Source organism: Strix aluco, chromosome 1 (genome assembly GCF_031877795.1).
Source record: "Strix aluco isolate bStrAlu1 chromosome 1, bStrAlu1.hap1, whole genome shotgun sequence".
Lineage (NCBI taxonomy): Eukaryota > Metazoa > Chordata > Aves > Strigiformes > Strigidae > Strix > Strix aluco.
Genome location: NC_133931.1, coordinates 143,706,181 through 143,850,359, shown reverse-complemented (window position 1 = coordinate 143,850,359; position 144,179 = coordinate 143,706,181). Strand labels below are relative to the sequence as shown.

The following is a 144,179-nucleotide window of genomic DNA, read 5'->3' as shown; positions in this document are numbered from 1 at the left end:
AATTTCTTTATTTTTCCATCAATCACAATAGTTGATTCCTTAATAGCGCCCTTGAGAATCCCTACCAAGAAAGCAGAAAGTCCATAGACTCTCTCTCAGTCAGATGTTTCAAGCATACTCTGAGGATCTTGTAAATCTTCTCTAATACAGAATGGATCATTCAGGTCTCAAAATGTTTAATATAATCTCTCCTCCAGTCAGCCTAGGGGACCACAATCCTCAGGGCTGCAGCCCTTCTCCTAATTTTCTGAGGTTTTGAAAATGTCAAGGCTAATCTTAGATTCACATAGGGTTTTTTTAAATAAGTTGCTTGACCTTTGTGTTTCACAGATATTCTGACTGATGCAAACCAATTACAAGGAAAGTTTGTCACCATTTTTTTTTTCCTTGGGATATTCATGGTCTTTCCTGCTACTGTCATCCAGAAGCAGCTTTTAAGACTTGTAAAAATCTATAGCTATTGCTGATCTGACCTCAAACCATTCTGCAGCTACAGATTATCTGAAGCTACAGCAGCTCCTGGCTGCATGCTGGCAGAGGAAATTTCGTCTCTCATAACCTACAAGAATTGCCATGATAATAGATCAGTAGTAAGAATAATACCCGACTCCTGTGAAATGCTTTTTATTAACTGCTTTCATGCAGTTTTACAAAGGTGAGGAAATATTACTGCCATTTTTAATGTGAAAACTCAAGCACCAGGCAATGCTACATGTTCAAGGTCATCCAGTAGGTGAAGGGCAGAGCTGGAAATACAGACATGGTTTTCTAAGGCCACACATAGGATAGTAACCTTATTAACATGAGTCAGTGTTGTTCAGTAGATTAAGCAATCCAATACTTTTTCCATTTTCCATTTTAATACTGGCTCTGACACCTAGTCCTTCTAAAAGCCTTGGTTAAACCACTGAGAGGAATCACTTTGAATAGGCTAATATCAAGGGTTTTTTACCCACACCTGCAATTTAGGCTTTCATAATTTGCTTCCTGAGTCTTATACTTGCACAAGGATACACATATTTAATAATTGACTTTTTAAATCGTGTAACTTACACTGACAAGTCCTGATTGATGCAATCTGTAGATTTGCACCCAAGTCTTCCACCTTTTCAGATCTAAATATGCATACACAGGAGAACTACCCTTCAGAAATATGACCTAAACTGATGTCAGATGATACATGATAGTTGCCCATAAGCCTCTAAAATGCCATCTTATTTTAAATTGCCATTTAAGTATCTCAAAATAGGAGCAAACATTCACAGACCACATTATGAATAATATAGTTCAGCTAAATTTGCCAGAAGGTTGGAGGAATTATCTCATTGACCCAACACCCAAAACTGGTATTCTATTTGCTTATTCTAGCTGAAAACCAGTCAGTTACATCTACAAAGAATACAAATTAGTTTTTTAAGCATTTCACAATATTAAGGCTTGAGCCTTGGGTCTTTCAACAGTTTTCAGTGGCACCTCGATATTCTTCTGTCACACCACTGCGTCCTGGCAATGGATACTTGTGCACATGGAGTATATGTGACTCAGCAAAGCATTTCCCCAGATTTCAGTGCAACCAGCCTTTGATGGAGATAAACCCTTGACTATGTGTCCAGCAGCTGGGATACTGTCACACCACTGATCCTTACGAAGCATGTCCACAACATGTTATGAATTCCAGGAAGAGTTTTTCCCTTTTCAGATGCCTTGCTACAACAGGCAGAAGGCAGAAAGATAAGAGCTACTGGAAGACAATCTAATTTTGTCCAGCATTCACTCTACAAACATTATCTGAAGGTGATAGGGTAATCTAAAGTCTCTCTCAATGAGAACAACTTTCCTACTCGAAGGTGTAAGAACAACCGCTAACATTTCCTGAAATTCTCATCAACTTTTCTCATTATTGTCCCTATTCTACTGTCATTATTGAGCTTGAAAGTTAAGAGAGTGTCCTTCTATCAACAGCATTTCTAATGTGGCCATTATTGTAGTATTTCTAGGTATTAGGTTTAGATCTTTCCTTACATTTCCTGGTTATATATGATAGAACTGATCGATTGACTATAGGAAGCCTTGCAGCTCTTTTGTCTTAACAATCATACCTTGGGACATATTATTTTCCATGGGTATATCCCCTTGATTTCCTATTCTTAACATTTTCAGTGGAGTTACTTGAGAAGTAGCAGATAGCCTCCCAAAATTTCAACTACTTCAACCTTTCATTAGAAATACAAATACAGAAATAAACACCCATGTGAAAAGCACAGGCTGTGAAAGGGGAAATATCTTTAGCAGGAGTAGATTTTGCAAATGTTCCTAATTTTGTTACATTACAGCCAAAGTTACTAAGCGATCATTCTGCAAAGGCGTAACACCTAGTGTGAGTGTCATGGAGAACTGTGAAGTTTCCTCATAGAGTATAGCACCATTACAGAAACACCTGTGTTAAAAATAACTTCAAGCTTATCTACTCTGAAGTATTCCTTAACCTTTAAAATGTTTCTTTTCTTACCTGATGCTTTAATACTTGCATTATGTTCCAGACAACAGCTGTGACAGCAAAAGCATCATCTTTTTTTTCCTGTTCTTCCAACAAAGGATAGTATTTCTCTTTAGTGACAAATAATTGCGCCTACAGCTGTAATAAATACAGGCAGAAGTGCGGCAAGTTAGGATGAAAAAATCCACAGTGCAACATCTATTAATTTTGTGTGTGTCTCCCTTTCCTTACCTAAGGTGTGACTGTCATGACCCTCTCCCACAAGTGGCACCATGCTGGTCTGTAGCAGTATGGCCCCTGGCTGGGGGGGCTCACCTTTCTCCATGGCACCCACCTTCACCCAGTGTCCTACAACACTGCTGGGGTAGAACAGTAAACTCAGTGTATGTCCCAGCATGCACATGAATTGCTTCTAAAGAGAGGAGTAAAGTGTTTCCCAAGATAGGTGAGGAAGAGTGTGACAGAATTGAGCTGAATAAATTTAAAAATATCTGACCATCAGACAGGTCCTTGGTGACCAGAATAGACTCACTCCATCTGTTACAGCTCATGCAAGAGCACAAAAGAATGAGATTCTCTTTTCAATGATCTTCATGAGAGTTTCCTCTTTTGGGAGGGAATTGTCAACCAGCAAAACTCATACATCTGACTTTTACATAGCCTTCTTCACCCAGCTTGGTATGGCAGACATTTGAGAGGTAAGAGAAGTGAAGAGTGTTGAAAAAGAGTGGAGTCTTTCCACCTATTCACAGCTGCAAAATGCAGTGAGTTAGGGACAAGTAAGGCAGCAGGCTGAGGCAGCTTGAGAACCACAAAGATTTTTACTTTTCAACCTTGTCTTGGTGGATGTTAACACAGAGTAGAGCCTGTCCTACACAAGGTTTTCTTTGTGTAAAATACAACATTTCTTTGTAGAATCAATAACATCTCAGACCAGAGAAAAACCACCAACAGTCTCCTTCCTAGGAATAGCACATTCTTGATTCTCATTCTCTACTTTATCTGCCAGCTGTTTTAACTGATTAGTCAAAGGCACACTCCTTGTTGACATCAAATATGTGGCAAAAACAAGTGTATAAATGAATAATTATTTCCAACACTTGCAATGAGATTAAGCGCTTATTGGATTAGGAAAATAACAGGATTTAATGGGGTCATTTATGCTGCAACTCTAGTATAAAAATGTGCATGCATACATATCAGATTACTATCTCTATAGTCCATCTAGCTAGAACCATTTAAATATTTTATCTATCCAGCACTAATACATTTCTGATCTCTTCCTTTTTAATACACTACAGGTGAGTGTCCTTGGGCATCTCTGTAGTGAACACGTGACTCAGTTGTTATTGCCATTAGTGAACAAGCGTTTTTCAGTATGAGCTAATTTTGGTATCTTATAACTTTCCTACATCTGGGGAGCCGCCTTTTAAGCCTCAGGCACCTACGACAAATGCCTCTCTCACTGCTTATCCCTCTGTATGTTGCTGGAGTCATCACTTCAGATCCTTCAGTCTTCGTTGCAGTGTCCCTACAGGTTCCTGGGAAAAAGAAAGGAAGAGGAAAGGATCATTTGGTGAACCTACATATGTACCATTGTAATTGTTGTATTAGGCAAGGTTTTGTTGGCAGGAGGGCTGTAGGGGTGACCTCTATGAGAAGAGGCTGAGGGCTGCCCCATGCTGGACACAGCCAGCTCCAGTGAGCTCCCCCATGGACACAGCACAGGACACAGCTGAGCCCAGCAGGGGAGTCTGTGGTGCCTCTGTGAAAAAATACTTAGGAAAGGGTAGAAAACACTGGACAGACAGAGGAGGAGGGGAAAAAAAGAGTGAGAAACAACAGAGAAAACACCAATGTCAGTGGAGGAAGAGGAGGAGGAAGAAGTTCTTCCAGCACCAGAGCAGATATTCCCCAGCAGCCTGAGGAGAGGACCATGCCAGAGCAGATGGATATTCCTGAAGGAACTGCAGACCACGGAGAGCCCACAGTGGAACGCATGTTTTCCTGAAGGATTGCAGCCCATGGAAAGGACCTACACTGGAGTAGGGGAAAAGCGTGAGGAGGAAGAAGCAGCAGAGAGAAACTGCTATGTGTTGACCGTAACCTGAATTCCCCATCCTCCCCACAACACTCAGCAGGGCAGTGAGAGGAGCTGGGAATGAAGGATTGAAGTTCAGACTGGGAAAGCGGGAAGGAAAGGTGGTGTTTCAATGTTTGTATCCTTGTTCCTCACTACCCAAATCTACTTAAACTGGCAATAAATGAAATTAATTTTCCCAATTCCAGTCTGTTTTGCCAGTGATGGTAATTGCTAAGTGATCTTCCTGTCCTTACCCCAAGTCACAAGCTTTCTCATTCTTTTTTTTTTTTTTTTTCTTATTTTCTCCCCCTGTCCTGCTGAGGAGACAGAGTGCAGCTGGGTGTCCATCTGGCTATTAGCCAAGATTAACCCATCACACCATTTGCAAGTTCTAGATTGATTTTTTCAGACACTATGATCTACAGATGGCTTCGTGGTGTAGTGTGTGTCTCTGTTTTCCAGGCTAATTTGAAAAAGAATGATCCTGAGTATCTGTTCCTTACTGGTAAGATCAGTATGGACATCTGAATGGTGAAATAATAAGCTTCTTTTTTTCAGCCTAGATTGCAGAGCAATGAACTTCCTGAAGCCACTTTGATTTGGAGTTGATCAGGAGAGTCAAAAGCTAGATGGTGCTGGAAATTGTAGGAGGATCAGAATAAAAAGAGGTATCCACAAAAAAAAGTCTGTCTGAATCCCAAATACTAGTGTAGGAGCAATCAAGACAGGGAATACTGGTAGGTATTTCTCTATTTTGAATGACTCTCTATCTGTTGACTTGTCTAAACTGAAGGAAGCTTTGTTTACATGACATCTGCACTCTGCCTTCTGTATGCCTAATCTGCTATATGTCCTTTAAAAAGATGTAGTTGGCTGCTTCAATTCCTGGAAAACAAGCACTAATGTTGGCTGTAGGACCCTAATAAGTGACAGAAAACCAGCCTTTTTTCCAGGAATAAAGTTAAATTAAAGAGTCAGTAACTAAAGTTGTGTGATTGTTGATGCTTCCATTCACAGGACATTCAGACAAAATGAAAAATGTTGAGCAAATCTAAGGTTTTTTAACAACTTTTTTAACTGCACAAAATATTTAACTTAACCTGAAACAGAAATTTCACTGTGATTTTGAAAGTTTCTTTACTTTTTTAAGGTACATTTCAAGGAAAATTGAACATGTAAAGTATTTTTAAACCAGAAAATAATAATATTTATTTTAAAGTATTGCAATAAAAAAACCACCTATGTTTTCCAATTTATTTTCAGGAGTTTAAGGAAAGTTATTTTTTGTTTGGCTGGTTTTGACAATTAACTTGATAAAATGAAATAAAATTCTCAGAGTTGTTTGGTACTGCTGAACCTGCCTTTTTTATGTATGAAAAATACATACACTGTATCAGATGAAAAATATTGACAGACTCTACCTGGAGCCAGACACACTCCACCTGCAGTGTTAAAGCTCCGGAGCCGCCACAAGGGAGAAGTCTGGGGAAGGTTGAGGGATGGATCAGTGCTTCTTATTGATCCCAGTAAAGTTGTTTAGGTCTCTCAATACCAGACAAAGCTATAAAGCATATAAAAATCCTAAATAAACAAAAGAACAAATATGTCTTTCGATATCCTTTTCTTTAGGTAAAGCTTCCAACAAAGTAAAACAGACTCTATCTTATCTCCTTGCAAAGTGAATGTATAATTTAATTAATGCTTCTCATATTTTTTTAAGCTTTGTGAACAAAGAAAAAAAGCCTGGCCAAGAGAGGTAGACAACACAGCACGACAAACTGATCACCCCAAATCTGGATTCAACAGGTACAGTCAATATTAAAGAGTAACCACTTTTTCACCAAAACCATCTTCCCTTCTTATTGCTCCACATGACACACCTACCACATTTGAACTGTTTGTGAATGCAACATGTAAAGATCAGACCCCGTTCAAAAGCATATACTTAGCTTTTAGAAACGGGATGGTCTTACAAAGTCTAGGAAATACTCTCATCCTGACAGCTGAGCACGTATCTAAATACTTCACTGTGGGTTCCTAGCAAATTCCTGTCTCTCGCATGCTTTTATAAGTATCATGTGCGTGTGGTTAGACTAACCCAAGAGGTGGTCTACAAGAGGTACCCAACTCTCGTTTGGCAGCCTGACTTTTCCGCAGAGAGAATGGGAGCAGTTCCGGGGGCAGAAAGACATGGCTGACTTGGATCACCAGATGACTACATTATTGCAAGGAAATGGGGGTGAAGGAGGAGGAAAGAAGGATGCACACGCCTGCCCATATACAACCTGTTGTCATATTTGAGGGATAGAGGACGACAGGCAGCCTCTAACTGCCTCTAACACCTCTAACAGCTCACAGCCAGAATGGGTGGAGGAGGAAGGAGGCAGCAGAGGTGGAGCTGCCTCCATGTTTTAGCAAAGAAGGGGAGAGAAGCCTTGCCACAGCCTGCTGTATGCAGGACAGGGCTGGAAGGAACCTGGGGAAGAAGGACACAGACCATCTGCTTACCCAGCACCCAGAAATCAAGCAGAAATCCTGACCTTCAAGGTGGGAATCCTGCCCCTGAAGTGGAATCCTGCCCCTGAAGCTGCCAAGGCTGGAATATGCTGAACTAGGACATGAGCTTCTTCGGGCTAGGTCTATAGGCCTACTTCTCGTCTTATACCCTGCAGCATGGGATTTGCTTACACTGAAAGCCATCAGTGCTGAACCTCACACCTCATCTATGCTTGCAGTGACCGTGACTGGATCAAGCCCAACTACTTCTGAAAGTTTTCTGGTTTTCCTTACCCAAATAGAAGAAACTTCATTTTGTGAAAGCCCAGCATCTTTTTCCTTTGTGATTTTGCTGGTAAAACATGGTGTTCATCACAAAACATCATGGAGACAAAGTCAATAGGGATATTTCCCTCACTTTCATGCACTTCTGTATAAAGAGATATGAGGTATTCTGAGCTAGAAGTACATACTAGAGCTATATAAACCCCACAGTTTTCCTTAGGAAAGGAACACAGTTATGGAAACCAGTCTCCTACAAATGGAAGGCAAAACTGCTACCAAAGCAGGGCTCTCAGGACCAAGTGAAGCCACCAAAGTGCCAAGGTCATGAAGCAGCACAGGATCTCCCATGTCCATGATGTGAAAAGCGTTCCTCCCCACCAGACTCCCCCACTGATAAACCCCCATCTCAGATTTGTGGACAATGCCAGTTCTATGCTCTTTAGTGAGTTTTCCTGAGACCAAACAGATTTTATTGCTGCTGGGTTTTCTTAAGAATGTATTTTCTTATCTTTTTTTCTATAAGAATGGTGTCTTGGACTTTTTGCATTTGCTCAGGCACTCTGTATATGAAACAGATCTAGATATGCATGTCTGCGCACCCTGTCCATCCCAAAAAATCTCTCCATATCCACCTGGTCACTGACTGAATAAACTGACTGAATTTCCCACATCTCAGGATCAAATCAGAAGCGGAATACCTTATCTGATACACTGTTCCATATCATCATACCAGACAGTACCCACCCTCAGAATTTGTTTTTGATGATAAAATCACTGTTATCTAAAAGGAGGCAATGTGTTCTCAGTAGTGTGCAAACATTGGTTCAAATACTCTACGTCTGTGTTTTAATCCAAATACATTCTTTAGATTGTACTGTCAAATCTTTTCCCTTTTTCTTTTTAAAATCAAAAATATAAAATTTTATGATATTGTGAATTGTTTTAACCAAGAAATTGGGACTCATGGGCAGAAGTTGGGAAATCCATAGTTGTGGTTACTGCAACTAAACTACGGCAAGATATGTCATAAAAAACCCCTACATATCCAATGTTCAATACATCACGTTGTATGTTGTTTCAGTACACACATTCAAATAACAATGAAGTAAAAATAACTTAAGGGCTTTATGTTCACTTTTAACGTGTTCACATGCGTGTTTGCTGTGCAAAGCTAGGTGACACAACTTTTACCAAAACTCGAAGTAAATTTACTATGTGCTATTCTGCTTATATACTCTCCACACAAACACACACATATGAAAATACACTCATTCCTATCTACACCAGTGACCAAAGCTGAAAATAAAACTGGTTTTCATGTTGTCTTTGCCTATATCACAGTGATATTGCAAAGCTGGGACTTGAAAACACCTTCCCTGCTTGCAGCTGTATATATGAGGATTCCTGAGCTCAGCACAGAATTTCTACTTTTCAACTTTTTTGTTCCAATAAATACATGAAAACAAACCATGCATGACTCAAAATAATTTGATCTTTTACTTCTTCTGTATCTTTACTCCTTTCCTATTTGAAGACCTCTTGTCATATTTTCCTAGCTCTTTTCCTGCTATCCTCTTTACTGAGCTCCTCACATCTGTCCTCTCCCAAATGTTTCCTATGTTTTTAATCAGATCATCCACGCATAGATGTGATCACATACCGCATTCCTCATCAGAGGATTTTGAAGACATCACTATCACCCACACAACAGTGTCTCCCTTTCCCAGAACATCTCCTCTCAGATCACTACAGATGGGCCCTGTCTCAGGCTTCCTTTGAACACCTCTCTCCTTGCACACAACTCATCCTTCTTCTCAAAAATGCTCTCTTCCCTCTGTGGATAGGGGAGGCATTTCTATTTACAGTAATGCATGTATATTTGGTGGCCAAAATTCAAAGATATCATTCAAATATTCAGGCTTGAAACAGCTAATCTTAAAAAAGTTGATTTAGATCAGAGCAGCCTCTCTGCTGAAAAGACGTCACACCATCACTTCATTTCCTCCCCTGGCTTCCTGTTGAAGACAAGGTCATATTCAAGATTTTAGCCTGTATTTTCAAATCCACATATATGACTAGTCTGAATTATGCGTGGGATTGCTTTGTCCTCTGCAAACACGACACATTGCATCAGCTACTCTCCAGATGTGAACAAAGTGTCTCTCTCCGTGCAGAAACGTGTTAGTGCAGGAGACAGAACTTGGCCGGCAGCTGGTGTGCATAGCTAGAAAGGAATTCACGTCCGGTATGCACAGGAGGACCACAGACTCATCACCTCAAACACAACATATATCCCACCACATATCCCACAACACACATCCCACCATGTATCCCTAAAGCAACACTTCACAGCAAAATAGTCTGAAACCAAAGCAAGCCAGAAGATGGATGGACATACAGATATCTTTGCAAGTATAAGCGGCAGACTAAAAACATGACTTGCTTTATTCACAAAGGATAAAAACATGAATTGCTTTATTCACAAAGGATAAAGCTTTAATATACCAAATCATTAGACTGCTTACACCGTTGGCCCAATATATTTGTCATGCATACACTTTGTCAGGCACAGTGTCCACACTGCCCACATATAGGAACACAGGCCAACCACAGGTCAAACACTTCAGTGTCACACTGAACGAATCCCCCTCCCACCGTGCTCATTGAAAGTGCTTATTTATACATTGACTATTTCTGTGACTGAAAGCAGGTGGGATTGGGACATAGATTTGCACAGTTTGCCTAAAACCTCTTACGCAGGTTTTAACTTGTGTCTTAATTCCTGGTTTCATACTCATTTTTCACTAGCTTGAACGTAAGAGAAAAAAAAATTAGGAGTCAGTCAGTAAGAGTATGCTCCTTCATAACTAGGAGCTCAGATTTCAGACACAGGATCTGCTTTGGCTTTTGTATAGCTTGAACAAATTTACATTAAGTGACAAGTGATGTCATACAGCTGAGGGACATAAATGTCAATATGTGATGTATGGTTTATATAGTCACAGACTCAAAAAAAGAACTGTAATAGGGAAACTGGAATGATTATTTGTTCAATACCCCAGAGAATCTTCAGCCCCCATTTATCTTGGCAGGTGTTGCACATGCTCTGCACTTTTCAGAATCAGGCCCTTATAGCCCTATTGCTGTAAGGACAGAAACACAACCTGAGTGGTCTCCTCCTTCAGTCATGGGAGGACTTACTCAAAATGTTTGTGAACAAACTGTCTTGTGTATTTTCTGCCTTCAACAAATGTACAAAGGAATCTGTAAGGATGTATAAATGACTCGCTTCTCATCACCTGTGGGATTCTGCAGCACCCTTCATGCATTTAGAGGTTGGAAGCTGTGTTACTAGTTAAGCCCACCACAACCAAATCTGCATGGGGTCAGAGCTGGAGGTTCAGAAACCATCAGGAAAATGGAGGTTTGCTGTTCATGCTGGGCTGTGCTACCTTTATGGTATTATTTCTACCTATGTGTGTGAGGTGAGGACCCCCTCAGATCTTTGTAGCCTTTTCCACTCCAGCCCCCAGTTCCAGCCTCACAGATAGCGGTTTCTGAGGCGCACAAGGAAGGAAAACAGTGTGATGATCATGAGTCCCTTCATCTCCACGAGAAGGAGTGAACCTAAATGGAAAGTCTATCTTTGCTGGGGATTTGTGTACAGTTTGTCCTTGAGATAAGACTTTATGACTAAGGGCTCCCACTCGCACAAGTGCCTCCAGCTTCAGCCTTCCACACTCACAGTTGCCTGTCAGGCTATTGCCCTTTGATATCACCTCAGACAAATATACCAACATAAAACTGGTTTCTGCCCTGAACTGTATTAAAACAATTTCTCCAAACAATGATTTTTGCAAAACTCAATCTAAAAAAAAAAACCCTTCTATTTTAAAGTGCATCCAGTACCTTCCTTAATGTAGCATCCAAAGCAGGGATGTGTTACAGAGTGGGTTTTGAAGACCATTTTCTGACTTTAAGTTAAATTGGCACTTTTCATAAAACCAAAGTAGCAATGTGGCAGTGGAAACCCTGCATTTGCACAGGGAAGGTAAGACTGGTAAGAGAAAGTCCGAAAAATCCCCTAAATATCACCAGTATGCAAAATGGTAGGAAACTATAATAAAAATAGAGCTAGTTAAGGGAATAGGACATTAGTATGACTGGACGCATAAAGAAACTGATACACATGCATATCAATATGATGTTTAACCTCTTGGAAATCAGTTAAATCAACAGGGTGGGTGAAACTATTAGTCTAAAACAAAGTGTTACCACTTCAAATGCACAAATAGGCAGATTCCGATAATGGAGCTGCTTCTTTGGTCTACAGTTTCTTGCCATACTTCAGGGTTGCTTGAGCAAAGTGAACTGATACAGTGGGAATAGGAATGCTTAATCTCAAAGGCAGCTGTATTTTTAAATATATTTTTTAGCACTTCGTGATGTATTTGCCTGTGTCAGGAGACTTAAATATTTAAACAGGGTGACAAAGTTCATTTCAACCTCAATGACAGTCAAACCCCCTGACATCCCCCTTTTGTAATGTGAGCAGAATTTTCTTCGTAGAAATAGCCTACCTCAAAGGAGCAAGGAAAAAAAAAATAATCTTCTGTTCCAACTTTTAAAGCCCTGAAAGTCTTTGCAATGTCTCTCTCACCTTTACCTACTTAGTCACCCCACCCATTTTCCTACCGATAGCCATTTATTTTTCAAACCGGGCTGCAAGCACATTCACCGTGGAAAACCAGATGCCCACTTCGTGGCTTAACATGCCGGCGAGAGGAGGCTAGCAGCTATTAGGGAGCTCCCAGGGGACCGGGCGTTCTTCTGTCTGATCTCAGGCCTAAACCCTCCCGGGGCAGCTGGGGCTGCTTTTTTTTTTTTTTTTTCCCCTTCTTTTTTCTTCCCGAGCACGGCTTTCAGGTCTGCCGGAGGGGTGTGTCTGTCCTCCGGCAGACCCGGGGATGAGCAAGCGCCTTTAAAATGTGACAGAACAAGAAACACGGATTTGTTTTCTCACCCGGCGCGGCCTCTGGGGTTTCAGCGGGCGCCGGGTCACCCCGTGCGGAGCCATCTTGTGGTCCGCCACCGCAACGGCAAGCGGCGGGGCCCGGCCGGCGCCGCAGGCCTCTGCGCGCCCCCGCACCCCCTTGCTCCCCGTCCTCCCGCACCTCTCCGTCCCGAGGAGGCGTGATAATCCACCCCCGCGTTGGTTTTGCTGCGCCTACACCGAGCCGTGTGCCCGCTCGGTGCTCGCCGCCGTCCCCCCGGCGTACGCTGCTCTCTCAGATGTGCACCGCAATTTTGGCAAGAGGCAGAGGTGTTGGTGCAAGCTAGCGTTAGCTTTTCTAGCTAAAACACTGAGAGGAAGGCTGGGCAGCGTAGCAGAAAAAGCTTTTACTTGGATGGGAAAAGGTAATGGTTGTCCTCAGGTAAAGTGCTTGGCTCGTACTAAGGCACTGGCACTGCCAGCCTGAGAGACAGGGCAGAGCTGTCACGAGCCCCATCCTTGCACCATCCCTTAATTTTGACTTGCCCATGCCAGGGCCCCTCACCGCAGCAAGGTTAAGCACCTACGGCCGTCCCAGGTATGCTGCGAGGAGGCACCACACAGCCGCAGACTGCGCAAGCAAGGGGCAAGGTGCCCTTTGCCTTTCTGCCGCTGTCGGGAGGGAAGGGGAGGATTAGCCTTGGCTTAGAAAAGACCATTCAGAGCAAAGGAAAAGGTATTTGTTAAGTGAAATATGTTTTATACCGAATAGCACAAGGGTATGAAAACGGTAGTGTATTTTGCATGGAGAGGTAGTAGCAACTATGCTGACAAATAATAACTGTGAGGGGAAATAACACCTCAAGAACAGCTCCATCAGAAAGAGTTTAATCTGCTGAAAGGGCTTGACTTTGGGTTGTTCTTGTTTATTTTTTTACCAGTAACAAGCAGTGGATGTGAAGGGCTGAGAGGAATGAGGCAGGAAGAAAAGCACCTGGAGCTCCCCTATTGCTGTTTCTCTCTCCTTGCAGCGGGGGCCACCAAGCAAACCCTTGACAGCGTGTGGAAAGGAAACAGAAACCAACCCACTCCCAAGCGCACCTGAGTGCTTGCAGCCCTGTTCTTCACACAGTGAATCGAAAAGCATAAGGAAATGTGAAAATGTGAAAATCATGCCCCATGCTCTTCCAGAGCATTGCAGTCCAATACCCTGTCAGACCTGTTTTTCCAGCACCCAGGTGTAAAAGATGGGTCCCCTACACACTGCATGGCTAACACAGGAGTCCCCCAGACACCACGTTTTCAAACAGGAGCATGATTGAAGCTGCTGATTATCCACTATTTTGACATTCATGTCCACCTTGGCCTCTTCTTCCTCCTTCCTCCTTAGATCATTCCGTCCACAATCAGCCAAAATGGACATGGCCTTCCACACAGTGGACAAGATTTTAATTATGTCTAGTGGGAAATGAAACAGTCACTGCCTCCCTGCCATACAGCCATGCCGCTGGCCATGGGAGTGAGAGGGAAACAGAAGCTGCCTACCAGGAACTTCAGCTTTCCATGCAGGCAGGGAGAAGGCGAAGAAATTGTTTCTCCTTCCCCCTCCACTTCCAATTTGCCCTACGCAACAGCCAGTGTGACTAAACAAGAACAAGAGTATCTTGTTATTCCAACATATTATTCTAGAAATAAAGCAAGTCTGACATGTTCTTATGTCTCCTGTACTGCAGTTGGTTTAAAGACCGTATCAGTCTCTGCCTCTCTATCGTGCTTGTGCAAGTGTTTGTGGAGCAGCTTAGTAAAGCAGTGAAGCAGCCCACCCTGAAGAAATGCTTCAAAAACAAGAAAAGAATGATTGTCCACAAAACATTTGTATCTATTGCATTGCCTCATGGAGCTGTTGGAATAAGTAGAAAGACAGCAGCCTTCAGCCAGCTTTACCAAGAATGTCTGCTAGTCTCCACTGTTGTTGAACCATCAGAGTCACAGTAAATAGGAAAAATGTTCCTATCATTCCTCTGTGTGTTACAGAGTTGTGGGCTTCAGGTCCCTGCTTGGTGATTCACAGGGAGTCCTGCAAGCCCCACAGAGCCTCTGCCTGACACCTGCAAAAAGCAGCTTCCCTGCCTGAAACAGCAGGTAACCAAAAGACTGTGACACACTCTGAATTAGTTAAAATGGAGTCCATAAAAGCACTGGAGCTAGAAATTCCTCTGCCACCTTCAGGCAAGGGGTTCTGGGGAGGATTTCTGGCTCTGAGGGATGGCGACCACCCAGGCCGGCACAGCAAGCTGGCACAGGGCAGCTACGTCAGCGTGGCACTGTGCCCAGCTCATCAGCTCTTCCAAGAGAGTTTCCTCACTGCCCTGGGTCACGTCTTTCTCACGAAGATTTTACAGGGATGTCATAACTATACATCCTCCCATATGCACAGTTAAGAATTAGAGCTTTCCTAACTCCACATAATTATTAACATGAGAGCAATTAGATAGAAAGATCAAATAGCTTGTTATTAAAAGACCAGTGAAGAACATAAAAAGCTACCAATTGGCATAAGAAATCTTGATTCCAGAATACTAAAACCCATAACCTATGGAGTGTTTACTTAATATCATATGATTTATGTGCTATGGAATGTATTTTTCAAATTCCACCTGTCCTGTGCTATGTGGGAACAGTATAATTCATCATGTAGGTCTCTGGGTAAAGGAGAAGTGACACCTAGTGTGGCTGGCTTTTGCCTAATCCCACACTTTTATGATCTGACTTCAGAATATTATTTTAAATTCAGCTAAAACATTAATTGGAGATTCTGATTTATAGCTGATTTTTTTTTAATCATTGAACTGATAAAGTAAGCTATAATGAGAACTCTCTGGATGATAGATGTCATTCTCCTGAGCGGTGCTATTAGCACTTGTCCAGTTTCAGGAATATATATTAAAGAAAAAAAAGACATACATATGGCTTGGTGTAATTATGTAGCCCTTCAGAGTAAAAGAACTATTTAAGAGAACACAGCTTTGTAAGGCTATGTTTATCTCCTTTTAATTTCTATTGCTTTTTCCAAGTCTGTCAGCTTTACATATAATTTTATATTTTGTCAAATGGCGTTGATAACATTAATTTCACAGAAATAAAGGCCAACATTCATAAACTACAGTAACAAGCCAACACATGCCTGCGTCTGTGAATGGGAAGGGGGATAAGAAAAAGGCCTTGTTTTGGTAGGCAAACAAATTTCAGTTTGCATTTCACAAGGGATTATCATCAGTCTTGAGCAAACTCAATGTCTGTGAACATCTTACATTATTCTTATGGTCCACAGGTTTTGCAGAGCTAGCTTGACTTTGCAGACATTTCTTTGATATAATTTAAACCTTTTTTTTTTTTTGAGTAAGAATTAGGACTGCACTGTAACTTAGCAGGTAGGAAAAAACACACAGCTACCTAATGTACCAGATATTTATTTGGACTGTGGGTAGAAGATATTGCTAGTATTCCGTTCAGATACTCTGTCCATACTATCTAATCCATTCTTCACACTAAGTTCATATTTGTTTTCCCATACTGCTTTCTTCTCTTCTACTTCCCTTATTTTATCATTAGATATTATTCTATGTGGTCATCTTCTGAAAAGAACAAAAAGCTAATAATATTTCATTATTAGAAATGGTCTTTGAATGGGCCTGTAATGAGGTAAAATGAATTCACCCATCTCTAGTTGTTTTGTCTACAATATTCTCCTGATAGTGAGAAATACCTTGACAGAATCCCTTTAATTAAAACATTCAACAAACTGAGAGCCTGTGGTAGCTGGCTTTATGAATTTACACAGTACTGTAGCTTAAACAGTGGTTGGGTCAAATTCTAGGGTAAGTTGGTGTGATTTATGCTTTCTTTAGCCCAAAAGTATTTTACACTGTCTTGGCTCTCTTTTAGTGTACTTCAGACTTTCTTAATTACCCAGAAAAATTTTGATTCACAATCATTGACTGATGTGTGAGTTACATTCTTGTCCCCTTACATGAATCCTCTGCCCTTAGTCTATTTTACTATAAAAAGCTTTGACAATGTTATAGTGTGATTCATGGGATATGCGGTTGTTACACTACTGAACTCCTAGTGAATAGTGTAAATATTAAAGAATTGTCACTCTGTTGTAGGAACCAATTACAATTTTTTTTTTTTTTTTGCAAGCAATGGTGGGTTTTGCAGCTCTTTTCATAAGACTTTTTTTTTTTTTTTTTTTAAAGTAAAGGCATACAACTAGTGACAGAAAGTTACTTTCCCACTGAAAGTTACTACAACTTGTCCATGGGCAGAGAGATTTTCATTTAATAAAAGTCCAAAAGAAAAAGAGATGCTGCAAATAAACAAACCATATTACTATTTCATTGTAACATCCATGGCCTGTAACCATAGGTGATCTAAAATCAAGCCAAAAGCACAAGCCTGCCAAAATGTTTACCAGCCACTGTTTGTAAAAGTGAAAAGAAAATTACCACATTGTGAAAGGAAAAACACATCACTGGTATCAACCTTTCTGCAGACTGCTCTGTAGCTGTAACAATTGCTCTCCCCGTTTTCCAGAGAGGTGTGATGGACAACGAGAAACAGGAGAGTGCCTGGAGTAAGTGGTGCAGTGTTTGAAACTGCAGGCAGCAGCTGGGTTGGGTTCAAATGAGTTCGTTGATGGTAATTCTTGAAATGACTTATTCTTGGTTGTGTACATTGATTAACTCTTTGAAAAAAGTTACATTTAGATTTTATGAGGCAGGAACTGACAGTCATTCTGCAATAGCGTGGAAGTTTATAGTTTACTCAGCAAAAGCTTGCATGCTAGTGTATTTTAGAAATGTTGGTCACCTCAGTACTTGAGAATCCATTCTTGCTGGATTCTCTTAGTTCTCAGGAACGGAAATTAATTGCATAGTTTCAGAGTTTGAATTTCACTTATTATTTGTCGTATTCGTAGAACTATGATCTGAGCAAGGTCTCCACTATGCAGTTAAGAACAGTTATGAACTCAAAATAGACTGTTCTGACCCAGCAAACTCACCTCGTTTACTGAGCACTATCAAAGTAAACCACGCACCGATAAACTCAAATTCTTTGTCTTGAGGAACTGAGACAACTCATCCAAAGCCTTCTCATGCCAAGGGAAGAACCTTACTGACCTCAGTAGACTGTGGATCGAGCTGTAGTTTCAGACATGCCAGAGTAAAAGAGGGCAATGAAAAACAGGAATGTTCATTAGTACTGTAACCTTAATATAACATATTAAACTTTTATAGATGCATGGTGTGAAATCATTAAAAACACTTTTCTACACATATGTGTTCAGGATCAAATTTCAGTTATAGTTGCTGAAGAACTATAACCACTGGAAAACACACACAGCATAACCTTAGTCTGCAAGGAATCAAAAAGCTGCTTGCAACAGCAGGCATCAGAGAAGAGCTTCTTGGTTTTATGAGGAAGGGACGTGATGCGCTCTCGGTAACAGCCCAGTCACAGTCTAGTCTTACCTTGACCAGACTGCACCAATACCCTCACCTCTACCTGTCTCCTATATTACTTGGTCTGTACATGTTTTGGTTGGTGTTAAACTCACATGTTCTATGTGCTGAAGAACTAAGGTTTCTTACATGTCTTTTCCACTGTCTTTTGGGTCATGTAGGACGTGAATAATATTCTTTCCATGATATGCCACATGCCCACATCCCTGTTTCATCAGTTGGTAGGAAATGCAGATCTTTTAGCACAATGTACTTCACCTGCCACAGGAGAACATGAATCCAGTTGAGCCACTTATATTGCACTGTCCTGGAAATGTCAGTGTATCTATATTTATATATCTATCATATGTGTATACTGTTGCAATAGGAACCAGAACAGATCTAGCTGGTTTTGTTGCTATTGTGATAAAGTTGCTAGTTTGTGAAAGTTATTATGGGAAAACCCTCTTTGAATAATTTTCATGGTGAATCATAACCACTAGGTTTGGAAAATGATTAGGTGATGTAGAACAGCATTTCTCAGCATTGCAGTGACCAGTAATACTGTTGCAACATTTAACTAACAACATTCATTTCCACTTACGTAAGGAAGGAATCAAACAAAATGGGGGTAATACAAATAATAAAGAAATATTCATAGTTGAGTCTAATTGTTATTTGGTTTTAAATTAAAAGTGTGGTAGTGGTACAACACAAGGAAGTCCTTGGTTTTTCAAAAAAATTTTTGTTAGGCTCTCCATTGATTTAAAGAAGCTGAAAAAGTGTAGACTCAGACATACTAGCAGAAAGTTAAGCAAATACCTGAATGTTTGTATATTTGTGAGGAGCTACTTAGTTGTCAAAATTAACTGATAGTGTGTCTTTTAAAAGTAATGAAATATGTGCATATTTGCACGTTCTTTTCATGGAGAAACACAGACAACATCATCTTCTTGTGAATCCCTATTTGCTGCAAGAAGTTTCAAGTGTCATCAGCAGTTGAAAAATTTCTCCAGTGTTTTTCAGCTTCATTTTAAGTCATCCTACAGGATCTTTAAATGCTGACAAGTTTATTATTTCTCTTACAGGGAATAAATTTTGTGCTGTTCCTTTCTGAAAAGTTCTTTCTCTCTTGTGCTTCCCATAAGCAGTGGTAGTAAAAGTACTTTAGGTACCCAAAGTCATGTATGTGTAGCAGTAGTTTGGCAGTGTAACAGCCAGCTGTTTGTGCCCACTGTGCATAAAGCAGGATCCATAAGCAGATTTATATTTTTTGCTGTTTCACAGGTGGCTTGTTCTGTGATGCTCATCACTGTTGCTGTACATATTGTTGGTTAAGCCATTCTTAGGAGTTTTACTGTTAGATTTCTCCTCCAAATGTCTGTGAAGGGCAAATAGTGATTAAATCAGTACCTTAGAGAGGTGGAAACCCTGAGGCCATGTCAGAATTAGTCTTGGTGACCAGTACCTGACGACTCAGATTAAACTATGCTTTTCCGACACCCAAATTGCAAAGCAACACAAAAGCGAAGGCTTTTCTTTCCTCCACATTCTTATGGCTAAAAGTTATAGAGAAAAATTGAGTTACAGTGTGATGTGCTGACTACCCTGTGATTCGTTCCCAGTAACCAGAGAAAAACTTTATCTGACCTTGTGGATGTGTGGGGAGAGCTGTGAAAAAAGCACGTTTTGCTTGTGGTAGAGACTGCATCCTGACTGCAAAAAGGTTAATGAAAGTGGAGCCCAGGCTCTAACGTGCCTGCCCTGGTTAATCCATCTGGTCATTTTATGAAAAGGGACCCTTGTTTTGGAGTAGAAGGGGTTTAGTGAAAAAATTTTGGGGAGGGATGCAAGTTGTCATTAAATGATACAGAGGAGTTGGCAGTGAAGAAACTTTCTATTTCCTCCTTCCCACTCCCCACTTCACAGTTTGCCTCCCCCTGGTCGTGCCAACACAACTAGATGTTGGGCTGTGAAATAAACCAGATCTCTGAAATGATCCAAGTAAAAATAACCCTTCTGACTGTCTTACGACTGAACTATTACTCTTGCAGAGCTCTTGGAGACCAATTTTAGTGCTTATTTTATTTAAAATAAATAAGACAAAAATGATTAATTGTCTTATCAGAAAAACACTACTGTTAAACATTATGAAATGGTGCATCATGCCTTTTTCAATTCATAGATTTTTTTACAGCCAGAAGGGACTAAACATTATGAAGATGATTTTGAGTTCATGGAGAATAAATGAATCGAATTTTGAGTGAGAAGTAAAAATTGACACCCTAAACTTACAACTATATTGGCAGGATACCGAAAAATGCAAGACTGCTTATTTTAAAAAGAGAGAGTGAGAGATAACCTTAATAACAAGAAAACATGCAAGACCAAGTGTAAGTTTTTGAAAGATAAATTTATCCCACTTATATATTACTGCTGCTTGTTAAAGCTGTCTCTACCTAGTTTAAAAAGACTGTTGAAAAAACCTGCTAAACAATAGAAATGCAAAAATGTGCAATTCATAAAAGTGAAGCAGGGAACAAGAGAAAGCAGATAACCTAATAATCAATGTCTGTCTAAATGCTTTGCAGGGATAACTTTAAAAGCCAGTGCTCAATGTCATGCAAAAGAGAAGAGAGGGAAGGTCATGGGACAGCTCCTTCAGTAAAATGGCAGTGGTATTTTTGTTGCTAAATTATTTGTATAACATGCGCTGTATTGTAATTCTGCTACTTTTACAAAATGCATATTATGCTATTTATGCTAAAACACTTTCTTAAAGAGTTGTCTGTGAAAGACGGGGTGCTCAGATGTTAGCAGAAAAAATCATTAAGAGTTTGCCTTTATCAGTGCCCTGATAGAAAGTGTAGTCTCAGAGGGGGTTTTGGCCCTTAACCTGAATATTGCAACTTTCTCTTTCAGTCTAACATAGTTTCCTGGATTAGAGAGTGAAGTTACGAAACACTTATTCAAGGAAATTTCATTTTGATTCCTGCAGCTGAGGAAGCTTCAGCATCATCTTCTCATCTGCGTCTCCATTTTACTTACTTACTTGGATAATTTTCTTCTGCTTAAGTTGAAGCAACCTTTCACCGGCACTGTTCTAACCATCTCTTTCTTTTGGCTTCTTTGCTATCAGATAGCGTGGTGTAGTACTAGCCTGTTTATGCTTTAGAGCCTCTCCTCCCATACGGTAGGTAGCTGAGACTTCTTTGGCTATAGAAAATTAGTGGTGGGAGCAGCTCCCCTCTTTTCTATAGAGATTTTAGAAGAAGAGTAAAAGATGCTCTGTGTCTTTCAGGGTAAAAAATAGGCCCAGAATTACTGAATGCTTCTAGATTGCAGGAGAGTTTATAAGCCTACCAGAGCTTAGAGTAAAGAAGAGCGGAGAAGAGTTTATCTACAATGCAATATAGTAACTAAGATACTTCACTGTTTAAGGTTATGACTGTTCATCCTTTTCTGGAACAGAAATATAACTTCTGAAAATGTTAGTGCCATTTGAAGATCATTTATTACTGAGCTCTATTATTAACTTTTTCTTTAGAGTGTCATTTTACTCTTCACATATTCATTAGAGTCTTGTTCTCAGCCATAACTTCTAAGACCTAATCTAACATGAACAAAATAATATTTAAATCAAAAAAAATTTGAACTGAGATTAGAGCACTTGTATCTTTTGCAAACTCTTTGACTCGGTGCCAGGTAGTATATTTCTCCTGACGTGAATATACACATGGTTTTACTAAGCTCTATGTGGCAGATACCTTGGCAGTATTTCTTTCCCACATCCATACTTATCAAAAATCTTTACAAAATGCTAATATAATCTGAAATGTTGGGAAGGAAACATCAAATAAAGGGACAATTTATACAGACTCAATTTTCATTTCAGTTTACTGTTGGACTTTATTTTTTTTAAATGTTGAATTTTAACACCTGTTATTTTAATCTGGGTTCCAGGCCTTTTGTGGCCATTATTGCAGTTTTGAGAAAGACAAGAGGACAGTGAAAGACTGGATGAAAAAGAAGATTTACAACACTTTTTCGCTTGCTAGTTACATCCATGTAATTGTAGCAAAGCACTGAGTGGGTACCACTTTGCCATGCACCTGAAGCATTTTTTGCTTGACAGTGCACTGATAGTTTAGAAACACAGCCCCTACTGGGACTGACAGTTGGTTTTGGACTAAATCACATAAAATTGAATAGGAGGAGGTGGCTATTGGCTAGTTCAGCCAAAGTCTATTTGGCAGAGTATATTTACCTCCATGAAGCTTTGCATTATTGCACAGCTCCATGCGATGCTGCTGTCTGCAGCACAGGTTTACCCTTAGCTTGGATACTAAGAGTAGCCAAAGGCAGTGCTGTAGAAAAGCAGGGAGTCACTGAAAAAGTTTTCTTTAGCTGCAACAAAGACAACAAAGATTACATGTGTGCAAAATACATCAATATGGCAGATGACCTGAGAGAAGTGGTAGTTAAAACAATTCAGTCTTCTTCGGAAAGTTGTTCCTGGGGTAAAAGCTCAAACCTCAGCTCACTCAAAACAAAATTATTCTAGAGCATCATTTCTATATTTAACACCTTGGGAAGGCAAAATGGGTAAATTAATACTGTTACTTCAACACTTTCATTTGTTTTATTTAGTATTTTCCAAGAGCCAGTTTAATGCCATCTGAATCTGTAAATTATTGAAATGGAAAGCATTTAAGTCTGTTGATTGGCAAAAAAGCAAATACTGTATTTCTATTGAAGAAGCCAAATCTGAAGGTGATCCAAGAAATTGCATTAATGTAAGCCCAGATGAGACTAGTCATCAGTCACTGGGGACAGATGAGAAAATAAAACAGGAGAGGGAGAAGGGATTGGATGGAAACATGGTATGAGTCCTGCCATCTGACCTCCGCCAGCAGAGCCCAGCATTGATGGGAGCTCCGACATGATCTTTCCAAACCAAGTCTGCGCTCTTCCCAAGGGTGCCAGGACTGCAAGAATCGGGCTCCCAGTTGATCTGCTCAGACCCCGGGGAGAGAGGAGATTGTTGTACAACCTATATAGGCATGCCTTACTCCAGGCATCTAGACCAGTTGCAATTCAAGGTAATTAGAGTAGAAGCCCAGGATTCAGTTACATTGTTCAGAATTAAGCAAAAAGTGCTTGGAATAATATAGGGTAACCAGGATATCTGCCCAAGGCTGACAGGTATAATGCAGGCACTATAGGAGACCTGGGCCCTTCTGCTGCAGCAGCTGCAGGCCAGACAGGTGACATGAGTATATCTCAAATGGCACTGGACTCCTATGTTCAGGCAACTGACCTGAGAGCCTAATTTTTCTGTATAGCCCACAGGAAGATATTGGCACCTGCATCAGTTAGTTCAGGGTGCTGAAGTTAGACAACATGATTACAGCCCTCAGAAAGCATTTACAGAGGCAGGCAGCCTTGCCTGTTCACCCTTGCAAATACACATCCTCTCCTCAGTGTTTGTGACCTGTCACCCCTGCCATCAAGACTAAGATGGGATTGAGTCTACTGTTGGGGAATGGTGCAGTCCTTTTCCCTCTGCTATCACCTGTCCTTCCCCAGGAGGGAACTTTACTGAAGTGAGGCAATGACAAAACTTTGCCTAATGCCAAAGTCTGCAGCTTCAGGCTGTCTTAATCCAGTCTGGTGTCTCTCACCTCTTCTTCTTGGCCTCTCTCTGACTGCCTAAACAACTCACACAGGGTGGAGGAGAAATTTTTGCAGAGGTGGGGAAAATTCCACCCTTGAAAAAATGCTAGAATGATGAAAAGGGGACATCTGTTCTACATGGCTTCTGTCAGGTTCAAAAGTCCAATCTGAATGAAGAAAAATCAGGGTTTGCAGCATGGGTCTCTATCTTCCATGTCAGTGTCCTAATAACCTCTAGGTTACTGGCTTCTCTGGAGTTGGCTTAGAACACTTGTTTCATCCTAATACAAAGAGGGAAATTTCTGAATTTTTGGCAGGATAATAAAACCACCCAGCTACAGTCTTAAGGCATGCACCCTCTCTCCATGGGAGGTGAGCAATCACGCTCCACACTGTTCCCTCAGGTACTGGCCCCGCTCCACAGGCTGATAAGGAGGGATAATAGGTCTATGGCCCCACCTCCTTCCTTTGCCTTTTTGACATCCTGCTCCCCAAATCCGAGTGACAACAAAGGCTAGTGCCGTCATTCTCGGGCTGCCTGGGACACCCACAAGGCAGCCTGTCAGGTCCTGCATGGATGCCAGGGCTCGGCTGGGAGCAGATCCTCCGCAACACAAACAGCTTTGGAGACTCAAAAGCACTCGCTTTCATTTCCAGCCACTGGCAGCATCACCCTGAGTTACCTGAATTACTCCGGGGTCCAAAGTTTCCTTCCTACTCTGCCATCCCTCTCCTGCGTGACATATCCCCTCGGGTACCAGCCAAACCTCACCTGTTGGAGGGGTAGGAAGGAGGGAGAAATTAAACAGACGTTGAGAAGGCTCACACAAAGCGGAAAGATAATGACTGCTCCAGCCAGCGCTGGCAATCGCTGCGCAAACTTCCCCACACAGCACTGCCAATGTAGCTCACTCCTGACTGCGACACACCTGCTTGCTGAGAGCTCTGCTTCTCTGTGCCAGGGCTGCCCGCTGCACCGACTGCCTGCGACTGCGCTGCACCACACTCCGAAGCAATACGTGCGGTAGAGGGGAATCAAACAACCCCGTTCACTCCACTTTTACATGCAAAGAGACAAAATTAGACCTATAGCTCTCAGTCCTGGTAACCCACCCTTTCACATCCTTACTGCGTGTATATGTGGTGTATACCAAAGCAGGAAGTCGTAGTCTTCTGTCTGTAGAATCCTCTACGTGATTTGCAGAACATCACTGAGCTCATTTTAGGAGAATTCATTGCTGGAAAATTATTTTCAGTGAATCTTTTATTAATCAAGACATGCCAAATCATATCAGCAGGAAAAAAATAAAAATACTAAAAGAAACCCAAACAAAAATAATAGAACAATTATTGCTTGAAGATTCTGATTGCCTATAAATTATAACTCTATTCTGCTCCATGACAATTTATGTTTTCATTTATGAAACCATTCTTGTTATTAACTTTCAATCTTGTTTACTGGGGAAAGTAGGAATACACCAAGCAGACAAATCATTTTAAACCATGCCTTGAAAACCTAGGGTTATGGCACACGGGACACGTTTATTGCCACTGTTTTAGAGCACATGATAAGTTTAAAATGGGGCCCTATTTCAAAAGGCAGGGGTTGGTTAGGACAAGGCAACTTACCATGACCGCAGTTCCTAATGTAAAAGTGTCAATGTGCTTGCTATATTCATAATGTGTTTATTCTCATTACAGTTTTCAATTTGTCAGTGTTTTACTGGCATGCAACCACAGAGCATAGACTGCTATTGCTGGTTAACCTTGTTATTGCAGACAAGTTACAAGTCCTGACAAGAGTTTGATAACTGTGCCTACTTATTTTAAGCCATACATGAGGAAAGGGTAGGAGGTTCAAAGTAAGTTATGCTTTCCTGTGTGAGTCCCCATATGATCACTCAAAGTTACTGTAAATATAAAAGCAGAAGTGCCTGATTGCCATTTTATCACTATGACACTAGACAAGAAGGTAATCAAAAAACAGAATCAAACATGAGGCTGAAGTTACAAAAGTGTAAAACCCTGGAGCCTCAATCCTCTAAAGCAAATGTGTGGATTTAGTCACCTGTACAAGGTGTTTGCAGGATGGAGGACTCATTCACTTACAAATAATCTTTCCTGGAATCTATATCCCAGAAGAAACAGTGATTAAACAGGTAAAGAGTGGAAACTACTATTTCTTATGGAAAAAATATGCTTTTCTCCTCCTCCTCCTCTTCCTCTTGACATGTTTACTGCCTATTCACCTGCCTCAGCCCCTTGTTATATCCTGTTGTAGACTTTGATTAAAAACTTGCTGGGTCAGAATAATCTTTTTCTTATTAATTTAACAAAAACAAAACAGCTTGCAAAAAAAATCATCCAGCCCTGATCCTCGACTGAGGCCACATATCACTGCTGGAATGTAAATATAATCTTATTATTTGACCAAATGCTCCGTAGCAGTTAAATAATAAATATACAGTGGTGGAGAAAAAAAGAAATTAAAAGTTTAGGCAGCTCCTGGATGCAATTTCATAGATCATGGTAAATCAGATAACGCTCTTACAGCTTCCCAAAAAGAGACACCTAAATAAAACTGTTTTGATATTCAGAAACGTTGGCCATGTGCTGTTCTTTAAAAGCAAGGATTGTGGACATACAGCCCTACAATTAAGATTCATTTCCTATTTATATTTTGTCATCTAAATTAGAGAGCCACCAAAGACTGCCAAAAACAAATTCTAAAGGAATAAAAAACACGAGAAAAGGTAAAAAAAAAATAACGGAAAAGTCATCGATCTTTAACAAGCATCTGCCAGTGGCCATTTGCACATCAGTTCTGATTGTTGTCCTGCTGTGGAGAGAAGTGGTGCTGCCCCATGTATACCTTTGGTTTGAGCAGAACTTCCTTATCATTAAGGTCCATTAGTGTTCATTAGTGTCCTACAACATGAGCAGCTGACATATGGGAGGCAGAGCAGAGAGAGGCAGGATTTTGTTCCCAAACAGCAGCTGACGCAGCTTGGAAATCCTGCTTCTTCAGTGTAGGAGCATGCTGGCTCTGAAAAGGCAGTATCTTACACATTGCTTTATATCAGTGGAGGTCCATTTTACCAGAAAGGTTTTTTTTAAAAAAACAAACAAACAAAAAAAAACCAACAAAACAAAACTGACTAAACTGAGAGAGCCATGGAGCTGCTGTAAAATTAAGAAAATCCTTTTCTCATTCATCTTTTCATGTTCCCTCAAATTAGATGGAGAGGAAAGATAGTTACTGGCTTCACCCTCACCCTTCTCCACCCTATCATTTAACCACAGAAAAGACTGATTTATAACAACAGTAACTTCTGTACTATCAGATATCTACAAGTTTTTCAGTCTGCAATTTTACCTCACATGAATAGATACTGCAGACTTAACATGCTTCAAAAAGTTAGAGCCATTTTAATGAACTACTTCTAATGTGACTGCACTTCTGAGAACATGAAGTTCTTTCAAATGTGTTTCCAAGTGAAATAACATTTCTGAGATTTATTATAACATACATTTTTTCCTGAAAATACAGTAGAATTATGCTTTAATTATTCTTAAGTATTTGAAAGCTGGTTATTTTCTTCTTTGAAACCTGTTTTGACCCAAGATTGGTTTAAAAAAAAAAAAAAATATTAAATGCAAAACTGTCCATTTATGTATTTGTTGTTTGCAGTCCTATGGATGTTCTGCATTAGGATACTCTACCTCAGAGTAGAAATTTCCTTTATCAAGATGAAACACCTATTCTTCTGATAAAATGTTTGCTTAGAAAAACCTCCTCTTTTAAGTACAAGCTCCGTGGTGGCAATTTTGCCACCTTGGTAAATATTTAGAGATGAGTCACAAGCCTCTGAACAAAAGCTTTGGATTGGGAGCCTGGCTGAAGCACTGATAGTAATACGCATATTCATGTTTCACTTGCTGACCTTGTATCTGCTACTTTTATGGGAAAATCAAATGCTTTTCATTATTACATTCAATTTCTGTCCTATATTTCAAGCCACATCTAAACTCTACTTCTTGAGGCTCATGCTGATGTGTAAACAGAACGTTTCTTTATGAATCATACAGAGATGCCAGCACCATGGGTCTCGGGTAATGTTCACACACTTGATAAACCTAAACTTTAAGGGACTTTTTGTTGGGCTTGTGAGAGTGAAATGGCACATTTAAATTGATTCTGTTTATATCCAGTGCACAAAAAGACATTTTTATACTCTGATACACATTGGTATCAGGAAGTGAAGCATCAAGAGTAATAAGGAATAAAGGGGGTCACAGACATTCCACCAAAACAAATATACTTTATTGTACACGAGATGCCATGCCAGGGTTAATTCCATTTTTAGCTCTGTCGCTGACAGTCCATAGGGACTGTGGTGTCTCTGCACAGCTATGTTACATAGGCGGCCTGTGTAATTGTCATTGGGCCAGTAGATTTACATGGCAACACACTGTTTTGGAAAAACATCGGAGTTTAATTAAGGTTGGTTGTTTATTTTTTAAATGAAGTGACAAGGAGAACTGAAGAACTGACATTAATAGCGTGAGGCCCATCACCATGGGATTTCTGCCCACCTCCAGTCATTCCCCACTTTGAAAATGCAGGCCAAGTTTTCTTAGCCTGTTTCATCTCAGGATCAAAACAGGATTCAGACCAACAAGGTTCTCTGAAAGAAAAAAAAAAGTAATACAGTCTCAGTTGCAATCTTCATATTGCTCTTCAGGAAGCCAGGATCATTCCATATACACCAACCCCAATCCCCTCGATGCAACGAGAGCCAGAGACGTCAGGCTGATGGCTTCACACATCTCTGCAAATGAATGTTGGGGACATGAGTCCCAAGAAGAAGTTGTATTCACAAAATGATTCCCCCTACAGAAATGCCGGGAATATGCTGGAAGGAAAAGAACTTCCCCTCAGTCATGCAAGGTAAAACCACAGCAGGTATTATCTTGCAGGTCTGTGCACTACCCGGACACTTCAGGTGTCAGAATGATATACTTCCCTTACCTATAGCAGAACAAAAAGAAACAAGCTTTAAAAAGAAAAAAGAAAAGCATTTATTTGATTTTTTTTTTCCCCCAAGTTTTAGATTTGGAAAAATGTGGCAGAGAAACCATAAAGCTAAGGGAAAACAAGACAAGGGAAATCATGGCTAAATAATTAACATTGTTACTATTACAGTCACAACAGTTGATGTACCAAAGGCAGACTCCTCATAATAAGGTGAAGTATATAGGACACGACAGAGAAGGGTTTGAGTGGACAGTAATACAAGTATTACAGAGTAAAAACGTGAGTTATATTCTCATCAGTGTGTGACCTGATGACATGGATTTAAACAGCACTACTCTTACTTAAAATGTGTTTAAATACAGTAATTATCCTGAATTGTAGCATAACTCATTTTCCTAGTGTTAACGATCAGGATTGCAGGAAGAAAAACTGTGAAAAACATAAACTAAGAGCAAGCCAATATGGGAACACCTCCACAGTTTGTGGACAGACTACCCCATTTATTGCAAAGGCATTAACTCTGACATGCTCTTGTGGTTTTTGAAAGGGTAACAAGATTACCCTTAGTAATATCACAGTTAAGAAAGTGTGCAAGAACGGGCTAATTATCAGAATCAGCACAAATATTTTATTTTCCTGACTGAAAAGAGTTAAAACCAATAGGAACAAGTATGTAGTGCCAAAAAAATAGGAATAATATCCTTCCAGCGTGGAATTCATCAGCCAGCCTTCAAATTTTAGCCCAGTCGTTCCTGACAATTCTTTAAGAAAAAAATCAGGAACATGTTTTTTAAAAAATTCAAACGCTTCTGAAATTACTGTTTGCATCCAGATCACAAAGAAGAAGTATCAGAACATGAAGGGAAGGGTCTAGCAGTCCTGCTGAGCAAGATGAAAACACAACAAGAGCTAGAAGACTCACTGAAACAAACAACCCCTCCCAACCCTGTTTTTTGGTGGGTGGTTTTTTTCCGCATTTCCCCAAACAAGAAATTAGTAAGAGTGTTCATTTATTGAGGAAATTGTCCCTACAGGATTTGAGAGATTCTAAATACTGGTTATTAGAATATTATTTTTTCCTACTTGCTGAGGGTGTCCTCTCAAACTCACTGAAATCAAAGGCACATTAAAGCAAACTCTCCCCCCTGTTTTCTGGCAGCTGTGAAGAGCCATAAAAGCCTGTGGTGGCAGGAGACAAGCTAGTCCTCAGTGGTGCCTACACCCTCTGTGTGGCTGCAAGGGCGAGGGAGGGTCCCAGGAGGTTGCACAGACATCTCCACCATCCTGGTACAGGGACCATGGAGATCCACATCCTGACTGTGCGTGTTGCTGAGCCCTGGACTAGCTGGGGTGGACAGACAGTGGCTTGTCACTATTGTCCGCAGAGAGGAGAGACAAAGGGAGGTGCCTGAGCGATTCCCGGGGTGAGATCTGAGAGAGGAGCAGGGGCTGGGGCTCTGGAGGCAGACAGAGGCACAGGTGTCCGCAGCCGGAGCGCCGGAGGGAGGGTCACCTCGCCAGCGTGGGCCCAGATGGCACTGCACATGGCTCTCCCCTTGCCTGAGCCGTGTCCACTGAGGCAGCACCTAAGGTCACGGCAAGGCTTGGCAGAGACCTTACAGAACTCCCTCTCCCCCCGCAGTTGCTTGGATTTGGAAGGCCGGTGGGTTTGCAAACAGCAAGCTGCTCTCCCCCTGTCCGGGGAGTGCTACCTGGTGACCTTCCAGAAGACAGTGCCCACCAGCCTTTGCCCTGGGATGGGCAACCTGCCTGCTGCAGGCAAAAAAAGCAAAAGCAAAACAAAACACAGTGGTGCTCCTCCACCTACCCCAAAATTATAGGTGCAGGGTTGGTCATTCCTTGCCTGGCAGGCCACTGCAGCATCGTTTGGCTTGTGATACGTGCCCAGAGCAGACAAGAAATGGACCTGGGCTTGGAGGCGGCAGCTCTCACCAGCCAGGTGCTGCACACCAGGCATGAAGTTAACGCTGGTGCTTGTCAAGGGGCTTTGGCCAGTAGATATGGTGCCTGGTCGGCCTGTTTTGATCCTTCCAACAGAACTAGCACTTTTTACCTCATGCTTGAACACTATGTTCCACCTCCCTGCCTTCTCCAACCGCTCAAATGGCTTCATACTGCATATTGGTGGGACCCACATGTGGGATCAAGTGTTAGAAGGGCTTTGCCAGCAGTACCACAGCAACTGTGGGAATGGGGACAAGTCCAAGGGCACATCACACCGTTATGCCACAGGGACGAGATTGGGACACTCTCATGAGGATGTGACAGGAGTCAGAAGAGATGAGCCTGTCTGGGTCACCCAGAGTTAAGGAAGCCTTGAGAGTGACATAAAGTGGCAGGATAGTCAAACTACTGCCCAGGACCAAAAACTCCAGGAGTCTTGTGTTTTAGACATAGTTTTTGTGGGGTTTTTTTACAAGTTCCAAGAGCATGAAAACATGACCTAAATATAATGAATACAGTTACAACTATACATCACTCAGCCTGAAGCAAGAGAGAGGGTGGACTGCACTATGCATCTCAGTAAATTATTAATATAATAGGAGGTGTACCAGCTCAGCTAATAAAACATTCCTCGTTCTCGCCCTTGAGTTTAATTTGTTGTTGAGGCACACACCAAAGGTTGAGCATTTCAGCTCATTTAAGGAGTTACGACCCAGCAGTGTAGCAGGGCTACCGTATTCCAGAAGACTGAACATCACTGTTAATCACAGCTTCCCAGCAGATCCAGAGAGGGAATACCATAAAATTGTTTAGTAAACAGTGCATCTGCATTGAATAAAGACAAAAGCTCAATCTGAAATATCGAAAGTAACTTTTAAATGAAAAGACATGAATTCTTATTACACATTTCCACAAAAGCCTTTTCTGTTGCTGTTACGGTCTACCTTCCTGGGGTAAATGTGTGGTTTACAGCATCTACATTACAATGTATAACTTTCAGCACTCACACTTTATGCTGTAACACATGCACAGACACTTTTTTTTTCTCCTCGATCTTCTTTTGGATATGATTTCTTAAGGCTTGTCTACACAGGGGAAGTTAAGCAGCATAGCAATTCTGGGATAACTACTCTGTGATAGCTCCCTGTGGACACTTCATTGCAATAAAAAAAAAGACTTTATTTGGGAATAATTACTCTGCATTGTGAGTGGAATAATTATTCTAGAATAAAAATCAGCCTAATTCCAAGATAAAGTGTATACACCCATGCAGGAGTTTTTGTCTGTTTATTTGGGGTTTGAGATTTTACCCCAGAATATGAATACTGTACAAGAATAGCTGGAACATTTTTTTTCCTCCTGGAATAGCCATGTTAAGCCATTTTTCCTTATAGATAAAGATATGGTATCGAGTTAAATAAAATGTCTGTCAGCTGGATACTTCTTAGTTTGAAGTGCAGTTTTTCGCAGTCCAAAATATTTGTGTTGGCAGCCAGTAGCAGGCTGATGGGCCTTTCCTTGACATGGTTTTTCTGTTCCTTGGTAACAGGGGACTTGTACTCCTCAGCATATTCTTCAGATAGGAAATCTGTAGCTGGAAGCCAAAGTGTTATGGATTTTATTTTGTGGGATCATGCTGGAAAGTATCTTCTTTTTTGTACATCTCTAGCAAAAGAGATCAATTGTCTCTGCCCCATAAATCCAGAAGAGTCAAATCATGACTAGCAAACTCTTATCTAATAGTGTTTTGTCTCTCCTTTCTCCCTAAATGCAACTGGCTATTTATTTTAAGCAGTTAGGTAATAGACAAAGATCAGAGAAGGCCATGACGGTTTGCCTGTTAAGCAAAACTGAAATAGCTCTCCACCTGGCTAAGATGCAGGCCAACCACAGGCATCTCTCCTGGTCTTTTATCACTGATCTTTCTCCAAGTTCACTCAAGCATCCCTCACCTCCTGTATTTATGACCTCTCCTGCCTTTGTATTTTAACTGGCTCTGCTCTCAGGATGTGGGTGGAGTGAAATGTGTAAAACCACCTGCCCATGATGCTGTGTTTCCATTCAGCTTCAGGAAAAAAGGATTATTCAGTAATTAAAAACTCTTTTTTGCCTTTAGATGTGTCTAAGCGTTTCTAGCAGAAACATAAGTCATGCAAACAAATCCATTCCTCATTCATCTAGCTGTTCCGCCTTTCCCTTTTAAAGACATGTAATTCTGTTTGAAGGTGATCTTCAGGGTCCTTAGTCTTTTCGTAATATGGCCTTTCATTTCCCTCCTTACCCTTTAGCATTTTTAAGCAGATCTGGCAGCAAAGGTTGTTTCAGATACAGAATGTGTTCATGATACTAATAGCGTTTAATGCATAGTCCAGTGGAGATATTTAAAGCATCACATGAACCATAAGGAGTTAAATTCAACTGGCTTCAATATGAATCAGCTTTATGTGCAGATAAATTGCCAGGCAAAGAGCAAACTGCAAATGTTGCTCCTGATTCTGTGTACACCAGCATTTTTGGTAATTTTTAAACATTCTATATTATCTTTTAAACAACAGATGGTGTTAATAAAATTATAAACCACACCCCATAAAATGCCAAACAGCAATAGAATTTTCCACGGAAATAATACAAGGTATAATATTTCTGCATTTATGAAAATCTGAGCATGAAAAACATTCACGTTGCAAAAGATAAGACCCAAAATACTCCTTTTCATTTCTTGTTAATGCAGCTTCAGCATTTTAATTAGTATCAATTACTGCAAATAGAGTTTTGGATGTGTTTTAACTTGTTCAAAAGTTTCAAAAAAGAAAGTTTTTATTTGTTTGTATTAGTCTCTCTCACTGCAAGTTCAGATGTGCAAAGCAAAAAAAAAAAAAAGAGGATCTACTTTAAGAAATGGAGTTTGCTTTGAATCAGTTAAAATGAAAGAGATGGATGACATGTTAAGTTTTCTGTGAGCTCTGAGTATTAAATTACTTAATAAAGAAAAGTTAAATTTGGCAATGCTGGGTAAGTAATCAGAAAATAATGAAAACACTCTTAAATAGGTGACAAGTCAAAGCTCTATCAAGGGCCAATTCTTATTCCAGGAAAATTCACATTAACTTTGATTGAAGTGAGAACTTCTGGTATTTCCACAGATGGAAAAGAATACAGACTAGCTAACGTAGAGATCTTTATTCTACTGACATTTTTCTAAAGTTTATAAACTAGATGCAAACAGACTGGCTTTCCCCTTCAGACTAAACTTGCAGTCTGAATATCACTCCAGGAGAACACTACAGTAGTTTCTCAGCTACAGTATGGAGACATATGGACAAAACAAGTGTCTTCTATACATGCAGGAGAATGCCACCAAGCCTGTCATCACTTGGGTCATTCAGCACTTCCTCTGCCTATTTTGAGCCCAGCCTGCTGCCTTATTGCATTATGCTGAAGGAGAATCTGTTTCTTCTCTCCTCCATCTCTTTGATATTCACAAGGCAGTCCTCTTCCCCCCAGGAAGCCCAACAATCATGGCAGCTCAGCTACGTTTCTTAAAGAAATGAAAGCGAAGTGTTTTTGTTAGAGAGCTGGGCAAGAAGTCTGGTATTGAGGATCTAAGCGTAGCTAGACTACAGCACAATGAAGTGTGAACCCAGTCAGACTCTGCACTTAATTATGGAAAGTAGTGATTATGCAGGATGAAAGTCCTGTCTCAGCCAACTGCTGCCGGGTCTACCTGTCTTAAGGTGTTCCAGCAAGGTGTGTGGCTAAATCTTCATAGCTCCACCCTCCTTTCGCAGTCTCCTGTGGCATGTGTGCGTCTTCATTTTATAGTCTTCAGGGCTAGTCCTCTGAGTGCAGTTTATATGAGTCAAGAGACTCACGCTGGCGTTACCGAGATCAGAATCTAGCCATTTGTATGTCTGAGCACATATTCTCCTTGAAACAAGTTTGTGGTAGTATATTCAGGAATGCTTCGTGCTCGGGTTCAGATCTGGTTCCAGCTGGAGTTCCCTTGTAATGTTCCAAATCTCATTAAGTTAATGAGAGTTTTTTTCCAGCAATTTCAACGGGATTCCCTGTTTCTGTGCCTACATCCTTGGCTCAGCCTTGCATGCAGGAAGCCAGGGTGAGTGTCAGGAGTGAGAGGTCATGCTCCATCCCAGTCGCTCCCTTCGCAGCAGGACACTGAAGGGGGGTGTCGGGGCAGACGTGCCAGAGGTGACCAGTAGCCATTCTCGCCTGCCTCCCTTATGCCTTGCCTTTCCCTGTTCCCCAGTTTCCTCTGTTTACTGGTATGGTCAGAGATCTAGATTTAGGAATTGGAGCTAGGAAAGTTGCACAAGTAAAGAAAGGAAAATTAAACAGCTATTGTGTGTTACCAAGCTTGGGGAGTGCACGCTGACCTTACAGTAATGGGCAACGGTGTGACCCCCCCACCTACAGGTCAAGTTCAGTCATTTAACACATGCTCTTTTCTATTTGAAGTGTATTATCAAATTGACCTGTCACATCTGGCTGCCTTGCTGACCATCCCAAAAAAAGAGATTGCTGACAGAAGAGGTTGCCCTCAGATGAACTGAGGGATGGCTGGAAACCTTGCACAGCTGGTGACAAAGCTGTCTTATTTTCATGGAAAGAAGACTGCAGCAATCAGGACAGTCAAACCAGTACCTTTAATGAGAACTAGATTCACCCACACAAACAAGTTGTATGGACTCAGAGATACGTATCTTCTCATATCCAAATCATATACTTCCTATTAGCACTGCAGTTATTATACAGACTCACTAAGAGAAGACAATCTTCCTAAATATTTATTTAGTGTTGATAGAATTGCTTACAAAACCTCTCTCTCATTCTGAGAATCTCTTACAAGACTCCCTTGTTCCCAAGTTCATTATAGCTACTTATATTATTACTGTAAATCTTTCTAATGCCTCAAATGTTTGGCTCTGAAGAACATTTTTATAATGAGGGTGGGGCAATGCAAAACTTTTCCTCTCCTAATTCATTGCTAAATTGTATTTGCAAGTTCAAATGCCAGAGTGATGAAATCACAATATTATTCATTGGATTTTGTTTGATTATTTGGTAGTGTTGTAGGGAACGTATCTATAAAACAACATGAAAAGCAAAGCAACAGAGCTTTAGGGGTTTTCCGGAACTTCTCTTCCGCACACATCAATTTTACTGTATGACTGTCCTGAAAGATTTATGCTTTGTGTTTTGAGGGCCAGGTTTTAAATGGCTTCACAGAATAAAAATATTAAAATTTAAATGCAACTTTAAAAATGTGTGTTGGACCTTTGGGCCTTCTGAAGAGGTCAAGTTCAAGACACTTATAAAAAGACCATTCCCAGAGAGACTGCATGGGAAAGCCTATTAACATTACTGCTTTCCCTTTATTTCCCCTTTGATCATAAAATAAGGTTATGGGTGGCAAAAGCTGTAATGGTGGGAAGATCCCAAATAGGATAGTATGATTTAATCTACTGAATATAAAAAAAGAAACAAATCACCAACAACAATATGGTGGGGTACCAAGCAAGAGTAAGACTACAAAGTGGCTTGCTAAGGAGAAACAAAAACAAAATCAAAAAACACAGACAGAAAAGCCCTGTACAAGTCCACAATAGGAATGAAGGGGTTTTTTTAAAAAAAAAGGAAGAAGAAGGAGCATTTTCATTCTACTCCTTCTTTAATTAAATCTCATTTTGTCCATATGACAAAAAAACAACTATTATTTAAAGAATTCCTAAATCCTGAGTAAAAATAAACTAGCTCTACATCTGGCTTAAGAAATAACAAAGGACAATTATCTGTTTATGCTAGGGACATGACTCAAAATCTCCATATTCCATACAGAGGATATTGAAGCCCTCTTTTTCCTAGTTCTGCAGGCGTAATAGTGACAGTGACTGATTTAGGGGAAGAGAGGGAGAACGCACAAGTCTGCATGAGCACTTCTGAGCTCATTTTCATCCAAACAAACTGGCTTTTGACTTGCTATATATATATTATTCTAAAAGCTGGGGGCTTTTTCTCAATTTTACCATATGAGGTAAAATTTAGAAAATATACTATATGAACTGTCTTCCATTCCTGATAAGGCCATTTTTTATTATATGGGTATCAAAAGGTCCCTAGCACAAAATAGACTCAAGTTCATTGATTTTAAATAGTTCTATATAAATAATGGCAAAATTTGGCTCTGAACACCTCTAGCAGAAAACTCTGTTATTGTCATGAATATCTTAAGTGTAATCGTTTTTCTTTTAATTAACATTCTAAAGAGAAAAGGAAGTTGGAAATCCAGATAAATCTGTTATGAGTCAATTAAGAAGCCAGGATTAGCATATGCAATCAAGATGGGTGCAGCAAGATTTCATGGAAGAGTTCATGAGGAAGCAACCAGGATGTATCATTTGCATGGGCAACCTCCTTGGTTTGTGTTCTTCTCAACCTCAGTATTGTTGACTTGACTCAGTGCATGAATATTGCCAAGCAGCAGCAAACCACGATTTCATTTTCCTGCTTGCACAGATACAACTTACCTTGGCATGTGGTTTTAAAAAAGACAAATCATATGAACTATGACAAACAGGAATAGTCCTTTTCTTCTTTCTGCAGATATTCTTTTTAATAAAATCTCTTTCTAAACCCCAGTTCTATAAATATCATCAGTAGATACTGCAGACTGTCCTACTCTTCCTTGATCAGATAGGTGATACTGAATACCCCTCAGGGACTAAAGTGGGATACTTCATACATAGGTCACCTGAGCAATGGAAGCCTTTATCAAGGGGTGACTGATTAGTGGAAGATGTAGAAGGAGTTGATGAACTCACATCAGTTACTATCAGATGAACATTTATATTCTAAAGCCAATGTCAAATTTACAAGAGAATGCAGCTCTTTTTTTTTTTTTTTTTGTAGTAAAACAAAAAAATATATGAACTTTATGGGTACAAAGACTGAAACCTTCAACATTTTTGAGCTGATTATTCTAGAGTTGGGTCATCATGGAAAATCTTACAAGTCCACTATCCTTGGTGTCTTTTCTACAAATAAATTGAAGGCATGAGTCTCCTGGGATGAAAAGTTAATGTTTTCATACCTTCACATTTCACAGAAAGAAGAATTCAAGGCTTTTAAAAGATGATAATGGAAATAAAAATAATTTAATATATATCTGTGATCTCAATTGTCCTGAAAAAAACTATCCATGGCACTGCAGAACGATACAAATTTAGCACAGCTGCTGAAGGACAGTCACTACCGAACTAATTTCCAACATATGGCATGATTTTGCTTAGATCTACAGACTGAGGGAGTTTGATGAAAACTAAACAATCATTCCTAAATCTCAATCCTCAGTTACCATGGTTCATGGGAAGCCATATACCTAATGCCAGTTAAGAAGACCATTTGTTTTGTAATGACTAGAACAAGAGTATAGAAGACGAAGAAATAAGAAAAACTGAATTTCAGCCACCAAAGATAGAGCTGTGTTAGGAGAAGCTCATGTCTGCTTTTGCTGAACTTCATATTCAGTAGTTACGACAGGCTTTGCACAACACCACTTTTCCTCATACTGACCAAGATGTATATCAATATTAGTTTAACACAAGATGTGATGCCTTCAAATTCAGCAAAGAAAATTATACTACTTCACAAATGTACTTTCCTAATTTGAAGTTTCCTGAAAGAAAATACAATACTGGGGTGGGGTTTTTTTGTTTTTTAAAACATGCTGCACAACTGGAACTATTTCAAGGAATACAAAAGATGGCATGGCCCTGATGTTGCAGTAAAGACTGACCACTATAATCATGGCAATGATAAGCCCTTATTTTAAGACAGAAGCTTCGAAGTATCAAAAGAAACACAGCTACTGGACCTTTTTTTTTTCTCTTACTGAATCTCGCTCCATTATATTTCTCTATATCACAGTCAATCTAAAAGGAAAAAAAGAGTAAGGAACCCTGCGCATCAGAAATGCTCTACATGGGCTACATTTTTAGAGGGTGTAAATACATTAGAATATATCAATGTATATGAACAAATTAGGGTAGAAGGGTGTGTTTCAGTGGCTTTTCAATGTGTGCACACTATTAAAATCTGTCTGAGATCTGTTTGGAGAAAGCACCAATTATATTTCTTATTAAAGAATATGCAATTACAGCCCTCTTTACACTTCCTGCTTCCTTCAACAATGAAGACCTGTCTGCACTGAAGATTATAAAGTCCTGCACTGTTTCACTAGGTCACCAGACTAAACAGGCCAATCCACTTCCATGGCAATTTATTCCAGGTTTTCTCTTTTGGGCCAACTTCTTTTATAATAACACTGGGCCTAGCTGGAGATTCACAGCATTGTCACTGCAGGAGAGTTAGCCCCTGTAAAATTAAATAGAATGCTGTTTAAACTTAAATGCCAAAAACTTTTGTGAGGTCCCTGATGTATTATTTTCATGTCTATTATCTTTAAAATCTTCATAAGACACTGAAAAATATGATCTTCAGAATTCACAGTTTTCCACAAAAGTTACCATAGCCATAGCTGGTGCAAATGCTTTATGTACTAAACCATTATTTTAGTTCCTTTTGGTTTATGGTATTTGTCTGTCATCAGAAAAACCAGAAAGTCTGCAGTTCAGATTTCTCAGGATCATAAATGGTTTGATTAAACTACAGATGTTAATTAAGACCCAAATCTGTATCTTCATGCATAGCCAGAATAACCAGCTTGTTAGCTAGGGAAAGCCCATGATATTTAGAATATTCCATATTGTAGGATGCAGATCACAAGTGGAAGGGTTCCAGGCTGGCTTTGTAACCTCCTCTTCAGTTGTATCAAGCAGGTTTGGGGAAGGAAAAGATGCATGGGACAGACTGTCTGAACTGTGCCCATACATCCTATACGTGGCAAAAGCAATCAGTTACACCGTGGCAGGGGAAATCTGTGCATTGGACTGCCATTGTGTTGTTATCTTTTTTGGGGGGAATATATTGTCCTCTGATTTTGGAAGTTTGCAAGTAGGTGAAATGAAATTACTTTTAAAGGAGAAATAAGCATCTTTGAATATCATTACAGCTTTCCTAAAATAGGTCAAAATTTTAGTATGTATTTTCATTTTAATTTAATTAAATTCATAAAAATATAAGTCTAACCTTGTATCCCACAGGACTCAAACAAATATGTGCGTCTAGCCATGTTAGCCATTACAGCTTCTAAATGGGAAACACTTATAGTGAGAATTTTCATTATAAATAATATGCAATCCAACAATTTCCTGTGCTGTCCTTTGTGATACAAAATAAAAATGGACCAGAAAATCTACTGAGAGAACAGTTACCAGCAGATACTAAGTATTGGTGTTAATATGAAACCAACTGGTACGAATAAACAGATACTGATTTATATGGTTTATGGTTTAATCCCATAAAGGATTCTGGTGCTCCAAAATCTTTGGTGCTCCAACATCAGATTTTTCGGCCCATGGTCCCCTACCAGGTATCCAGAATAATGTTTTTAAAACATGACTTTCCTGTGATATACGTGGAGACACACCTGGGCGGCCTGGAAAACAGTCAGCACGGCATGCCTTGACCTCACATAAGCTGACTGGAATTAACCAGGTAAAAAATGAAGTTTGTCCCAAGTCTAAAATCCTACTTTCCTCTAAAACCAGGGCTCTACGTGAGGGTTACCTCTAAAGACAGGGCTCTACCCAGGGCTGTCTGAGAGATCCCTCCATCCACTCAGTATCTACACCCTGATTCTTTTTATGAAAATAGGTTCCTGTGATCTTTCCTTCAAAACTTATGTTTTATTAAAACATAGCTGGAGGAGAAGCTGGCTTCCCATCTCCCTCTATATAACAACTCTGTGATTAGAGTACTCATGCAATCATGGGATTCATCTCTCCTGCCCTCAAAGGCCCCAATTCACAACTCCTCTCACCCCAGGGAGGACTCTGACCATCAGGCTGATAGTTATTTCAGAAAAGGCAGTCTCGACCCTTCTGCTGAAACAGTGCCCTTGAGCACAAACAAATTCAAGATTCCTTAGATCATAATCTAATGTTTAGGTTATTCCCAGGGCTGGGGCACACACTGAGTTTTCTCGGGATTATTTCTGTCTTTGCTATGTTAAATTGTTGTGAAATACACACAACACCCCCTCCAAAAAAAAAAAAAAATAATCCTGGGACTAAGTACCATTATTAACACTGTGACCCTGCTGCATTTTGTCAAGAAGCCAGTCGTGTCAGGGAGTCCGGGGCATGCTCCAGGAGTGGCCAGGAGGTCAAGCCAACCAGGACACTTGGGTGGAGGAATGTCATGGTCCTGGGGTCCCAGGAACTTTGGCATGAGCACTTCTGAAAGGCCACTCGGGAGTCCCAGGTGGAAAAGGAACTAACTCCAAGGCATGAATCATGACAGGCAAACATAGCACTTTGAGGTTTAGGCAACTGCTTAACAGAGGCTTTCTGAATCACACCTGTTTGTTCACATGCTTAAATTCCACCCAAGTCCCACATTTCACACCATCCAGACCCTCTTATTGACCGAAACATAAGTATTGACAGCAATATCTTTGTGCTCACCAAAATATCTTTTTATTTATGAAAAAAACAGCAGCAGTTGCCGAGGACAGTTAACACTGAAAGCATTGAGTTGTTACCTTCACAGCATAATCCTTGTCATAGCTCAGCTGACAGATTGATTATTCCAAGTATGGTGTACCTATGGTTGGGAATCATATTGCAAGGCTTAGGGCTTTACACTAAAACTGCCCTGTCTGTCGATAAACCCTGAAGGAAGAATTGTGCTAAATCCTATTTTCACCTCTCAATATTCCTGAGGTGAAAATATAATTTTGCGGAAGTAAAATGTTTATTTTGACATTGTGACTAATGTCTTCCACTCCATGACAGAAACATTAGCGGAAAGCCTTAATAACTAGATGTGGTAAACTCCAGAGCAAAGACACATTGCTTTAAAATGTCTTTATTCTGGACATGTTCTGTTCAGGCCTTTACAAAATCTCTACATTTCTAATAACAAGATGTACTTGTGTCTCTAAACAGCTCAATGGTGAAGTGCATATATTATCACCTATAGCAGGAAAAGCCCTTCCTCTGGACTTACCAGGAATACAAGAAAAAAAGGTGATTTTCTCTTACTTCTGTTTCCATAAGCCTATTTACTACAATCTAGTGGCACACCTTGTAACTCCTAGTTAGGTATTCAGAATAGCAACATGACTATAAGTTAAATATAATTTGTGAAATACATGCCATATTTGATAAAAAATGCATGTAGTCAGAATCATATGATGATTTAATTTGCATAGATGTAAAACCTGATTATACACAACCTATATTTGTAAAAGTAGACAGTCACCTGGTTTCTCTTCACTGGTTTAATCTGACAGTCCCTCACTAGAGGCAACAGAATTTTTAAAAGCAGCCAAGACGAACCAGACACCAAGGGGAAGGAGAAAAAAACAGACAATGTGCAGGAAAAGTGGTTCACACAAATATTAATACAACTTCATCAATCCTTTCAAAAATGATTATTTTAGACTGACAGAAAATGTAGAGAGCAGTCAGGAAAAACCGAAGTGAGTTTGATTCCATTGATGCACCTGCAACAATTTGATCTTCTCTTCCATAAAGCAGAAGTTTTAAGAGGAAATCTACAGGATGCAGTTTACTTTTTTAGGTATTCAAAAGATATCCTGTAACAGAGATGTGGAACAGAGAGTAGTTACCATCTTGGAGAGAAGCTGAATGAACTGAGGCAGTGTGTAGCATCAGGGTCTGGAAACATGAACCTTGAATGAATGACTGGAGGAAACTTAAGCCAGTCTGGAGGTGGACAGATAACTTTGTTATTATTGACACGATTCCTATTTCAGTGAACAAATTTTCAGGAGAGACATTCAGGTAGCGAGGTGGCATAGGCCTAAACTCAGGAGACTGGTGTCTGACCAACAAAAAGAGTATGATAATCAACAGACTGCAGAAATACGCTGAAAGCAGCAGCCACATTCAGAAAAAGTCATCTGAGTGTCTTCCACTGAGCCACCAGCGAGATGAAACAACAGACAAGGTTATGGTACAGCTGATAATGGCCACTTGCATTTAAAATATGCACAGAAGGCCAATCCAGCATGGCTGTATTGTTCACTATCATTTCCATCTATGACAGATAACACTAATACCGGTTGGAACATAGTTACTCAAACCAGGTCTTAACACTTCATCAAGCTGCCGAGACAGCTATGCCGAGACCATGCTAGTAAGCAGGATTTTTTGCTATGTTTCACAACTACTACCATATAAACAGATTACAAAACTTAGGCTGATGGTTTTGGATGTTAAGAGGGAAAAAAGACTTAAACGTTTTTTTCAGTTTCTGATGTTCTTAGCTTAAAGCAAACCATGAAGAAAGCAAGCAATCGTAAGAAGTGCTAGGTGTCATGTAGTGTTTGTCACTGCTATAGCATTAGCCATGTACTACAAGCTGGAAATAAACCATGCTTGATAAGGTACATATTATTTGGGAACGACGTAAGTATCTGAGCATTACTGAGACTTCTGTTGATCATCTGCAATTTCAGGCAGAAGATGACCTTCGTTATCAACCATAGGTCAACATAACTCTCAAGTATGCACGCATTCCTGCAGTGCTTCTTCTTAATAATGAACATCTAATTTCAAGCCCTGGGTAACATCAGATACAGAAAAAAAACAAAAAAACAAAAAAACAAAAAAAAAACCCAATAAAACAACCCACATGTATTTATTTGGTTCCTGGATCTATGTGGAGGCTTTTAACCCCACTCCACTCCTTGCTCTACTTCACTTCCCAGCCCTCTCTACTCATGTCTAAACATAAAGACATTTACATGTCTGAGAGGAACTGGAAAGCATCTGTGGTATTTCCCAGAGGATCCGATAGCTCGTCTCACACAAAAGCATATTTCCACATCATTGGGGCACCTCAAGAAGGGCCTCTGACGTAGTTTCAATTAGCAGATTCATCACTTTCACTACCTCACTTGAAAGATTTCAACAGAAATATTTTCAGTTAATATTGTCCTTCACTTGAATTGGTTATGTCTGTAGTCCTTATAGGATGGATCATCAAATAGATGGTCTTTGGATAAATGTACTTTTACACATTGTTCAAAGTCCCTAAAACTCATGGGACTTTGAAATCATGTGGATTCCTGGTGTTCCTTGGCAGGCTCTAAATCCACAAATTAATGAGTGGCTTATTGTGATTCATATGCCACTTTCATTTTTGGCAGGTAACGCTAATGGTATTGGAGAATGATTATCTGAATGAGATCTGCACCCACTTCCCTCAAATCAGGACTCTAAAAAAGCTCAGAACGAAGCTGTCAGCATAAATACATAAAAATATATGTGAACGCCTATTCTGTATAGGGTTTTGACTGTACAATTTCCATCATCAGGGATAAGCAGGATGAGCACGACTTTCAGTAGTTCCTGCAGAAGGTTAGGCAAGCAAGCATCTGGGGGTGGACACTGAGGAAGAGGAAATATCTGCATGTCAGTAATAGGAAAGTTATATTGTACACCTGCTTTTTAGGCATGCCATCTGCGCTCAGTCATACCATAATACAGCTTTGATGACATGCCACAGCTAAAGGACAGGCAATATATGTCTTGCTTCATTGACATGAATGACACAACTTGGTAAAACTCACTGCTTAATGATATAAATCATAACTCTCAAACACGGTGTATGGTTGCCCTGTATGTTTTTCAATGTTTAGACCCATGCTAAATATCTTGATACTGAAAGCACTGAAGGAACACTACGGTGAAAACTGATGAACACCAGGTAAGCAACAGCACCTTATCTATACTAATGCCAGACTTATTATATTTTGCTGGCCTGTAAGCACACCGTAACATCCAGCTGAACATTGTTTACAGCGACCTAATAATGAGTAATTCTGTTCCCATTACTGCTCACAATGTCATATTAAATTTTTCTTGTTTTCAAAGTAAACTGCCCTACGTAGTTGAAAGGTATCACCACACTTTTTAAAAAGCTGGATAAATCTTATCTTTAGAAAAGGAAATGTGATCTAAAAAAAAGGGCATATATTTTGACTAATATACAAAATTGGTGAAAAACAAGGTTTATAATACATTTCTTTTTTAAAGAAGCATTTTCTATAGTGCACTTGAGGATCTTTAAGAGGAAGCTTGGTCTAAATTCAGTTCCAGTCCTGGATCTCCTCTTAAAACCATGTGTGGCCTCAGGCAAATGTGTTAATTTTCCTGTTTCAGTTTCCCTGCCTTTAAAGTGGAATAACGCGACAAACTCAAATAGTTTAGCTGCAATTTATAAGAATGAGTAACTTGATTATTAGATTTCTGAGACATGAAACATGATTATTATTAGGACTTACTGACCAGCCAGTCAGAATAGCGTGATACAAATAAAGGAGATGATGGGTCTTTGACAACAGAAGGATGCCAGTTAGTCAGTCAGTCAGTCTGAGTAGCTGTGCAAGGAGGCAGCTCTAGGGAGCAGATAGTTGGACCTATAAAAGTGAGAATGCCCCCTTTGTACTGACTATCTATTACTCTGTGGTACCTAAAGACCACAAAAGACTAAGTCCTCTCTGAGAAATGAATAGGTCCAAAGCACTACAACAAATCAGCTGCAGGCAAAAAAATTTTTATCTGTGTAAGAGAGCTTGATGTTATTTTCTAGTGGAAATGTCAGAATTGATTAAAGACTTAGCATTTTTATTTAAAATGAGAGAGTAGTGGATGATACATTTTAAAGGGAGAAAAAGTCAAAGGCCTGATAACATGGAGATAATGGGGTAAATTAATTTCTGGTGTTGGAGTAATTTGGTACTCAACATACTGAGTCCAAATTTACACAACTGTACATAGCAGAAATAGGAGTGTCTTTTAATAACTATGACAAAAATACTCTTCCCACTGGCAAGGTCAATATTATTAATTGTTATTCCTATTATTAACCTTTGGGCTTGTGTATCCTCCACAGATTAATGATTATTCAATAACTGTGCTACAAGGTTGCACTTTCTAATAGCACCTAATAGAAGGGCGTACCACCGGTCAACCAGGAAAAGCGTTGACTTATCAACTTCATGGTCTTGGTCTTGTTTCTGAGACATGCAACGTGCTTACAGGAATTGTACCTGTCAGTTCCCAGAGCTGAAAGAGGAAATCTGCCTCAAACTCAAGACAAATGAAAACCGGAGATCGGGCTGACATCCAGGGTCCCCTCTCCTCTCAGTCTCCTAGGGAATAAGCAACAGCCTCAGCTTGCAGGGAAACCCGCACTCATTGCCAGGTTCACTCTCCAGGAACTCCGCTTCCAAATCCCGCATCAGTGAAGATGGGCAAGAAGGTCTTCAAAAAAACAAAAGAAGAGAGAACAAGTCCCTCCCCAAGGAGAAGTTACACGAATAAAGGCAATTCTCAAACAGCGTTGCGGGGGAGCACGTGGTGCCAGGTGAAACGCCGGCCGGGAGCAGCGGGGCTGCCCGCGCCGGGACCGGGACCCGGCCCCCCCCCCCGGGATGCCGCCCCTCACCCCCGGCAGCCCCGTCCCGCCGGGGCCGCCGGCGCGGTCGCGGCGCTTCTGCCCGGGATGGCTGGTGGCCGTGGGGCGCTGCCTGCCCGAGGGGGCCGCTGCCTGCCCGAGGCGGCCGCCGCTGGGGCGCAGGGAGTAGCGGCGGGGGGCGGGCAGGGGACGCGGGGGCAGGTGCGGGGATAAAGGAGCGGGGGAAGGATGGAGGGAAGGGGGAGAGCGGGGGAGCGGGGAGGAGGCCGGGGGCGCGGTGCCCGGCCAATGCCCCGCGGGGGCGGAGGAGGGTTCTGGCCCCCCTCGCAGGGCAGGGGGGCCGGCGGGGATGGACACCGCCCTGCCCCCGGCACTTCCACCAAGTCGGCCCCACCGCCACGCGGGGCCGAGAGCGGGCGGAGGGAGGGGACGCCGCGCACACACGCACACATACAACACACACACACACACACACACACACACGCAGCCGCCGCTCGGTGTGTGTGTTCCCCCCCCAGCCCCCGCAGCCCCCCGCCGCCGCGCAGGCAGGAGGCAGCAGGCGCGGAGCGGGCGGCGGCGCAGGGCGCGGAGCCCCCCCTTCCCCCCCGGGCCGCCGCCGGCCTCCCGCCGCCGCGCTGCCCCGACGGCACCGCCGCCCCCTCCCCGGGGGCAGCGCGCACCTCCCCGCCCGAAGGGGCCGCGCGCGGCGGCAGGCGGGGGGGGGGGGGGGGGGCGCGCACACACACACACACACACAGAGCAGACGCATGCACACACGGACAGACAGGCGGACAGACAGAGGCAGGGCTGCCCCACGCCGGTACCTCGCTGCCCTGGTGTTTTCCGTCCGGGCTCCTCCTTGCTGAGGCAGCTCGGGAGCGGAGCCGAGCGGGCGGGTGCGTGTGTGCCTGTGTGCGTGTGTGTCTGTGTGCGTGTGCGTGTGTGTGCGTGTGTGTGTGTGTGTGTGTGTGTGCGCGCGTGCACGCGTGTGTGTGCGAGAGCGAGCGAGAGCGAGAGAGACTCTCCCCCCTCCCCCTCCCCCTCCTCCTCCTCGCTCTCCTTCCTTTAAACGCCCACTCCTGATGGGTGAAAAGACAACTTGAACTTCAGTGCAATTAACTTCGCCGGCGCCTCGGAAGCCGGAGGTGTCGCCGGCCTCGCCCGCCGCGCTCCCATGAGTGAGTCGGTCCCGCTCCTTCGGCGTCGCTCCTCGGGGACGGGGGGGACGGGGCCGTGCCGGGGGCACCCGCCGCGGTGACTGACCGCGGCCGGCGGTGCCGACCCGGGCGGGCGGGCGGGTGAGCGGGCGGGGGGAGGCGCGGGGCGAGGCGGGGGAGCTCCGCTTGGCGCTGCCGCTGCCGGAGCCTCCCGGCCGGCCCCGAGCTCACACCTGCCGCCGCGCCGCCGGCCCCGCTCCGCTCCGCTCCCCTGCCCGCCGCCGCCTCACCCGCCACCGATCGGGGGGAGCAGGTGGGGGTGCGGGGTGGGGGCAGAGGGGAAAAAAAAAAAAAAAAACGCAAAAAACTAAAAGTTTGGCAAACTTCTTCCCCGGCCCCGCGCGCCTCCCGGCAGCGGCGGGCGCGGGGCGGCGGCACCTCCGACGGCGGGGGGCGCGGGGCGAGGCGGCGGGTCGGAGCGGGCGTGGGGGGCGCGGGAAGGGGGGGCCCGTCGTGGGGTGGCGCTTCCGCGGGGCGCGGGGGTTGCGCGGGCGGCCGAGCGGCGGCGGCGGCTCGCCCCGCCGGGGGCGCGCCCGTGGCGGTGGGTGGCACGTCGTGTGTCCCCCCCACCCCCACCCCCCGCCCGCCCGCGGCACGACCCGGCGCTGCCGCTGTCACGGGGAGCAGCGCCAGGAACTCGCTTCTGTGCTCCAGGATTTGGGGTTTGATTTTTCCGCTCCGTCTCCAAACCCGCCACCCGAGGTTTTGCTCGACCCGTCGTCCTTTTGTCGCCGTCTCCGCTCGCTGCCCGGGGGAGCGCTCCCGACAGGCACCTGCCCGGGCCGGAGTTTCCCTCCGCCAGTCTCCAGGCTTCTCTGACTGCGAGAGAAACTTCGCTAAAATGCAAGTTTGATGAAATACTTTGCACCAGCTCCTGAGCTGAAATGAGTTTAAACTGACGAAAGCTCTCCGCTGGTTTTAGTCGGTCCAACTCAGCGCAGCGCTGCTGTGAAAATAATTCACAAATTCGGATGCAGAGACTCCGGGGTGTATGATCTGGCCGTGCCCTTTCATTCTGGTCCATGCTACTTGGGTGGGAGTTAGCAGCCATCCCTTATTTCTACTTTATATTATTTTGGTACAGTGCATTCGTATATTTGTCTGCTGTAGTCTGCTGGCAAACATTAGCATTCAAGCTTACATTTTTGACAAATGTGCAGACAGGAATAGCATGAATAGGCATCTTAAATATTAACAACCTAAGCATCTGTTGTGAAACAAATTTAATATATTTACTCTGTTTTTCTCACATTGTTAGAAAAGGTTACAATAAGTGTAAAATTTCAGCTGTAGTTAGCACAAGGAATGCTTGAATATTTCACTATCTCTTCAAGCATTTAACACAATCACCAGATAGAAATGTGTCAAATCAGGCGCACTATTCAAAAAGAACTTGAAACAGTAACCGTAGAGTGTAGACATGAATGCAGGATGTTTTCTGCAATTTGTATCTTCTAATTGCTTTGCAGCACTATTTGTAGAATTGGAGAGTGTTCTTTTCAGTCCCGTATTGCTATATGTTCTTTAACACATTTATACATACACCCATTTTCTAATTCATTTTCTGTTTGAGATTGTTACTGATACTTACCTCGCTTTTCAAGTCGAAGCAATGGTTACACAGAAATGTGCAATAACGTAGTGTAGGTAACAAAACGAGCAGGCAGCAAATGCAACGTGTTCACGTACAAGCGTGCGTCTAAACAGCGCACACACATAATAAGGCAATAGAAGAGAAATTAAAATCACTGGCTAGTATGCTATGTATGCCCACTCTTGAATACAAACAGCTAGTGGGAAAGAAACAACTGAGCCCAAGGAATTCCTCCGTCCCTGGAATAAAACTGTTCTGAGTAGAACAAGAGCACAGAAGAGTGAAGTCTCCAAAAAGACTCTAGAGTTATTTCAGGAATCAGTGCATTCCTTCCCTTTTTCCCACAAGTTCAAATATGTAATAAATAAGTCCTTTGTATGCAAAAGAGTTTACTGGAACAAAAAATATTTAAATGGAATGCTTTTTGTGCGTACACTTTGAAAAACTGTCCGTTTCCTTTTTATATTCTCTGTTCTTTATACTTTAAATAGGAAAGTAACTCTCGCCGTTTCTCCTCTCCTGTTATTTTAGCGATACGCGTGAATCCTAACCTCCTGCTGCGCACTCCTGAGAAAGCACTGTAAAGCAGACCAGAGTCGATCTGTAACTCGCTAATGGGACGTAGTGCTTGGGCAGAATGAGAAGCAGAGAGGGTCTGCCATGATAACCCGAGCTTGTAGGCGAGCAGGGCACCTTTCTGGTTTGCAGCGTAGGCCCAGCGGGTCAGCTGATGAGCACCTGCCCTCTGTTGCTGTGCTGCCCAAGGCAGGGCAGGCAGCGCCAGCCCTGCCTGCAGCCCTGCCAGCATCCCACGGGCACTGCCACGCTCAGTCCTGCCGGAAACACGGGCACATCCACCCCTTCAGCACAGAAGCCTCTTCAGAGTAGGAAAGTCATGAATAAGCACTATCTCATCCCACATTTCAGCTTTGGGGTAGAGAGGGGTTTAAATGTGTGTGACTGCTGTTTAGAAGGTGATCAGCTGAAGTCTGGTGTTCTCAGAAAAAAAAAAAAAACAAACCCACCCAAATTTTTTAATTGTATCAACTACTCAATTTTTGAAAGTATTGTCACCTTTTTATTGTCACCTAATTTTTAATCTAAGGATTGTCAGATAAATTTGAAGTCCTTCTTAAGGTTTCCAGCTGGATTTGGGGAAAAAAAAAATCAAGGAGATTATTTTATTAATAAAATAGTTCACAATATATAGAAAAATTGTAATAAAAGTAGATTTCTGAGTTAAAATGGGAGGAAATATGACTTCTGAAATGTTTTAGTCATATTTCTAGGAACTACTCTATTTTAACATAGATACTACTGAAGCATTTTATTGCCTTCTTGTATATAACTGCCATTGCTCTCTCTAGATATATTTAATATACATCCAATGAAGCCACAAACTTTCCTTCTACAACAGTTTAAACACATCTGGAACATTTTACTTTCTTATAATTTATGTTAATAGATGTAGAGTGTATATACAATCTTCTCAGAAATCATTGCTTTTTCCAAAGGGGAATTTTTTTACTTTCAGTCAGGGAATATATTTATAAGAACAAAATAACTCAAAGTATAGGCAATTCTATATATCATTTTATTTTCTGTTATATTAGGTTGATTATATAAAGCTTTCATTTAGAGCGATGGGATGATGAAATTACAGGGGAGTGATTGGCTTTTGTTTTTTCAAATGGTTCAAGTTGAGGGCTGTAAAAATGAATGTTTTTGGTAAAGTTCTTTGAGTACATAATGTTTTTCATAGAATTCTGACAAATTAATTTAATAGAAAAGCCACAAGTCTCTTAGCACAGGAGGCTATATTTTCAGGTAAAATGGAAGTTCTGCTTTTGCCATTATAGGCATCAGGCTTCAGTAATCTGCTCCTCTTGTGGAATGAACACTTTCTACTTAAAGCTATCATGCACCTACTGTTTATTTACGCTGCATTAAACTGACAGCACGGCAATCAGGGGAAAAATATGACTTACTTTCCTGAAGTAAACACCAGTTTATAGGTTAGTGCATGTATTTATATTCCTGTCGCCACTAAATAATGGCTGTCTCCATTTTAATATCTACCTGTGGTGTTATCCAGGGCAGCTGGCTCTTCCTTGTTTAAAACGAGGAAAAAAGGAAGGGGGGGTGAGGAAGAAGAGAAAGTTTTGTTATCATTCCACTCCAAGAGGAACTTAATAGAAAAGTGATTCGGTGATCCTTTCCGTGGCATGCAGAAGCCAGTTTTTAAAGACATAGTATTCGGTTTTACTTGGTGTATTTGAATTGCATCTCAAACAGGGAAAACAGAATTCCTTAACAGTATTTGTCTATCCAAGTCACTGAAATTGTATATTCAGGCAATGGCAGATTAAGGGCAGAAGCATTTTATTAATAACTGAAAGCACATATGTGTGTGTGATGAAAAATGTTCTGCAAATCTGTCACTATGCAATCAAGTGCATTTTTTAAACTTTAGTTGTCACAAAGTTGCTACTGATTCTAAAAAAAAAAAAAAAAAAGTAAAACAGTTTGATGGTTAAAGAGTAACTTACAGTTTTTACTGCTTGTTATACTGAAATTTTGCAACTTTATGAAGTCCATGTCAGAAAACCCTATTGATGTTACTTTTAATTTTGTACTAATGTGTCCAAATAGCTGGCATTTCAACTGAAGATAACCACAGTCAGAATAACCCACAGTTTGCAGAAAGCTTCCTTAAATTCTCTGTCAGAGGATTCCATTAATAACCTCTACTTGAGAGGTCCATTTTTTCCTCAGATTCTGAAATTATAGTATTTAACATTAAGTTGGCTTGTATGTCAGTTCCCACGTGAGTGGTATCATGAACTATCAACAGCCCCGACCACAACTTGTAACTGTTACTTCAAAAAGGATACACTGTAATGTTCCCTTCAAAAATGTAGGTGTTTTCGACCATTTGCCATCCTGCGGCATGTAAGCTTACCACAGTTATCACCAACACTTCATTACTTAATTGATATCCGTTTTGTTGCTTTGCAGATGTCAGCTTTCTAATGGTTTCTGCACTGCATTGCTCTCAGTCGGTATAAATCTTGATATAGATTAGTTTTAAAGAGATTTGCCAGTACTGGTCTTGTTTATATGTTCTGATCTGGTCCTCGTGCCCTGTACCAGCTGTAATCTACTTTTAATTTGTGTAATCTGGTGCAGTTTAGTAGGAATGGCATAGTAATAGTAGAGTAGAGTAGTAGAGCATAGTAACATACCTCAGGCACCATCTGAATTGTAAATATCTCCTTTTAAACTTGCTGGGCCTGACTTTCCTCCCATGCACACTGGTGTATCATTGCAGAGGTTGGTGGACCTTTGTTTTCACAGTTCTTGTGGGGGATCAGGTGTTCAGATGGGCTGAGGGACACGCTAACACTTAGCTTTTATGTCAAGGTGACCTTTTAGCTATTTTATTTAGAATACCAATACACGGCGATCTCTTTGGAGGTCAATTTTCCTGTGACGCTGTGTGCATTTGTGTATGCCGGCATTAGGAAGGGCTGTAAGAAGGCTTCCTTTCACCAGAGCATAGACTAGCTCCTCTCTCTGAGCTGTTGTAAAGCTTCGTTGGAAACACGTCTCCACAGCTGTAGGTTCACAAGAGTTAGCTCTCGCCACCTCGTGCTTTTCCATTGTGAACTGCAGTTTAGATAGGCAGGAGTCTGCTCGCCTGCAGATGGACCTCAGTCACCCCAGCTGCACCTGGGCGCAGAACATCAGGATGGGCCACGTCTATCAGCTGTGTTGGCCTTGCATAACTCCCAGCGACTGTCTGCTCTATCTCTTTCCCTTGGCACATTATGACATGATATGACCTGAGGAGATGAGGGAGGTGCTTTAAACCTCAAGTGCATCTCATCTTCCCAGGATCCTGCTCTGACAGGATTTATTTGGCCAGCAGCAATCATTTGTGTGTCATTCCACTTGCTGCTCACTAGAAGTGGTGATGCACATGAATCATGTGTACCTGTAGGATTGTCTCATAATCTTTTCTGGGGTCTGGAGTCCTGGTTCTGGTTTCAGCCCTGACAAAAATGTGTGATCTTGGGTAAATAACTGACCATGCCATGTTTGCAATCCTCAGTGCCGTAACCCTGATTTTGAAAATGCTCATCGGTCACAACTTCATATGAAAGAAAAGGAAGCTGCAGCACACCCTCTAAAGATGCGGCCTTAATATGCCCCTAGCTTATTTACCCAGCTATAAAATTAGTAATATATACGTTTCATAGAACACTGAAGGATTAATTAATTCTTTATATTTGTAAATCAGTCCTAGAGTGCAAAACGTTGTACAGCACAAGTGCAAAGAATTGCTGCTGTGAACTCAAACCCGTATGCAAAGGTACAACAAAGGTATTTCTTTTCACTAACTGCATTTAGAATATATGTCTGTTTGTAGCAGCCAGGTAATTAAAAACATTTTCAATGAACGGGAGAAAAATTCTAAACATCATACACACCCCATATTCCCAATTCTAATACATTAAATAAAAGACAGAAAGAGAGGAGGGGAGAAAGAGTGTGAGAGAGTGTGCGTGCATGCAAACTCACAGAAGGACCAAAGGCAAAAAATGAAGTGGAGAGAAATTGCCGAGTGCATTTTAAAATGTTTATAATCAAATATTAAATCAGTATTTTTGTGGAGAGCCATATTAGAAAGATATTAAAACATTAATGCTTTTCGTCATAGGTGGGCTTCCTTGATAAATGTAAATAGTCTCAAGAATAATTAAAGGCATCTTAAAACTTAAAAAATGACAGTTTTAACTTCTAAGGATTCATTGTAATATAATAATACTGTATGCTTTTTAGTGTTACTTCTGCACTAGACATTTAATTACAGTCTTTGTGAGACATGTTATCTGTATAGTAACCAGTGCATAAAAAGAATGATATATACTTTTACATACAAGCTCTTGCTTGCCAGCTTTCTTTTTAAGATTATAGATTAAGATCTCCAATCCAGAATGTTCATGTCTTCAATGAAAATAACTTAATTTTACACAATTTTCATGAGGAATGGGGCATTTGTTGCAATAGTATTTCTTCTGTGGTTTCACTTCTTTTTGCAATAATACTTGAACTGTTGTTTAGCAGGATTTTTTTTCTGTGCAAGGGCCCAAACTCAGTGTTTCTTTGCTTGTTCAAAGGACAGATTTTAGAACACCAAATGAAAAAGCATGTTTAAGTTGTAAATCGAGAAGTAAGTTTAAAAAAAACCCCTAAGAGTAGTTTGGTAGGTTTTTCACATGTACAGCTTAATGTTTAGAGGAAATTTGGAGCTTGCCTTTCCCATGTCAGATATTGAATATTGTCTGAAACATGTTCAGGATAATGTAAATTTATGGGATCGTAACTTGGTCCACACATTGCTGTGGAAAAGTGAGTACATTTGCAAGAAAGATCAGGTGCAAAAAATTAGAGGTTTTCTTTTGATACATTTGCAGATTCCTATAACTGTGCAGCTTGTGAAAAGTGCTCCTCCACATACTGAACTTCCCACAGTTCCCCGTGGTTTGTGCTGCGGTCATTGCAGGACGAGGCACAATGGGAACCGCATCCAGCCGTTTTAGAGTAGAGCTTTTCAATCGATCATATGTATGTCCTCTTTCAGGTTTTGTTTTTTGCTTCTTAACTAGCAGTATTGTGCAGGAATGGTACTATATTGGTGTTGAGCCCCTAGTTTCATTATGCTTTGTAAGAAAATCTCACAGTAAAATCAATCAATCAAAATCAATCTCTGTCCCATTGACTGTATTTTATTGACTTTCTTTTTCTTCCTTTTTTCCTTCACTTGACTCGCTGAATACCATAATCCTTTTGGCCATTCCTGAAGAGTTTTGTTATAATCTTTTTAAGATAAAGGATGTAATAATTGTATAATATTTTTATATTTGAAACTTGTGATTCCACCACTTTCTTTGGACTGCATGTCCTACGAGAAACTGACTTCTGCATTGCCACTTAAAATGACAATTAGGATACTCATAGGTGTAGTTATTATTTTCTAAGCATTCCAGAATTTTACAGATACCATGCAAGAAAATTGAACCAGTAGAATCTTTTTATGTGTGGCATGATGACAGATATGCCTTGAGAAGCATTTTACTGTCTGATAAATTGCATTTTCAAGCAGTATTTCATATGGGTTCTGTCTCTTTAAAAATGCAGTCTCCTCTATTTGCCCTATTAATTGTTGATATGTTGCCATCCACGAGACAAAAATTAGAGCTGTAATTAAATAATCATGTGATGCTCCTTAGTGCCAGTGAGAGCAAACTCATTTTTCCAGGCCCTGATGGTCACTGATTATTGTATTACTACTGGCTTGCTTTATTTTTTTTTAATGGCTCTATATTGCTGGGTTACCTAACCACTGCCCTTCTTTTCAAAATTAAAGGAATTGAAGAACATTAAGGCACTTAATTGGCCAGTGGTCTGCAGGGACACAAAGTAGTCATACCTTCTCTGCTTTTTGGTCACTCAATTGGTTCTACTGGGAGAACTACATCAGTGGTGTGGTTGCGTGCCATTTAATTTACACTGGTGTTTTGGCTGGGATGGATGCATATAGGGAATGCCAGGAGAATTACAAAAGGAGCAGGGTATTAAAATTCAGAAATGATTAAAATTGAAATAAAAGGATGCTGCTTCTTTGCCAGTACTCTGGCAGTCATAATGACACATAGAGATTAGTTTCCACCTTCATCTTTTCCTTCTTTCTCATTTCCTCTTGTTTATTGTTGACACATTTTCCTTATGTCTCTGCTTCTCAGCGCTTTTTTTCACTGTTACATATTCCTACTTTTTCTCTTTCCTTAAGCATGGAGAAGCTTACTTAACCTTATTATAACAATAACAGAATAGGTTATTAATATTTAATATGCACATGATTAAAATTTCTCTCTTAAACATAGGTCAGCTCTATTATTAACTGACATGTTATTTTTCATTAAAAAATTTTTATTCTGCCCTTACGGTTTCTCAAACACCCTTTACTTTGGTGGTGATTTAACACATAATGTTTAGAAAACTGTGTTAGGCTAGTGAAAAAAAAGAACTTACCAGTCATGGATAATCAATTATGCATGAATTCAGATATAACAGATGGAAACTGGTGAGTTAAAGTTTCTCTTTAGCTTCGTGATTTTTTTGTTTTGTTTTTGTGACACCTGTCTCTTATGTATAGATAAACATCTAACATAGCATACTGCTTTTCATGCATCTTTGTGTTTTTTGCTTTTTGGGTTTGGGTTTTTTTGTTTCTTTCTGGTTTTGTCAGCGTGGCATAAACTCATTTCCCCCTGTTTGTAACTTACTATTTTTAATTTGTTTGTCTGCTAGCATTTCTATACTGCCTTCCTCTTCTAGGGCTAAATTGTCCTGTGATGAAGCCAGCATTTAATCTTCTAATAAATTACACAATGTCATTTAACCTTAAAATTGTGTCAACATGGTATTTTAAATTGTATGAGTTCACTTCTGCCTTCAGCTGCTCATGGCCTATAGTGTTATGACATTAAAGCAACAGGGTAGACTGTGGCTGTGCATATGTATTCATATATGCGTATACGCACATTCTTGTGATTGTGATACTTATATAGGCGTTCCCTCCAAAGGCATTAATTAAATTTCTTTCAATCATTTGACAATGAAGCAGATTGCTTTACAGCTTTTTATTAAAAAGTTCAGTATGGACTGGGCATAATGATTTCTTTTGGTCATGGAAAGATTTTCACAGACCTAAATCAAGCAAAAAAAAGTGGTATGCCCACAGCAATAACCAGTTGGTATTAAGTAAAAGAAGAGCTAAATATGTTTTCTTTCTCTTTTTACACAAAAATATCTAAAAAAGCTTTAAGCATGGGCTTAGATGTGAGATGACAGGTTTTTTTGTGTAGTTCATTCATGGCAGTGTATTGAGGGATTCCTGTATTTGAAGGTGTCCCGTGTTTCAGAAACACAGGGGTAAGTTGATTTGGACATTACTTTTCTATGACTGCAATAATTTGGAGCATTTCTTTACCTGGCTCCACCCACCTTTGAAGCAGCACATTTTCAGATGTGGTGCAGAGAGATTTTCCATCTGTATACCTATAAAAGAAAAATTACTTGAGCGAACAGACCGCATCTTTTTCATGAGCAGAATATTTCAAAATTTCTCGTGAGCATCTTACCAACGTTTGTGAAGAAAAAAATCTAATATAGGAAAGAGTTTGTGGTATAACCTGCCAGAAGCAAATTATATAGAAGAGTTCCTAAGGAAATGAACATGGATGCTGTGAAAATAATTATTTTCAAATGTTATTTCTTCTGTCACAGCTGAAGCTGTGCTAGGAAACTTTGCGTGCATGCCTCAGTTTCTTCTTACTCAGCTATTCTTATGTCAACATAAAATACAAAATTTTTCCTCAGATTTTGGTTTTAATGCAGCAACTAATCTTTACATCCTTATTCAGGCATTTCCTTCTAGTGCTCGCATGAAGTATAAATGATCTATCATAAATATTAACCTCATTTTGCCATAAAAATACTGTGTTCTAGTGGGTTCCAAACTGCTGCTCTCCATCTCAGTTTGTTTCCATTGTAGCATTCAAGCAGGAAATCTAGAAATGTAGTTGTTTTAGCAAATAAATACATTAAATACTCAAATACATTTTTGTTAATTTCCTCTTCTGCTTTTCAAATCAGGACAAGTATTTTGAATATTTACAGGGTACTTGGAGCAACATTTTGAAGTGACTTTATTTTTGCCTTATGTTGTTTGCATTTAAACTAGGCACTCTAACACATGTATAAATGACCTTTATCTTAGTGACACTGCATATGCTAAACCTTTTTTATGTTAGTGCCTGAATATTAACAGGTACCTTGTTCCTTAAAAGAACTGTGAATATTAACAGCTAATTGTTCCTGAAAAGAACTGTGAAAAACTCATTCATTTAGTCTTTGTTATTGTGGAATCACCTGAGTTTGAGATTGGAAGGAGCCCTAGAAGAAAAAGCAAATTCGGCCAAAACCACTAACTTTCAATTTGTTTTACACCAAAACCACACATTTTGCATGTATTTTATGTACAATGAATATTGACTCCTGTCAAGTTTGGCCATAATTAGATGCACAGTTTTACTTAAAAGGTTTTGAACCTTAGAAAAAGTGTAGCAGAACCTGGGCAGAGTTCTGAGTTAACAATGAAACTGGAAACAGGACATTTCATGTGGTTTTGGGTTTCATAATGAAAGTTTGACATAGTTCAAGTCATCAATCAGTTCTAACCATTTCCTTAGACTTAAACTCTTCCATGTTTTCAATTTTTATCAGTAGATTTTGTTCATACTATCAGGTCAAAGAAAAAGATGATTGTCCTGTCGATGAAGTATTCCTATGTAACAAGTCAATGAGCTCGATATCATGAGCATCTAAACTCTAGCTAATAATGCTTGAATAATCCTCTGTAGTGCTAACTGCACTGTTTTCTGCCATAATGTGCAGCTTTGCTTGGGCTCTGTGAAATTCATCATCACCCAAAATTGTTGGATCAGACTTGGTATTCTTAAAAGCATCCCTTTTTTTGTTTGGGAAAGAAATGCAGTGGTTGGACGTGATGGAAAAGGAGTCAGGAAAGGGAAGAGAAGCGGAATCAGTCAAGAATGTTGCAAACCACTTCGGAGATAACTTGGTGTAACTTTGCTTTTAACAAGTAAAAATAACTGAAACTACAGATTTATATGTCTGGTGATTGTGGTTTACATACTATTAAATTAATAGAGCTTCTATTCAGACACATCCCTAAAATAATGGCTTATAAATTGACTCTTCTTTTAGGTAACAATTATATGCCCGTCTCATGCCTAGAAGTTATCTAGCACTGTGATGATCAGGGTTTTAACAGGAACCACACTTTTTTCATCTCCCCATGTCCCACATTAAACATCTTCACACGATAGGCCTAAAAATTATACCTCTGGGAGAAGGCTGTGAAATTAGTGACCTGCTGAACATACACTTATGACATAGGTAACTTGGCTGATCCTAAGATGCCAGATTTCCTCTGTTCTTCCAGCTGCCCAGTTGCATTAAATATTATTATATAAAGGTCTATTGCATTTTTTTGTTTGTTTGTTCTTTTTTGTGGCAGTAGTTGGCTGTAGCTGCCACATGGAAATTATGAGCATGACTCATCAAGGATCTCGTCTACTGTTATGGATGGAAGAGGATATGGTCCACAAAATGCTTTTTTTTTAAGTTGAAGCTTTTTATTTGAAGTATTTCTGAAATCCATAGTCATAAGAAATATTGGCTTATTTTAAATAACATACAGATAGTGTTTGTGGAAGTTGCAATGCTGATACACTTAGGAAGTGAACTCAGCTTGTCCACATAGCAGGCAGAGACTGTGCAACCACAGAGCAAGATTTATGTGATATATTCATTGCTGTGCTATTTTATGGGAAAGTGGACACCTGTCTATTACAATTTCAACCAGCTAAGATTTCTCATGGCTACCAGAGGTGAAATCGTTAGCAGTCATGTTCACCCTTCACTTCAGCATGCCAAACGGTTTTGTTGGGTTTTACTCCGTAATTTTCTTCCTGCATTTTGCCTCTCTGTGACTTACTTGGCACCAAGGGGTGAATTGAAATGACTGTTGGGGCCACATCGGCAAATTTATGTATTTACTTCAGTTGTACAAGCATCTTAGTCAAAATAGACATACAGCTATGAAAGGGACTTATGCAAAATGGTGCAGTAGTTTGCCTAAAAGTAACTTGTTTTATCCAAAACCACATTTTGCATATTCTTATTCAACTCTGTTTTTAAAAAAAGATTCCGTGACTGAAACACTGCAGAAAATGTTTGCAGGAGTAAACGAGCCTCGTCACAGAGGCAATCAATAGGGAGATGTCTGTTTGTATATGATTTTACATATCTGCAAGCTAGCTGAGACATCCAACTACAGAATGCTGCACCATGGGACACTGTGTAGATATCTGATACTTTCCAAGGGATTTGGGGTCTGTAAACTAATGAATGCACTACATGTAGCCATGTATGTAGATTTTTCACCTCTGACGAATATGGTAAGGATAATTTACTTCACTTAATAAGCAATTAAGTGCAGTTCAATACAGCTGACTATCGTAAGTTAAATATTCATTTTACGTAACTGTTTCAGGACATCGTGTGTGAGAGAACACAAACGAGCAGAAATTGCTCATGCAAAATGTGAGAGGGGACGACAGCTTGTGTGCGATGCCTTTCAGTGCTATGAATTTCATTTCATAGCACTTTTGCTTTTTGACAGGCATCCTATCCAGGCTGGGGCAGGTTGCAGTCAAAAAAATCTAGGTTGGTATGTAACTTTTGAGTTCAGCGTGGGGGATGTCGCAGAGTGCTGTGATTCACATCGGTGTGCATCAGATTCTTGGGTCGTATGTAAATTGAGGTTGCCGCAGTCAGGTTGGTTAAAGTGTTTGAGCAGTGTCAGGCAACTATTGTTGTTCAGGGCAAAACAGAGGGGAAGTCAGTCTGAGGAGACTGAAAAACAACTTCAATCAGAGGTGCAAAACTTGCAGGGCTGCGGGACTGTGTCCATGCCGCAGTGGTGACTGTGCCGAGGCTTACACAGATATAGATGTGGGAGAGGACAATGGGCGCATCCTTCCCCTTAACCCACACTTCTGTCTAACCCTTGCAGCAATTAGGCACAAGCCTACCGGGGAGCCATCCGCCTTTTGGCCATCGATGTTTTTATCTTCAGACAGCCATGGATCAGTATTTTCATTGCCTTGCTGTCCAGCAGTTAGTGTTAGCCATAGATGTGCACGCATCACCCCTTGCAGCAGGGGAAATACATTCAAATCCCCACCGAAGTGAGTTTCCCGGCAGTCCCGCTGCCGCTGCACAGCTCTGCATCACCTCCAGCATAGTCTGGTGCTTATGAATTACCCAAATGGCCGCAGAGTTGTCAGAAGTACGTATGTATAAAACCCAATCAGCCTGATCTCCCCAAAGAAATCTGATAAAAGAGAATACACAGCTACGCTGGTTTTGCTCTGCTGCCAGGTCATTTCGGTTTGCGTTGCACAAGAGCCAAGCCTCAAGATTTGGACCCGTATTTCCTAATTTATTTTGAACAAGAGAAGATTGGAATAGAGACCTTAGAAGGCACTGAGGCAGCCTGCCACACTGGAGAACTTGTTTTGTTTTGCAGCTACTGAGACTGCCGCTCAAGAGTTAATTCACTGTGGGGTTGAAAAAATGCAGTCCAACTTTTAAAGTATTTGTCGTATTTCAGCACAACCTAGTGCAAAATGCATTTATATATCATAAACACAGTGCAACAACTTTATTAAGGATTAATAAGCTTTATTAAGCATATATTTGTCTGCTGTATGTTGACTAGAAGCTATGAAAAATGTGATGTTACTATTGCTGCATGTTTAAATGATTGCCTGCATATGTATCCATGACAATATCTATTCATCTTCTGTTCTTTATATGTTTTTATTATAAATATCTTTATTCTAGGGGAACATTTTAATATCAAAGTTGACACAGTGAAGTGCAAATTGGAATAGGTCAAATGAAAATCAGATATCCGTATCTTGAATTTATTCCAAGTAGTTTGGTATTGATGAGATACCTGATCGTTGTCTATATGTCAAGATGTAGCAGCCTTCAGTAATTCGTGCTTTCTAGTCAAAGCAAAGGTTCCACGCTCTCAGCCTTCCAAGTCTGTAGTAAATACTTTACCAGGCATAAGTGATGTACGGAAATTAGATTAATCCATGTTGTAGGGAGTTTATAAGGTTTAGTACATATATGCAGTTTCAAGAAGAGAGTTACTTTCCATAATCGTTTATCTCAAGCATAGGAAGCATATGCATGATTATATAATTAACAGAATATTTGTTTGTCAGTGTTTGGTTAGTGTGCATAATAATATCATTATTAGGCCTTCTGTGCTCCTGTATTATCAGATTGTTATCTCCCTGCTCCTTTAATTCACTGTCTCTGCTTTTTAGATTAATCACTTTGTTTTAATGTGAACATTATAAGGTTTGTTTGACCATGAAGGGAATGGTTTGTGAACACCAAAGCAAAAGTTTAGAACAGATTTTAATCTTTTTTTTTTTTGGTGGTGGTGGTGGTGTGGGGTTTTTTTTGTTACTGTCCTGTCTGGTAATCATTTTTATAAGGTGTTTTAGTCCTAAATCTTGTTCCAAATCATCTGCTCTATTCTAATCAGCTCTGTGTCTCTCAAATTATCTTCAGTGTCCTTTTCCTCCATCATACTGCAGGCAGCATACTGCCAGCTGAAACTCTCTCATCCTTCACGATTTTCTTTTTTATTGGTCAGTCTTGCTCACTGCTCAAGTTTACTGTATCAAGTTTACTGAAAAGGATGAAAAATGATACAATGTTGGTATCTTCCATTGTGCCCGCAAAGTTTGAATTCAACTAGCTAACACTGTTTTTCCTCCAAGTATTCAAATGTATTGGGAAATAATTCTTTTTTTCTTTTTTAGAGGGGCTGAAAAATACTCAATCTATCTTCTTGGAAAAAGATTGGTTTCTAAATAAACAACCTGCTAGACAGTTATCCCTTGATCATATGTTATGGAAGATGTCATCTACATTTTCCCTTGTTTTTCTTTGTGAAACATATTTCTTGTTTTTTTTCCTTTTCAGCACTCTCGGTAACAATCTTAGTAACCTTTTTCAGGACACGCAACATATGTACAACTTTTCATGTTTCCTCTGTATGCCACCTCCACTTACTCCGCTTTGAATAATAGTATTATGTAACAGCGTATTCATTTTCAAGCATTGCATTTCTTTGCTTCTGAGATTATAATCTATTTTGTGCATTGCTGAATATGATAAATATTTCATATATTTCACCCTATTACCATTTTATTTTTCCTGCATGCCCTGTATGCTGTTTGTTCTTATTTCGGTAAACGTCAGCTTGTTTCCTTACCTAGTCTCGATGCATTCCTTATCTTCTATACTAAGTAATATATGTGTAGCGGTAATTTTGCTCTTCATAGATTTATTGATTCGCCTTTTCTTTGTTCAGAGGCCATGCTATTTTGCGTATTACAGAACTGGTATTACCCTCCCCACTTGCCTACTTTTGCTGCTGCTTCAAGTTTGTATGTGCAGTTTGGTATGGGGGTTTTTTGTTGGTTGGGGTTTTTTTTTAAAGTTACTACCCTAAGCATTTTAGCTATATCTATCTGCCTGTGCAGTAATTCATGTTTTCTTTAGTTCATGATGCAACTTTCCTTTTAGACATAGTATATTCAAACACTATGCATTTTATCAATAAAGAAGTTTAATTTTTCTCTTATCTCGTAGCTTGTACAAACTTGTTGCTTTCAAGTTTGTCTAGTTGGGCTACTTTTTCCCCCAAGTGCATGATGGGAAAAAGTTATGTCTGTCTCGCAGTTATTTGTCGATACGTTCCCACCTTTTAGTTTTCACTTTTCACGGGTGGCGTTGGGGCCCGCTCTGCAGACGCGCTTCGGGGACAAGTTTTGCGCCGTCCCGCACCGCGGCGGGGCTGCGGTGTTTCACCGCCCGGAGCGCGGGGCGATGCGCTGCGCTGCGCTTACCTGGGCTCCGCCGTTGGACGGTTGGACTCGCCACGGCGGCCACCGCCTGGCCCTTGCCAACGCCGGCGGGGGCCTGTCGCGTGGCAGACGCCCTCCGCCGAAGGGGGACTGGTTCACCCCAACCTTCGCCGCTTTTTAAATATGTGCCTGGTGCTTTTCTTTCACCTCTGTTGGGGGGGGGGGGGGGGGGGGGGGGGGAGGCGAGGCGACGACGACACTCCTCCGTCCCCACGGGGCCTGCCGGATCCCCTGGGGGCTGCCCCCGCGCCGCGCCCCCACTCGCGGGTGCGCGGGGCCCAGCGTCCCGGCCGCCCCCCTCCCCGCCCCTCCAGGGCGCGGAAGCTCCGGCATCGCAGCGCGCTGCCGCCACCACCGATGCCGCCGCCGCCGTGCACCTGCCCGTCGCGGCGCGACCCGGCCCGCGCAGCCTCCGCGCGGAGGGGCGGGGGCTGCGCTGGCGCGGCGCGCTCGGCGGCGCCGGCAGGATATTGTTCAGCCTTCACCCCCGCCCCTCCTCCTCGCCCTCCTCCTCCTCCTCGCCCCCCCGTGCGCCGTGTTCCCCCCGCTCCCGCCGGCTCGCCCCCTCCGCCGCAGGCCCCCATCTGCCACGTGCGTGCGTGCGCGCAGGGGGCGCGCGGCGGGCGCTGGCTGCGCGGGGCGGCGCGGCGGGCATTGTGCGCGGCGCAGGCAGGGCCGCCTCACCCGCACCCAGCTGCCTGCAAATTCGTGCGCGCCCGGAAGCCGCACGCCCTCTTCCCCCGGCCCCCCCGCCATCACCTACCGCCGGCGGCGGCGGCCGCCCCCCCGGCCCGGCCCGCGCCCCCTCCCCGCTCCTCACTGCGGTCCCCCTTTGCCACCTCTCCTCTCCCGACCCCCCCCCACCCCCCCTCCGCTGCCGGCCTCCCCTCCCCCACGCCTCTCTCCTTCACCACCTCCTCCTTCTCCTCCTCCTCCTCCTCCTCCTCTGCCACTTTCTCTCTCTCTCTCCCAGGACGCGTCGGATGATCCGGGGCCGCCGGGGAAGGGCTCCGGGCAGCAGCAGGGAGGCTGCGTCCTCCTCCCGTCTCGGGCTGTAAAAAAAAAAAAAAAAAAAAAAAAAAAAAAAAAGCCGGTGGCCTCGGTGTTATTTTGTATTAAAATGAGGAGGAGGAAGAAGAAGCAGCGGCAGCGGCAGCAGCGGCAGCGAGCGGTAGCGGAGAGGAGGCTCTGAGCAGGGGACGGCGGCGGCAGCAGCAGGAGGAGGAGTAGTGATGAGTCAACTAATAATTTAATGGGGACAGAAACAGAGAGAGAGGGAGAGCGAGCGAGAGGAGGGGGGGGAGAGAGAGCAGAGCAAGGCAGCTCCGTCCGGGGACACACACACATACACACACACATACATATATCCGTGTAACATCCAGCAACAACCACCAAACCGGCCTAAATAACAACCATACTCAGCCAGCCAGGGGAAACGAGAATTAAAAAAAAAAAAAAAAGAGACAAAAAAACAAAGCCTGCCATTATTATTATTTTTCAATTATTATTGGGTTTTTTGCTGGCTTGGTTTTTGTTGTTGTTGGCTTTTTGCAACCTTTCTATTTTATATTTTTTACCCCTTCTTGCGAGTAACTCTTCTCGGAGTTCCCAGATTTTTTTTTTTTTTTTTATTCCTTTACAGAAGCAGAACCAGTTTTTTGTTGTGTTTTTTTTTTTTCTTTTTATTTTTTTTTAATAGGGGTTGTTTTTTTTTTTTTTTTCCAATTATAATTTCTCCCGGTTTTGGACTCGGAGGGAGTGAAACCTCGTCACTTTTTGTAGTGGTGGTGGTGTGCCTTGTTGTGTGTGTTTCCTTCCTCCCCTCTGTTCTTCTCTCTCCCCTCCTCTCTCGCTCCCTCTCCCCCCTTCACTCGCACAACAGCCCCCGGTAAATGAGAGGAGACAGGTCCTCTGCCTTTTTTTTTTTTTTTTTTCCCCTCCCCGGACCGCAAAGGCGAGATTAAAAGTGGCATTTTAGTGCCTTTTCCTGCAATTTTCTCTACACTTTTTTTTTTTTTTTTTTTTTTTTTTTTTTTTAATCTCCAGTAGCGATCTCTGGGGCTGAGGTTTCCGCAGAAAGTTTGGGGGCTGTTACGGTGTGTATTTTTGCGGAGGGGGAGGGGAGCGGGCTCCTTCTGTGTGTGCTGCTCCTCTGGGTGCCTATTGGAGAATAATAGTGTAAGTGACAACCTAGAAGTAGACTTTCTGCTCTTCACACTGGATAGAAAAGCTGCCTTTTTTTTTTTCTTTGCTTTTTTTTTTTTTTAATAACCCCCTTTCTCACTTGCTGCTGTACGCATTGGTTTTATTTTTGAAAGGATAGCTAGACTTAAGTCACCCTCCACCTCAATTTAAACCTGCTACTTTATTTTTTATTATTATTATGAATTCCTCGTTTTGAGCGTTACACTTGTCTGATCAATTTGATCTTCAGCTCCTTCTTCCGTTGCTAAACCTCGAAAACTGGCTCTCTCAAAAGATATTTAATCTGTATTTTTTGTCCATTGCCATTTTTGCTCATGGCTACTCTGTTTCTCGCTATCTATTTTTGCCCCTCCCCGCCTAGAGGAAAATAGCAACAAGAAAAAAAGAAAAAATAAGAGAATATTAGGGGAAGTAGTCCTCAGGTCTGCTGCCCCCCCTCTCCCCCCCTCCAAAAAGGGGGGGACCTAGAAAACATCAGTCTTGAACTTCTTCCTCTTCAAGAGCTCGGGCTGCAAAGGAAACCTCCTTTGTTTTTGTTATTTATATGCTGTCAAGTTTTGAAGTGGTGAGTTTCGGGTCGGTTTTGCTAATTTCACTCAGAAAACTGCAGTGTTTCTGTTTCTAGATAAGTACTTTGCTTCTTTGTCTCTTTAAAAGGTCACAGGGAAAGCTTGGCCTGGATTGTGAGAGCCATATGGAACGGATAAGTGCGGAGCCTCTCTCAAATGTGATTATGGGTTTTTATGGGGGAGGGAGGGAAGAGGAGGGGAAAGGCATGGGGAGGGGGCTGATTCAGGAGGAGAGGAAGAAATAATATAATACCGGCGGCGTTACATCGCGACAAAAGGAGATACCGCACCGACTCTCATTCAGAAATTGCGCGGTGTGCCCGTACGTGTACGCTGTCTCTGGGAAACTGTGCCTTGAAATTGTGCTCTTCTCTCAATGCCTGTGATGAAAACTTGTAGTTGTGAAAGATGCCTAAATGCGAAACCCGGGGAAACTCTTGGCCTGGAACCGGCGGAGATGATAGTTCTTCCCTGCAACCCTCTCCCTGGGCAGGCCACGCTGGTTGTTGCTCATCACTATTCCAAACTGAGGTTTCAGTGAACTTTAGCCTTGGGCACGGAGTTTAAATGAGTAAATTAGGTGTTTTATGTGCATGTAATTTTGCTTTGTAACATAAGGCTTTTTACAAGATGACTAAGCGGTGAAAGGATGCCGATGGGTGGGTATTCTCAGGCCAAGCGAAAATGACCCATTTGGTGTTTTGGTTGTAGTCAGTGTATTAACTAAACTGCGATCTATCACTTTTATTCACTGTACATGATGTAGTGCGATTCTGACTCACGATGACTAGATACTTTTTGTAGCAAAGAACCTCAGTGCCTTAGAGTACTTCTGAAGTTGCCAGAAGTGACAAGGATTTTCTTGTTCAAGGCTTTTTTTTGGTTTGTTTTACCCCCCCCCTTTTTTTTTTCTTTTTGTTAATCGTCTTATTCTTGAGAGAGACCGTTCTCAGAAAAGCAGCCCTATAGTATGTTAGCATCGTCAGAAACATCAGAAGATGTTAACGGTTTGAGTCTGTAATTCTTTGCTTAGGCTGCAGTTAACACAGTAAAAAAAGAAAAAATCTTTTCAAAAAGTGGCTAAAATAGGCACGTTTACTGTTAATGAGACACACGACCTAAACCAGATGGGATCAAGATGAATGGTAAACCTTAGCCTGTCACTTTACAGCATAAGGAAAAATAACGATTTTCTGAACTTCAGCTATTCAGTGGCATTCTTGAGGTTGCTTGTAAACGTTCAGATTAATATATTACCCCTTTCTTCACCATATCAGGAAAAGCAGCATGGTGTTCAAACAAAAAAAAATAGTTTACGGAATTGTCATTGGCATATATACCAATGACATAGAAGTATATAAAAAAATCCCAAGATGTTCAGGCTTTAATAGCTTTGCTATGAAATGTGCAGAAAATGTATTGAATTACTAGGCAACTGAAAGAAAGTAGCAATTATCAGATTCACACCAGTCTTTCTAAATACGACTTCCCCAGTATTAGTATTTGTACTTGCTAATGTAAATTCTAGTTCATAAATTAATGTCTAGTCACCTGTCCTTACTGATTATATTATGTATATAACATAATTGTCAGTGTAGTCACACCTTTCTCAGTCAGAGAAAGGTAGGGTAAAATACCTAACAATCACGACAGTATTGATGAATGAAATCATAACCAGAAAGATGTCTCTGTTCTCAGCAACTGTTTTGTTGGTTTTTTTTAATATAGTTGGCAAAACAGAATCTAATGAGTGACAAAAATCCTCAAAACTTACTCCGTCATGTTCTAGGCTTGGGAGATTTTTAGTGATTTAACTGGAATTGCTGTTCATAGATAGAGGTTTCAAAAGTTTATAAAATGAGAAATAGAAGCATATTAACGTATACCTTTTCTTAATTTGCTATTGAAATTACTTCTGCTTTTTGGTTTCAAATAGCTGTGCCAGCATGTAACTTAGCATCACTCAGGTTTTTCTTTTTTAATATCTTTAAGGGCTTCAAAAGTACTGTAGAAATTGTGGATATTTTTCCCAGCATTATGTTTTGTGAGATGCTACCTTCTCAGTTATTTTTCTTAATTCACTAAACTACTCCATTTAATGCTTGAAGCTTCACATCTGAAAAATTTCATATGCATATTTTGAACTTTGCAGAAGTTGATAAACTCTTTGTATAATATTGGTTAGGAAACTCAAAAGCAACCATCTCCCGCCACTGCTTTCTGAAGTTAAATGTTAAATTCTCTCCTAACTTTTATTTTTAGGGGGGGAGGAATTGTAAATGGACAATATTCTATATCTCTAATAAATCTGTTGCTCCCTCAACTAAAGTTTTAACAATCCTTCTATTGTTGTGTATCCATTTTTTTAATCAAGTAGATTGAGAAGTGTTTCACTAGACTCTTTTTTCTTTCTCTGTCTCTCTCTCTCCTAACACAATAAAACCACCCGGGATTAATAACAAACCTTTCTGTGAGATTTGTAACAATAGCTGTGTTGGAGCACATACCTTGACAATCATCATCATTTATATGAGTCTTAGCCTCTCTCAGATTTAGTAGAATATCTCTGAAGATTTTTTATTAAAGGGGTACTCTAGTTGGCTTTTAAAAAATAATTCCACCAGATTATGATGCTGTCTCTCTGTAAACTGGGGTATGAGGTCATTTTTTGAGAATAAGTTTGTTTCTTTTTAAAAAGGCATCTTATTTCCAGTTAAAATAGTTATTTATTCTTCTTTCTGAGCTTATGATACATATATATCTCTCTCTGTACATGTGCAGGCTGTGTACGTATACATATGCGCACACGTGTACAACATATATATTTTTTTTTTGAATCATGGCAGGTGATCTTTAGAGGCGGGACTGAGTATGGATCATTTGAACGAGGCAACTCAGGGGAAAGAACATTCAGAAATGTCTAACAATGTAAGCGATCCGAAGGGTCCACCAGCCAAAATTGCGCGCTTGGAACAGAATGGGAGCCCATTAGGAAGAGGAAGACTTGGAAGTACAGGAACTAAAATGCAAGGAGTGCCTTTAAAACACTCTGGACACCTGATGAAAACTAATATTAGAAAAGGTAACACTTTTGATAATTCTGCATTAGAGAAATATCATTTATAATATTTGGGGGGGGAAGCATACTTCTGCAGATTCTACTTCATTTATATTTCAGGATTAAATCTCCATTCTAAAATACTATATATTCCCAACTCTGATATAAATCACATTTGGGAAATGTAAGCTTCATGCTTGGGTGGAGCATCTTGCTTTACAGGGTGGAGTCTGATTTTTGTTAAGGTAAAGGCTAGCTGCCCTGATTAAAACAAATTCCTACATTGAATTAGAAGTAATATAATGCATTAATTCTTTGAGTAAGTGTTGGGCTAAGAAACGCAAAAATATGTTAAGAGTAAATACCGAACCCCCAAAACAAATTCTCGCCTTTCCTCTTAATGATGGTCCAAGCTTGGAAGGGCAGCAGTATTTCCATAACAGTTGCAAGTTGGTTTAAAGGAGAGAGTGTAAATCTTTAGGTATCACATTGGAAAAGTCATTTATGATGTCAATCTTCGCAGTTTATTTTCTTAAGTACAATTCATTATTGAACAATGAACAACTTGGGTGTCATATTTTTCAGTGGCTGGTTTGCTGTAATTAGACATTTACACAAGGAAAAGGCACATTTAGAATCATTGATGTTTGTATATGGATGGCTTTTGTTTGCATTGAAAATACATTTAATGGACACTAATCTATAAATTTTGTTTATCAAAATGTGTAAGTCTTTTTGACCATGTCCTGCAGGCTTGCTAATTTAAATCAAAATATGCTGCATGTAGTTAGGCACTTGTTTTAAAACAGCCTCTACTTTTCTTAGTATAGTCGGTGTATGTTTATAATCCAGATTTTTCTTGCATTTGCTAAGCAAAGTGCAAAATGCAACCAAGACTATTAAACGCACAAAGTTAGAAGACAGAGGAATTTCATTGTGTCTGATGCATAACATTTATCGTACAATCATTTATTTTTTCCTCGGTTTGGCGAAAACAAAGAATATATTGATCCTGAAATGAACAGACACAGCAGTCCGTATTGTTAGATCTTTATCTATTAAAAATGGAAAAACAGCACTTCAGCAAATTCTTTGGCCTCTGCTCATGATTACCCTATTTATTGATTGTTTGCCAAGAATGTATGCATCTTAAGAAAGCCAGGGTAAGAGCATTAAAAATATAATTTATTACGGCTTTTCAAGCAGAGTGCATTAATATTGTACAGTGAAGCAGTGGGGCTATATAAAAAGGACTTTCTGACGCCTGCAAACATATAAGTTCCATAAATTCCTAAATAGGAGATTTCAGCTGTCTCTGGTATTATGTGATATTTGCACAGCAAACTTCAATGCCAGGACAGTTTTAGACAAGGATTCTACAGACTTCACTGCTCCTTATGGCAGACGTGCTGTTTACACAGACTCGTAAACCTTCAGCAAAAACTCTAACACTGCCTTCAGGTTTAAATCATGCTGTATTTTTAGCAGCGAGCACTGACCAATGCTCTCCCCTTTAATACTAGAAGGTTATGAAGTTGCTGCACTTGGAGGTCTTGCCAAGTACTAGCAGGAGTGATCAGCCAGCTGAGATTGTGCTCTCCTGTATAACATTTTTCACATTAACAGAAGGACACTAGTGACAGTTTGCTAAAAGATTTAGTGGCTTGATTTGTAGTCAGATGATACCTGTGTCGCACTACCAGGATCCACCTCTGATAATCTACATTGTACATCAGAATTTGTCTAGGAGGTTCTCCCCCGTGTTGTTTAAAGTACCACATTTTCCAGAATGCTGCAACTCACGAGACCATGTACCTGGCAAAAAGCATGTTGATATGCAGCGAAGTACCTGTGCTTTGCTAGTTTTATGTCTGATCATAGCTTAATTTGAAGGAACTGATAAGGGGAAAAACAAATACACTTTAGCTGGTTTTGAGTGTATCTGCACAGTTAGTTAAAGTGAAGCTTTGTTTACCTTTTATCTTCAAGTATTAATGGTGAAACTACTTAAGAATTTTGAGCCCTTATTCTGAATCAGACAGTAGTAGGTCAAACATCAATTGTGAGAGCCTAGAAGGGAAAAAAAAACCAAACCACTACCTTTTTGCAGATGAAGCATGTGTGTGTTTTAGAAAGCTCTCCACAGCTTAATTAAAACCAATGAAGAAATTGCCAATTTGCATGTACTGCTTTTGCTTTGGTCTTCTCTCCCTTCCTGACCAATCTCACTTAGATTTAAAAAAAAAAAAAAAACAAAAACAAAAGACAAAAAAAAAAAAGCTCCTTCCTGCACTACATAAATATTGGCAAGGTTTTAGTCTTGTCTTTCATGCTGAGCCTATTGGGCAAACTGGAGTGAGTTTGTGAGCTTTTCCAAGCGAGCCTGAAGGGGTTTGTTTGCCAGAGATTGACTCTCTGGTGAACAGATGTAGTTTAAATATACGTGCTTAAGAGGTATCTTTTTTATCGTGATTTCTTGCTATATGTTACAGCACAAATCAACAGACGCGGTCTTAAAGCGTTTATGTATTGTCAAGAGTAAATCTTCTTTTTAGTCTACAGCATGTCTGGTGCACCTTAGCAGGTTAGGAGGTTTCCATAAGTCTAGAGGGCAGTGGTTATAGAGGCATTAACATTGTAGGACTAATTGGAGTTCCTGGGTGCCCTGTTAAAATAACCCTTGTCATCATTTATGCTAAAGATGATACCCCTCTGGCAGGCTGCCATAAGACAGTTCTGTACATCTGCTTTTAACCCTTTTGATTTCTGTCATTAAGAGATCCTAACCTGTGCTGCTGGAGACAGCGGGATGGGACCGGGGCCTAAAACTGCAGGTCCGAGGTCATCATGTCATCCATGTCCGTCTGGGAGACCAGGAGGGATTTTCACAAAGCCTAGGAATCTGATTGCTGGGAGAGACTTTGTCCCTAAAACAGCTTGGGTCATTTGTTACTTCTCTGTCTGTTGTTAAAAGGGAGGAAAAAAAAAAATTTTAAAAGGCAAAAGGAAGGGAAAAAGGTTATTTGCTTAATATGCTGTGCAGTGTAGGGAACGGTTTGTCGTATGATGCTACAAAACTGGAAATTAGTAATTACTTTCAGGCATACCAAAATAGCAATGAATACCAGAAATGTGGAATGTAAAGTGCGGGAGGCAACAAAAAAAAAGCCCGAACTGCAGGTACACTTCTTAAAACGGCATTGAAATCATGATTTGTTTCTTAAAGATGCGAGTGAAAGTAGTGCTCAAGTGCACTCAGTGAATGAAGCACGAATTAGTGTTAACTTTTGCCTTGTTTCCTTGTGTACTCTTTTTAGAGTGAATGTATAACACACAAGGTGATTTGTTGTTGATGTTGAAGGCAATTACATATTTTTGGCAGGACTAAGAAAGTTTTAACGTTAACGAACAAAATTATGTAGCTGGTACTAAAATGGCTTACAGTGAAGACATCTGCAGTATGTATTTAGGTTCTCATGCTGCCTGCTACTCACAACAAATCAGGCAGGACAGAGAGAATCAACTTCTCTTCAGTCAACCTTGTTATTTCTATAGAAGGTAATTCTTTAATCTGTATCTGATCAAGCAAGATAAATTTGCATTTCTGCTTTTCAGATAGATGTATGTTTTGTAGAACTTTCTCTTTTTTTGGGGAGGGTGAGGGGAAAGGACTCAGGAAATATGTTTATCAAATATTTGTGATGATTCTTGATGCCTCCTCTGCCTGTTCATACAGGTTTTATTTACATAACGCTGTATAGACCCACCTACTGTACTGTAGCTCAAGTTTAATACATTAAATTTAATTTTTTTTAATAGGAAGTATGCTTCCAGTTTTCTGTGTAGTGGAACATTATGAAAATGCCATTGAGTATGATTCTAAGGAGGAGCATGCAGAATTTGTGTTGGTGAGGAAGGATATGCTTTTCAACCAACTGATTGAAATGGCATTGCTATCACTTGGATATTCTCACAGCTCTGCTGCCCAAGCAAAAGGTAAATAAGATTACAAAATTGTATGATGAATTATGTTTTTGGGGTCTTGGGGGAGAGGCAGGATTTCTTTCAGGAATGTGATGCAGGTTTTACTTCTTAAACTTCTTGCAGATTCTGTCTCTGTATTTTTTTTTTTCCTTAATGTATTTTTGTTTAGTTAGTGCACGTTTTGTTCGTGGGGAATGTGGAGGTAGATTCTTTTTTTTTTGTTTGTTTAAAGAAAAAAAAAGACTTCAACTGAATCATTAGTATGCTTATTGACCTTAATAATCTGCTCCACTGAGGATCCACAAGGAAGTGTAAAGCATATTTGAGCAGATGGACTGTTGAGAGTCAACTTGCATTTATGACTGAATATCCAGCTCTGTTTCTTTTATTTTGTTCCTGATGGTTTTATAGACTGCAAAGTATTTTTTTTTGGTTTTGTTTTTTTGTACTCAGTCCTTGCATTGCGAAATCCTTTCTAATTTGTTAAGAGGAATGCTAACTATTATATCATGTTGTATTGAATTCATGGGAACTTAGGAAAATACACTTCTATACATATAAAAAATCTCTACTGTAATGCATTTGTATAATTTCATAATATAGATAAAGTGGCATGTGGGTGGGTGTTTTTTTTTGGGGGGGGGGTGTTCTTTTGTTGTACCAGATTTAAGAGGCTAGAAACAAAGGTGGTGATCTTGTTAAAATCAGATATTTCTTTTGCCCCTAGGAATTAACCGGTAAATTACTTTTTTTTTTTTTTTTTTTAATTTTTCCTGCCCTTCTTGCCCACTCAAAAAATAAAAATCCCACAGGGCTTATCCAGGTTGGGAAGTGGAATCCAGTTCCACTCTCCTATGTGACAGATGCCCCTGATGCTACAGTAGCAGACATGCTGCAAGATGTGTATCATGTGGTCACACTGAAAATCCAGTTACACAGGTAAGTTGCATACCAGTTCTGAGACGTGAACTGTTACTTGTCTGCTCTTACTGTTAATATTGCTTGTATTTAATTCCCACTCTGCTGTGTGCTCAAAGTACAAAGGCTTATCTAAATTCCTTTTTACTTACTCTAATTCTTCTTTAACTTACAGTATACTATTGCAGAAAACTTTTATGGCTCTGATACATAGATTTTCTTTGGATATCTCATTAAAACTATATTGCATTTTAGTCAATTAAATGATGCATTACAAGAAGGCATTTTACATAAAGTTTACTTAAGAGAAAAATATTTTTGCATATCATGAACAATACCATCTGTGTGCATTTTGTAAAAGAATGACTTGCTCACACTTATTGTTGCTGTCTAGGTTCTTAAATTTCACAGTAACAAAAAAGAAAAAAACAGTTAATATATTAATGCTTTTCATGATCAGTCGTGAGAAAGCATTACACCTTAAATTGTTTTACCAAGCGCATCAGAGCAGGAAGGTAGAAGTAACATGAAAAAATAGTCGCCACATGCAGCTGATGTATAATTCATGCATCAATACAGCAGATGTGTTGTATAAAGTAATTAACTAATCGGAACAATCAGGAGACCGAGAGCAATCTCCAGATGCATCTGCTTGATGCGCGAAATGAAATCTGTCTGTCTTAAAGGAATGTTCTGCAGCAGGATGCAATCTTGTAATAATCCCTTTTCTAATCTGTGTTTCAAATAGTTGCCCTAAACTAGAAGACTTGCCTCCTGAACAATGGTCTCACACAACAGTAAGAAATGCTCTGAAGGACTTACTGAAGGATATGAACCAGAGTTCATTGGCCAAGGAATGTCCCCTTTCACAGGTACTTAGCATAACATGTAATAAATAATAAAAGCACTATAGGCAACGCTGATGTGAGATTTGAGATTTCTAGAGACTGTAGCAAGTAGTACCCATGGAGTGAATCTGCCAAAAATGCAAATTCGTTTGACCACTTCATGATCTTTATAAATATGCCTGATTCATTTTGAACATAGTCTTACAACGTTTCCCATGGGGAGTCGTGAAAGGTTGTTTACACCACACTAAAATTGTCTCACGGCAAACTGGATTTTAACTGGTTTTTGTCTTCAGTCTTTGAACTGCTTTGATGCAACTACTTTTTTCAAGCACATGTGTTCAAGATGTTAAAAGGCTCTTTACTTATTGCTGTCAAAAGTACTATTGAATCTGAATGCTTGTTAGATAACCTACAGTAGTTTTAAATGCTAATTCATAAAATGAGACAGTCTTTGGCATGCTGTATGAGAAGGGAATAAAGAATAAAGCTCTTTGGATGATGTGTTGTTGTTGCAAACAACCAAAGGAAATCAGTCATTTATTAGTTCTAATCAAAATATACCTAAACAAAAATGAAATCTCAATGTAGGCATTGCTAAATACCAAACTGTTGCTTTCCTCAAACCTTAGTTGTATTGTTCTTTTTTGCCATTCTTTTTGTCATTCTTTTGTCAAATTACTGTGAAGGTGCAACTTATTTTTCTACGCAGTACCGTGTCCAATGATGCTGTGGTGGGAACTTCGTCTTTATTTTTACCTTTTAAATTTTAAAATGTATTTTGTTGCGGTGCAGTGGAGACAAATTCAGTATACAAACAAGTGATGCTAGTTGTGGTAAGGAGGGGAAAAAGGAAATTAAGGAAGTCAAGGTATTTTTATGAGGATTTTATTTCTCTTGCTCAGAATATTGGAGTCTTTGTCTCCAAAAGACTTCAATTAATCTATAGAGGATTACTCTCTTTGTCTGTCTTTCCAGTGGATGTATTAGCAGGCTGTTTTCCCATCACTTATTTTTTTCCCCTATGGTTAGATAGTTTTCAGTGATGTGGCTCCAATACAGGAAGTTTTGAAGTGGAAATAATCAAAATTATCTTTACTGGTTGCAAACCATTCCAGTAATACGTCTGCAAAGTTATCTTGTACATACCTACTATAAAAACATGTGAGCTTTTGCACTGCTGGTTTATGGAGGCTGCAGATAATTTGAGATTTTTCTCCATTTTAATCTAATAGTGCTGGTTTTTACTTAATCCTGATGGAAAGCAAGTAAATTCTATTGAGATGGAATACTTCATTTCTATTTGGACATCGTGTTTCACATAGCAGCTTCTGTATATATAGAGGTGATGCAATGATAAAGCAGAAAAAAAGTTTTTAAAAGGAATGCTTCACTAGAGGCAGTATCATGGTACTGGAGACAATTCAATAATTACAGTCTTTTACAAAGTTGTTTTTAAACTATACTGAATTTTTATATAATAATTTTAATGGACAAAAAACACCTTGCCTAATAACAGCTCTTGAAGCTAGTGCTTGAGATGACCTAAACCCCGGATTATGTAACTCGGATTTGGGGTTCTTTGTTTACTGTTTTGCACTTCTTTATTTGTAGAAGAATATACTTAAAGTGGTGAGCTTCTTTTTGTTGTTAAAAGCATGCTTATTACTTTTGTCATCTCTGTCTTCACCAGCACTGCAGTAGTTGAGTTGCAAGATTTTAAACAGCTCTGCTTTTTGTTCTTCTGTAAAGACCAAATCATGTTAAGCTTAAAATACATTTATTTATTCTTAACTTTTGAAAAAGCAAGCTGTTACAGCGGTTGGTTGAGAGCCCATCAGTCAGTCTAAATCTTCCTATTTCCCTCCGGGAGCTCGAGGGAGGACACGTTGATCTGACGGTGTTCTTTTCACATGACTAAATTGAATGCTTCCTGTATTTGTCTAACTAATAACTCATTGTATATGACTTCTTTGGAAGGGACTCTGATTTAAGAGTGTCTGTGTTTTATTAAACGTATTAAAGTTTGTGAATTGCCCCGCAGTGGCGTGCTGCTGCAACAGAGGTAAGAAGTGGGAGCAAGGCAGAGGTCGGCAAGCAATGTTTCCTTAGAGGGTCCATCAAAATGCCAGCATGGGAGATAATTCTGGGAGCAGAGAAGTGGTCTCTGCAGTTATGTACTTCCAACGGGCATAGGTAATGCCATATGAAGTGCTTCATCACAAATGCAAACTAATGCAGTGACACCGTACCATAACTTATTAACACTGTTATGGATATAATTTATTAACCACAGAAAAATGACTCAAAGTGGAAACGAGAGTAGTTATCGTTTTCTGTCACTGTCATTAGCAGTACTCTATGTTGTGTAGGTATGGAGTAATTTGTTGTAAAGTATTTAAGTTGCTGTGCTCAATGTGTGGCATCTCCAAAGCCCTATCTAAGCATGGAAAACTAAGAATCATCATCCTCACTTAGAATTGACTGTATTTTCTTAATTAATCATGCATTTTCTGTATTAAAAAATCTCTCATATTTATTCAGAATACTGATATCCTGTGTGCTGCAAAAAAACGTAAGCAAACTGTTTTTATAGTGCAGATATACTTAATAGCTTGAAAATATGTGAGCAAACAAACTTTGAGATCTGGTTTGTTTTACTTACAGAGTCTTGAAAACTTAACAGCATCATCTGCTTAGTGGATTTTCTTTTTTTTTTTCTTTTTATTTTTTTTGCTGTTTGCTTTCTTGTCCAACTAAAACCTTGGGGCATACAGGTATGAACTCTTCATGCCTTCCTCGGTAAAATACCACTGTGACTCTTGCTCTCATTAGGAGAGTTGAATACATGGTCTCTTTTGAAGCTACTGTAATTGTCTCGCTCTGTGACTGCTGTGGCCACCCCTGAAGGCCAAATTTATTACTCAATATACAAGCCCGCATCACAGGGAATCCCCGTTGACATGACTTGGAGTGCTTGGGACAGACCGGAGCAAATGCACGGCTCTGAATTGCTGTGGAATTGCAAGCATCCGTGCAGAGGTTTAGTCTCAAATTCTTGGTATCAAGCAGGCAAGGATGCTGCAAATTTCACATGGAAAAGCTAAGCCTGTTCTGAATTATGCGCTGCAGTGTGTATTTTCATGCTTTACCTCAGGTTTGCAGATTTTATTGCTAGAGACTAGCAGCATATGCAGATGCCGGGCGAAAGACTTCGTGCGTTCGATAAGCACGGCTCGCTTAATTTCTGCTTCCTCTCCAGACCTCTTTTGTTGGAGAAGGCAACTTGGAATTTAATCTAGGGCTCAATTTTGGGCCATCTTGTGCATTCCATTAAATTCGTGTATCTCGCGAGTGGCCTGGATCTCATTTCCCTCCTGTTTTGGCTCTTTGGTCTCCAAAGGGTTGTAAAGAAGTTGTTCTACCATCAATTCTTATTTCCAACCCTTTGCACAGAAGCTCTACCTCAGTCTGTTGGGATCTGCGCTAAAGTGATCAGGCAGGCAGGCCTGTTGCATTTATTTGTTTAATGTTAGTCCTTCCATCTCTCTACTCACCCTTAGTCCTAGCATCTTCATACTTAATTTTCACAGTTTTGCTCTGTTTTGGTTTTTACTGCAGAAGTCTCTTATTACTTCCACAGTTAAAATAACTGAAATACTACAGACTGTATTTATACTGATATTAATAAGTTGGGTTTTTTTGTTTTGTCCCTATTGAATTATTGTCTCTCTGTCTCTGTATATATATAGTTAGATAAGCTCTTATGAGGAAGAGGAGAGCAACATGGGCAATTGGCCCAAGAAAAGGCTGAAAATTCTTTTAATAATTCTGGAACAAATTCAGTGTGTGCTTTTGAACATTTAGATGTACCCTTTATCTTGAGTTCCTGTAACCTTTTCCATGAAAGGAAGATAAGAAGTCACCTACCAAATGCAGAGATTGTAGAGATTAATTAGTATCTGGGCACTTTGAAAATATGGCAGTGATCAAATGACATTGACTTTTCTACTGGTATTATCTCACCCGATGTTTTTTCTACAAAAAGATTTTCTAAATGATTGTTGTTAGTATTCACAAACAAGCATTTTATCATACCACTGTGAAAGCACATCTGAAGCAAGGTATTCTTTCTCTTCCCTCATAGTATCCTGAAATTTGAAGGTCTCTTTTTTTTTTTTTTCTTTTAAATTTTTTTTTCTTCCCCATTGCTCATCCTTTGAAACTGCTTGTATCTAGCCTGACTCTAAGGACAGCCAATAGTCACTGCATTATAGATGAGAAATTCCAGGCCTGATCTCATATCTCATGGTTTATTATTTTTTAAAATATTTTGTAGGGGACATGCAATATTTTCATGGAATATATCCAGAGGCTGTGATACTATGGACATAGTCATTTACAGAGATTGCATTACTATTTAAAAATTTTTTTAAAGATATCTGTGTGTGCCCCCTCCCCTCATGCCTGTAATGTCTTTTACATAATTTTGCTCCTGATGATGAGGGAATGGCATTTTTTCAGTTTGAGGGATATACACTTGCATTCTGTGAAACGTATGCGCACATGGAGCAAGTGCTGGTATGATACCAAAGTCTGAATAGTTTTGCACTTGTGATAAATATAGCTATCCTGACTGCATTTTGATCAAACGTCCGTAGTGTAGTGCATGATTGTCTGCATCCGACATGGGCACAATATAGATCATATACTTTCCTTTTTGTTAAGATATCCTGCCGTGAATGCGCATGCTGTTTTATGCAGACAACGTGTAGACTTTATATGATCTGGCAGAAATGCCAGACAGAAAGCTTCCTTGGAACATCAGTGTTTCTCAGTTCACCTGATCTGAAGGCACCTGGCCGTCATAGCAAATAAGCAGCATAATAGAAATCCTCTCACATTTCCTTGCTGCTGTTCTGACCCCCCCACCTCTCCAAAATCCCAACCAAAAAGAGTTGCATTTGCTAAAATTAAAATTTCCAGACCAGTAAATAAGGAAGGAATGAGCTATTAAGAGTTGCCAAAATACATACTTTTCATGAGCAATTTTTAATTCATGCTCTACAATACTGAAAAGTGTTTTTTGCCCTCCCCTTTCAATTTTACCTGCCTAGACCTGAGATCAGGTCCTTGGATTTCTTTGTTGCTTGTGATTCTCTTCTCTTCTTCTCTCCCCCTCTTCCTCCTCCTCCCCTCCCCCAATAATTACCTGAGTAAGGAATGCAGCTCCTTTTTCTACTTTAGAATTTACTGTACTTTTAGATTTTAAAGATGTCATTAATTATTTCAGGGAAGTAAATCCTTGAGGGCCTAGGCTCAGGTTTTGGCAGGCAGGGCCTTTCAACCCACCCCTCAGTTGCTCAAGATCATTCACTCTGATGTCTCTTCAAGCTGACGTAGTATCTGGATTTTTAAACCATTTTCAATTAACTATTAAAACTTGTGCCCATGATTTTTAGTCATTCAGATAGAACAGGCAGTACAGAGCCTATTGCTGACAGGATGGGGAAGATAAAATACACATGATGGTAGAGCCGTGTGAGATCATTTGCAGGATACTCAACCTTCCAATTGCTTGATCTTTTGATCACTGATTGAATTTCTTTAGATGCATCTAAACGCTCTCAGTGTTAAAGCCATGTCAGTCTACAACTGTCTTATCTGGGCAGTGCCCTATTAAAGGAGAAAATATATAGCTTTTTTTTCTGCCTCTTCATTAGAATTAACTATAGTGAGGATGTCAAAAGTCCCTTTCCAAAACAGTTGTGGGGCCCGGGCTTACCGTGGGGAGGACAGGAATTTACCTTGTTTCTCAGATAAATGCAGTTTTTGACTTCAGCAGACTCTGTAAGCTGTCAGCATGTCACCTAGTATCTGTGCTGTCAAGAGATCTTGTGTTTCTGCTTCTGAAAAAGAGGAGTCCAATAGAGAGATGGTGCTAGTGCTGATTTTTTTTTTTACACCCTTGAAGTCAGCTGTATGGAGATATAAGCAGATGTCTTCCGCCAGGCTCTCCTGTGAACAGAGTACAAAATTCATGCTTTTTAAGGGAATAACACTTTTGGGACCGTGCTCCTCACTTTGTGTGCTAACCACTTGGTATTGTATCTCAGCGATTTTGAGAACTGTGTCATGTGAACGATTATCTACATCATATGGACTTCAAGTTTTAGGGAAGTGACACAATAAAAAAGGAACACACCACATTTTCTTCTGGTATGTTTTTCTTCTACAATGTGCACATGTGTAGAACTGAGCTCTACTTGATTTCTGTTTTCACTCAGTGGTCCTGAGAATAGTGTATAGAATAACTTGCATTTTAAATACTTGCAGTGATGTTGTTCTTTTTATATATATACAAAACCATGCGCTTTTTTTCTCCTTTTACATTTAGTGGGTTAATGCACTGCTACAATATTCTGTATTCATTCATGTTTCTTGCATACTTCTTAACGCAGTCCTGGCCAAGTGTGAACCCTGATTTATTTATTTTTTTCCATAACTTTATTAGAGGGTTAACAAGCCACTCCTCCAGTGTTCTCTTAAGCAAGATTGCAAATAAGTCTTTTTTTTTTTCTTCTTATTGGCAAATTGTTGGCTGTAGAGTACTGCACAAGTATAAACAACATGAGAGATCCTTTAACATAACATGAGAGAGCCTTTAGTCGCTTTGCTCCCTAGCTTTGGAACTCATTGCCAATTGAAGTAAGGAAAGCTCTGGCAGTTGGGACTTTTAAATCTAGACTTAAAAGTTATTTGTTCTGTTTAGCATTTTTAAAATGATTCTATTAGGAATTGTATGTGCTTCAGTTTTAATTTTAACTCATAATGATTGTAAAGCACCCTGGGATGCTTGCATGAAGGGCGCTACAGAAACCCAAGATTGTATTGTACTGTGTTGTAATGTATTGTATTATTACATGGTGCTGGAGTTGGACCACGGACAATTCATATAGAAAGCATTTGAATACTTAGCTAAAGATAAGGAGTGCAAGGAGGGGGGGGGGAGGGGTGGGTGTACTGTCTCTTCTTGCTTCTTTTCCCCTTTTCCTGTCAGTTATTTTATTAAACTAAATTAACATGGCAGTTATTCCCTAAGAAATGCCAGCATAATTTACTGCTGCACAGGGGCTCAAAATGTAAACCAGATGATAAACTAAAAATAAAAAAGTCCACATTAAGATTTAATTGCACTTCCCTTTCTATATTACGTTCTTATGTAAAATACATTACAAAACAGTACTTTCTTTATCACTTCCTTCACTTTTAACTGAATTTCATTAACAATAAAGAAATATATTGTCTCTGTTTCAGTAATGTCACTTGATAGTTAATCCCTTAACTTGATGTACATGTCTTTAAGATTTTTTTTTTTTTTTTATTTTAATAAAGAACATGATAGCACTGACTGGAGCCAAGTATTGCACAATCATGTGATTTGCAAGTTTCCCAGCTCGCAGCTTTGCCAGTGCAGGTCAATTCACACCTGCCACACTTATGCCATTCTGGTCCTCATGTTGCTTTTCCTCAGTGATTGTCAGAGGTAGAGAGAGTTGTGTGTGCGGCTCCTTCCTTCCCCCCCTCCCTTCCCGCTCCAAATGTGTGGTAAACCTTGTGCATTGGAAGTGTCTGCTCAAGAATTAAATGGTGTTTAATTTCTGTCCATTAGGAAGCTGCTATCCACATCACCAATTAAGCCTTCTATTTAAAGGGCGAGGAGATACGTATGTCTACATCTTAATAACTGCTGTGACTGGTTTGCAGAGACCTTCCCTGACTGGTTCAGTTATTACTAGCAGTGGTGGGAGGCACAGAGATCAGTGTGGTTATAAAAGCTACCCAAAAGCTGAGCAAATTCTGTAGGTGCTGTAGCGTCACTGTCAGCAGATTTAAAGCTGAGGTACGTCTGTGTTAGGGCATGCAAGGGTGTAGGCATAAAGATGCGTCAGGAGAAAATTACTTGAATTGGTAATAATTTTTTACCTGACAGGAATGAAAGCAAAGCAGGACCCACTTACTGAGAGGCGATGCTAAGAGATGAGCAACTCTCACCTTGTCAGACCAGACTCATTGCATGTCTTCGCTCTAATCATAGCTTAGGAGAAAAGACAAGCATTTCTCAAACCAGTCCCTAAGCAAAACTCTCAAAGCTTGCTCTCTCCCCCCCACTTTTTTTTCCTTTTTTAATTAATAATTAGGATCTTCATTTTTATTTCCAAGAAACATGGTAGGAAAACCTAAGGGGAGGATGAGCTTTGTCTCTCTTTCCTTGGACACTTCTTTAAGAACAGCACAAATAATATCAGATTCCCCTGGTGCCTTGCAGCAGTGATGAGAGGACAGGTTTTTCAGGACAGCAGCAACCTCAGACGTGCCTCACTCCAAGCCATGGAATACACTACTCCAAAGGGAAAAGTTCCATTCCCCAGGGGTGGGAACAGTTGAAAGGTTCTCCTCTTATACACCTGTCTCTTAATTATTTTTATTTTATTTTTTAAGTACTAAGATTTCCTACACTGAGAGTTGCATTTCTTTTGTAAGCTTGTGCCAGAAGAGGTGGGAAGCAGTGCTTAAAGCATAACCTGTGCCTGGCTGTGCCACCTTTCCAAAGGATTTAATACTTCTTAGTAAACTGTCATGGAGGAGGATGGGTTTTGTGATGATGAAAAACTGAGGCACATGCAAAGGATACTAGTGTTAATGGCCTTTCTAGAGATGGAGATTTCTGCTTCCTAAGTTTACCTAATGTGTTTGTATTTGAATCAGTATATCTAGACTCTCTCAGAATTGAGGAGTGGTTGTGTGTGTGTATATAAACACATATATGTGTACATATAGCGCAAAAAATCCCACCAAAATATACTTGCCAGCTAGTACATCCACAGGCTCTTAAAGCTGCGTTCCTTATTCTGTACTTTTTGTAAGGAGGAGCTTTGTGTGCTAAAACCTAATCTAGCTACTTTTTTTTTTTAATTTATGTATTTTAATATAAGGGGTAACTAAGAAAAATTTTTGAATAAATAGACCCTCAAAGTGCATGTGCATATTCCATACGGAAAGCTAGCTGGAACATTTCTCTTTTGAGATACCTTCATTGAATCTTGCATCTTTTTATGAATTCTTCAGAGCATCTATACTTTTCACAAACTCTTGTCAGTGAAAGGCAGCAACACAGGCGAAACTAGTATCTTGGCTAACATAGCTGCTTAAAATGTCACCTTCATATGATTTTACTTAGCAGAAGTTAAGACTCCATAGCAAATTTCATACTATAACTCATTTTTCTCCTGACAAATTTTTATATTTTTCTCAGGACAGAAAGTAGTTTGTTCATGTGCTTTTAGCAGCATAAATACCCTCATAGAGTTTGGGTCTGTATGATTAAGAATAATCAGATGTACAGGCAGCTCATAAAGAGGCACATGGACTGAAACAATAAATCTGACACTTAGCCATTTAAACAAAGGATAGGCAAGGGATGTTACATTTGGCACTAGAGGGGTATTTAAGCAAGCAATCAGAGGCTTGAGCAATGTACTGCCTAGGAGCGGAAATCAATGAAGTTCAAACTAAAAGCTAGTCATACATTTAAAAAAAAAAAGGTACATATCTAGTGAAAGAGATTACCATGGGATGTGGTGAAAGATCCAGCACAAGAAGTCTTCAGATCAATATCAGATGTTTGTTCTAGCTCAGCCACAGGTAACTTGGCTGAATTCAGAAATTGCTAGATGAACTTCTAGGGTCTCTTTTTATGTAGAGTCCGTATAGATGCTCAAAATGGTCCCTTTTGGCTTTAAAAAGCAGCAAAAATTCGTGTAGGGAAAGGAAAAGAGATCAAAGAAAAGGCTTATCCTAAACACCAAGAGAAATTCAGCAAGACAACTGTTAGTGCTACTGAGTCTGATGACTTCTTGTCTGGACATTGTGCCTTAGGGCTCAACTTCATGCCAGACATCTGATGCTTTGCCTAGCAGAACAGTGGAATCCGAGAAAAGACTTGGTGAAAATCGTGTCCTATTTCCCAGCAAGGAAATCTTCCTTAACGTAGTGGATAATGCTAAGCAATTTTGAAGAGCCTTTTAAAAAAACTGTAGTGAAAACAACCATTGCAGCTGGTTGAAGATAGAACAATTATCAACATCTCTATCAGGACAATGTATATACTTCATTTTTGTGGAAAAGTTTTGTGTGCCCAAAGCTGAATTTAATGCATTAATAGATCTAAAATGTCCCCTGTCACAGAAAGTATTTGCATTAAGTTAGCATTTGGAAGCACGTGCATTAGGATTAGCATTTCCAGATAGGAAACAAGGCAGAAGCACTCTGACCTGGCTGGAACACGGTTGGAAATAAAATCAATCCACCTGAGAGGAAGGCTGAAGGTGTTTCTTACTCTGGATTTTCACCAGATCAGTCTGTGAGATCTCCAAGGCCCCACCTACCCCAACCTTATTCCTGTACAAGAAATGCTGGTTTGCCCTGTCCACATCCATTGCGTGTGATCTGGATTGTCCTCCTGGGCTCCAGCTTCCTCTAGTCTTGTTCCTAGTCTCCTGAGGAGAAGAGGTGAGTGTAGGTGTGCAGGCTTCACGTAGCGCATTGCCTAGAGTAGGAACAGCAGCAGCCTGGAGAGGGACTAAGGACCCTGTCTCCACATTACAGGATTGGGAAGGAGGGGTGGAACTTACCCTGGAGTAGCTTAGCTCTGGTCCTGTGGACTTTGCAGTCCAGCCCCAGTTGGATCACAGCTTCTGGGTTTGGCATCATCCAGCAGAAATTCTGCCTGTGTGCCTTGAGGTCTCTTTGTGGTCACCAAAGTAGGAGCAATGGGAAGAGCCCTTGAAAGCATGCATTCCTCATTCAAGCTAAAAGAGCAGTTTAAAGCAATCCAGTTACTTTATAACAGCTTTTTCAAGCAGGTTCCTGGCTAAAATGGATAGTGCTTTCCTTACCCATGGAGCTCTCAGGTTTCAGAGCTCTTCTGGCAAAGGCACTTGCAGAGTCAAAATCTTAGAGTGTAATAATTCATCCCTCAAAATATGGGACCATTTACATTCCATGAAGTAAATCAAGAATTAACTTATTAAATACTGATTATTTTGCATTTTATATTTTATCCAGGTTGATTTTAGGAAAGATTTAGCCAGGACTTTTACTACTAAGTACCTGCCATTTATGAATGGTGTGCCATAAAAATCAGGATTCTTAAAAAGATTCACGTTGGACATCTGACAATGAAGACAAAAATGTGCTATGCCTCCTTATCTTTTATAGGTTGAGGTTGTGGCTTATTTTTCTTTCTTTTTTTTTAAGTCTAAGGCACTATGCCATAAAGCTTGTAAAGCAGTTATGAAGTTCTTCAAATCTGAATTAACATTTCCCACCTACCTATCTTTCTCTCTTTTAAGCTTTTAACCTTTGTAGATATAAGACTAGTGTCTTGGGAAGCAGCTTTTTATTTGAGCTTTATTTATATCCATCAGTGGGAGATGCTCAGAAAACATGGGAGAATGCTGCTCTGTCATGCAGCAACTGGGCATTTACATTACAAAATGGTAAAAATAGTGCAAGGATTAGTTCCTTCAGATGCTGAATCCTCATTTCTGATTTTCAAAATCTTCTCGTGTGGGGGTATATCTCTATACATATATAAATATATGTATATATGATTGGGATTCTTTTTGGTTTAGATCTTCCCTCTACATTCAATGTAGTTTTATATTTATGTTAGTATGTACATTTATAATACTTAAAGACAACATAAGGCAGAAAAGGAGGAGGAGATAATTTAGGCTTTACAAGCATAGGGGAAAGGAGGAATGACATGCTCACGTATTGGAAGAAAAGCTTGTGCCATTGTTTTAAATCTGCCTTTAGGCAGTTTTAACTTATATGACCAATATTTGCCATGCAGATCCTTACTTCTTCTGACCCTGGCAACAGTATGGAGGTCAGATAGCCATCCAAGTGCAATGCCAAAGGCACAAACAAAAGTTTTTTTCTTCTCTGTCCATCTGTGGGTTTTTCCCTTACCCTATGTGTTTATAGGGCATATGGCAACAAATTCCATTGCATTACTTGCTATAGTTCAAGGTAATGGACCAAGGAATTTAACATAATTCTTCATACACAATTAAACTGTCCATTTCATGATTCCTTGTCCAAAAACCAGCTAGTGGCTGGATATATTTGGTCTGCTTTTATTCGGAGTGGCAGATGATAATTCTCTGCCATACCAGAACATGAGGAACAACATTTTGCCCTGGTTGGATTTTTGCAGTATATGGGCTAGCGTAGGCTCAGGCAGGCTAAATCTTTTGATTTGGGGATAATCTTGTGTTATCCGGTTGGGGCTTGAATGTTCCCTTCTCATTTGAAAAATGTTAACGTAGAGCCTCCTGAGAAATAAGCGCTCCTAAGAGTTTGGCTTGTATTAAAACTGATGCTTGTGATTTCCACATGAACAAAAGCCACTGATAGTGGCTAGGATCGGGGAAACAAAGTTCCTCTGTCCTTTATGCAAAGATCCTCCCCCCCCAAATCTTTAAGTTCTGTCTTGTTCTGCAACTTTATCACTATTCAAACTAGATCTAGGGACAAAGGCTCGTAGCTTTTCTCTTTTTCTCTTTTTTTTTTTTTTTTTTTAAAAAGGCATGTTAGGGTTGCAGCATTACAACATGCTACCCTGCTGGTGTCTAGGGATGTGAAGTGGAGGATTTATGAAAGAGAAAATAGAATAGAGCCTTAAAAGTTTGGCTTTAAAAAATGGAGCCAGTAGTTTGACAGATTGTTCAGTAAATGTTCATTTTATTGAGAATTATAAAAAAGGTGCTTAACGCCTCTGTGCCATTAATATAATACATTAAAAGGTTACTGTCAAGATTAGTGTTTCAGCTCTGAAAATTGACTGTAGGGTTTATGGGCAGCACTGTTCATATTCTGCTTGGAAGATGAGGTATCTTCTACTTACCACTTGACAAAACCATTATGTTGTTACAAGGCTTTATACTGAAAAACTTGATAAATAGTGAAACATAAATAAAATCTCATTTGAAAAGCGGGAGAATAGTTGCTGTCTGTCTTATAGCCAGATTTAGCAGATGCGGGTTTGAATGTAAAACAGTTGTGAAAATAGCCAGTGTCAAACTAGTGCAAAATTAAACTTGTGGGGTGTTCTGTTTTCAGTGCCTGTTATTGTTGAAGTACTCAATTTCAAAAGCATGCATTCCTTCCTACAGAAAAAAAATCAGATTCCTTAGTTGAAATTAATTAGCATTCAGAAACCAGATAGCATGTTTTTGGGTATTCATGAGATCTCTGTTTGAAAAAATGTTTTTAACTTGTAGAAATGTGTTGCAACACACAGATGGGAAGAAAAAGAAAAAAAAAAATCTCTTTAGCAAGCACTGTGTGTAAAAGGAATATTACATTTTGCACGCTCCTGATTACCCTGTGTAAACAGTTTTTGACATCTGTCTTTATAGTTTTCGAGGAGAGGAAGACTTTGTTAAAAGAACCATTTTTATACAGCAGTCACCATTTCAGTCTTGCTTTACCTGTATTATGAAAGCAGATGGTCTGCATGTCTTTTGAATATTTATAACTATCAAAAACAATCTCTTGCTATTCACCCTTAGGCTTATGAGATGTCAGGACTGTTCTGGTTGAAAAAAAATCATCTTGGGTGTTTACAGAAAGAGGATTACATTAAGCTGAAATGACTATACATTTTCCAGTTTAATATTTGTCCATCAGCTGTTTAATCGTATTTAGATAATTGTGTAAATAAGTTGTTGCAGCCCTTGCCCCTTCCACTGAGCAGGCTTGAAGCTTTAAACACCGATGAATGAGTTGCAAAAAAGCTCGGATTTTTTTTTCCTGGTTAAACAACCTGGAAGGCCTAAATAAGTTTTGGTTACAATGCTCCTTTTGAGAGAAATATGTTTCATTTGCAAAGGAATCCCCGATATCTAATTCAGCTGAGTTGTTTTAGGAAGCTGCTGTGTCTGTTGCTCTCTCCTAAGTCTGTTAGCATGTATTTGTTCTGTGTAAATACTGCAGCCCAACTACCCCTTCATGAGGCATGAAAGCAATCTCATTCTGCCCATATAAAAATAATTTTAAGGTTATTTAGGGGAAGTTTTGGGACTGTGGGGGTTAAAAGCTTTTTTGACTGGAAGCTGAGCAATCACTGATAACAGATTTTGCTGTGGTTGGTTGATTTGGCAGAAAAGCATGAACAGTTTTGGTTTAGATGATTGAATTAACCTGATTAACATTGTTTTTGTTGTTTTGCAAAAAGGACAACAGTATACTTTTAGCGATGCTCGAACAATACTTCACCTGGTTGGAGAGCCGTGTTAGAGGCAATGACTCAGAAATGCCTCCCTTGTAGCACCTGCAGCGGTGGCTGCAGGAACCAGCCGGCACGAAAGGCTTGGGTCCTTCCCATGTCTTGCAGGACAGGATGCACCTTGCATTAGATTCTGGCACAGTACAAAAGGTGTCTGATGCTACTGCTTTACCGGGTTCTATTTGATGGGCATATGAAAAGAGTTCTCGTTGAGATTTTTAGATATTTCCCCAGGGAGTTCCCCAACTTCTTTGAGAAATGACAGTGTCTGGTTTTCAAATCTCTGTTATTTAATCTTCCTGAGGGAATGGGCTTTGGTTCAAACAACACTGGGTGAACCTCAGCTGAACTTCAGAACAAATTCTACCCCTACCTCCACACAGTTGTTGGATGCCTAATTATAATTAACTTATTTGGCTAAAAAAAGAGCACTTGGGCTGCAGCAGATGGTATCATTCCAGAATAGTGGGATTTCTGTGAAGGTGGCACCATTTCAGATGAGATCTCCTGATTCTCAGAACAGGACTGCAAGTGATGTGGTTGTGGGGAGAGGGGGGGTGATGAAGAGAGGGGAAGGAGGGAAATTTGCAATCTTGAGGTCTCGCAACTTACTTTCAGGGACAAACTTCTGGGAGATACGTTAAGACTGTGGATCTGTGACTAGTTTTTGCGTTCTGTCAGTTTTCTTTGCAACATGTGAAAAAGAAATCAGATTATGATTGATGAATGTGATGCATTTGAATATTTGTATGATATATTTATATTTATCATCCTTGTACATGGAAAGCATCTGCCTCTGTGCCTCACAGATAAGGAATGCCTATGTACAGTAGTACCTGAATATGATGTGTTTCAAATACAATAATTTTCATTTTGATTATTGCTAAATATAAGCTGAGACATGGGAAGCTCCTCACGTGTAATGACCCAGGAAATAAGAAAAACTTCAATATGCTTCCAGTCTAGATCATGGATCTCTAAAGACCACTAACTCATAGGGTTAATCTTCAGTTTTAGGCCCTAAGCATAGTGGGCATTCATATATGTAGATTGCCATTGAAACATACAGTAATTCTACAGCAATAGGAATTATATAGAAATTTCTATAGCAAAGTGCATCTCTCTGCACTGATGTGACTGCAGGTTTGATGACAATAAATAAAGCATAGAAACAATGAAATTCAATGTTGTCGAGTTATTTTCTGAGTTAACAAGGTAGTAATATTTTATCTGGCTTGTAAAATTTTGCCTTCAGTGAATTAGTAAATAAATCATTGATTCCTCCTGATGAGGATTCTTAGCGCAGGTAATATCACTTGAATGTTTGCATGAAGTGTTCTCGAAGAAAAAGCAGGATAATTTTCATTTTAAAATGTGTTGATAATATCTGTGGGGTTTTTTTATTTACTTTGAAGAGCTGGAGAAAAATCCCAATATTAGCCACCACAGCCTGGAATTCACATTGTGTCAAAGAAGCTAAAATTCCTAGCAGTGTTATTTAAACAGACCAGTCCCCTATTTGGTTATAAAATAAAGTAGCTGCATTAAATTTATTCCTGAAGAAGCAGGGCATGTCACAAACCGCCATGTCATTGACATATCTTCTTTGTAAAATGACATGGGAGTGAGGTCTAGGAAATCCTAGACAAACGTCTTCATCAATAATAGGTAGTTTACTAAAATTATTATTAATATACATGTTTTCATACTTACTAAAGTTATTTGGGCAGGAGAAGATATCTGAAAGGGGCAAAGTGAAGTAAGAGAAAACCACCTTGAAATTTAAATGACATCCACAAAATATGCACAAGCTGATACGGGATGGTGGCCCATTACATGTGCAGTTCCCCATTTTGCACATGCAGATCTGCAGGTTTTGCATGTACAGTAACTGTCTGTTCATATAATTTACCAGTTCAGATCCGAAGGACTTTTTAAATCATGCATTATGTATCATGTGCCCATGTTTAAAATGGTTTAATCTGTAAAAGAGCTTAAACAATAATTTTGTAAGTATTAGACATTAATGATACTGCTACAATATTGGAAATTGAAATTGGGTTCAGCTGAGCTTGGTTCAGGTCATTCAGGCTAGAGTTGCAGTAGTCTATTAAGATTTCATTCTCCTTTTCTACCACTGACAAAAGGCTTCTAGCTAATTTCAGAAATGCCAGATTAATATCAAGGAATGGTAAGAATTTTGGTGATTCAGATAAACATTAAAATAGCTGCCTGGTGAGTAGAGGATATCCACATTTGGCAAAAATAATACTGCCTCACTCTAGCAGTTCTGAGCCTCCACAAATAGCTTGTTACTGAGTAATATGTTAGAAAATGGTTATAATGAACTTCACTAAGATCAGTAATCAAGGTACTTTTACTGAGAAGCTGAACTAGCCTTATAAAAGACGATTTATAGTAATATTTATTGCATTTCTACTTCAAACTCTTTTTTCGAGTGGTTATTGCAGTTTGTGTAACAAAGGGTTGATGCTGTACATCGATTTTACGAAAGCACAAATATAGCTAAGTGCTACATGCTGAATAGCAAAGAAACAAAATAATCAGGGCTTTGTCTTCTTGACTGTCAATTGTTTTCTCAATATGCTGGACAATTCCTGTAGTTAAACTAAAAGTAACTACTTTCCACATAGAAATCTAAAGGGTGGCAAAGTTCAGTCTATTGAAATTACATTTGCTAATTTTGTTGTTCATACATCATATACTGAGCATAATTTTCAAGTTGGAGCATTATCTCATTTTGCAAGGCTTAGTCTTAATTGATTTTGTAAAAGAATGTACTGGAACTGAAAGTTTTATGCATTGTAAATTCCACTATTTTAAAATTGGTCAAAACCGAGCAGAAGGTAAATTTCTCACTGTAGCTATCTGATATCTCGAGAACCTTTGAGAAAAAAATCATCTCTATCATCCTTTGGTCTATTTTACAGCTAATATTCAGTTACAGAATTAGACATGACAATAAGAGCTTTTCATAAGCCTGTTCTGCGAATCACTTAAAATACCCTGTTTAGGAAAAGCAAGTCTGGGTTCATTTTGGGTTGTTACATACATATTTTATTCTACAATATACCCCTTTATTTTATCCTACTAATAGGTCATTCAGGTAAACTTTCATCTTATAATTTTCTGGGGTCTGCCCTGGGAATGGGCATGGGTAACGGGGCATTGCTTGCATTTTTAGCCTCAGTGTAGGATTTGTATGCCTGTAAACTTCTGTGGGTACACAAAGGGTCAATCAAATTTAAAAGCAGAAACAGTACGAACAAAATGCACTTTCAAGATTAGCATCTTCGTCCAGAGCCCATCCCATAGCCTGATGTTTCTTGGTCAATAACTTTGTTCTTCCTGTAGTACATCTGCTTTTTTTGCTCCCATTTACAATATACCTTGGTTTGCTCTTATGCTCAATTAATGAGTTTTTTAAAAGGCTTTGGACAATAGGATTAAAAATGTGATATGGTTCTCAAACTCTAAAAATATAGTGGTTTCAACAATTGAAATAATTTGTGCTTTGATTTGTACTGCTCTGTATTACAGTTTTTTTTTTTTCTTCTCCCCTTTTCACACAGAGTATGATTTCTTCCATTGTGAACAGCACTTACTATGCAAATGTCTCAGCAGCAAAATGTCAGGAATTTGGAAGGTGGTATAAACATTTCAAGAAGGCAAAAGATATGATGGGTAAGCAAAAAAAAAAAAAAAATTTGCTGTGATGGTGGATACATACCATTATATGTCACGCTGAGGTCTGTCACAGTCATATAAGAAGCCAGGTCCCTTCACGATAAGTTTAGGAAGCTTTTGATGAGTAGATGTAGAAAGTACGTATATACTGAAAGAATTCATTTAAATAAATATTTGCTATTGAAACAGCCAAACTGACTTGGGTTGCCAGAGATGTAAAGCTGTCATTCTGCAAATCTAGAGATCTTCTACCGCCCAGAATAATTGTTTAAAAAACCTGTTCCTGGAACTGTGAAGGACTGATTTTTTTAATGTATGTATTTTTTTCTTGCTCCGGCTAATGTATATTTAAAGAAACAGGCTTCTATAACTATTACTGCCTTACAATAAGAATGCTATAATTTTATAAATTCATATCTTTCTCTAACTTTGGGACCCTGATTTCAATTCCTTTTAAGAAATAGTTGTGACAATTGTTTGTTTGTTGTAGTAAGCACAAGTAAATTAATGGAGAAGAAGATCTATCAGTGGGACATATTAATTCTGTAATAGCTTTTACCCTTCTGTATTGTCCCTTTTCAAAACTATTTCTTAAACCTGTTAATGTAATTTTGAACACTTTATGTCAGAAAATTTCTACATAGTTTTCAACAGAATGAAGCCGGACCTCAATTTGGATTGAATTTTGAGCTTGATTTAGCTTTCAGTATTTGAAGCAAAATCATTCATCTACCAAAACGGGTTCCTTGCCTTTTATAGCTTAAGGCTGTAATGAAGACAATGCATCACTTCTGTGATAATTGCTTGAATTACTATTCCAAGCGAATGGCCCACTTGGGTTGATCTCTACTTTCCGCTAGTGAAAAAAGGCAGCTTCTTTCCTTTATCTATTCTGCATCTTCTACGCAACACCGAACCCATCTTCTGAGACCACCAAAGTCGGTGGTAAGACTTTGCTTGGTTTCAGGTGGTCCATGTGTGAGGCAGCAGAGCACCTGCATGGGAGGGTGACCTTTCTACAGCAGCCTCTCCCACCTCCATTGTGGCAGTGTTCCTGCAAAATTTTCCTTGCATGACCTGCCAAGACAGGTTCACAGTTTATTCATCCAGGGACAGTGAAGCCAGTGCATATGCGTGTGTGTGTGTTTATTCCTGTGTAACCTAATGCTGGGGGGAGAGTCAGCACTTCCCCCAGAGCCACACAGGTGAGGAGCAGTGGGTGCTCTACTGGGGGACTGATCCAGGCTGTGGACACCAGACCTCTCTGCAGAACAACTGGCTTGCTTTTTATTTTTTAAATTTCTGCCCATGATAGGACAGAGGAGGATGACAGGGCTCCGGGTTGGCATCCAGGTGCCAGTTTCTTCTTCCAGCTCTCATTCCTGTGGAGGAAGGGGTGGTCTTGTACTGAATGACTGTTAGTGAAGATAATTACTATGAAAAGCTCAGACACTGCCTTTTTTAAAACAATATGCTTTACTAGTATAAGAAGAAAATTGTTACAACGCTTTTGTGAAGATACTGGAGTTATGGTTTTTAAATGAAGCATATTTTCTTAAGGCTGTTTCCAGACCAGCATTGCTAAAGCTCTAGAACTAAGATTGTTTAAAATGAAAAAGTGACGTACATTGATAAAAAGGAGATTCCTTTACATCAGCCTAGAGTTATTTTATATTGTCTTATCATGCACAAGAGGGGAGCTGGAAGAACTCTTGTAGTTTAAAAAACTGTGTTGTTAATTAAAAAGGAGGGTGTGTCAAGGCAGATGAGTTAATACAAGAAAAAAATTCAACCATGTTGCAAGTCACTGAAAAAACCATGCATACATGGTTGCAAGATAAAGCAGCCCATCTGTGTAATTTACATAAATTATACTAGTTCCTAGCAGTCCCATACAATTGATGCAGCATCTAGAAATTAGCAGAGCATGGGGAGGTCCACACCCCACCCTGCTTGTTACAGATTTCCAGTGGCTGAGAACTGCAGATGTCATGGTGGGGACACCACGGGAGGAACAAAACCAGTCACCAGGGACTTCTCTCTCTCTCTGGTTGGGTTGTGCATTCTCATAACAGCCCCCCTTACCCTTGGCGCAGATGCACTTAGCGTTTCACCTGCATCTTCTACAGCGCAGAGTGCTTTCCCATCAGTTGTCTTTGCCCCCTCTCTAGTTGCTTACTGCCTTGTCTGAAGTCCCCTGCATCCATCACTGCAAGGGTGCGCTCTGCAGCCACACACTCGCCTTTGCAAAACTCTCAGGAAGTTACTACTTTGCCATATGCGGTTTCCAGCATGTGGTTTTGCCTCTGATGTTCTGCTGGTTCCTCCAAGGGCCCAGTGATGATGATGGGCAGTTTGCTGGATGTTTTTTTTAAAAAAGTACTCACTACAGCATTATTTGTAGGTAAATTTTGAAGGCAAGTAGCCACAACAGTGATACTATGGGCCTGCTGATCTAAGCTGGAGAGTACAGTAAGCTTGAACCTGAATGCACCATTTTATATTTGTTTATTTTTATTAGCATGTCTTGCAAGGAGCATGAAGTTTGTGATTTTCAGTCTTATGTTGGCTCTTTCAATGTTTCTTTTCCACCATAGTTGAGATGGATAGCCTTTCTGAACTATCCCAGCAAGGTGCCAACCATGTCAACTTCGGTCAGCAGCCGGTCCCAGGGAACACAGCCGAACAGCCTCCATCCCCTGTTCAGCTTTCTCATGGTAGTCAACCGTCAGTTCGGACCCCGCTTCCAAACCTGCACCCTGGACTTGTATCTACTCCCATTAGCCCTCAGCTGGTAAATCAGCAGCTGGTAATGGCCCAGTTGCTGAACCAGCAGTATGCAGTGAACAGACTTCTAGCCCAGCAGTCCTTAAACCAACAGTACTTGAACCACCCTCCTCCTGTCAGTAGATCCATGAACAAGCCGTTGGAGCAGCAGGTCTCAACAAACACAGAGGTGTCTTCCGAAATCTACCAGTGGGTCCGTGATGAACTGAAACGAGCAGGAATCTCACAGGCAGTATTTGCACGTGTGGCTTTTAACCGAACTCAGGTCAGTCGTCTTTTTTCTAATTTTTTTAAAATTGTAAGGGTCTCTTCTTTCTCTCTCTGTTATTTAGTATTTACCACCTTTTAAGTCTCTCTCCTCATTTCTGCCTTGTCACTTAGCTCCTGTGAAGGAACTACACTTCCTTGTAGGACCGGTGTCCGTGTTGATACAGTACAGAAATCTTCAGTGATGGGTTTGTGGAAATACCCACTATTCTTACAGACACCTTGGTTCCTCTCCCATTGTGATGGTTTATGCATAGCTGAATCTTTCCTAGAAAGGAAATGAACAGCTCTATGCAGAACCATTCACAGAGTCACCCAACAAATTGCCTTTTGTGTTGCAAAGGTATACCCGTACTGACCACATGCATGCACTGAACAGCTTGTCTTCTTTCACAGGTGTACTGGAGATGGTCTTTTATTCTTGTTTGCATTTATTTTTATTATTTTCTAGCGAAAGTCTTAATAACATCTTTTCAGGCTTCTGAAAAGATTAAAAAAAATAAAAGCTTTATTTTTAGATCATCTACTCTTTTCATATATTTTTGTAGTTTGTTGCAAAAACAGTAGTTGCTGAGATTGCCAATGTCCACATCAGAACATATACTTAGCTCTTCAATGCAGAAAAAGCTAGCCCTAGCAAAGCTGATAAGTAACACTAAAATGTGTTATTTTTTACACCTGTTTTAGAAGCTAACCCTGTTATAATTTATTCTGCTCTATGAATTTAACTTAATGCCATGTTGCATGGAATTTAATCAAGCAGAAATTATGGAAGAAATGTCAGTATATCCAATGCAAATAATAAGATCTCAAAATTGTAGAAGTCTGTTTTAACAGAAAATAAAATAAGAATTTTTAAAATAGGAAATACTTTAAAAAGACATAGGTGAATTTGCTTTGGATTCTACATTCCAACTTAAGGAACATTTGTCCATTGTAGAATATAGTAAAAAAAACCATAATTTGGGCTTCTCTTGAAATGTTGATGTTTCTCCCTGCATATCTTGGAGAATAAAAATTTGTTTCAAATACATTGGTACCAGGTTTGAGTCAGCATGTCATTTGTAATTGTTCTGAATTATTATTGTCTTAAAAATTTTTACATCCTCCTTTAGCTAAAAGAAAGTACAGTCATGGTGTGAATTCTCTGTAGAGCTCTGTATGTGTGTGTCTCTTTCCTCTTAACAGCAGTGGAGGTTTTCAAGATCTGGGTATTTCATACAGAATTTCATGGGATACATGAACTCACGCAAGGATTACCTATGTAAGTTAGGTCCAGGCAGTGTCAGTTGTTATATTTACAAGTAACTGACATAGAGTTTTGTTTAATACAGTGTTTAATATTTTAATTATTGATACTATGAAGTATTGAAATAATAACAGCAGCTTCAAGTTACAGTGGCTTGCAGTTGCCATCTTAGCTGGACAAAATCCAAGCAAATAATTCAGAAAATAAATAGTTTATTATATATATACTTCTTTCTCAGACTTACCTAGAAATGGCTTGTTTTCTGTCAACTTTCTTCCTCCTCCAAATTTGTTCAGTTTTTGTCAGCAGGTTTTGCATACAGCTTTTGATCTATCATTTGTGCCAGAGTGGTATTTGTTACCTGAAATACCGTGATGATTGGTTCTGACTGAGCATTGAATTTATGTGACATGGTATGAGAAGATGCTCTTGAGATGTGATGAATGCAACTGTAGAACCCGATTTCTAGTGCAAATACTGATTCCTGATTACTGTATATTTTTCTTACTACAACTGTTATTAAATATTTGTTTAAAGTTCAATTCTTCCACAGACATTGTGGTTAACCAGCTTGGTGAAGTGTGTTCAGTGACCCAAAACTGGGAGGAAACCCCAAAATGAACGTTGAAAACAAATCCCATGAAGAGATACGAAATATATATGTAATATATTCTGGCAATTTTCAAACAAAACTATTTGAAAGAACATAGAGTAGTATCCCTGTATCCTACAAGCTCTGTTAGCTAATCAAATTAGTATTTGCAGTTAGCTGCGTAAGGTTTGGCAGTATTTGTTATGTATTGTGGCATACATAGGTAACAGAAGGGAAAAATACTAGGAGCCTAGATGATATTAGCCTCAGCATTGCCAAGAAATATCTCAGCATACTTTTCATATGAAGGGAAGCCCCACTGAAATCCAGAGGAGTTTGTTGTTAGGCACATTTCACCTTTGCAGAACTGAAAATTGTTCATTTTACCCCAAGTAGCAGCTAATGTCCGAGTATAAACATAGGTGAAGATATCTGTGATTATTATATGAAAACATTTAAATTCGTTCTATTCGCTGTGCTTTGGAATTCATCACAGCTTATTCAAGGATACATCACGTTTAACTAAAATTAGGGCAGCACTTTAATAAGTGATGCTATTTAGAAGTTATTTTCTAATATTGATGTAATATCTTTTGTCTTTTTTTTTTTGTTTTTTTGGCTAGAGCAAGTGAAAATGCTTGTTTAAATTCCTCTACTGTTTTCTGAGATAAAAAGCTAACTCAGGCTTACCACTGACATTTCTGAAACTGTCATAAGCGTATTTGAGCCTTGTCCAGGGACCATATCATGCCATCAGTTTCTAAAGGCAGAAGATCTCACTGAAATCGGTTAGGAGTTCTATGCAAAAAAACCCTCATGTTGAGATACGGTTTCAGATGAGGGGAGAGATTTGCTTTCAGCATAAAAGTTAAGGAAGGAAGTGAACTATAAACTTTAGCTTAATGTTTTGGCAATAAAAATGGACTTCGGTGGAGTTGGCTGAAGATGTTGGCACCTCTTGTTTTACAGACTTGTGCTCTGCAATATGAATACAGAATTTGGTGGTGGTTTGGGATGGGAAGGGTGGGTTCTACCAGCTTAGTGTGGTAATTCCACACTTGGCCCTAATTTTCAAGAACTTTTAATTTGGGAGCAAAAAAGTTGACTAGAAGTATTTCTACCTCTTCCCAGCTCAAAGGAAAGAATTTGGTAAAATTACTTCTGAAAACTAGGGTGGGTGTCTTTTTTTTAATTATCATCTATTTATAAGGCAGAAAAAAGCCCTCAGCCACACCTCAGAAAATTGAAAGGGTGTCCTTAATATCTTCTTGGATAAATCCTCCCCTACTCTTAACTTCAAAATGGTAGTTTCAAAAATGCGTAGTTCCCAGGAATGTACCTTGCAAAGTTTAATCAAAGAGGAGTCCAGATAGCTATAACTTGAATGAAAATTAACATCTATACAGGCACAATCAAACAGTTGCTGTAGGGAGAAGAAGTGGTTTCAGGGGGTGGAACACCTCTTCCCATGAGAAATTTCACAGTGGTCCTTCTAGGAAGGCTTCAGAGTGCAGTGGTGTCTGAAGTTTTATTTGTCCTTTAGCAGTTGCAATTCCAGCTCACTGGCTGCAAAGAAACAGACTGAATCCCGTTTAGCACTTCTTTGTAGTGCACCATGGAAAAGTTTGTTGAGTCAGGATTTGTGCTAGCAGATCTGAGTTTCACCTCAAGCATGGCTACCAATGTTTCTTCCGGTCTCTCTGTTTGCTAGGGTAATTTTGGTAAATTGAGCTGCTTATGTTTCAGTTGCCGTTTAACCGAATTAATAAACATAGTATTTTTTCCAGCTGATGACAGTGCACTGTGCAGACACCTCAGCTCTCTTGAAAGAGCGTGTTCAATATTTTCCTGCACTTTGCTGGCCAGAAAATGGCATTTGTCATCAGCTCGCTGGCCTGAGTGGCACCGAGCAGCCCATGGGGTGACGGCGCCGATACACCGGGGCAGCCCCACAAAGTGCAGTGCCCTGTGCCAGCCTCTGCCACGGCCTCCCGTCAGCAGAGAGGCTCAGCCTGCCCCTGCAAATTTGCGCTTAAACTGGGAGGTTCCCTACTTTGTTTTGTTCTTCTTGAGAGAGCTGGAGTGGAGCATCTGCATTTGTTTGGCTGAACCACCTTTGGAGCCCTAAACAAATAAACAGACTCCTCTACCATTTCTGATGTGAGTTTGTAAATGTAAACATGAGTCAGGAAATGGAAAGCTTGGGTTCCCACAAGCAAGTCTGACATTTGACTTGAAGACGTAGCTTAACCTGGTGCATGGTGGAGTGGCGCAGACGTACTGCGCGAGCAAGGAATTGTGTTAGTCATGGTTGTGGTTGGAACTGTAACTTGGGGCTGCCTGTCTCTGTTTGTGTACGCTTTCAACCATAACATTTGCTGCATGAACTTGGGTGCTGCTGTACGGAGGTGACCTCTCAGCTCCATCTTCGCGAAAGGAGGGGGAGTGCTTTTTGCCGCTTTTGCCATGTCTGACTATTGTAATTTTTCTTCTTCCCACCAGTGACAGTTTTTCATCTCAAGGTTTCTGAGTACTTCGCAGTGTTTCTGTCAGATACCTTTTCTCTCCCCCTCCTTTCTACTTCACCCCCATGCTTGTTTAAAATATTAGCTGCCAGGATACATTGCCTTTCGTTCATATATAATGCCTTTTCTCATACGTGAAAAATTCTGTGTATTTAGGACTGTGCTCATGCTAATTCTGGGCAATTGCTATTTCGAGGGAGAACACTTGGATGCAGTAAACGGCTCTGTGTAATTTTAAAACAAAATCTAAGTTTACACGAACCACCTTCTGAGGCACTTTTTCTTTCTTCCACTTTGTCTTTGGCACACTTTATTTTCCAGTAAAATGAAAAATGAAGATGGATTATTCAAAATTGATAACAGTAATGGACCATCATGTAATGTTTTATTGAATTTGAGTTCTGTAAATTATGTGGTAGAGAGAAATTTGCCTGCTTAAGTATAACAGAAATTGCCACTGTATTCATATAATTCTTCGTAGTGTAATTTAAGAAAAAGCACACTATCCATATCACTATTGAATAAAAGGTAAAAAGGTGCTATTACACTATCATGACAGCTCTCCTCTTGCTACTAAGCGACATAGATAAATGTGTCTGGTTGTAACTTACTTGGCAGGGATCCAGGCTTGTGGGTGGAGCTTGCAAATAATCTTCCACCTGGACATGGGATGGGAGCACCCTGCAATGGAAAGGGATAGCACTCAGGGATGTTCTGCTTGTTTTGGGGAGGTTTGGGCAAATTGCATTTTTCTTCTGGGAGCTTTGAAGTTCTATCAGGCTGATAAAATCTGTTTGAATCAGTGATTGCGTTCAAAGAGGAGACAAACTGGGGGCCAGACAGGCAGTGTTTTTGTTCATATTGGCAGACACTTTCATTTATATCCATTTTTAAAGAATTCATAATTAGCTATTGAAAGCCCTGATAATATTTATTGAACATTTTTGTGCAATTAATAATTATACTTGTGATGACATGTAAACTTTCTTTTTTCAATGGGACCTAGCAACATTTTAAGCAAATACATTTCCGGTGTGAAAATAATAGAAGGGAGGAACAGTGAGGAAGACTCTGAGCCTGTGTTTGTAATCTGTGTGCAAAACAGCATTTAACTTTTATGCAACCTGAGGTACCATATCAGGAGATTACACCAGGACTTGTATCTTGGCAAACCAGTTCAAGCCTGGTAAAAAGAATAGTAAATCTCTGCCCATCAGCTTGGGGCAGGATATGAGAGCTGATGTTTTCTTTCTAGGATTTTCCCATTTTACATCTTGTCTAACAATCTTTAGCTGAAGTTTTGTGCTAAGAAAATTGAAGCAGTAGCAGTGAAGTAATATTTGAAGCAGGCAAACTGTATTGTAACACTTTGCCTGCACGTGGTACTACACCTTATTTTTCATGTTATTTCCTCACATATTCTGACCTTTAGGTTCAAAGCTCCTAGAAGCAAACACCTTCTCCTTGTCTTCTCCCCGATCTCTCATTTCCCCTCCTCTCTCTGCATCTGTGTCCTCTGCTCTGCTCCCAGCTCATGTAAAGAGTCATGGCAGTGATGGGGGAAGGAGAGGGGAATGAATACTTAATGGCATTTCTAATCACCAAGAGGTGTCCTGCAGCAATGGTTATACTGACGAACACAGGAAGAATACAAACCCCAATTTTCTTTGTTTACATATTTCACTGAGGCGGGAAAAGTTATACAAGAAAAACAGCCTTTTCTGCTTTTTTTAGCTGCGCACTTTGTGGCAAAGGCTCATATGAGCAAATATTTTCTGTGATGGGCTAAAGTATTTTTCAAGGACATTTCCTGTGGCTGACAGTAGGCTGGCTGTTAGTAAGGAGTCTCCTCTCCTGCCGATGATCAGTCCACTTGAGTTTAGTTTTTCTTTCTTCTTTTTAATCCTGGTGTGGCTGTTTTAAGCACAGTAACAGTCAGAAATCACATGTGTTTACACCTCCATCATGCATCTGCAGACAGCTTTGCCTTGTCTTCAGTGGCACAGAATAATTTTTTGCCTCCCGTGGAGGATGGGTTGTGTAACCCTACCGCTGACAAGCAATAGTAACGGTGGGTTTGAGTACCCAGAATTAGAAAAAAATGGTAGACGAGAATTTAATTTCCATATTTATTAATAAATAAATTTATTCTTAGACTAATCATTAAGAAAAAATTTAAAACTTATACTCCATCCAAATGCCACTTTTGTCTGTAACTCATTTATTTACCTTCTGAGTAGTTTCTGCCTGGATACCAGAAAAGAGGAGGGATGAAGAATAGTGGTAAGAAAGTATCCCCTGGGATTATTTTTTTTTTTTTTTAATCCTCCTCCAGATTATTTTTCAAGTTTAGTGCTTTGGAAAACACTTTTTGTGTTTTCCATCCCATTTCCCTCTTATGTGTGCAAGCACAGTCAGGGCCATGAGGTCTGCACTGGCCCCAGGGTAGTGGGTAGCACCTCTGTCCTCATCGCCCCTGAGAGATGGAGGGGTGACGGGGCAAATGCAGAGCTCAGAGCCACACTGGGTGGGCTCTGACCTTACCTAAGCACAGCTGCCTGAGTGCAGTGGCTTTGCAGCAGCACACTCATAAGGGGTTTTTGCCTCTGAGATAGGTGACAACTTCCATAGGTGCTGTGAGCATCAGACTTCCCTACAGAGGAGACTGATGCTTGGGCTGTAGCTTTCTGTTGCACTCCCCTAGGAAAGGACGTCTTCAGTCAGGATTGCTTCTCTTAGTTTTAGTTTTTTTTATTGCCTGCTTCCCACCCTACGTTCACCCTTCCATTATCCCAAATAACCTACAACAGTTCTTTAGGAAAAGAAACATTGGGTTGTGTTATTTCTTTAAAATCACATCCGTGTTCCCTTGTTATACTAGCAATAAAAGCCTCTCATATGAACCCTCTCCTTGTCCCAGCATGGCAACAGCATTTATTCTAAAAAGAAGTTCACATTTGCTTTTGCTAAAGTTAGTTTTCTTATCATCACCTTGTTACTTCAAGACAGTAGAGCATTTTGTATGCCTGACATACTTAAAAGGAGAATTTGGCAGGGGGGAGTTTTCAAGAACCTGTTGACATTAAAGTTGTTGCACTCACGGGTTCATAAATATTTCATCTTTTAGAGTAATGAGGTGTCCCAGACCACCAGACCTGCTCCATTGCTGAGATCTGAGATGAAATGATTACATAGGAAACCTGGTGTGATCTGTACAAGCCGCTGGCGGCATGCTATTGCCTGCAGCCTGCCCATCTCTGGCTCACTGCTACGGACGCCCTGTATGCGGTTTTCCTCTGATTCCCCAGTGCTCATTTTATCTGTCGTGGCTGGACTCTGAAAGCAGTCAGAGGACAATAATGGTAAATGGATTTAGGAAATGGGACCTGCACAGCAGGTGCTTAAATAAATAACCCAGGCGATGGACTGGGATCCAACAGTGAGTTTCCTCACTTGTTGTTAAACTCCAATATGCAACTCTCAAAAGAAAATACTGACTTATAAAAACTATGGACCTGAGTCAGTTCAGCAGTACTTCAGGAACGTTGCAAGTTTATTGTCTCAGATTAGTTGTGAAATATCACTTCCTTTCAAAGAGCTGTTTAAGTTGCTAGAAATGTGGAGACCTATTTTTTTAGGTTGGCTATGTGTTTTGTCTGGGAAGCCTGAGAACACCCCGGTGTCATGCCTGTATCTGTATTTCACTTATTCTTAATGTCTTGTGATTGTCTGTCGACTGTGAAAGATTTCATGGCAAGTTAAGCCAGTAAAAGGAAGGAGACCTATTAGGCAGATTCAGTTTATGTTCTATGTAAAACAGATGCTTAATAAAATTAAGGGTACAATTGAGGCTCTCTTCTCTGCTACCTAAAAAGCCATTAATATATTCCTATGTGGAGTGAATAGTGCATTTGATGCTCTCGTTCTCAGCCCAGTGGAAAGAAGAAAGAGGACTGATAAGCAGTGGTGTTGCAGAGCACAGTTTTACAGGCACTCACCTAGGCTAACTCTCCAGTGTATTTTTTTATTCCTTCCCTACAGGGCTTGCTCTCAGAAATCCTCCGAAAGGAAGAGGATCCCAAGACTGCCTCACAGTCCTTACTGGTAAACCTTCGGGCTATGCAGAACTTCTTGCAGCTGCCAGAAGCCGAACGAGATCGAATTTACCAGGATGAAAGGGAAAGGAGCTTGAATGCAGCCTCTGCAATGGGCCCCGCACCTCTCATAAGCACACCGCCTAGCCGGCCTCCACAAGTAAACCACTCTCTCTCTCTTTGAGATTTGCTCATTGTGTTTTCTCACCGTCCTGCTGGGTGATACCTTGCTTAAAAAGAAGAAAGCTTTTACTGTTGCATTTTTAAACGCTCGTAGAATCGTTGTTTGTAGTGCATATCACAAATTAAATTTAAGAAATATAATGGATGATAGTAGCAGTTTATTACTATCTATTTTCTAGTTTTAAGATGAATTCTATCCATTATGGTCCCTACAGTGTTTTCTGCTCGTTTTATTGAGATACGAGCTTTTCTGGGCCTGGAAGATGCTGGCTTTTAGCTGTCTTTTTTTTCCTATAATTCTCAGGTGTTGTTTTTAATGTTAGAGGTACAAATAGGGATTTTGAAGGATTTGGACCACTGAACTGACTGGGAATGAAAGCAGAAGTATGACTACATCGTATTGCCTTAGAAATTATCTTCCAGAAAACGAACAGGTAAAACTAAAGGGATGAGGGAGAGAAGACTCCATCCCAAAATGCTGGGCACACTTTCACCAGGTCAAGCTACTGACAACTGGATAACACAACAGACTTGCTATATGCATTGCTCTGAAAGATTTGGATATGTTCATTAAAGCTTCATTTAGTATTTGTTCAAATGAAACTCCTATTGATTTGTGTAAAATCTAGTGGGACTATAGGTTTAATTCTCCCCAAATTATAAAATTATCTGATAGAGTGGGATCCAGAAATTCAATTATGTAGTCCTTGTGTCTACCAAGGAAACTCTGATGCTGGTTTTAGAGTACATGAAAATTACAGGTGTGAGCCATAGGAATGCACAGGATTTCCACAAAGAAGAAACGTAGTTGTGAATGAAACACTCAAAAAACCTGTATGTTTTCTGAAATACTCTGCATTGCTGTGGCTCAGGGTCCATACCTATGCAAAGACAAAACAAACCGATCTGCAGATATGTGGGAATCATGTTGTATACATAGTCCAGATTTGCTATACAAAGCAAGGCTTTGGGATTGTAGGAATTTTGTGATGGTTGGATATATAAACACAGAGCAGATTTTTTTCTAACCAGGCTTAGACTGGTGCCTATGACTATATTCCATACCCATTCTGAACGCTTAAATTCCTCAAGATTATTTTTCTTCTTTTCCTGCAGCTAATGGATACTAAGGACACACTAAAGTAACAAATAACAAAATTGTAGGAAGAGGGAGGACAGAAGATCACTTTGACCTGCTGCAGTACTTTTCACAAGAAGAGAAAAAAATTTTAGCAGAAAGAACAGGCTGTGCTAAATTAGTCTACTTTTGTTATCATTAACTGAGTTCAGTCTGCGAAATCCACTAAAGATACTCTTCAAGATAAAGGATGAGAATCTATTTACATAGTAATGTTTTAGTGGGAAATAGTTAAATATAGATAACTGTATTTAAAATAACATTTGAGTTTCTTTTAATATCTGTACCTGCTCCCACAGCCCAGGTAATTCAGAGCAGAGGCTAACCCTCCTTCTTAACTTATCTCTTTCTGCCAAGGTAATGTCTCACTCTGTCTCAAGTGGTCTTGGGCAATTTCACAGCTAAAGAACAGAGTTAATTACAGGACCTTCCAGAAGGATGTCAAGCCAGAGGTAGTCCTTGTATTGGTTTTAATTCACACTTTAAACTGTATAAATCCCTTGCAGCCAGAAAGAAAGTGAGACTTAGGGGTTTTCTTAACTGACAAAACATACTGTAAGTCCAAATTTAGGGGTTGGAGTGGGGGGATCTATCTGTCTCTATTGTGCTCTTGTTCATAATTACATTTCATTTTTTTAGTGGGAGTCAGGAGTATAGTTAACCTAATTGCGACAGTTCAAAGTGGAAACAGCATACGGTTTTGTTTTGATCCTTTTCAAAAGGAAAACAGGTTAACAGGGAAACCATATAGACTGATACTTGAGGTCTGCAGAACAAAACAGTTATTTTTCTAGTGGTTATGTTGTTCTCTGTCATTCAGCAAAACATATGCGCTTTACCTAGTGGATGGACTAAGGATGTAGAAACCTCTGAGTTGGTTCTGTGCGACCTTTTTACGTGTTGCCAGAATTACCCACCTATAAACATGTGTAACACTGTCTACCTGCTACTAAGTGTTCAGAGCCCTAAGTCTGAAAATTGAAATATCTGTGTTGGTCACATAAGTACAATACTTAATGCTAGAAATAATAACGAAATTATTCTAGTTCTTGAACTGGCAAGTATAACTTTACAAATCGTAGCAGAAATAAATTATAGTCAGGATACTGCAAAATTATTAATGCAAACTACTACTCTGACATCCCCCAAACGTCCACAGTTTATTGAATATTTGATACTAAGGAAATAAAACTACTAGTGTCCTTACTACTAGATTTATTATAAGCAATTATTTAAAGTTCACTGTACAGGAATACAGCATATTTTTCCAGTTTAGCTGTGAGCTTCTTGGATAACCATTGAAAGGCAAAACAGACCGTTTATCCTGACAACAGAATTTACGCAAGAGCCAACATATTTAATATTAAATCTTTAGACCAGTGTAACATTTGAAACAATTAAACTATGAAACCATGAAAAATGGGAGCTAATATGCCACACATGAAGGTTTATTTTGCAATTGCAAGTTATCAGTTTCGGAAGGATGTGAAAATAAACATCCTGAAAGGGATCTATTTTGCATTTTTGTGTTGCCAACTGGTGGCCAGACAGTAGAGCAGACTTAACCATTTAGCAGCTGAGCTTGTTCTGTGTGAATTTTGCATACTGTTGCATGCAAAAACAGAAAGCGTGACCTTGGAGGTCTGATAGGATAGTAGAAACTCACCAAGCATAAACCCTGGTGCCTGAGTTAGTAGGAACTGTGTTGAATTTATCTCATTTTTACAGCATTCTTACTAGTTGCTACTTGAGCTAATGTATCTGGATTGTTTCCAATTCTTTTTTGAAATCCTTTAAGAAGCTCTTTGTCCCCCTTACTTCTCCCTTTCTCTCTGACTTAAAAAAGCAAAATATTACTTTTTCTTTTTTTAATTGAAATCATTAGCCTCTAATGCATGAGCTTTTGGGATACGTGTGTAGCCCTCTAAGCTGGTCAAGTTGTAAAAGTCTGCTACTATCTTCCACACTGGCGGACTAAGCGCGAGGAAACGGCGTACACAAGGATTTTTCACTTGGACATTGTTCATCTTGCCACCTCCTGGGGCAGATGCCTGTCTGGCAGGCTCTTTCCTGGGGCAGTGGAGTTTATAGAGGTTAGCATCTCCATCAGGTAGGTACTGCATGGAGACATAGTTCAACCTCTCCAACCTAGAAGGAAGAAAAAAAGGTCCTTTCTTTGGTCTATTTCTTTTATTATTTTTTTTCCCCTCTTCAACACCTTCATCTTGCAGATTACCCTACAGAGATTCTTTCTGGGTATCCCTAAGTGAAGTTCGGAGGATGGGTCTGTTACACTTTCTGTGGGAATGAGAGGATGTGGAGATACTTCAGAGGGAGTTGACTGTGGAGCTATGTTCAGGGTGGATGGAGTTCCCCAGGGAGCTGCTAGGGATGGCTTCTCCCTCTCATCGGGGCAGTTTGGTGTGTGGGGGGAAGAGGACTCCCTCCTCCTTAGTACAACCTGGGGGGACGATGAAGACAGGTGACCAAGTCACAGATTTTATTTTCAAAAATATTCTGGTTAAAGCTTTTTAGCCATCCTGCAGTTATAAACACTTCCTTCTCAGGACAAGTAATCTCCCTTTCAGCAGAGCTGAGGAAGAAATCTTTCTTACCGTTCATATTCTCCAAAGAAAATTTCTGCTAACTCTTGGGGCCTATCATCACCCTGTGTGAAAACAGAGTACCTGTAACGTCAAGAGCAGAATAGAATTTTAACAAGGCAATGTTTTAAGAAGTATCCACAAATCTTGCATGAGTCATGGTTCTGGGTACTCAATTGACAAAAACCTTCATTTTCATAAATATAATCCTGGCCTCCCTCTGACTACAGATAAATTAAAGTTCCTTCATGTTAAGCAATTTCAGCTTGGGTCCCAGAGATAGGATGCCACTCCTGAAAGACTGGTCTTGAGGAGGACACTACTTTGCTGGTGTTTGAGGACCAGTGAACCTCCATTGCCAGGACCTCTGGATAACACCAGCTCCCGGTGGAGCCCTGGCATTCAAACACATGCACATGCCATACGTCACCACCAGCACCATTTTTATTTTTAAGTCTGCAAAATTTGAGATTTAGGTTGATAGTCTTTGTGCCAAATTGCATTTTAATGAAAGTAAAAATGAACAAAATAATAAATGCAACCCTCTCACCCCCTCCCCGCAAAAACCACCATGGAGGAGAGTTAATGGAAACCCTGACACTTAACTATAACTGCACTTCCAGGCGCCACTGTAATAATGGAGTAGTAAACCTTGTCCTGATAAAAGCTGTTCTGAAAGCAACAGCATTTATTGTACCTCCTGTGCTATTTGCAGAGCAGAACTGAAAAGTAGTTTGTTTTGCCTGGAATGAACTACTTTATGAATTTTAATGTACGATGTAATATTAAAAGCTAAACCAGGATTAAAGAAGATTTTTGTTCCCAAGCTAAAACAGTACTTATGAGAATGTGTTATAAAAGATTTTTGTGTTTCAGTTTTGATGGGGAAGAAATGAGCTTCCATGTTTGTGAAAACCTCTTCAGATTGGTTATTCCTTCTATAACAACCTCTCCTTTGTTTAGGAAAATTGAATTAATCCAGAACTTCTTGTTACTGTAATCAATCTTATTTGATAAGAAGATCTATCTAGGCAGGCCAAGAGGGGATGGATGTGTTATTTTTTTTCCAAGTATTTTTAAAAGACTAATTGGTTGGTGATAGGAAAATGGCCAAATGAATTTCTGATTCACAGTGTGTTACATTTGTAAAATAATGCTCCCCTGTTCAGTTAGTGTTTGCAAAATTTGGTTAGTGTCAAAAAAAAATTTAGCTGATCTATGGTTTCTTTCCTAACCAGAAAATGTGGCTATAGGCGTGGGTGGGGTGGGAGGTTGTGCTTAAGTGTGGATGAGATGAGAGATTATGTTTTGTTTTGTTTTTCTCTCCAAAATGAATACTTTTTCCACCTCCTCTCCCAAGTCCTGAAGTTGCACTGTTGAGGGCTTTTTTGTTTTCTGTTGGGTTTTTTTGAGGAGGAGGGTGTTTTTTCAACCCAGCTTCAAACAGCCTCTGTCTTGAACTCAATTCTAAATTCAACACAACAGCCTAGATGCTTGCTATGTATAAATTATGAAACAGTTTTATGTATGGATATTCTCCAAGAGGTTAATTAGCATTATTGCATGGAATTCATCAGACCAGAGCAGACCAATGGTCCATCCAATCCAGCCACAGTCTATACCTGATCTTTGAAGAGAAATTATTAAGAGGTGGGGAAGAATTTTTGTACTTGGCCGATGATGTAAATTGGAGAGGGAGAGGGTATGGCTGTGAACAACAACCCTCGATAATTCTCAAACTTATAATTTTATAACTTTAAGACTTTTATTCTCCTGAAGCTCTTTGGGCTAATATGGCTTTTTGATGCAGATAGTAGTGTTTTCTGTTGTTCACTTCCTAATTCAATATCAACAGAAGACAATAGAGTTTTGTTGGTTTATTTTAACTTCAGTGACATATTAGATGCTGTTAAGTTTGTTGTACCTGTATAAAGATAGATGTGATTTGCCAACCAGAATGAGGATTTTCAGTAATTCCCCTGTGTTAAATGCATATCTGTATTAAATTGGGCATTGAAAAGTTTGTACCAAGATGCGCAGTTTAAATTATGTCTCCAACGTGATGTGTGAGTCTTGATTTTTGATGATCTGAGTGTCCACAGCTCAGTTAAGTGGTCTGTGAAGTACTGCCTCAATGTGAAGCTGTCTTTTGAAGCTGAGTAGCAATCAGAAAGGCAGTGTGCTTACAGAAGAGAGACATATTTTGATCAGGACCACAAGAGCAAAGTGTTTCCTTCCCAAAAGGTACCGTGGACTTGTGTATGCTAGCTGAATACCTTCATTTCCTCATCTTCCTGTCAGGACCCTCAAAGATTAGTTTCAAGTTAGAAATTATTTCTTTGGGAAGGACTAAAATAACTTTGCCAAATTTTAAATCAGAGGTCCAAGAAGGTGTGTTGACAAAGCCATCTCTTTTTCATTTTCTAATTTAGCTTAGCCTGATTTTTACATGCAAGCAGAGAAGGCTGTCTCCAGTGGTATGTTTAACATCCCCATTGGTTGTCAGTTATCTTTTAGCGAGTCCTTTTCATCTAAAGGTTATAAAATTGCCACTGATTTTGTAATTTTCAAACAATTTCACTGTATGGTGTTCAGGAGATGCACCTGCTCTTGCAGCCCCACGCTGATTTGCCCAGTGTGAGGCATGCATTTCGTGCTCTGCGGTGGGTGGAAGGGAGGTTTGTGGTGCTGCTCCCTATGCTGCCCACTGCGAGGTGCCTCAAATGTTTCCAAGCAGCCGTTGGCCCAGGCTTGGCCATTGTCTACTGCAGTGTCACCTGTAAAATGTCAGACTGCAGAAAAGGAAACGCCTCAAGCTGCCGGTTGCTTTCAGATGAAAGCAAATCATGGGATAAACCTTATGCCATGTTCTTCGTTTCCCTTTTTATTTAGGACTCCTGTTTTCAGACACCAGAAAATGCTAATGCCTGCCAAAAGGAGGCAGGCGGAAGTGTGTGTAGATGCCTTGTTCTTGCTGGGGTTTTGCCCCTTGCAGCTAATGGGCATGTGTTAGCACAGCTCCTGAAACACCCGATAGACAAATAAGGCTCAGCAAAAGTGGCATGCACTCCCAGTTTCTGGGCTAGATTATTTTATCTTAAAAGCACTATGGAGGATAGTTAACACAAATTGAGCGTGACATTTCTAGGAAAAAATGGGCTGATGATTTGCCTAAGTACATCTCTCACCCAAACCCTTTGACTCTCATATCATGAGACCAGTGACATATGAAAGCTCATAGAGAGTGAGATTAGAAGATGAATTATCATGTTGTCATGATTTCCCTTTGAACCTCAAGGGACTTTAGAGCACAGGAAGATGCTGACTTGCACTGGATTAAACTGATAGTGAAAGTGTGGGTTTAGACATGTACTTAAGAGTAGGCTGAATCACCCTCTGGAAGTGCTAAGCTCTGTCCATTAGATTTAGAGGTAGCCTGAATGACTAACTTAGACTAGATGTGTAACTTCTGAATGGCTAAATTAATTCAGCTCTTAACAACCTCGGTATGAACCAGTAGGTTTGAACCGAAGTCTAAAGGTTTGATTTTGCATCATCACCTTCTGGGTTCTTGGCAGAAATCCAGTCTTTCCTTTCCTGTGGTCCACTTTAGGATTAAGTGGTCCATTAGATCCACTCATCTTGGGCAAGCATTGCAAGAGTAGCTGCTAAAGAAAGACATTATCCTTAACTATTGAGAGTATTGTAGGAGAAGCTGAGTACCTGCTGATTTTTTGCACCTCTCAACTGATATTGCAGAAACTGCACTGTAACCTTGGTGGGATGATTCATGGTGTTGAAACATCACTTCTGTCATTTCCGGAGGATGAAGGAAAGAATAGTATTCTGCACATCATGTCACTACTGATGTATTTTTTGTTGTTTTCCTTAATGCTGCAGATGTAGCATAGCGGTGGTAGTGTAATCATTCTGTCTTGTTTTCATGTTATTCTTTTTTAACCTGGACTGCAAGAAGAATAAATATTTGATGTAAGTGAAATACAATTAGAATGAATAGTTTTAAGAAAGCCCTATCTTGACTTCATGAATGAGTGTTTATGCATTATTCTAAACTATCACTTTCTTAAAAACAGATTAAGAATTAAACTGATAAGATAATATTTTAAAAACTTAAATCTAAAGCCACAACTTTTCTACATTATCATGCATTTGAGTGCACTGCACATAAGGCATGAATCAAGATATATCTGTCAGGTTTTTATTTCATTAGAGATTTTTTTTATGCTGCACTTACAATTTTCACTTAATTTGTGTGGGGCAAAGAAATCATGTAAGGATTCACAAGTCTCTACAAGACTGTTTGACAGGTTTCCACCTAATTTGTTTTATGACATTAAAATTCATAGTGGTCAGTTAATAATAACTCTTATTTCACATGCTCTCACTTGTTACAATATGCTGAATTTTCTTGTTTCCCAGTTGCCTGAACCACAGATAACTTATAATGTTAAGTCTCTGAAAAGCTGAAAGAATATCAGAGCAAGATTGAATAAAACGAGTAAAATGGAAAGGGGAACTACTTGGGGAGGGAAAGAGAAGAAAATAACTTTTTCATAATGAAAAATGTCTCATAAAATATATTTTCTAGGTCAAAACTGCTACTATTGCTACAGAGAGGAATGGAAAAACAGAAAATAATTCCATGAACATTAATGCTTCCATTTACGATGAGATTCAGCAGGAAATGAAGAGAGCTAAGGTGTCTCAAGCACTGTTTGCAAAGGTTGCGGCAACCAAAAGCCAGGTAAAGCTCCCAGGGCGCAACAGCCTCCCTGTTCTGTGTGATTATTTCCTCCTGCCCCGATTTTGATCTGTTTCTGTGTGAGTTAAAATAAGCAGCTGGGTTAGCACACCAGCCCAGTACCACAACATGGAGCTCCTTGCTGAGTCCAAAGGTAACCTCTGGTTACCCCTGACCAGAAGCGGCTTCCTGAGATGCATCCCCCCACCTCTTCCCTGCCAGCGAAATGCCTTCGCTGCACGCCCGTGGGTCTTGCATGGCTCAGAAAGCATCAGGTTCATCAGTTCTTAGCTGGTGTGGATGTGGCAGAAGCTGTGGGCGAGCTCTATGTGTTGCTGCTGAATTAATCTCGAGGCTTTGGTATTTTGCAATGACATGTGCTGTAATAAGGAATGATGAGGTTCTGGTTTTTGCTAAAATATTTAGTCAGACCCACTGGTGAGGCTGTGCAAAGGAAATGGGGCAGCACTCTCCATGTCAAGAACAACGGTAAAAAACCCAACCAACAAATTGCAGTTATACAAGTTACATCTGAGAAAACATGTATGATCTTTGTAGAATACAATGACTGCTTGGTTACCTATGTGTGTGTGCATACTTATATATTGCATATTCAGTTTTAAGCCTTTGTTTTGTAGTTTCCTTTTCTGTTTTCTTCTACTGAAGAACTTCTGTCAAGTTTAGTGGCAAAAGAGGGAAATCAGCAAGCACTTGTTGGGTGTGATTATCATAAGTGACATGTCTTCTGAGAAAGATGACTGGAGTATGCAAAAAGTATTGATTTAAGTGAGAATGTACTCAAGAAGTAAGTAAAGGAAAAATATATAGAAAAATGGGAAAGACTGCAACTACATTATACCAATGCTTGAAAGAAATGGTAAAGGCACCAGTGCTTGCAGTGTTGCATTTTCATGTTAGAGTAAATGTTAAGTCCACTTAGTCACTATTCCTTTACTTTTCTAAAATTGCTTCCAGGGAAAGCTGATGATGATCAGTTAGACCGATGTTTCTTGGGCTGTCAGCATTTTAGTGCTGGTTTTCTTTTTAACAGTCTTTAACTTTTGACTTCTGCATTGTTCATGTTTTGGAGTTTACTCCATTTCATTGTGTAGAAAGGATGTTGTCTCTTAAGTTATATGCTGTAAGGAGCATTTAAAGCGATATTTTGAAAATGTTATATCAAAATGATTAAACTCAAGCTGTGGACTGTAAAAATTATAGCTTTATAGGCCACATGCCTGCCTACCCTTCAATCACTGTCAAAGTGATAATTTCTACAATAATATGTTTCTTTTATTGTGGGATTCTAAACACCAAGTGCTGTTTAAACATTAAACTGAATTGTTTATGTTAGTGCTGTACTCAGTGTGTCATACATCAGGCCACTATAATCTCCCATGGAATGTAAAAATTCTGTCATGAATCATGGCTTGTATATCGGAAATTACTGTAATTTTGATTGGAAATTACAAGGCTCTTGAAATGTTTCTAATTATGATAGAATGTTACAGCAGCTTCCAACCTGTGTGCTCCTCAGATGTCTTTATATACATGTCAAGACTTGGGGTGAGAGAACTGTCCGTTTTCTACACCTTCCCCTTTCCATTGCAGTTCTCCACAAAACTAAGGTATGAAGCCAATCTATCAGTCCGCATAATTTTGATCTGATCTAATTTATGTGATAGTATATTTATTTAAGTGCATAGTCTTAAAATTTCTAGGCAGGGCAGCTCTTCCAATGCTGACTTTAAAAGGGACAGGTAATCAAAATGAAGCACAAGTTTCCAGAGGATGCAGTGCAGTTTTTTTAGAATATTGGTATAAAACTTAGATTCTTATACAGACTTTTGCTACTAAAACAACAGAAAACAAACAACACCAAAAACGTAGTTCTTTTCCCTTTTATAGTGGAGATTATGCCTGTATTCTCAGAGATTATTTTTTTCCCCAGTTTAAGCAATGGAATGGTAATTTACATGTTAAGCAAACTTTCAGGTCTGTAGTCAGCCAAAGTGCCATTTGTGTTAGAAAGCTGCTTCACAGAAGGAACTTGTTAGGTAAACTGGATGTCTTCTCTAACCAGTTGACTGGTCAGCCAATCAATAAGATTTAGATATGTAGCAAAGCCATGTATATTAAAGGAGGTATCTGCAGAAAATTCTGCTTGTCAATGGTACAGAGAAATATTTATTGGGGCAAAGAAGTCACCCTTGCACAAAAAGAGGCTTGATCAAACATATTATTTAAGAGAACCTCTCTTGAGAGAGGTCCATTGTTGTTTTGTTTTTTCTTTTTTTTAATTTGGGGATATTGGTTTCCTGCTCAGAACTGGAAATCCTGGGATAATCACTTCCAGTTATAGTGAAAAGTCTGGAGGACACATATTAGAAAATGATGCGTTGGTTAACAGTTTTGTTTTTAAAATCACTAGAATTGAACATTGCTGCTCTTACCTTATTTTAGATGTAAAAACTTGATTAACTCCTGAGTGTAGTCTGGGGTTATTGTATAAAACAGTATGTGACCTGAAACAGCTCTGCCAGTGGACAGAGATAGTTGTTTGCTGGAGGGCCTTTTTAATTTTTATTTGTTTTTTAAGGAAGCTATTTGGGTCAACATTAGATTGGGTGTCTGAGCAGCCAGCATCTGCAAGGTGTCTGGGCTTGCCTGAGCAAGGAGACTGCAGATAACGTTCTGCTGACTAGAGCACTTTGTACAGAAGCGCTATTAAATGACGCGCTACAGAAGTTTCTACTTAGGTAGTGCAGAGGTAAAAAACAAGCATCTTCCCTTGCACTGTGTTAGTGCCTTTGGCAAGAGTTACCTGACTGAAGGAGGGCTGCGTATGGGCCTGATGCTCAACTCACCAGGTGGCAACAGGGGCTTGGTGCGGCAGAGGTCATAGCGCAGGGCAAGGAAGGGGTGACGGGAGCAGGAAGAGATTGCAGTGATATCAGTGAGATTGTGCTCTGCCTTAGGTGAGTGATGATTTGCGTACTTGTAGTTTCACGGTGTGCTTTGCTGGTGGCTTGTTGGCTTTTCCAAAGAAAAGGGCCTATCTGGCACATGGGTTTGAACAAGTTTGGGGACCTAGCTAGAAGATTCCTTCAAATATTGAATTCTTTTCCTGCACAGGAATGTATGCATTCTGGATATTTTTTAAGTTTCTGTGTTTTTAGGGATTGATATATTATCTGCAGAATAAGTTCAAATTCTGTTAAATTCAAAATATATGCTTTAAAAGTTACTATGGTTATGCTGAGGAGCTAAGGAAGCTATTATAATTCAAATTGCTTGAATACATCACATCTTTGGGGAGTTTTAGAACTGTAATTGGCAAAACACCTAATGTCAGTATTTAAAATCTTAAGTTTTTATTGCAAGTTGTCTGCCTAATAGGCCTACATATTTTTTTTTTTTCTAGTTTATGTTGAGAAGAGAGCTTTAGAAAAATACATGCCAAAGGGAGACAGAAAGGTTTACCAAGTGCTTTGTGTCTGCTTCCAGGTTGTTTTTCAGTGGTAGAACGGCAATACTAACAAAATTGTTTACTAAAATTTAATCAGCACACCTGATTAAGACAAAATGAAAAGAATCCACACATATATAAATTTGTGTGGTACACGTTACTTTTACAATTTAATCATATTGGAGTTTTATTAAATTTATAACCTGACAGTCTGATTCAAGTAATTATGAAAGCACATTCTTAATTTCGTTATTTCAAACAAAAAAAAGTTGATTTGTGTAATGATCATTAAGGCATCATGGTTCAGTAACTGTGCATTGGTTACAATGTTTTCATGTGGGAGCCAGGGATGAGGTTTTTTTCTTGATGGTGACAGATGCTGAAATCTAATTTTATTCCATAAAAACAGACAAACAAACAAACAAAACCCCCCCAAACCTCAGAGCCCCGAGAGATAAGGCAAGTAGAGACTTGTAGTGTTTCTGTATGTTTGCTGTGTTTTGAGAAGTTACATTTATGTTAATGGCTTATCCTGAAAAGCTATGGGCTGTACATGCTAGTATGAAGCAGGGAAGAAAGCAAAACTTTGCTGAAAATCAGCTTGCGTTCCTAACATTTCTTAAATTTAGGAAATTGCAGTTTGCAAAAACTGAAGTAATATAAATTTCCATACCTCTGAGTCCCGTGCACTACAATATAAGGCTGCTAGACTGCATTATTATACCTAAATGAGTTTATAGTAGAATAAATAGGTAAGATCAGTACTTTTCTGCAGCATCAATCCAGCTGATTGCTGTGGATGGCCAGGTAGGTGCTGAATGCCCTCCCTTCTCACCAAATAAAAGTGCCTCTATGTTGAAGGCAAGACACTTGGCTCTCACAGAATCATGCTCTGATTTTAATTTTAGAATAAAACTAATGGAGTACTACCCATATCTCCAGAAACCTCATCTAATTACAGAGGGTTTTGACACGTTACTTCTGAGCTGTTGCATTGTGTTGCCCAATTTCCTGTCCTTCTGTCCCTGTCTTTCACTTTGGTTAGGCAGTTAGCCCCTTGGAAATGAGAAGTTTCGCATGCAAAGCATGGAGGTAAAATCACTGTTTCAGACCATCCTACAGACTCCATCCTAAACCATCATTTTGTGCAGTGGTATTTTATTAGAAGTGTTTGACTTTTTTGCTTAGTATGCACCTGGAGCATCCTCCTCTGAAAGGTTGCGTGGGGAGATACACCAGGTAGGCATTAGGCAGAGCATCTGACACTCTTGAGTAGATGGGAAGGAGTTAAATGGGAAGGGAATGCTAAACATTGGCACTAAAATTGCTTTTGGCATGCAAATACCATGCTTTTCCTGACATAAATATTTTCAGAATAGGCCATTAGAGTTCAGGTATATAAAACCCTGCTTTTACTGGAAATTTTAATGTTGTAGTAAACCCAGAGATTTATAGTGAAAAATTGATGTCTGTTATCTCACTTTTATCTTTTTAACCAGCAGTTTTATAAATGCTGTATCTTTGATCTGGCTTTTTCCATCTAGAGACTACGCTATATACTCTAATAGGAAAGTCATTTTTAAACAGCTTCCCACACTGAACAAGCACGGTATTGTGGATCTGGCACGAAGATGTAACATGCCATTACCGCAGATATAGAACAATCTATTCAACTATTTTCCAGCGGGGGGAAAAGAAACCTTTTTATCACCAAGAGTAACCCTCTGGTAACAATGTGGCTTTAAGAGGGGGATACTGAAATTATTTCCAAAGCTGTTTCCTCAGGGTGCTGCACCTCTGGCTGCCCTGGTAGGGTCCAGCCTGGGGAGCAGGAGGGGGCACAGTCCTCTGCCCGTCACCCCACATCTCTGTCAAGTCCTCACCCTCCTTTGTCTCCCTCAGAGGAGCAGCTGAGTCACTTCCTGGGTTTAAATCTTGGCTTAAAAACCTTCTTTCTCACTCCCTCGGCGTACAATGGATTCTCTGTGGAGCAGGGAGGGATACTGCACAGGGAGACGCGAGGTGGAAACAAAATGCGCTCTGAGGTCTGCCATTGTTTCACAGGTCCACCTGAAAATAAACCCCCTCGCCCTCATGGGGAGGCAAGATACACTAGTTGGAGAATATTAGCTGCAGAAGTACACCACCCAACAGCCTCTATTTTTCTTTTTATTTAATTTTCTTTCTGTATTTTCCTCCGCCCGCTGCTACCCGGGGTGATTGCTCTGGCAGTTGAAGAGGTGCCATGAGCAGCAGGAGTCAGGCAGGATCGGGTGTTAGTGGGGATGGGAGAGGAAGAGTGTGAACGGAGAAGGCAAGATGGGCTTCTTCTGCGCACGATCAAGAATTGCCCCATAAAGTGGCATGTCATTCAGTGAAACTGTGAAACTTGGCAGATAGAAGCTGATTTGTTTCTTTCACAAAATATCGTGTTGCAGAGTCATGAGAGAAGGAGATTTCTGGGTTTCTATTGTGGGAACAAAATGAATGCTTAAAGCACTCCAGGTCTTTCCTCTGCCCCATGTCTTAATTTGTTTTACAACATCTTTTTGCAGAAATAAAGGTTAAAGCCTCAGGAAATTTCTTTAGGAATTTTTTTTTTAATTCTTTCTCAGAAAGGGGATAGAAAAATTGAGCTCAGTTAACTTGTGTATCACTCAATCTGGGTAGGCCTGGAGAAGGGCAGGCATTGATCCTGGCCGTATCCCACATTATTGGTATGACCTTGGTGGAGTAGGTTGACTTCAGTGAGTCTTGGGTTCCTGCTAGTAAAAAGTAGGCAGCAACTTCTTGAATCAACAAAGATGCACTGATAAGAAACTGCCTTAAAATCTCTGAGGTGGTTCATGTCAGTATGCAATTGCCCACAGAAATCTTCATAGAGGGGAAAAAAATTGCATTAAAACCTGTAATAGTTCAAGCCAAAGGAGAAGGTACAGAATGGAAAATACTTAACCGGTAAGAGGATTATATTGACCTCTTCAAACAACTCCTTGGGGCCAGGCAGCCCTTTCAACATGTAAGGCAAAGGCTGGATTTGTTGACACACCGATGAAAAAGTGTGCTTCCTGAGCATGCTTTACACGTGGGGTCAAATCTGCTCCGGCTAGAGGCTCCCAGCCAGGCGGGTGGCAGTGTGAGCTGTTCAAATGCTGCTTACAATCTGCACAGAGGCCGTTTAAAGAACTGGTAGCAGCTTCAGGAAACGCTGTATATTTGAGCCCTAAGGAGAGCTTCCCTGGAGGGATGCGGTGCACACCTGCCCCTGCGTTGGTCGGGAGTTGATGCTTAATGCTCTCGTGGCCTCAGCCTGCAGCGCGTCCCTGGGAGGTGCTGGGGCTGGAACCACTCAGTGCCTGGCAGGATGCGGCCCTGCAGGTGGCCAAAAACAGCAAAGGGGGGTTCTTGGTTGGATGATTTTTGTCTGGTGGAAGGAGCACGAATGTGTGGGAGCAGCTAGGAGAAGTACAAGTTTAAGTCATTAAATGTACAAATGAAAAAAGAGAGCCAAGTAGAGAAAGCTCTTTACAAAATATAAAATTCTGTTAAAGCAGCAAGACGGCACAACATAAGGAATGTTTGGTACATGTTATTGAAACTGAAAAATCAGAGTATGGAATGAATTATAATTTAGCATAATCCATAATTTTACAGTTTTCATTTTGAATTATTTATCTTATATGATTTGATTAAAGATAAAACTGGCTGACAAGATCTTGAACATCTCTGCATGTCTTAATGACAAATGAAAAAAGTCCTCATTATAACTTCACCATTTAAAATTTTTTATTTGTATTGTTTCTATATAGCTCCCTTTTATTTTTAAAGCCTATCTCAGATCCGCATTGTGTACACGCGATTCCATAACCCATCAGGCTTCAGTGTTGCCTCAGTACCTCTGATTCAGTAAATCAGATCATAGGCAGCATGCTGTCATATAATAAGGTGTCTGATCCTTATTACCAGTTTGTTGATGCACAGACTCCTTCAAATTGACCATTGCAACACATGGTTTCCCCTGAAACTAGCTGTGATAATTAGCGTGGCTCTAATGAGACAGAATGTCACTGATCTTGTGCTGAACTGTCGAGTATCGACGCTACGGATGGGAACTGTCAAAGCTTGCCATCTGTGACAGAGCTTGGCATATTCCATTTGCAAGGTAGAGCATGCTCAATAGACTGTTTTTAAACAAATGGTCCATTTCTTGATTAGGGCTCTGTGTTCTGTTACCGTGGAAGACTTTATATCGTAGTTAAACTTTTTTCTTTTTTTTTTCTTTTTTTTTACTGGGGTAAGCCTGTTAGGAAATGAAAATGTTACTAATTCTCAAATGGGTGCCTTCAATCTTCTGTTAGCTTTTTGGGGAGAGGTGCGGGGGAGCTGATCACGTATTTATTCTTCTTCCTTGCCCCAGTTATCTTAATGTAGTTCTTCTAAGGCTAGCACTTCCACAAGGGTTTTATCTGATTTTTTTAAGCTGCAAGGGATAGGGACAGTGTAGTTTTGAAGGATAAAAGAACAAAAATTAAAAAGTCTTAGATGATGCGCAGCAGGAGCACATGCGCCTGGGATGAAAGATTGAATCAGTCAGGAGAGTCAGGCACCCAGGCTCCCGAGACCGGCCCTGCAAAATGCCGTGCAAAAAGTCCAGTGCTGCTTATCATTCCAAAATATGCTTTGTTGCTTTTTATTTCCTCCTTCTCTGGCAGACCACACAGGGCTTGTTCTGAAGAACATTTTCACTAATCTGATCAGGCAGCCAAATACGCCGGGAAAACTGCTTTAATGATCCCACTAATTACCTCAAGTCAATATGAACTGTATTATTAGACTGAGGGAAAATATTCCATTAGGTCTCCCCCTTGGGAGTTTCTCCGCTTTGTGATGTCACTGAAGCCTTCGCCCTCTCGCTTGTAATTAATTTTATTTACACACGCAGGCACGCACAAGGTCACACCTGCACAACCGGAGCTGGCCAGGGAGCTAGTGGCACTCAGGCTTAATCAGATCTGTCATAATTACCATTCTGCATGTTTCTGACACACGCTGTGAAATATTTCAATTTAACTGCCGCTACCAGCACAACCAGATGTAGTGTGAGTGTGGCTGCATTGGAAATATTATTCCTCAGGATAAACTCTCTCCTCCTCCTTTTTCCTCCCACCCCCTCTCCCTTTTACAGCTAATGTGGCACAGAAGCTGATGTATCCTGTAAATCTTGAATGCAGCGCTAGATTGATAACAGCAGATTAGACAGTTTAACCACAAACAGCTTGTTCATTTTTCACAAATGAAAACCACATGTGGTGTAACTAAAATTTCAGGCTCCTTTTTTTTTTTTCCCCTCCTCTTTGGTTGTTGTTTCCTTTTGTGTGTGCATGTGTGTGTGCGCGTGTTAAGGTCTGCCTTTCACTGTAAAGGAGTGAAATAAAAGAGTAAACATATAGGGAGAAAGAGATACTGCTGTCTTTGGAGATTATTTCTCCGTGACCTTCCTTGCTTTGGCAAAGAAATCAGATATCGCACGGGTGTTTTGTCTCTCACTCAGACTTTCTAATCACTGGGTTTTATGCCCACTTATTAAAGAAGTCATCCTACTGTGCTGTTTTTCAAAATAACGTGCCAGCAAACACCTCGCTTTAAGAAGAGCTTCTAACCAAAAATGTAGTCTTCACTGCTACCTAAATTTAGCAGAAATAAAATTTTCTGCCAAAGTTTTTCACCACGAATTTTGTCTCTTTGCTAACTCTTCCCTCTAGCTCTTCCTTTGGGGAAAAGGTTCTTTTTAAAAAAGAATCATCAAAGTGTCTAGAATTTTGGAAAACAGGAAATGGATTTTTTTTTAAATTTTATTAAAACATTCTAGTATTTCTTAAGAAAACAAATTATGTTTAGTTTTTAGGAAAATAAATGTTGTCTGTAAATTGCTTTGCTTTTTTTAGAAATCCATTTTTTCAGTTAAATTGTTCACCTTTCCCTAATTAAACAGCCTTCAACACTTAGTAAGGCGGTTTTTTTGAAACCATCTACTCTTTAGTAGATCATTGTTGGCTACTTTTCCTACACAGAGAAAAAAATTAATGCAATTTTGATAGACAGTTGTAATTCTAAGGTTCTAAAACAATTCTTACAGCAAGGGAAAAAACTGTAAGTGTGCAGAATGCAACTGAGCAGATTCCCAAAAAGCTGTGGCAGGTATTGTCAGGCAAGAGGAGTGGTGCAGTGCATCTGATAGAGATTCATCAAATCTAATCTGTAATAAGCCTTCCAGGGGACATTTAAAAAAAGGTAGCTTTAGTAAGAGATTGTTTTATCCATTGCCAGTGATCTGTGATGCAGTGGAAATATCGAAAGTGCAGGAGACAGGGAGCTAAGAGTCAGTGTGCAAAGAGTCAGTCAGAAGAAGGTGAGCAGTATGGTTTTTGAAAGCCACTGAAGGCACAGTTTGTAGTAGAAAATTTGGCTGCAGAGATTGCCCCCCAGACTGTTGAAGAGAGGGTTAAAGACCCATGCTCATACTACTTGGCCATCAGTTACTAGTCCCCCAGAGCTGAGCCGAGTAGGTCAGGGTGGATGTCCTATCAGTGTCCCTCACAGCGTGGCAGTGCCACCTCTGTTACTGACTCCCCCAGGGTCCGTGCTGACCCCGAACAAAGGGGAAATCTTGTCTTGGAGGTGCAGCCGAAGCCCTGGAGGTGCTATGGCTGCAGATGTCTCAAAAATGAGACTCAAAAAAGGAGTAAGGTGAGGAGGGCAGGAAGGCCTCGCATTGGAAGAGATAATGCTGAAATGAACTGTCAGGATTCTTGCAAGGGTCCAGAAATCCAGCTCTAGTTTCTTCGCAAAACTATTCAAAAAATGTCATGCAGTCAGGAAGCACTGGATCACCAAAAGAAAAAAAAGCATGGCACCCTCTCCCACCTCCTTTGAATCTTTTATTTTTAGTTTTTCTTTCTTAGGTAGAGGTGTTTCGGTTCCTACACTCCAGATGCATGAATCAGCTCTTCCCCAGGCAGCACCTGCTGTCTGCCTGACAAGAGGTGCTGCTTCTGGCAGGATGGATTTTCTTAATCTCTCTTCCCGCTTTCTGTATCCTCACCTTCTGTTTTGTTTTCCTCTTGCTGCCTTCACTAATTCCTCTCGTTACAGCTCTCCTCTTAGCCTTCCTCTGACTTGTTCCCACCCTGTTCCTCTTCCATACATACCATCACCATCCACCCTTGCTCCATCTGTCCCTTTCTTCTGTCCTACTGCTGTCCCCTGTGTGCCAGAGCTGCACCGAGGACATCCCACCCCAAGTGCATCCCCCCACCCCCAGTTGCTTTGCACAAGCACTGGCTTGTGCGTGGGGCACAGCATGGGCACCCCATGCCCTTGGGCTTCGCTGGGTGCTGGGGATCCGAGGTCTGGTCGCCAGTGCTGCCAGCTTCATGGGTAAAACATCGTTCCTTTCTCTGTGTGGCGACACGGATTTAGCTGGGAAAAGAGCCATGTTCTTGATTTCCAGGTTGCTCATGCCTGCTGTGGGCAGATCACTGATTCGGGAGGCTTTTGAAGATTCAGTATGTTGGTGTTTTAACATGAAGAAACTAAAGCACTATTTAAAAAAAAGAAGGGGAAAAGTCTGAGTGAGCTGTACGAGAGTTAATGACGTATGGAAATGAAAACAAAGCTGTAGTGCCAGAGCTGAGGAGGAGGCTGAGGAGTTAGCAAGCAGCCCGTGGTTCCTGACAGTGGGGGAAGCAGGGTACCAAATAGCGCAGAAAACAAAAGCGAGCTTAACCCGTCACTAAACAGGAAATGACAGGGTAAAATTCCTCCTGAAAAACCGAAAGCTGCTAAACACGTTACTGCAAAGAATAAAGGCATCTTATGCAAACAGAAATATACAGTAACGGTCCAAGCAGCAGTTTGTTAAAGGAGGGACTGATTACAATTCAGGTGAAGGGTTGTTGGTCAAAGGAAGGAGAACTAATAGGTGTGTGTTTTCTCCCTTATTGTTAAACTGGGTAATTCAAAACACATAACACCTGAAAGAATGTTACAAGATTTCTAGGAGCAAGGTGAGAAAGGAGACAATTTTTTGTTCTAGTTAATTTTTAATTTCACTGTTCCTAACATTGTTTCATTGTGTCCATTTTTAAATTTTCTTCACATTTAACCTCTAAGTCAAACTTCAGATTTTTGGTTACGAATCACCCCAGACTGTTGGCATATAATGAATAGGCTAGGGCAAGCACGCAGCTAGTTAAGTGGGGAAAAATTCCAATTTGCAAATATTTATCTAATTCCAAATCTGCCAGATTTGGTCTGAAAACACATTGTTATTCTGTGATCATCTCATTTTTATTCCTGTGCAGTGTCATGTTCCCTTACTTCAGGATGACATTTGAGAAGCATATGAAAATAGTTTTCAGGATCTTTGTAAAGTAAAGATGTTTGGACTGGGTTTGGACTTAGCAGAATTCCCTGAAGTTTTGGACCCCAACTGAGCAAGATTTGCACACGTATCAGTTATGTCTGTGGGTTTATTTAGGTGACAGGTATTTTGCTGAGCCTGGTGCTTAGCATCTCTAGTATATGTAACATGCAGGAGAAAGCTCTACAGATATAGGAACTTTCCACTGTTTATATAAAACCAGTTAACTTTTAAAAAAAGCTAAGAAGGGCTTGAATGCGATTCTTTTTATTTTTGCTTTAGGGCAGCCAGTTTGCTTCACCTCCGAGAAATCATTTGCTACTCTTATTTAATATGAGGAGAAAGTCTAACTAAAGGTATTGATTCTTTTTACCTGGGGAAGGGGGACAGGATAGAGTGATCAGGGCAGGAAAAAGTGTGCCTGCTCCATGCAGCACCTGATTTAAGGGCAGAAGCTGCTGCTGAAGCTGCTGCCTGGAAATACGGCTCGGGCTGAGGCTCAGCTTGGTTGGCACTTTTCTTGGCCTCTGAAGAAAAGTCTAACGCTAAGCACTGCTCTCTCTAGGAGCTTTTCCCTTGTGGCTGTTCTTGTCCTCATCCTGATGGCAAAGTAGCTGAAAACACTCCTGTGTTGCTTCCCACCCAGGAGGGAGAAACTCGATCTCTCCAGCTTCCCTTTTGATTCAGCCTTCCTATTCTTTTAAGTCTATGCCCCAAGCAACCATGCTACAAGTAGGGGTATTTTAGCTTTCTAAGGGCTTCACTGCCTTTATTTTAACATGGGTGAGATAGATGCTTCTGTCTGTTCCCTTCTCATTTGCTGGGAGGTGTCTGTCTTTCACAGGTGTGGATTTTAAAGATTTTTTTAAACTATTGATGGAATGGGCATTATTTTCTGACTGTGCTGTGGTTAACAAAATCTGGAGGACAGTTAGGGAAATGTTTCTTTTCAATTTCCTTAAGACTCCCCTCACCCTTGGCATTATCAGAGCATTAAGTGTTCTTCACTACGAAGCTGAAAGCCACGGAAGCCAGATGAACTGCAAGAGACAAGTTAAAAGAAATTTTCTCAGAATATTTAAATGTCTAATTCAAATCTATATCAAAACATTTAGTTAGGCCTTAAAAATGTGGAGGGATGTCTGAGAACGGGTTTGAGCCATGTGTGTTTTGGAATGATGTCGCTTGTTGGAACATCTTGTCAGCTGAACTGAATTTACAATGAAGTCCAAATATCTATGAGCCTGTGATTCCTCAGTGTGTGGTAGATCTTCCCCTGATCCAAAATGAATTCTGGAAAGAAAAAACATATGACAAGAAGCCATGGATTTAAATTACTCCTTCTGGGAAATTATAATCTTTTTTAAAAAAATAAATCTAACAACATGATATACACACGTATAAGTAATTACGGAAGTGACACTTTGGCCCTATGGCCTTTTTACTGGAGGTCTTTTCCCCAAAGCAAATGTTAAATCTCTGTAAGCAATGTAATAATAAACATTTGCTGTTCACTTGTAAATTGGTAAAAAAGATTTTTTAAAATTGCTCGGCTCTTTCTACTAAAGACTCTTCTCTAACTAAACTGCAGATAGAGCTGCCATACAAAAATTGATTGCATGTTTAAGAATAAATAAATATGGGCTATTAAGGGTCGTGGTTGAATTTAGGGTTATATTTACTTTCAAGGGAAGCATTGGTATTGCAGTGAAATCAGTACTTCTCTCTACTTAAATAAAAGATAAAGGGCCATATATTACCAGTCACCCTCTGTGAAACCCACTGACCCATTTTATATGCCAGTACTATAAAAAGTAATGTACCAGACTAAGACTGACTTATTTAATAATTAGCAGTTGTTTTTTCTTGTTTAGATTTTTTTTTTATTGTTAAGTCCATTTTTGTCATGTGTATCTTGCAGTTACAATGCCAATGGAATTGTGTGTGTGAAAGAGGAAGGATCTGGAGTAGAGGAAGGCAGAATAAAGCTTCACCCACTGTTTGCATCTATTACTTTTTTTCCCCTTCTTTTTACGTATGAATGTAGTTGCATTTTATGTAAGATTTTCAAAGGCATACATATTATGTTTTTGATTAGGGTTTGTGGCTATCTATCATTGCTAGGCACTGTGAAAAAGATACATTTGAACAAGGGAAAGGAAAGGTGGAGAAGGCTGAGAGCAGGGAAGCCAGACTTGGGAGAAGCCCTGCATTTAGTATTATTCAGTTCCCTCTGTACTCAACTAAAAAGTGATCATACTTATGTTTTCAGTCAGTTTTAGAGTTACATGTTAGGTTGTTTCTTTCCATGAGCTGGTAGTACCTCTTAAGTGCTCATACACAGGGAACTTACCCACCGGTTTTGATATAGCCTCAGACCTTAATCCAATGAGTTTTTTGGTAGCACTGACTCTTAGCTGCTCACCCTGGCTCCAGGTAGAAGGAGCGGTTAATACAACAGACGAGACTGGGAACAGGGCCACAACTCTCCAGGTCATTTTGTTTCTGTTCTTGTTTGCTGCTCGTCATTGAATTTTAGAGGTTGCTTTAGCAAGTTTCTTTCTCCTATTTCTTTGTTTGGATGTTTACAAGAATAGAAATATGTATTTAATTCTTAAGTGCTTCAGCCAGAGAGGAGAAAAGGCAGAGGGAAGAACAGACATTAGGAATCCTTTTCCCCTCAGATATCACAAAAAAACTGTGGTGAAATACTATCAGTACCACTAATAACTGGTCATTTGTTTTTCACAACCTGGAGAAGAGGTGGCAGTAGCATCCGGACAGGTGGTGTAGCTGAATAATAGGTTGGATAAGAAATTTAAGGAAATGTCATAATCTGTTCCAGTATTCTTTAAAAAAAATTGTTCCTGCTAGTGAAGTTTACCTTTCTTCTGTAAAGCCCTATGAGGTTGTGGGGTTTTCAGTTTGTTTGTTTTGCTAAATCTCATCTATTATGATGGCAGATACAGATTTACTTAAAATTCACATCTGGCTTCTCCTTTCAATGTTCTAGTAATGAAAGCCAGTAAAATAGATAAACCAGAAATATCTGGAGATAAAGGACAGCTTTAGGTTTCAAACTTTCTCTGATTTAGGGGAATGCTCAAAGGCAAAGCCTGAAACTTAAGGCTGATTAGTGTAAATAAAATACTAAGGCAACCATCTTTCTGGGAACATTTACTATCACTTTAGGCCACATCTCCAGAAGAGACATTCGTATTCTGGTATCTTTCCTCATCTTCTGGAACAGGCTGAAAACCAGCTTTTGCTTCTTGAATTAAAGATACACAGTTTTTTGAGAAAAATAGGGAAATCCCAAAGTAGCGAACATTCACAGCAGTTTTTAAAATTTCTCAAAAGTATGTGCCTCACAGAAGTCAGAGCTTAAAATTACTTGAAAATGTAAGCTAAACTGAAAAGATTTTCGCTAACAAATGTGTTGCTCAGTATCAAAACCCACTAAATCTGGTAGATTATTATTTATTATTATTTTATTTATTTATATTATTTATTCCTAAAATTTTATAAAAATATCCAGTGGCCTTTCTTTTAGCAGACTTCAGTTCTGTGAAGCATTTTGGTCTATTCAGCTTTGCATAGGAGGTAATAAGGACAATTTATGTATTTTAGGAAAGATAAATCTGCAGTCAGAATAAATTTTCCTGCAGTCAGGAAATTCCAGAAGAACATTTAAGGCTAAAAAGGACGGCTCTCATCATCTAGGTTTGTTCCCATGTCTGAACCCACAGGTATTTCACCCAAAAAGAAGTCAGATTTAAGTAATCTCAGCCTGAAAATGAATTTTGAATTAAATGCTCTGTTCTTACCCTGCAGTGGGTGTTCCCTGCTATATTTTTCTGGATAATACAAATGTAACGCAAACAGCATTTCCCAGATAATTTAAAGCAGTGTCCATTGTTACTTATTTGTCGTATTTGTTTGTGCTGAAGTAACATTTGTTTATTTTGCTTCTCAATGACATATGCATGAGCTTACTGATTCAGAACTTTCTGAATTTTCGATCCTGTTGAACACTGAGAAATCTCAGCTGAAGGGTTTAATGCATTTTCCAATCAATGTGTAAGGGAAATTTGGCCTTATCAATTTAAATGCTGGAGATCCTTTCATTGCATTATGGAAGAATCTTCTCTAAGCAGAGATTATTCTTAAGAACTTCATAACATTTAAAGGTTAATATGTTAGGTAAAGAACAATATCTTAAGACAAACATTTTTATTACAGGACATGAAGGGATAGTTCTGATTAAATTACATGATTATTTGAATGGGAAAGAAGACAAAGTGCATCATTTCTTGCCCTCAACTTTAATGCCTTTAATCAAATAATGACCTTCTGGAAATAGTTAATTTTAAGCATTTGGAAAGATCAATACCACTTTGCCACCAAAAAATGGCCCAGATGATGAAATTTGATGTATTTAAAGTACCATTTCACCCTTTTAACCTAGTAAATAATTTAAAATGCTTTCAGTACTCCTTTGCTACCATTATGTATCTCATTCAAAGTATTATGACTTTTCCAAAAGCAACCTTTCTGTGCAATGAGCAGCTTACAAGTTTAATACTAAAGACTAAGACTATAGGCATATACTGTAGTGGTGATGTCGGCCTTTTCTCTTATTTTCTATACATGGATTCTGTTTTGAAAAGAAGGGGAAACGTCTATGATGAACGCAGCCATTTGGAACAAAAATGAGATTTGTAAAGCAAGTTGGATGGCTCTTGAAGGGGAAAAAGTCAATATTTAAAGTTTAGTCCATGAGTTCTTTTCCTTTGTTTTGTCTGTAAGCTTTTGTGTTAAAGGTGAAGGATTTGGGTTGCTTAGACAATTAAGAGCCCATTTTACCAAGTGTAATTTCATATCTGTGTTCTATAAATTGGAGTGCCTTCAGCATTGTAAATAAAAAAAAATTGCCCTCTATTAGCATGTTTGTGGGCAGATTAAAAACAGTCTTCATTAGCATAAGTAACACTTACAGATTCTTTTAAAAGTAGAAAATTATTTGCTGAATGATAAATTGCTAGCTTTATAGTTAGTTGCTGAAAATGTGCTCATTCAAAATGCCTACTTTAGTCTACAATACTCATTTTTTTGAGTTAGAAGTACTGTTTAATGGATTATGTACTTAGTCTTTGTTCACAGTAGATGCTGAAATGCAATTCACACTTTCTGCTAAAATGTTTGTATCAAATACCTCCCTATTTAGACTGATTTCTTTTAACACCATATATTTTTATTATACTATATGCCCCAGAGAATGATACAAAATAATCTTAGATATACTATAGCGAAGAAAAACTGTTCATATCTTAGCCCTGATACTCTAAAATGTTTTGCCTTCTTAGATTCAAATTACAGCTCTTCTAAAAAATGTTGGAGTCTTTGTTAGTTATTCTGTAAGAAATACTCAGCGTTTGGCAAACTATTATCACTATAACAAATTCACCAAACAATAGAGTTCAGTTGCTCCACCTTGAAGCCCTTTCTTCCCAGACTAGATGTGTTTGTTGCTGATTTGGAAAGCTTTGCCCAGAAAAGATCTTTCATGATCATAATGCAACCCTCTTTGATCTAGTTAAGGTTGGTATTAAGTGCTGATTTCAATTATAATTTGTTTTTCTTTTAGTAAGAAAGATATCAGAATGCAAGAATATTTTGTTAGACACTCTATGTGAGAGAGCAGAAGATTTTATTTAAACACAGCACGGGTCAGACTGAATAAAATAGCATTTGGATACACAGATAAAATGCATAGATGCTTTCTTTAAAATAAGCATGCTCATGGGTCTTGCAGAGTCTAATGTTTGGCAGTTATCCTCTTTGCGCTTTTTCTGCAATAGTTTGGCAGTTCGGCTTTCACAGGTTTTTTTCCTCTAATGTCTTATGTTTCTTTACTAAATCCCTATCAGAAAACCAGACAGAAGACTCTTATTTATTTTAAATATCTTAGGTTTAGCATCTTTTTTTTTTTCACCATTTTCTTGCTTACTGTAGCAAGACCTTTGCAGATGGTACTTGGTTACTTGAAAGTGCATAACAGTATTTTCTTTGTAGCAGATGGATTTAAGACTTTTAGTTCCCAATAAATGTAGGTTTACAATACATAACTTTACAGGATTTGTGTTGTATATAACAGGTTTGAACATATTATCTCAGAATTCATCTGCATGGCATTTTCAGCTTATCCAGGGCCCATGCCAGTATTTTAAGTAATAGGGAGAGCATAGTGATTGATAGCAGCTAAAGGCGTGATTTTGAATAGAAACAAAGGTTTTAGAACAGAAGGTGTCAAATTAAACTTTGTCAGTTTGAAAAGTAGTAACATCCTGAAAGTTCTCCAAACATATTTACATGTGGCTAATGTTTATATTTTGCTTTGTACTCTCTTTATATTCAGTGTAATGTTGCCTGGCAAATTTACTCTGTTTTAAAATCAAGGTTGTTTCCAATGTCAGTGCAGAGTTTTGGGGGGTTTGCCTTGCTGCATAGATATATCAGCTTAATTATTTTAAGGCTGTTTTTTAAACGATGTACTATATATGCTGTATAAACTGGTTGTGATCTAATCTGAGTTATAAATATGCCATTATTATTTTGTGGTCCTTTCTACTTCCGGTAAGACTATAAAGACAGAAAAGACCTAATGGCCCAAGCCCTCCTTCAGAATAAATTGTTTGAACTAGACAGAAATTGGTGTAGAGTTATATGAGTAGAAAGGGAAAAAAATCAGCCTCGTTACGTTCACTTGTAATTCAACTGCATTGACTACAGCAGTTCATACTTATTTAGATCAAGTGGAAAAAAAACTTACAAATTTAAATTCACCATTAGAAAAGTCTGTATGATTATTTTTCCTAAAATTCACAAAAAGCATTTCATACATTCTGATTTAGCTGACTTTTATGAATGAGCGTTATGTCACGTACGGAATTCTGAACTTGAAACTAAACAAATGCTTACGGTTTTGTTTATTTGTTTTGAACCAAAAGAAAGCATATTGGTATCAAGTTTTTAGTCTCTTAAGCAAGTAAACTCCTACAGCCTCTCCTACTGCCCAGTTACTACATCTTCTGAGAATATTTGTGAGATCAATTTCCATAAATGTTTTCAGAAATAAACCATGAAGACCAAAAAATTGTTTCTATCCTTATAATTTGAGAAGAATTCAGTTGGTTGTTTCCATGTTGCCCATCATACATTTCATCAGAGTATGTCTACTTCTTTAAAAATGTGATGAATCCAGTGGGAAAGAGACATTATGGTAGAATAGCAGTCTATTGTGTGTACTGTGTCAGAAGCATCTGATTTCAGTATCTCAAAATCGCTGCTTCCCTGAAAGCCTAGCAGAGACATGCTTCAGGTTACAATTCATCAAATAATTTTTAGATAAGGAATTAGAATAATTATTTCAGTGCAAAAGTTGATAGAAAAATACTGGAAATACAATGTTTAGCCATCAGTAATTAATAACAGTAAGGTCTGATCTAGTAAATATAGAAACAGAAATAACAGTAAGGGGAGAAGGAATTTGTTAACAAAAACTGTTGTGAAATATGAGTGTAAAATGTGATTGCTTAGGAATTATTTTTACTACTGGACATTTAAAAAGAATTTCTACTGCCTTTTTTTTAAAAAAAAAAATCTGTGGTTCACATGGTCACCAGACAAAATATGTGCAACTTCTAAATGCATGGTGCAATTTCTTTTCCAGTCTGTCTGTATACCTTAGAGAGGTGTCATGGGAGGGGACAGGTTGTCTTGTCTTTTTTTTACTTTCACCAAACTGCAGATGATAGTCAGCTCTGCTCTCTGTTTCACCACTGTTAGAAAGAGGACCAACAGTTTCAATGTGAAGCAACGGAGACTCCAGACAACCAAAGGACAATTTTTATGCTTTGGGGCAGGCTGGGTTTTTTTGCTTTAATTAAAAATTTTATAACTGCATTTCAATTAGAAGATCTAGATTTGTTTCACTTCATCTTCTTCTCTCCTCCATCCCAACACACTACCTACGCTTTTTGATTGCACCTCTTTTAACTCACTGCTGAAAACTAATACTGCTGTTGAGCATAATCCAGCACGTATCCCCGTGGAAGCAAGGTGGGCAGAGAACTGCGAGCAACATGTTCATTTTGTTAGGGGCAGGGAGAGTTCATACATTAACGTGCTAACACATTGCAGGGTGCCTTACGATGGGGAGGGAGAATCCACAGACCCTTCCTACTGTTTTAAAAACATGCCATACGATTCCAGCTGGGACAGGCTGTATATTATGTGCTCTATACGAAGGCATTTGGCCACATTTCCCAGTCAGCTTGTTAAACCTTGGGCAATACCCAGCATCCAGCCTTAGTGGTCAGGGAATGGGGTGCGCTCCATCCCCAGGGTGCTGGGGGCTGCTTCTGCTGCCACCGCTCTCCTCCCTCTCTCCTCTCTCCCTAGCACACCTAGTGAGTACCTGGCAGATTTTGGCCCCATTTAAATTTTTGCTTTCTCAGCTCTGCTACCACCATCTCTCTAACATTTTTCATTTTGATTATCTGTTTCTCGGGGGCTTTTTCTCCTGTGTCATTTGTTCAGTTTTCCACTTATATCCAAGAGAATATACTTCAAATTTTTATACACACCTCACTAAATATTTTCGTGTACAATATGAATGCATTAAGATTATTTGTTTACTTTCACTTCTTCCTGTCGTGGCAATATTTTTACACTGCATTTATTAACTGTTTGCTAAAGATATGAATGTCTTCAGGAAAATACATATCTATATTGTATCTATGTATCTATTGTATCTAGTAGTAAACTAGTCTGGATAAACCATTTTTCAACTACCAGTACGTATAAAAAGGATCTAAAAGCTTTTGTACATTTATATTATTTGTTGATTCAATAAAACGTCACATTATCTTTCCTACAGCATTAAGAAATAAAATTGCATGGACCTAGTTTTGAAAACAGATTCTTGAAGCTAAAAGAAATGAAGCATGCATGTTTTATACATGTAATATTTTGTTTCTAAATTTTAATATACCAGAAAATTTCTGGTGATGCACATTGTCCTAGCTAGAGCATTTGCACTTTTCTTTTAAAACTACCAATGCACAATTAAGAAAAAAATCCCAATTAAGAAGACATAAGGAAACAATTGTTAAATTTTCAAGATGAACTTGTATGTCTCTTTTAGAAGCAAATTAGCAACCGCTGCAGTTCTTGCAGGGATTCCGTAGCCAGCTTTGTAGTATGTGTCCCAAAACCACATCTGATTTAGAGCAGGTAAGCTCTTAGGCAACTTGCTGTGCTGTGATGTGAAAATGGTCTAAAGGGTATATCAGAAGCTTGAGTATATCTTGCTCCCCCTCAAGTCCTAATAGTGTACGTAAAACTGGGTCTATGAGAAAAAACCTGAAACAGATAATCATCTGTCACTTGAAATAAGTTCACCTGCAGAGGCACCTCTACTTGTAACAGATAGGAAGAAGATATTACTTGACTGTGTCTAGTCGAAGGATTCCTGTCTTTTGAAAGGACGTTAGGGAGCTCCTCTAACTGCTGTGATTTACATTAGGCAGCCCTATATTCAGGGCAGATATTTGAAGTGCTTGCTTGTTTTCAGTGGTAGTACCAGGATTTTAAAAATTGCTCAGCAGACAATCTACCAGCTCCTGAAACACGGTGTGGATGCTCTCGGATGGGTGTAGCCATGCATAAAAGAAAATAGGCAGCAGAAAGAATATACTGGCATCGGTGAAACCCCTGTCCTGCAGAGGGGAGCGTGTAAGGGATTCTGCCTTCATCAAGCGGTTTGTTTCTAAGCAAACAAACAATAGCACTGTGGTACGGGACCAAGGGGAAGGTGCTTTCCAGAACGCTGAAGCTTGGCGAGTGTCTGAAATAGTGAGGCAGCCTCTTGGTGTATCGGTGTTTGCTTTAAGTGAAAGCCCTTTCCTACCAGGGGAGAGCGTGAGAGAATACAGCACCTCTAAAGTACACATTTCACCCTCGTGAAGTGAGGAAAAAAACTAATGTTTTGCTGGTGTTATCTTCAAGGGGTGGCTCTGTGAGCTGTTACGTTGGAAAGAAGATCCCTCACCAGAGAACAGGACCCTCTGGGAGAATCTCTCCATGATCCGAAGGTTCCTCAGTCTTCCTCAGCCTGAACGCGATGCCATTTATGAACAAGAAAGCAATGCAGTTCATCACCATGGTGACAGGCCTTCCCACATTATCCATGTGCCAGCAGAACAGATTCAGGTTAGTTTACCTTGGCCAATCCCGCAGAGCGCTAAGTAAATAAAGCTTTAAACGGAGCAAAGGAAATTAGTGTTTCTTTCCTCCCGGCCAGGCTAAATGCAGGTCTCCTGGTACGAGATAAGAGCACGCTGCTGTCTGCCACCAGAGTTCAAAGGAGAGCATGCGACCACCCATGGTTTTTCTTTCGGTTCGGTGGTTTTTCACAAACGTGCGTGGACGCGGTGGCACAGCGGCGCCTGCGTGCTGGGCAGGGCGAGCCTCCGTGCTGGCTGTCCCTGGCTAGACAGGTGTCAGGACCCAAAGGCAGAGGTGTTTGGCATCGATTGTCAAACACCTTACCAGCAAAGCGGGAGGACATTGTTGCGCTGCTGCTCAAAAGCTGAGCTCGAACCCTCAACAGTGGTGGCTCACCCTGGGTAGGAGCGAAGGGAAGGGGATTCCTCATCCCACTTTAACCCCAGTCAAGTCTGGGGTGAGTCAATGTTTGTTTGTTTTTCCTTCAGAGCCCCTCTCCCACCACCCTTGGGAAAGGAGAGCATAGAGGCGCTTTCTTACCAGGCCTGCTGACCGCTGGACCTTGGCTGGGTGCTGCTCCGCAGGTGAGCTGGCACAAGGGCACCGTGTCAGGGAGAGAGAGGAGGGGATGCAGGACCCACGCCACGGGGCTTGGAGACAGCCGGCCTCCACGCTAGGGCAGCCCCGGCGTTGCCCCCTCCTCTTGGGGCTGCGCCCACCCTTTGCTCACATGGGCACCACGAGCCAGGAACGTGGCTGGCTGTTTCGCTAAATATTGTAGCCCAGGTCGGCAGTGCGGACTGCTGTCTCTCGGAGCTGGGGACTCTAATCCCTTCTCACGAAAGACCTGAGGTCAGCCTTTTAACTGCTCCCTCTTAAAGGGCAGATATTACCCTGTGCTTTCCCAACCTCAGCTGAAATACCGGTGTATCATTTGTATTACCTATACAGAAAAATATTTACAAAGCTAGGAAGGATAGAGATATCTCACAGCCAGAAACAACACGGGTGTATATTAAAGATAAAGCAAACTGAATAAGACAATCCCTTAGGATATCAAGTACTAAAATAATTGTGAAAGCCTGGAAACTTGCTGTTTGATTTAGCAAAAAGAGAGAGAAAGATCTATATTAAGTAATAAAACAGCACTTGTTTGAAAATGTACATTGTTTTTAATAAAATTGCTTCTTAAGGGGATAAAAGGAGAAGCTTATGCACAGTATAAACATTCAACCACTATTCCACTTACTTAGATTTTCTTGCCTTGTTGATAAAAGTTGTGTGATTGATTTTGCGAATATTATTCACATAAGCAGTTGCATTGTAATCTCTTAATATGACTTGTAAGAGTGAGGATTGGGAGATCAGGCCTGAGTTTTGTCTCTGCTCTTCTACATGGTAATTTCTGTAGATGCATAAATATGTATCCAAGACACAAGTTTTCAAACTGTATATATAAAGCCTCCTGTCTTGTAAGACTTTAATGTGCTGCGAGTAGTCTTGAATCTCTTTGGGATTGAAGCCTTGAATGGGACTGCTCACAGACCATAAAACATGAAAGCATGTGAACAAGGATGAGGCAAGAACCCTAATTCCATGAGAATTTGTGTCAGATCTTACAATACGAAGATCACTTAAAGTAGTGGCTTTTAAACCAGGTGTTGAGACCTATGCGAAGTCTCCACAACCACGAGTGGCACTGCAAAGTGGACAGAATTGTAATTCCTCCAATGTTTATAGTATTCGTACAGTATTTTGTGTTGCTTGGGGTCTGCAAGTGAGCTGCAACTGGAAGCTTGGAAACCACTACCAACACACAAAAAAATTGTCAAAGAGAGTCTTGCAAAGGGAAATGAAATGTAGTGATAGCAACTGCTTGTTTTGCTGCTGTTGTTTTTTAATAATAACTGGTGGTTTGTACCATATGACAAGAAATTTGCTGATCCAAAATATCTTACTAACCAGTGCTTCCTGTGCTGTGAAGTGAAAGAATTGTCAACAAAAACAGTAGCTGATAAATTTACTTTTGATTTTAAACATTATCTTATAGTGTACTGTACTCCGGTGGTAGATGAGAAAAACATTTCTGTCCCAAGGGCTCAGTGCCTCACCTTTTAAGAATGTTTCTGAATCCATGCTTGCAAAACTTCATTTTAAGCTCTTGTTAATTATTTACATCATGATTTGCTTTATCTTATTCTTCTGATGTGCATACTGGCTCATTTTCATTGCCTGAGTTTTTGGAATGCAGCATGTTCCCTTCTAATAATAATAGTGCAACTTATTTGGAGCTTTGCATCTTAGTGCGTTATAAATATTAACTAAATAATCCCCAGCACAAACACAGAAGCAGGTAAATATGTTTGTTCCCTGTGTATACGTTGGGATACTTGAACACAGGCAAGACAGACCCTCTCCAAGACCACAGACAAGTGATGTCGGAGCCAGAAGGGGAAATACAGATTTCCTACCTCCAGATCTCTTTGTCCTTGCTGAGGCTGGGTTTGACAGCGTGACATTAGGCGCTTCCAGCTAACATATTCTGTCGTAACATTTGCAAGTGTGACGATACTTTAGTGCATGCTAAGGTCAGATCAGCACTGGGATATTTCCTCACTTAGCTAAAATGCTCTCCTCCTCTCTGATCCCCCCAGTCCCTTAGTCTAGCTGTTGCTAGAGATTTGCAGCCCTTGGTTTTGGGCAGCAGCTGCTGCTGCTGGCAGAGCTCCTGTGTGTTTGCCCTCATCTGGCACTTTTCTCACTTTGCCCTTGCTACAGTTCTGGCTAAGCTGGTCAAGTTAATCCTATACTATGTCACCTACTTAGCATTTTGTCTCGTCTGCACTTGACTCGTGGAGCATGTTCATTAAAATTTGTCAGCTGAACCGCACCGATGTCACGTCATTGGCGCTTTCAGTCAGACAAAGCCAGAGTGTTCCCTCCACCTGTCTGTCCATATCCCACCGTCCCTTTATCCCGCATCTCTGCTCACACACAACAGACATGTGCAAGGTATGCAGAGAGTTACTAACTCGTATTTTAATTCTGGTTCAGCAGTAATGGGCTTTTTTTGCTTTTTTTTTTTTTTTTTTCCTTTTTGTTCTTTAAACTTACTAAGCCTTTGTTTATAGCATTGCAATTTCCACCCCCCTCCCCGGATTTTTTGGTAACACAAAAAGTGAGCAAGAATACGTGTACAAAAAAAATGCTGTGCTTTGTCTTGCAGCAGCAGCAGCAGCAGCAGCAACAGCAACAACAACAGCAGCAACAGCAACAGCAACCAGGTCCCAGACTACCCCCAAGGCAACCGACAGTAGCATCACCAGCTGAATCTGAGGATGAAAATCGTCAGAAACCCCGACCACGAACAAAGATTTCTGTTGAAGCCCTAGGGATCCTACAGAGTTTCATACAAGATGTAGGCCTGTATCCAGATGAAGAAGCAATCCAGACTCTCTCCGCTCAGCTTGACCTGCCCAAGTACACCATTATCAAGTTCTTTCAGAACCAGCGATATTATCTCAAGCACCATGGGAAGCTGAAGGACAATTCTGGTTTGGAGGTGGATGTTGCAGAGTACAAGGAGGAAGAGTTGCTCAAGGATTTAGAAGACAGCATCCAAGACAAAAATGCAAACACGCTTTTTTCAGTTAAACTAGAAGAAGAGTTATCGGTAGAAGGGAACACAGAGATTAATGCTGAATTGAAAGACTGATCTAAAAGTATTATTTTCTTTCAACAGTGCCGCTGGTATTTACTAATGAAATGAAAATTCCATCTTGCGTTCTGTCAAAAACCTTTATTATTCATTGTTTGGCCAATGAATCTTCCAAAACTTGCACAAAAGTTGAAAAAAAGGATAATGCAGACTGCACTAGATGTTTTACTCTGTTTTACAAACTGCTTCGCAGCAACAGATGAAGCGTTGAGGATTGTTTGATATTAATTTGTGTTCACTGGATACACTGTGAGTGTACCCAATAAGCATGATACCAGTGATTTTGATTCTGGAGCCTTCAGACAAGCATTACAACTTTTGTGATTTACTGTTTTTCGTTTTTGTTTTGTTCTTGGTTTTTAATTATTACTGTAGCACTCCACACTTGATCTTTGGAAACTCACATTTATTTAAAAAAATAAAATAAAAAGAGTTTGTTACTCTTGTTCTATTGTATGTTACAAAAGAACTATAGACTGTGGAATGCAGTTTAAAGATAACATATGCCAACAAATGCCTTGTATTATATGGCACTGCCGTAATTCAGATTTGTTTTCTTTTGGAAATAAAGGTCACTGTATTTTTTTTTTCCATTCTCATTGTTACATGGTTTTAAAGAAAATGAAAAAGAAAATGTGAAACACAATTTAGTCCTCATTATTTATTTGTAGATCCTGCAGCATCATGTTGTAATTAATTTTTTTGGAAGTTTCCGTTAAATGTAATATTGCTTCTCTTGTTACCATACTGATTTTTTTTTTCTATTTATAAATGTATTTTGATGGGCAGTAAAACAAAGTGTCTTAAAAGTTTTAAATAGAGAAAATGTGCTTTACACAGTTGCCTATAAAAAGTGCTCTATGTTATCCAAGCAATTCATACTATAAGCTTCACTCTTATTGTTGTATGCAATTTTTACTATCATGCAAATAAGCTTAGGTAAATAAAACTAATAGATCACCTTAGAAACTTATGCAATTAATGTGAAAATAATTGATGTTTGCAATGTGTCTTCCTTTGGTTTACAATCAATTTTAAAGCTACAGCTGTATAAATTTTCTGTATAAAGGTGTATTTCTTTTTTATGAGTTTATTGCTATGAAAACACCAGTTATTTTGTTACAGCTGGCTGTTTTTATAAGTGTATCACAATTTTCTTTATGCAGAAATGTTCTGACTAGGAGTGGTTATTGACTGTAACTACACAATTAAAATTGTTTGTATGGTATGATATGGCAGGGTTTGTCTGCGTATGTGTATATCTGGGAGGAAGAACTTGTTCTTAGTGCACATTGTACCTTCTTGCCACCACTTTGAAGATGACATTTCAATTGTTCTCCTTTAAAATCACAGGCAGAATTTTTTAATGACCTTCTTAAAATTTGAATTTAGATAACATACTTCAAAGAGAAGCACAGTTTGGTTATGAAAATCATAACCTGTCTTTTCTTGGTTTAAAAACTTGCCTGCCCAACAGAGATAGCAGGATATTATTGAGTCAAAAGGCTATCAGGCATAAACATACTTACAGTTCCTGGCAGTAATGCACTTATAATGGATACAGCTGATTTTATTTTACACTAGAATTATGCTAACACTATTCCTTGCACTAATGTGTAAACATTAAAAAAAAACATTAATAGTCACAAAGTAAATAGGAAAGATGGGCTTTGCACATAGAAGTCCCCTTCTAAGCAAGATTATTTTTAATGATCACTAATAAGGTCCTTGATAAAGCCATAACAATTCGTGAGCTCTGAATTTGTGCAAGGCTCATGTCTAGGCTAGAGAGAAGTCCACAGCTGAAAGGTGTGAAGTACACACCATTGTTCTCTTTTCCTAGGAGAGAAACAATTTACACCCTGTGCAATTAGGGCTTGAATAGAGCTCTTCTAAAATGACCAAAAGTTTGCAAAACTCTAGACAAGTTTCAAAAGCACAAATGGCTCTTAGGTTGCAGCAAATTTCTCCTTATAGCTCCATTAAGTTCTTTAAGAAGATACATACTAGGCAGCAAAGCATTGTTTTCACTCCACATCTTTAAAAGTGCCGGAGGTGCCACAGCACCCTTGGGGGTTCCTTGAGCAGGTCCCAGCTGTGGCACCTCTTGGCTGCTTCCAGGACTGTGTTGGGGCTGCACCATGATTTGGGTTTGGGAGCCAGTCCAATTAAAAGAAAAGAGCCTTAGTACCGCTCTGGGAGGGAAACAAGCCTTAGGAAGGACACGGATGTGTAATTTGGCATTGCATTCCAAGAGAAGGACAGTCAATCTATGCCCTCACTTAAGGCTCTGGTAGTAGCTATAAAGCTATTGATAGCCCAAAGCTATGCTGCTCGCAAAATGGCAAAACATAAGCCTAGTCCAGGGAAGTCCCTGTGGTCACCATTGGATTTCTTCCCTTATTTCAAATGGGTTCATTGCTTTGTACAGCCACACAGCTGCTGGGAGCTGGGACAGATCCCTGTTCACAGCCATGGGACAGGATGAAATGTAGCCCAGGCAATGCAAGCTGGCTTGATGTGCAGGACAATACCACTGGCACCCTTGGGCTGGCTGAAGTGCAAAGCGACCATTACAATAGGGCTGCTTATGAAAAAAAAAAAAAATTAAAAATGCACTTTTAACCTAATATGCGTGCATGTGCAGTGTAGAAGGGAAAGCGAAGGAAAGACTTCCCTGGATTATACCTCTCTTCACGCTGAAAGCTAATACATGCAGCACACCTAATACCAGAAACAGGGCAACAAGTCCAACACCCTATAAAAGGATAAGAAGAAATGTTTATAAAATTGTCTTTGCTATTTTGAAAGCAATTTCCTTTTCTTTTATCCTTTTAAGTTTTATGGGTGCTGAAGTAGAGGCCATGTGAGCTCGCAGATGGTTATTATAGCTGTTTCTTTTCCATTATCTCCGTTTTTCTTTCGCCCAGCATAGCTGAGGTTATCTTCCAAGTAGCTCAACCTCTATAGTCGCATATTACCTGCACACAGTTTTGAATCAGTGCATTTTTGTGTCCCAGAGGGTGGGCTGCGAGTACAGTCTTTTAACTTGGCCTAAGTGACCTAAAGCATTTTTGTTAAATCCTTAGCAGCGTTTTCAAAGGTGATACGGGTATTAAGGAGCCCAGCTTTATGTGGATGTGAGAAATTTATCCTGTTAGGAGTTAAGGTACTACAAGCATATGCCACCTTGACTCATGGACTGGTTAGACTACCTAGAAAATTACTTTATGTCCTTTCCTGTTCCTTTTTCTCACCACCTGTCACCACCTGGCATAATCCTACAAAAAAAAAACCCTTTCTATTTCTGCAAAGATTAAGAAATCAGACTGGACTTCTGTAATGAAGAACACAAATTGAGACATCAAAACACTATTACAGAACACTATTAGTTGGGAAGTTGTTAGTAAAACTCACTGAGTAAGACTTTACTGAGAGTGTATGAAATGAGTATTTCATATATACTTAGGGAAATAGGAATAAAATTTAAGCTGCAAAGAAAGCCAAATGCCTAAAAAGGAGGGAACTGAATACTGGGTGGGGATAACAGGACTTAGTTTTTGCTATAAAACTGAAGTTAAGTATTTACTATGTTTTATGGTGTTTACCATAAAAAGTGGAGTATTTTTACTCCCAGCTGATTCCCGTTGATCTATATTTAACTGACAAGATTTATGTGTATATGCTAGAGTCCCCAGTGTGTGCTTTTCAAGCGTGAAAGAAAACCAAACAGGCCCCAGATTCCAAGAATTCCATGACTTAGGGACAGTCTCAAGCCCCAGCCATACATATAAGGTTGCTTATCATTAAAAGACTCCCTACCCTACAATGCAGGATTTTAGATTTGTGTTTTGTATAGCTCCTTTAAATTGGTCAGATGAAGCAGAAAAAAATGTCCAGGTTTTAAAGTAAATTATTCTGCTTAATTTTTTCTTTAGGTTGGGAAGGTGCAGCAAATGGAGAAAGAAGGGAAGGTTCCACCAAACCAGTGACTTTGATTCAGTGATTTACCAAGTCAGTACTTCAGTTGTGTGCTGGGAAAGCACCATCATCGCTAAGTTCATTTGCCAAAGCAAATACCCCATATGTTAAGAGCAGTATAAATTAGATACTGCAGAAAATCTACTTGAGCATCAAGTATTAGCAATTCTGCTTAACTTATTGAACTTGTGCTTTGATGTCAGGTACATTGCAGAGACCAAAGGTATTTTGATTTTACATAATGATTTATATTGTGGTTTGAGTAACAGTCCCATAGCAAAGTAGGGATATAAATATACTCCCCGGCCTTTTTTTGCCCACAGATGTAATTTTAGTTTGGTCTCCTCACAGTGCCTTGCGTCCACACAGTCTCTTACTACAACAAATGAGCTAATATTTCAAACTGCAATAAGTGATCCTCCTTGGAGCAGGAGTAGCACTACTTGGCAGCGAGTTTGTTTGCTCTCAGGTTCATACGGGAGCCTTCCCACCCACTCTGCTGCTGGCAGCCCTCCCACTACACCACGCTGCATTGTTTTGCGTTGGCCTGGCCTGGACGCCCTTCCTGCTCTGGGTCATCTTGCCCAGATGTCACCTCTCCTGGTTACTTGCCAGCACTCAGGTATGTGTGCCACAGTTTACTGTTAGGCAGTAAGGGGTGTATGTACCTGATGTCACCTACCCTTTATCGTTACCAATCACACTGTGAACCCTGCAGAGCTGCTAGAAGAGGCCACTTGCATTGGAAAGAGAGTGACAACTGGAGCAAACCCACCAGCAGGCAAGTAGTTTCTGAGCTGATGGAGTAGAGGGGGCAAGGGGACATGTATCCCAGA

General features: G+C 40.0%; 1 protein-coding gene and 1 long non-coding RNA gene across 6 annotated transcripts; one reads left to right on the top strand and one right to left on the bottom strand.

Annotated features, from left to right (window-relative positions):
• Nucleotides 1–27,836: 27,836 nt before the first annotated feature.
• LOC141934189 (uncharacterized) lies at nt 27,837–47,077 on the bottom strand. The gene is made up of 3 exons (XR_012626289.1): nt 46,953–47,077; nt 45,761–45,974; nt 27,837–28,222 (listed from the first exon to the last, which is right to left on the bottom strand). It is a non-coding gene; the product is annotated as an uncharacterized LOC141934189 (long non-coding RNA).
• A 153-nt stretch (nt 47,078–47,230) lies between these two features.
• Nucleotides 47,231–140,593, top strand: SATB1 (SATB homeobox 1). 5 transcript variants are annotated; one of them, XM_074838590.1, is made up of 11 exons: nt 47,231–47,306; nt 69,235–69,470; nt 73,266–73,442; nt 74,243–74,369; nt 75,097–75,220; nt 93,149–93,260; nt 95,861–96,315; nt 104,725–104,937; nt 113,311–113,466; nt 135,426–135,629; nt 138,871–140,593. In XM_074838590.1, the coding sequence occupies exons 2-11, from the start codon at nt 69,260–69,262 to the stop codon at nt 139,357–139,359; spliced, it is 2,268 nt and encodes a 755-aa protein (XP_074694691.1). In that variant the 5' UTR covers nt 47,231–47,306; nt 69,235–69,259; the 3' UTR covers nt 139,360–140,593. The 5 variants fall into 5 exon arrangements, with proteins under 5 accessions (XP_074694691.1, XP_074694710.1, XP_074694682.1 ...); XM_074838609.1 differs by lacking the exon at nt 47,231–47,306 and adding an exon at nt 64,267–66,384 and having other exon boundaries at nt 138,874–140,593; XM_074838581.1 differs by lacking the exon at nt 47,231–47,306 and adding an exon at nt 64,267–66,384.
• The last annotated feature ends 3,586 nt before the right edge of the window (nt 140,594–144,179 follow it).

Coding starts and splice junctions, on each gene's coding strand:
- SATB1 (XM_074838616.1), top strand. CDS start 69,260: ATGGATCATTTGAACGAGGCAACTCAGGGGAAAGAACATTCAGAAATG. Junction 104,938..113,310: donor CGCCTAGCCGGCCTCCACAA/GTAAACCACTCT, acceptor TATATTTTCTAG/GTCAAAACTGCTACTATTGC. Junction 135,630..136,132: donor TGCCAGCAGAACAGATTCAG/GTTAGTTTACCT, acceptor TTTTTCCTTCAG/AGCCCCTCTCCCACCACCCT.